The following is a 122788-nucleotide window of genomic DNA, read 5'->3' as shown; positions in this document are numbered from 1 at the left end:
CGGGAGGCGAGTGAAACTCCCAATTTGTATTTTGTCCTGGATGGAAGCGAGCGGGAAAATAGGACGTCTTTAAGCAAGGTAGGATCCGGCGTTACGTACACCCAGGGAGCCAGGTGTGCAATGACGGGGTGATAAGTTGGCGAGTATGTCCTGAATATTATGTGCCACACTGTACATATTTCATGATTACACATATCTAAAGGTATCGATGCGAAAAATTTTAAAGCTCTGTATATTTTCAAAATATACGTATCATTCGAATCAAAATCAATTCTGACTTTGCAGAGGGATTTTCAAAACTTGTGGATGAAAATCCTTACATTAAAATTTGTAGGGATGCTAATCGTATAACCATATGCGAGTAGGTCCACCAAATTTTACCGACATAATGTCGGCGACATTGCCAGAAAAGTTCTAAATTTTTATATGTATTTATATCGTTCGAAACGTGGAGATAACTGAAATTATAACTTTTGAGTCGTGATTCTCCAAAATTGAACACAGCGATACTATACCACTTGGTACTTCCAAATACTCCAAATCATGTAAAAAAATTTCAGGCTATCGTTTGCACATGCCATAAATGTTTACTTACTCTTTAGCTTTCTCCAACCACTCCTCCCTCACATCCCCCATCGTTACGATGACGAATTTGCACGTGGCCGCGTGCCTATTGTAGTTTCCTCCCACGGAATCGCTAAACTTCACGAGAGATGAGTTTCCCTTGGACGAGGCCACATTGTAGTACGACATTATTCCTACTCGACGTACAACCCCACCCACTACATGTCCCCCGAGCTCATCTGCCCCAAAACTTTCCCCTTGTCGTATAAAGAAAAGCGCACAATTTCCATACTTCTCCGACCCGGTGTATAAATTCGTCAAAAATTTTACGAATACATCTTCCCCGGGGGAAAGTAGGGCTAAAGTAATGCAGATAGATATGCCTACAACGAAAAGACGTAACATCTCGGTAATTGGAGAAAAAGTGTTTATTAAACTTGACCAAAAAGAGGTATGTAAAGAGATCTAAAATCGTTTAGAAAGTCGATCAAGTTCACGGTTAATGGGACAAAATAAAAGTAAAAATAACTGCGATGGACTGGAACTAAAATTATGGTCCGTTTTCCACTTTGTATGTTTGAGATCAGTGCTTCGCGTAAAAAAACACCTGCAAAAAATTTCTGCAGAAAGAATTGTTTTTTTTGCACACATAATTTCGTGCATATGAATTTCTCCAACACGTGACCTTTAGAAATCTAAGAAAGAGATGTCCTCTACTATGCGAAAATGAGTAAGGGTAAATACTACATAAAAAGGGCGACCCGCTAAAAGTGGCGCTTATTTCGCGCAATTTCTTGCAGTGCAGACCAAAAAAATGCAAAATAGTTAAACAAATCGAACCCTGTTTGGTGTTCGCATGAAAATCGGCTTACTCAAATTTTTTAATCGATGAAACAAGGTTATACGTGTACATTCCGAAGTTTCACGCATGCAATTGCACCGTATTCTCAGCCCCACTTAGCACGCGACATGCACTAAAAACCTGCAATTTGTTACTTTTTACTAGTATCCCATTTCCTTATTTGGTGAAATGGCAGCAATTACGTAATTAACTGCATTGCACATCAAGGACCTTTTAAATTGCGTAATACCTAAAGTCATCCATCCATGTCAATCCACTTTTAAGGGTAATTGTACTAAATGGATTTACGGTAATGGCATACTGCAGATAAATATGGGAGATAGTAACAAGAGTTTATAAAACGTGAGGTTTTTGCAGGAAAAGTTTGCACATATTTAAAGGTTCCTACCAGCACGCGATGTACATGCATAATTTGCAGCATGTGTTCTGATTCGTGCAGCGAAATGGAAAGTATCGAATTAACAAAATATGAACTTATTGCACTCAGAATGGAAACATTTCTGGTGTTCATACAATCCGAACTTGGCCTAAATACATACTTAATTAGCTGTATGCAGGTTTCGTTTCTCGGATAAGGTTTTGCTGTCAAAAGGACTTTCTCACTTGTCCGGCATGAGTTGTTTATTAGTCATTATTAGTAAATATTATTATTGTTACGCAATATGCTTTCAGATGCTTGATCTGAAAGTAATAATTAATAGTTAACATTTTCACCGTTCAAAACGTGGTGAATCAAGGTAATCTGTGTTTATTACTTACATGACAATACCGATATAACGACTCGCAGTAGTGCTAAATTTACCACTCATAATGGAACCTTTTTTCAAGCTACACAATGTTTAACGACTCATCAAAAAATCCACAACAGATTAAAAATCACATGGTGTTTCTCAATGTTTAATGGCCCCATTGAAGAAAAATGTGTAATTCAACATTTCGTATTTACCGGAATAAAAATTCGAACTAAACATAAAATTAAAAAAATCAAATTATTACGCCAAAAACTTCATTAAATTGGAAAACATGCAACTCATGTAAGCTATTTTATTAAAGAACAGAATGAAAGCATAAAAAGGACCTACAGACTTATCAGTATGCTTGATTAAGAATAATTCCACAAAATGCGTCCCAGTCGATCTCAATGCGTCATCATTTATTATTCACAATTCCGTCATAGCATTCCCTAACGAGCTTTACGTAACAAATTGTAAACAACTGTTGTTAAATATAAAATAAGTTTATGTATGAAATTTATTGATTACGCGTCTACAATTGCCCCCTGTCGTGGTGGTGGTTGCCATGGAGACGACGGGGGTGGGATTTTTGGGTGCGCGTCTCTCTTTGTTAAGTCGTAGTAAGTAAGTAAGGTGGAAAAAGTCCACACAGTCGAGTTTTAGTCGTTGTCAGAGTCAGACATTTTGGAATTTAGTCGTCGTGGTAGACAATCAAGTTTAGAATTGTTAGTTCTTTTTTGCTGCACGATCAATTTATAATTAAAGTAAGTCATCAATCAACTCGTGTTGTTGCAGAGCTCTGAATTGTGTTGACCATCGTTTAATTGATTTAAATAAAATCTAGTTTAAGTAGATAAAATAATCGTATAATTCACTCAGTCACTTTCTTTAATTCCAACGAGCAAGGCACAATTAAATATTCGTAAAGACACTATACTCCGGGTAGGTGATAGCTTGGTTTTTACAACTGTTCTAACAGTATGGTTAATTTTGAAAGTAATCTCCATAACTCTCAAGTACAAAATTTTGCGTGATTCAATGATTAACCAACCAACATAGTCGCACTAATCAAGATCCCACATAACATAAACAGAGTCATAATTGTTCCACCCAATCGTACCGGATCATCTTCAAGTTTGAGTATCGTGTACTCCGAATGACGCGAATGTTTTCTCATCGCAACTTCTAAATCTAGACGCCCCTGAATCCCTGATTCATACAGTGACTGAAAATATTGCGGCACTTTTGAATTACCCTCGCCAGCAAATGTCCACCCCACCAAGACATAATTCAAGATATCTTTTCCCTTGTAAAATTTTCTCCAAAAATATTTTCTAGACATTTCATCAAACTTAAGTCCCATCTCAACCGCTTTTGAAATGAGGACGGATTTTCCACATCGTACAATTTCATCATTAATTGCAGTTTTATTTATTTCTAGAGAGTAGCTATACATGATTGGGAAAACAAATGAATATGCATTATTCAGGAGCAAGATTACGATAGTATCAACGGAAATATAATTCATCATTCGAAAATCTTTCGATATCAATTGGACATGGGTCAATGTTTTTATATACGTGTGGGTCATTAAATTTTGATTCTCCCAGCCAGGAGACAATATTCTGTAGCATGTCGCGGAGTGTTTTGGGATTAAAAAATTGTCAAACAATTTTTCTTTCATCGTAACAACCCAATCGGTTAAGTTTGTTCCGTCTTTATACGATTTAATAATTTGTGCATCTTGACATACCAAATCTTGAAAAGTTTCTGGTATATTAGTCTTCGGAAGTGGGGAATTCAAACTAGAGATCATTAGTCCATTGTAGCAATTTGCTAGTATTACCGACATAAGAATCCAACTCCCAGCAACTATCCGGAAAAATTGTTGCTTCTCAAGCTGCACAGGGACTTACCCAGCCTCTTCGAAAATATTTGCCAAAACAAATGACCAGGGACAAAAGGCTTCGTAGGAACTAATGTTGATAAACTTTTTGTACAAACTGAAGACGACTGAAACAATAACAAGGGAGGCAAAAAATATTACCCATACCGCACGTTGGAAGGGGGCTAAATAGAATTTAAACGAAATATACGTATCCGAATAGCAAGTTAGAAACTGGTAGCCTTGAAATGTAAATATGACTGATCTTTTGGTGTGCAAGTCTTGAATAGGCTGATCCATGAGGGACAGCCCTACCCGTGCGCCATCTCTATAATACAATGCGTAAAGATGATAATACAGACTTGCGTTGGCTTGACGGAACACTGCTTGCAAAATATGCTGATAAACAAGAATTTTCGATTGAAAGGGTTCGAGTGGAAAGTTAGTTTGCTAAAATCCACGTGCTGCCCACCCTCAATTCCAATATCGCTAAGTGAATCCAATTTCCAGAGGATAGGAGAGGAGAGTAAATTTTCGAAAAGTGTCACAATATTTCCATTTTCTGATTGTTTGCATTCCATCGTAGATATTTTCTCGGACCACGTGCCGACACGTTGAACGCACAGGTTGAAGGTTCGATTTCGAGCAAGTAATAAAATCCCAAAGTTATCTAATAGCGGATCAGTTGCTAGCGAGCTTATTCGTGGATACTCAAAGATTTTGTTCAATTTTGATTTTTGTATTGCGGATACCAGAATTGTGTACACATTTTGGTGAGAAAAGTAGTCAGATTTAGATTGCTTGAAATAATTGGTCGCTATACTCATCCAGAGCGAATTCCATGGCTGTCGTAGAGTTACATTTCCAGGAAAGTAATACTTATAAATAACAAAACTAATTTTGCACTTTGAACTTCGGATTTTTAATAAAGTGAAAGGTGTTCTAGGCATGATATTCTTGACCTGAATTAACGTTAGTGGGTGGAAATTAGATGAACAAACGGGTTGAAGCACGTCATCACCGATTTTGTCGTAAATAATCTGAACTTGGCAATATTCTGACCTAGCAAGAAGGTATGGGATGCTAGCGTACTCTGCAGTTTTACATTGCACGGTTCTAAATATTTGCAAAAACAGGAATACATAGATCGTTTTTAAACCTCTTGGAGTTGAAGTGTACATTTTAATTTTTGGTTAGATTTTGATATATTTTAATAAAGTGAGTTTTTTCTTGTGGATTCCTATTTGACAATCGTAACACGATTGAAAACCTCAAGGCAATTTATTTAAGTGGAAAATTTTTTCATTCAATCAAATGATACTGGAATTCACATCTCGTGTCGAATATTCATTTGGTTGATGAAATATTGTGCATAATTTATGGACCTTTGTTATAGCTTAAACAGAGGTTTTCTATTAATCAAAATGATAGTTATAGTGGTTGATACAATGACCACATCACAAACTAGCTTTTTAGTGACTAAAGCTTACAATGCGATGGTGTAAAGTGTAACCCTCCGATTTGGTTGAAATTTTGAAATTATGTGGTCCATGTCAATACAACCAGCGTTTCTGCAGGCATTTTGTGCGATGGTCAGAATTTGGCAAAATATTTGAGGTCAAAGTTAAAAAAACGAGCGATTTTTACCTGGCGGAGGAAGCAAACTCAACTCCCATTCTCTCCCCGTGCTAAAAATTGCACATTTTTCAACTTTGAATTCAAATATTTTGCCAAATTCTGGCCATCGCACAAACTGCCTTGAGAAACGTTGGTTGTATTGACATGGACCACATAATTTTAAAATTTCAACGAAATCAGAGGGTTACACTTCACACCATCGCATTGTTAGTATTCATGATGAGTGTTTGTGCGAAATGTTATCGTGCTTAAATTCCGCTAAAGTTTTCGCTTGGTAAAAATTTGTAAGAGGCAGAAAATATACCCTACTGCGAAAAATATACCCTATTTCGCTCAATTTTCACTCATTTTAATAGACAGGGAGTTTTAACATGGGGAAGATAAGAAGACCTGAACCACCCACCCACGAAAATGATGACGTAATATATGACGATCCCTATCCGCATGTGTTCCGCATGAAATGTTCTTTATGAAGAGTTGGTCATTTAAACTGAGCTGGTCAAAAAATAATCTGGGCTGAACATGTTTTAAGCTCCTATTCTTAGCAAATGCGTACTCATTTTAATTATGCATTTATATAATTCCAATTATCATCATTAACCACTTTTACATCGTCACAACGATACATTTGTACAAGTCCAGCATTCATTGCTATATATGATTTGCATAAATACATACTTACATACATACGTACAATGGCTAAAAAGTGATTACATAGTTGTTCTGAACCTGCCAGCCAGGTTTGGTGAGGGCATCGGGTACTTTCGAGTACCTATAATCTCGCATTTGCAGCATTCTACATACATACATTTCTTCTGAGGATTCACGCATTCAACTTTTGGCGTTCGTAATAACTGACATGTAAAAACATGCAATTTCTATTCAATTTTTTCGATAAGATTTATGCATTATGTATGTATGTATGTACCTGAAGCAAATCGCGTAAACTAGTTTTTTAACGAGCGGAGCGAAATGAACGTCAGTTCGTGTGATAGTGATGTCCGTCCGTCCGTATCTCTAGAACGCCTTAACATAAGGAAAGACCCTTTACGCCATTGTGCTTCTAATTTTTAATTGTAGGTCGAGTTCGATCATAGGTCAATCTGACCACCCCCACGACCCCAGGGGTCCAAGAACTTAATCTTCATGTGGGGTGTCATTTTTAAAGCAACCTATTCCTCAAATTTTTGACCTCTGACCAATCCATGACCGTGAAACCAAGGTAAAAGTTAAAACAACTGTAGAATTTTAGTTTTACTCGTTTTATACTTATATATAAAAGATTACAGAAATCAGCTGGGAGGTCAAAGGTAAAAAAAATGTCGAACCGTCAAAAATCTTAAGTTCAACTCATTGCACTCCGTTTCCACTTGTTTGTTATATCGGTTCGTTGTGCTTGTTTAATATATTTCATGTTTTTAATAATCGAGAAGACAAACATTATTTACATACTCGACCCCAATTTGAGGTACTTTGCTGGTTCCAGACGGTTGGCGAGACGCAGCTAAAAACTCAGCAGCCACAGGCCCCTTGTTCTCGTCAACATTTAGTCAATATTTTGCATAATTACACAAACAAAGTAATTACATATGTGATTGTAATCCATTCTGTAAATTAATAAATACGACTCATTTTCCAGTCCTTGTGGTCATTCATACATATTTTTCTTATCTTTGACCACGAATATTTTCTCTCACATTTTCTAAATAATTTTCCTCATTTGACCTTACACATTGTTATAAAATTATTATTAAATCACTGCTGACCATTATAATAAGGAGAAGTGCAATTTACTTAGTAATGAAAAATTTGTCACTCCGAGAAAACTGAAACCTTTAAAAGTTTAAGCTTGCTCCAAGATGAGCAAAACATTACATTTCTTACTAATAATTCTGCACCTGCCCTTTTGGCTGCTTGCTCCCTTCTTGATTTTGGCATTTATTCCCATTTATCTGGCTAGAAATGGGGTAAAATTGTTGGCATTTGTGGTAAGAGAAATCTAATTATGTACATACACAAATTATAATTAACAAAAAATTAACAATAATTGATACCGGGACTTCGAGGGGAAGTAAAAAAATTTGTATTGCTAAAAACTAAAAAGTGTCTTTTTTCCCAGAATTTAATATTGCCTTATATTGAGAAATGTCGAAAATTTGGGCAAACAAATGCTTAAATTTAACATTGGGTGGTGATAAGAGAAATACCCCAAAATGACGACAGATTATACTCATCAGGGAGAAAGCCGTGAAAATCAAGCACCGCAATTTTGTCAACTATTTTTTTCTTTAAATTTCCGAAATCACTCGATTCAGGTTGTATGTATGCCAAAAAGTACGAATCTCCTTTCGACATCTTTTTCTATAAATCATCTGTCTCTACCAATTCTTACGACCTCCAGCCCCTTCCCCGCAGGGACAAATGGTCGGGAGGGGTGGATCAGAATGAGATTATTGGCAATTTTGTACTCGCAAAATTCAGGCCTACAGGCTGTACGAGTATTAACAAAATCAAATTTTGTTGTTTCCCTGGAACTTCCGGTTTTGACTATTACAAATATTACCCGATAGCAATTCCAGTTTAGACACGACTTGATTTCCATGCTTGCCCCGGTGGACGGAATGTTCGCGGCAGATCAAATCTACACCGGTCCAAAGAACACCGTCGTGGGTTGCCTGCATCTTGAGGGAATTGCGGATTCCGCCCATATCCGGGATATGTTGGACAGGAACATTTTGGAAGCCCGGTGTGAAAGAGACCCGGGAAAGTTGATGTATCCCGAATTGAGGAGGAGTATTACGCACTGGTTGGGATATCCTTTCTGGACCGAGACTGAGCTACCACATGGTGGAATCCGCACCCACGAAGATGGTATGTTGAACTAAAATCTAGGATGGCCCGAGTACCGGGTAATAACCAGATGCCCGGGAGACTCGGAATACCCGGGTATTCTAAAGTACCGGCCCGAGTAATTTATGTACATGTTCATTTTCTTACTTGAGATTCAGAACAGTACAAATAATTTGCCCTTCTAATCCCATAGATCTAATTTTTGTAAGAAGAAATTTTTGGAACGAACGGGGTAAAATTTTGACAAATTTGAATTTAAAAATAAAGTATAAATTTCAAAATTACTTTCTACATATTTATACTCTATATAAAGTTTTCAGCTATGTAATATCAACTTTTATAACTTTCGTTTTTTCGCAATTTTTAAAATTGTTGTTAATTATGTAAAAAAAAGTCCCCTTATTCTTAACATATACATAAATAAACGGCTGGCCGGATACTCGGCAAACATTTCAGGCCGACGCCCGAAGAGGCGTCGTACCGGGTATTTCGACTACCTGGGGCCTCCATGAAGTAATTAACTTTTTTTCATTATTTATAAACAGCATTAAGCCTTGAAGAGCTGCACAAATTTCAGACCCAGCTAACATTTCAACCCTTCCGGAAAAATGCCCCGCTGTGGGAGCTCGTTCTGATCAAGCGGATTACGGATACTCCAAATACTTCCGCCGTTTTGTTCCGGTTTCATCACGCCCTTGCCGATGGGCTCGCCATATTTTCGCTTCTTCGCAAAATGACAAGTCCGCAGAATCCGAAAATTCGTAAGCAAGTTGTTCCTGCACGAGGAAGGTGTAAGGGTTTCAAGGCGCTCAGAATTTTATCAGCACCGTACGATATTGCCAAGCTCGAAAAAGAGTTGGGTCAAGGTGGTTGGCTGATCAAAGATAAGGAGGTGAGTTTCAGAAAAAATCTGGATTTTATCAAGCATTTCAACTTTTCTAATTCCAACCCGATTTGAAGAATTTATCCATCTATTTGCTCATAATTAATTATAAGAGTAAGTTTAAAAAATTCTAGTTTTCAAAAACTAAGAATTTGCATACATTTAAGGCTTTTCAAAATTCAGAAATGATATGAAAATTGCATTTTCGCCAAAGGGATAAAAAGTACTAGACAATTTGATCTTATTGCCGCATTTGGAAAACTATAAGTTTAACATTTACCCATTTAAAATACACACTTTAAATAAAAAACGACTAAAATTTACTAAAGGTTGAGCAAAGAAAGAGGATGAAACAACCAAATGTATCCAACCTTTGTGCAAAATTTGTTGGAACTTGCGTAAAATGTGTCCAATTGGCGGATAAATTTTGCCCTTTGGTTGTGCCATCCTTTTTTTGTTTATTCCAGCTTAAGTAAATTTTACTTATTTTTATTTAGAGTGCATTGAAATCAAAATGCATTTTTCTATTTTTCAAATTTTTGCTACGTAGAACATTAGCGAAATATATATATTGGAAATATAATAATTCTAGTAATTAATTATTTTTTGCCAGGGTTGGACCCAGCTCGATGGCAACTCGCACTATTCAACTGTAGCTGCCCGACTCCGTTTCCATTCCAGTGAATCAATCCCATTCAGCGTAATTCGCAGAGCTTTTTAATTAACGCAAAGAATAATTAATTAGTAATTAATAATTAGCGCTGACATCTTTAATCTAATTAATTATCAATTTTTAATTAGAGAGCTTCAACTAATTAATTATAATTACTAATTAATTACTTCTAAAAAAAGTAATTAATTACTTCTCGAAAAATAATTAATTAGTTAAAAAAATAATTGTTTTCAACGCAAATTTACAAGCTACAATATAAAATTACGGACGGCAGAAATAATTACCGGCAACTCAAATTTATAATATCATTTCATTACATTTTAACATCGCCCATATTTCGGATACATTTATGTATCCTTTAATTGATGGAATGATTATAATCAGTCCATCAAGTAAAGTTCAACTGGAGCTGATGATGGTATTTGAGTATTGACATTGTTAGTTTGTTAAGATTTTCATATTAATTTTTGAGAATATCGTCTTCCATTATTGGCACTTATATACTTTACAGTATGCAGTTATTTATTGTAACAAAGTTGAAATTATTGCATGAAATTTAATTATGAGGGCTTGAAAATAAGTCATGTAGAATAGGAGAGTTGCCAGATTAAAAAACGCCACTTTACCTGGGAAAACGAAACAGCGCAAACCAGATAAATCTCAAAAATTAAGTAATTAATTAGTTAATTAATTAATTGGTTAAAATATCACGAAACTAATTAATTATAATTGACTCAGTTTAATTACTCTAGTAAGGTAATTAAAACTAATTTATAATTGTTAATTAGCTGAAAATTGGTAATTAATTAGCAAATTAATTGATTTCACTAATTAATTAAAAAGCTCTGGTAATTCGTCAGGTGGGAGGTGCCCACGGGGTGTCGGTAACTGCGGTGTTGCACTCTGCCATGCTGGGTGCTGTGAGGAAGTCGTATTTTCCAAGTGAGGCAGAATCCATTTCAAGGGTAAGGGTGCAAACCCAACTGCTTCCCATGTGGGGTAGGGGAGGACGTCTCTTAGGGAATAATATGTAAGTCGATACTTTATAGAAAGCTGGATGACTTATGGTCTGTATTTTAAAATCAGCACATTTTCTTGCTCAAGGGCGCAGTGGCCGAGGTTCTAACGATGAGTATGTTGTATATTGAAATTGCCACGAATTGGTCAATTGCTCAGAGATTTTTAAATTCCAACTGATTTACAAATATTATTAAATGCCCGCTAAGTTTTCAAAACCTTAGCCATTTTTTTAAACTTGTGACCTTAATGTCTGCTGGGTGTCATCGTTTTTAAAAATATTTAATTGGCTGAATGGCCCAATCGACAGTTTTTAAAATGACCAAGTGACCAACTAGTACCAATTTAAATATCCAGCCCATCAGAATATCTGCAGCTTCACTAGCATACCAAAAACCGGAAGAAAGGGGTCTAATAGTAATATAAAAACCATAGTAGAGTTACACTGGACTAACACGTATGGACTGTGCAGAAAGCATCTGATCGATTTGAGGATGGGTGGAGGTCAAGACATTTTATCTTTACCATGTTAATTATATGTAATATGGAGCACTTAGCTCGCATGAGTGGGATAGTGTTAAAATTCCCCGAAAATCGATCACATGCTTTATGTAAGGCCCCTTCGAACAAGGCAATCGCTCCGTGTTGATGCGATGCAACTTCCATCATGGAATTTGCTTTCTCGTTTAATGTGTGAGAAGCAGGAAACACGGACTATTTTCATGTGCTTGCCTTGGATTTTCATAAAGCCTAATTTTACCCACATTTTTGTGCGTTGCACGCACGGAAAGTTCTTCTGTCCCCATTTTTGCCAACTTTTGACATATGTGTTAACCAACTGGAAGCTTAATTTAACTAAGCTGTCTCCACACTTTTTGACGACTTCCGACATCAAGGTAGATTATCTATGTAAAAAACTGACATTATCCATCAATTACAGAACGTGTGGTTCATACTCGGCCCACATGGGAGAACTTGACGTAGTGAAGCGTCTCATTGAAACTCATGAAAGTCTCGTCGCCATGAAGCGGTCGGCCTGCCCGGTAGGTTTGGCCGTATTTATACTCGCCCTAGGCTGTCTGTCTCGCCCCGGGATAAGGAACTATTTCCAGGGCAGGGACCAAGAAGACAAAATTTTCGTCTTTAATATACCCGGGCCGGAGGAGGTTGATAATTTTTGCGGGTATAATATCAAGCATATCGACATGACGGTGGGATCATATGCGGCGAATGCAGGTTAGCTGTTAACCCATTAAGCCATTAACTCAGGACGGATTTCTCACGCTAAACGAGAGGTTCTTTGTTTTGCACTGAATTACTCTGTCGCCTAAATTATTCTAATTTCACTACAAGCTGTACCACATGGGAGCGTCTCTTCCAATAAATTGCAAAATGTTACTTCATTTTGCTACCTATTTTTTATTAATCTTTTTCATGTGAAAAATCCGTCCTGCGTACTAGACTTAAGGAGTATGATAAGGGAATGAATTAATTCTGGAACGTGACAAGTGTGATGGGGTCATCGTGCAGGAGGAATTACATTTTTCTAATAAAACTCGAAAAAACCGAAGAAGATATTAAAAAATATTTAAAATTTTAGTAAAAAAGATGTTCAAATTTTCCTAAAAATCACTACAAAAATTTCACGCTTCAAAGAGAAAGTGGTTAAGATCAGGGACCTTAAAGAAAGGGTTGTCTTCCTCTCGCACCATAACCATAATTTTTCTGAACAACTTTATTCTTACCCTCGAATTCAACAATTTCTTATAAACAAAACAATTTTCTTCATTACGAATTAAAGCGTTAATATTTTAAAATCTTACAAGGGACACTCACGACCTGTCGTTTGAGTCCAGAGTACCCACTATGTTTTTTAGAATCTACTAGGACCCCAGATGAAGGATCCATTCATATTTCCGTGGGATCGGATTAACGGGATCGGATTGGAACATACTTGATTTACAAAACTCAATATCCCATCTGAATTAATCATATTGGATTTAGACGAAAAGGCATGAAATATATCAAGTAGCCCCGATAAATACTGAGCGGCTTATTTGGAAGAATCTATTCGTCATGCTTTTTTAGTTTCTTCACCTCCTCTGGTCGGTCTAAGTCTCTCGCCCTATTCAGTTTTTTTCTTTGACTTGATCTGCGACGACAAATTACCAACTCATCATTGACTGGAAAGCCTAAAACCAAATACTGTTAAGTTGTTAACTTTCGAAAAAAATCTTCCTAATATTTGTACGGATGCTAGAAAGAAGATGAATCGCCGTTAGTCGTCTGGGTGGAAATTGTGTCACGTCACCGGAACACTAAAGGTTATAGAATTCGGAAACGAGAGTAGGGGAGAATTTCAACTTGGAAGGGGACAATTAAGCAGTATAAAATTTATTAATGAGATTCTTGTATAAATAAAGACATTTAATTTTTAAGATTTGATATTTTGTTTTTGTTCCGGAATTTATTTTAAAATATCCAAAGGGAATTTTGATGGTTTTCATATAGTATATTTTCATACTGGATACTGTTTCCCGATATCATATATGACGAAATAAAATTTTCATGCTAAATTTCAAATATGAATCAACGGGTTCGTATTCGAGAAAAGTGATGGGGAATCCTTCCCCTTTTCCCAACACTGTTTCCCATTGGACTCGCCCTAATGGAAACAATGGGAAAGAACTGCACGGGTTAGCCAGCAGATTTGTGATGCTAACATACTCTGAAGTTTTATGTACATCAGACGCTTCTAAATAAATGTAACGAAAGAAATATGGAGATCGCGATTTGACTTGACGTGTACATACATTTTAGTTAAGTTCATCTAATAATGGAAATAGGAATCCAACGTATGCTTTCAGATTTGGACAAAACTGGTAATTGCATACAGGTTTCATTTCTAATATAAATATGTACACTCTTAGCAAAATGGGATTGAATCATATTTGCATAACTTATCAAAATCAAAAAGAGGTTTCAGTCTTTAATTTGAGTGAGGAATCAAATCCTTTAAACAATCATACATATACTTTCTTACATTAATTAATTAAATTCAGAATAAGCATATTCTTTATTCTTTATTCAATACAATGATACTTATACACATAAATAATGCGTGAATAATATTTGTCAAAATTTTTCCTTTAAATGAATTTGATTGGCTATAAATGTATTTACTCTTTTCATACACCCGGTAGACAAAAGTATTGGTTATTATTTAAGTCGCATCTTCATATGAATGTAAAACCTTCATATGTTATTGAAATTGGTCAAATTTTTTTTCGTTGGTACATAACTTCATTACCTTCAAAATAGGGTACTTGCACATTTTAACATTCAAGTATTTTTGACAAAATTAATTACAAACCATTAGAAAACGTGTGATGGAGTCGGTCATAAGTATTGGTCATTTCAATTTTCAGTGTTATAACTTGAAGATAAACTAACATATCTTACGTGTAAACTAATTTTTGGATACAATACTTCTTTACTGTTAGATTTTAATCATTTGTGAACAAAAAATTATGAAATTGTTGAACTGGATATTGTCAAGTAATAACAGAAACGAGGTATCTACAAAGAAGTTCAAAGTGCTCACGATTTTTACAAGAACTTTCATCTGAAAATAAAATGCTGTAAATGTGACCAAAACAGTACCAGAAACAGGTTTGGGCGCTAATAAGCCATAACCTGGACATATGAACGTAACAAAACCACGCTAGAATACGAATATTGTGAATTTTTCTGCAGTTCGTCATGAAGTCACTGCCATGAATTGGCTTAAAAACATAAATACTGAGAAATGCAGTAGGTTACCTCGAAGCTAATTGGTGGAAGATTGCCTGATGCTAATTTGAAGTTAATACGAATGCCACAAAATAAGTTAAGTACCAGGAAGGAAAATATCAATAATTTGAGATAGACAAATTCAAACCATACCTGAATAACTAAGTGTTGCTTTAAGGTACGTTACCTAGATCAAATTGAATTTCGCGTTTTCAGGAACAATGGGTCCAGGTTGACTTGGTGACGGCCAGGAAATTAAGCAAAAAATTAATTCCTACATAACACAGTGAAATATCAACAAGACCATGAATTTGCTAAGCTTGTTTTTGCTCATCATTACTAATACATATGCCTAACTTTTTTGTCGTGATATGATTTTGAGTTTAATGGCCTTAATTTGTGTCGACGGTCCCGCCCAACTTACCGAAAGCAAAAAACACCAAGAACACATCCATTTTCGTACAAAAAATTTAAACCAATCAGTGCAAGATAGGTATTTTTGAACTTATTTACGTTTCTACGAAATGATTACCCAAGCATATCGCCCAGGTGGCATAGGAATGCGTTCAAACCTTCAGACCTATATGTTGCGGAACATTTAATATGGTCCCCTTGCAGATTTAAAAATTAGCGAGCTATTAGAACATAATTCTTGGACAAAAACATGCTATGGTGCATAATGGTAGTGAGTTGGCGAATTTTTCGAGCATAAATGACAGTTAACATAAGCTGATTTAATTTATAATATTGGAAATGCTTGGCCATCAAATATCACAAAAGTAACTGCTGCCGCCAATTTTAATTTTGAATTTAATTATGAATTTTGAGAGTGACCAATACTTATGACCGACTCCATCACACGTTTTCTAATGATTTGTAATTAATTGTGTCAATAATACTTGAATGATAAAATGTGCAAATACTCTATTTTGAAGGTAATGAAGTTATGTACCAACGAAAAAAAAATTGACCAATTTCAATAACATATGAAAGTTTTACATGCATATGAAGATGTGACATAAAAAACAACCAATACTTTTGTCTACCGGGTGAATGTACGAATTAATGCATAGTGTTTCAGATACACATATATTTAAATTTCAACTCTAATAAAGGACATGCATTTTTGAAAGCTTTATACCTCCTTCACGCCAATCTGTAAGAATGTCCAACCAAAATCGAGTTCTGACCTTATTAAGTAAAAGATTACGGATCGCGGGACAAGAGAAAGTGTGGATACCGCTTTTCGAGCAAATTAAAAGAAATAAGCTAATTTATTTGCACACACGCAAATTCCATTTGTCTCTATAGCATACTTTACGAACAAAAATTCTCACAGAATGATTAATTTTTAAAGTTGCCGCCCAGACTATGAAGTACAAAATTTTACGCAATTCAGTGATCCAAATAAACACAGCTAAACCAATCAATACCCCGCATAATATAAAAAGAGTAAGAATTGCCCCACTCAATCGTACCGGACTATCCTCACGTTTCGGTATCGTGTACTCGGAATTACGTGAATATTTTCTCATCGCTATCTCCAAATCTAGACGTCCCTGAATCCCTGATTCAAACAGCGACTGAAAATATTGTGGCACTTTGGAATTACCTTCATCTTCAAATATCCACCCAACCAAGATATAATTTACGATGTCTTTTCCCTTGTAAAATTTTCTCCAAAAATATTTCCTAAATAAGTCATTGAATCTAAACTCCATGTCAAACGCGTCAGAAACAAGGGCAGATTTTCCGCATTTTACAACTTCATTATTACTTAAGCTGGCTTTTATCTCATCCGAGTGATTACGCTTATTTGGGACAAATGAATACCCTTCACTAAAGAGGAGTGTTATTATGGTTTCCATGGGTATAAATGCACGTGTTGGCTGCTTACGTTTATAAAGCTGATTGGGTTGTTTAGGTACCTTGCGAAAGTAATTGGCTGTTTTGATCACTGTATCGTAAACTAGCTGAAGACTCTCATCTCCGGTAGAAAATATTTTATAGCATGTCACGGAATGTACTGGATTGTGGAATTTTTTAGCCGCTTTATCCATCGTCGTAACAATCCAATCGGTTAAGTCTGCCCTGTCTTCATACGATTTAATAATTTGTTTATCTTGGCATATCAAATCCTCAAAAGTTTCAGGAATATTAGTCTTTGGAAGTGGGGAATTTAAACTAGAGATCATTAATCCATTGTAGCAATTGGTTAGTATTACAGACATCAAAATCCAGCTCCCAACTACCATCCTGAAAAATTGTTGCTTGTCCAGCTGCACAGGGACATATCCAGCTTCTTCGAAAATATTTGCCAGCATAAATGACCAGGGGCAAAAGGCATCGTAGAAATTAACCTTTTTAAACTTTTTATACAAACAAAGAACAACTGAAACAATAAGAAAAGAAGCAATAAATACTCCCCACAATAAAGGTTGGAAGGGAGCTAAATAAAATTCGAACGAAATAAACGTATCCGAATAGCACGTTAGAAACTGGTAGCCATGAAATTTGAATACAACTGATCGTATTTGGCCTGACTTCCATATCTGATAGGTGTTATGCATATGGAACAGCCCTAACTCTGCCTTGTTTCTTTTATTAAATGCATACACATGATTTTGAAGACTTGCGTTGGCTTTAAGAAATACTGTTTGAAATATATGCTGATGAACAGAGAAGTTTATTAGTCGATTGAAAGGGTTAGAGTAGAAGGATAATTTGGTATAATCCACGTTTTTCATAGTCTGAGTATCTACAATCCAATCCACCCTCCAAAAGATAGGAACGGAGAGTAAATTTTCGAACAATTTAACAATATTTTCATTTTCTGATTGTTTGCATTGCATCCATAGATCGGAGTACTCCGGGCTTGGAGTACGTACTCCGGCCTCCGGAGGCCGGAGTACGCAGCTTTTTCTGGAGGCCGGAGTACGCGGAGGCCGGAGTACGCATGGCCGCCGGAGGCCGGAGTACGCAAAATTTCCGATCGCATAGATAGGAGAATTCCGGGCTTGGAGTACGTACTCCGGCCTCCGGAGGCCGGAGTACGCGACTTTTTCTGGAGGCCGGAGTACGCGGAGGCCGGAGTACGCGTGGCCAGCCGGAGGCCGGAGTACGCGGAGGCCGGAGTACGCGTGGCCAGCCGGAGGCCGGAGTACGCGGAGGCCGGAGTACGCGTGGCCAGCCGGAGGCCGGAGTACGCGGAGGCCGGAGTACGCAAATTATCCGATCTATGATTGCATCATTGTAAAATTCTTTGGCTCCCAGCTGATAGGATGTACGCACAAATTGAAGTTTTTATTTCGAGAAAGCAATAAAATCCCAAAGTTGTTAAATAAATAATCCTTTGTTCTTTGCTTACGTGGATACTGAAATATTTTTTCCAAGCTTGATTTTGGTATCGTTGATACCAGGATTTTGTACAAATTTTTATTAGAATGGTACACAGATTTAGTCTGTTTGAAATATTTTTTCGTAGCAGTCATCCAACTGGCATTGTATGGCTGAGAGAGAAATAAATTTTCATTGAAGTAATACTCATAAACAATAAAACTGATCTTGTATTCTGAATTTAGGATTTTATGCAAATTTGTGATAGTTTCTCTAGAAATGTTGAAGTAGCTTAAATAAATTAGAGTAACTGGATGAAGATTCGAGGAACTAACGGGTTGAAGCATATGGTTACCAATTTTGTCGTAAATAATCTGTACTTGAGAATATTCTGACCTAGCCAGCAGACTTGGGATGCTAACATATTGTGAAGTATTGCATTGGACACTAAAAAGTTGTGACAATAGGAATACAGTGATTACTGTTAAAACTCGTGGACTTGACGTGTACATTTTAACCGCAAGTTAAATTTCTCTGTATAAGTAAATATAAACTTAGAGTGTCTGATTTTTAAGTAAAGTTGCCAAGCTTCCCTAGGTGACAACCCTGACACGATTAAAAATCGCTATGTGATTTATATAAGTTGAAATATTTTGATGTATGTATATAGAGAAGGTACCCATATTCACATTTCGTGTCGAATATTCATTTACTTGATGAAATTTTATTCATGATTTATTCACATTGGTTCATGCATACACAACACAGATATTCGTCATTACACTATATAATCCGTGGTAAGTCCATAAATTATTAAGTAGCTTCAGCTACTTTATGTGAAGACTTTGTCCGTCTGTCTGTCTGTCCGTCAGCAGGATATCAGGAGAACGGATCGAGATAATCGAAATCGGTTTTCGCCATCATACATAGGACCCCAGGGGGAGGATCCTATCAACTTTTGGGGGCAACTGGACCACACCCCTTGGCGCCAGGGGGTGTGGTCGGGGTAAAATGAGATTTTTAGTGCAATTTAATCTGTAGATGAAATAGAGTAAAATTAAGTGTTCCCGAGTTGTGACACACCCCCCTCGTCACCAGGGGGTGTGGTCGGGGCAAAATGAGATTTTTGCAAAAATTTAATATATAGATGATATACAGTAAAATCAAGGGTTCCCACGATGTCGTGGAAGTGCTTAGAGTGAAGTAGTCTGAAGCTACTTCCGTATGGGCGTTTGCGACGGTTTATTTACTTCACGGTTGAGGTGGGTGGGCAGGTAAAAGTTTTGTTTGACAGCCCCATTTCAGCCATACATATTTTATATAGGATATTATAGGATGTTACACGTGTCCATGGAATACGTGGAACACGACCACACACTATGTCGGGACTAATATTTAATATTTCTCATCGTTGAGATTAGATTTTGCAGTTCTGAAGTACCTTACATATTGCTAACTTAGGAATACCAAGTTTGTATTTAATTTTAATTTTGTTTTAAATTATAGTTTACTAAATATAGATATTTGCAAACTTTTTTTTTAATTCGCACATCAATAGTTTTCAAATTAAAAATCGGTTTACAGTTGGTTTTGCTAATAGTCGAAAACCGGTTTTTGAGAATCTGATTTATCACAAATCGGTTGTGTCAAAATTTGAAAAACAATTGAAAGCCGATTTTTCGAAAAATCGCTAAAATTATAATACTAATATCTCAAAACTATTTAAACGCATACTTTTGAATTTAAATTTTGACATTTCCTACTTTCATTAATATTTTGATAACGAAAACTAAATCCGACTCAACGTATGTTGTATAAAGGAGAGAATGTCAATTCTTCATTGAACTTCATAAAAATATTGACAGACACATATATGTATATGTATGTACATGCATATGTACATTTGTATTGGTAAAGGCAAATTTAGATAGGCCCCCAAATCTTTCTCACGTACCGGCCCCCAATCTATAGTTCCGCCTCTGTAACAGAGGGTTTGAAAATAAGAAGTTTTGCGGGACATATTTAATTCATTAACGTTTGCCAACGAGGGAAATACATATGTAATATATCTAACCCGACTGGAAGATAATACTCGTTGCTGGCTTTACATATACATACATACATACACACACATTTTTAAAGATTTGACGCCATTACCTTGGCAGACATTAATTTATTAGTAACTTATGCATATGCAAACGTTCTAAATCCTCCAATATCTGCTACCGCTAAGTAAGCAAAATATGTCTTTGTATTTCCATCATGGTACCAAATTTAGTCCCAATTGGTGCAAAACTATTGATGTTAATTCAACTATATAATTCTGCCAAATAAGTTCCGGTTTTTATGAATATATTTGAACCTAAATAGGGAGGACATGAATGATTTATGTATTTCTGCCAATTATGTATGTAAGTATTTTATAAGTATTTTGCATTCGAAAATCTCTCTGACTGAACAAAATTGATTGTTTGCGTCTTTCGTGACGTGAAAATACATACATATGTTGTTGTTGGTGGATGACGTTTTTCAAGTAAATTGAAAGAAATGAGTTCATTTACTTGCACACACGCAAATTGTTGGACATAATGTTCTCCAATATTTACTGCATACTAATCGTAATTCGGGAGTATGTAATATGGCGTGCGAAAAAATTCGCATGTGTATAAAAATTGCAACAGTAATTACCAGAGGGATGGAATTTAAGAATGTAAATATTTTAAATTTTGCCAGTTACCAGACAAGTGCTTTGCGTTTGTTTCATAACTGTCCTAGATCATAAAAATTTTAAAATGTTTGTACCCACTTCAAAGCAAGTTTTCACACATGCTCAAATATGTAGGTAGAAATAATTTGTATCGAATATTTTAACAATATGGAAATATTTTGAATGTATTTTTTAAAGCACATAATATACAACTAAAATCCGACTGTAAACAAATTCTGAGCTTTAAATTCAATTATTGATATAAAAGTTTGCGAAACTTGTTACATATGTATTTGATATTTATTCAAACTTAAGAACTTTTTGTAGTAAAAATTGTCCATGTAACGTTAGCATCGTAAAATAGTTTACGATGAAATAAGCTGGGGTCAACCTTCGTAAAAATCGTAACCTTACTGACGTAATTTTTACTCACCAAATCTTACTGCGCTTACAAAATTGCATAACTGTCTTAATTGAATTGATTTTACGTTACGAAGAATATAAAGATATAATAAATCATAAGACTTAACACCGATTTTTACCAGCCGGCCGCTGTTCATTGAATAATTATGATTGATGACACAATCACGAAACAAAATATGGAAATAAATAACGACGTATTATGGACGCCAATGGTCACGCAAGGTAGTCACGAAGAGATGACATCCTCCTCCAACTACTCAGCACAAAACTAACTAATTTATGGCGGGAAACTAAGGATAAATACTGACTCCGAGCGAGGCATGCATCTAATCTCCAGCAAACCTCAGCCTCCTTAACGTCCTCATTTAATTCTTTTAAACATGCAGGCCGCCGGCTCCCTGAGAAAGCGGAGACGTCGCAACCTCGCCAAAGTGAGCGGCCTCGGCACCGTCGGGTACACCGAGAACGGCGACGTTTTCGATATCAAACAACTTTACGGCGGCGCCACGGAGACTTTACCATGGGCGAAACCTCGCGGTTCCATTCAAAGCGGTCGCCCCACTCGGGTGCCCTATCGGCCTGAAGAGTGGAGCGAATCGCGACAAAGTTCGGCCAGTTCGAGGAGATCGTCTTCTTCAATCCCGGAGGGATACCCGCCCCCGGGAGAGCCCGGGTCAGCCAAGGCGGAAAGACCGTGCCTCCTGAGTAAAAATGCGGTCAGCGGGTTAAGGCAGATTTGTATAGTGGGAGCGATGACGTGGGCGTTGCCGTGGAGGTAAAATTAATTACAAAATTGCTCATAATTGTGATTTTTGATTACATAATTCTTATTCTGTAATGTTGCTTCGTATAATTTCTGGTCCGAGGTCATTTCTTATTTCACCCCGCACTATTAAAAATAGTGTTACCCTGATCAAAAAAGGGGCACTCTAAACTCTGTATGAATGAAACCATACTAAATCCAGCTCAGGGTTGACCATATCAAGACTCAAGTTTACACTTGATTTGACATAGTTTATGTATTTAACTCAGAGTTAAGACTACATTTACTCTTCAATAATCATTTTTAAGAGTGTATTTAAATCAATCATATATTTATGTAAATTAAATATGTCAATGTGACAGGTATGACGCGAAATCGAGACGTGTCGAGCGGTGGAGTCCGGGCGTGCACAGGGTGTGGTCCGTCGTCTGGTGGCTGTTTTACATGCAGAACACGGCCCTGCTGGGTTTCCAGTTCTTCGCCATTACCCGGGTGCCGCTCGACCACGGGAGTTACCGACCCGTCTTCATGAGCTCGTGGTGCCTGTTCTGGTTCATTTACTCGTTCTGCCTCAACATCACGATGCACATTTACCGCGACAAGATACGCTGCTACATCAACACGCTGATCGCATTTAATGAGAAGAATGTCCGTAAGTCGTAAATACAAGGGAACAGGCCGAGGTGTCCAACACGTTGAGGGGAGACACCTACACTAAAATGACCACGATACATGACTTGTCCAATAACCTGAAGGAATTTTTGTGTAAAATTCACTTTTCGTCAAGTTGTGACGATACTTGTGACGAGCCTCGGAAGTATTGGGTTGTCAGAAGGAGAATTCGGTCGCTGAACGTTCATGTCGAATACATGTTCTGTTCATAGAATTTATTTTAAATTTAAAATAATTTGAACCCATAACAAATATTTGTTAATTTCACTTGATGCGTTCAGAATTTCGAAATTTGTTCAAAATTTCAACAGATTTCTTCAGTCTGTTGGGTAAGTCATATAGTACATATAAGTCTCGACCCTCAACGCGTTGAACACCTCGGAATGTTCCCTTGTATGTAAATCTGTCCATATTTATGTTGGACACACCAAAATCAAATCACCCTTTGCCAAAAGTACTAAAAGCTATAATTCCAAAATTTCAATAAAATCGGAGCGTGGCACCTAACACCATCGCGTTATGAGGCGTGTATATTTCAGAACGGTACGTACTGACCCTGGACGGATTGGGGGACCATGGGCGCGCGATTTTGAGGTGTACCCTTCCCGCCAACTTCTTCCAGCTGGGGTGTTGCTGCTTGCTCTATTACTTAATGCCCTACCAGCCCTGGTACCTCACGAGCTACTTCTACTCACCGGATAACCCCAGGTGGTGGCTTATCCCGGGCGTTATCCATGAGTGGATAGAGGCGGGCCAGACGATCAGCGTGTTCTGTCTCCTTGCCTGGGTCACCGTTTCGCACGGAAACTGTGTCGAATTCTGGTTGATGGAGGCACAGTAAGGATGAATTTGACTACTGCTTAAGGTTCTATTCCATGCAGAGTTTGAATTTGAATTATTGTGTCTCAGCTTTCCCCTCCATGTATTTAAATGACGATTTTGAAATCAAGTAATTAAAAAATGAAGATTTTGTTTTTCTTCAAAATATCTACAATTTTTACGTGTGTTTGGAAAGTTATGAAGTTCGAATTTTGACTTTTTAATGAGAAAATACATAATAAAAATAGCAAGTCAATATTATTGATTGATTGATTTATTCATCAAACCCCTTTCAGGCATAATTGCCCATAGAGGTACATACAAGATATTTATAAAGTGACATAGTAGCAAGTCAATATTAAATATTTATTTTCTCATTGACGAAAAAATCTTAATTCTTACCTCCTACATAACTTCACAGAGCTAAAAAAGTTTTCATTTTTTTAAAGCAGAAAGATGAACAGGTTTCATAATCACCATCTGAATACATTGAAGTGGGGAAAGTTGAGACACAAGAATTCAAATTCAACACCTGCATACAATACCGCCTTAATTAATGTTCCTAATTTTTTAGTCAGAACAACGAGACGGGCTACACGATCGACCAATTGCGCGAGTCTCACACGGCCGTCGAGCTCTACCGCTCGCTCCAAGTGCTGACGGGCCTCCTCAACGAGTGCATCTCTCCGCTAGCCTTTCCCTTAATGAAGGTAACAAATTTTTACTTGAAATCGCTTTTAGAAAAAATTGAATCATCGAAAACCGGTTATTCGGAAATTTACAAAATTAGAAATGATCATAGGCCGATTTTTTTAACTCTTCGAATTTGGGTGGATCTTCACCCAATTTTACTAAATCTTTCGATTCTGGATGACTAGACAATCCTTTATTCTAATCCTCCGATTCAGTATCATTAATAGCAGGTATTTCTAAATCTTCGGTTTTTGGATCAATCGAAACCCGATTTTTGCAAATCTTCCGGTTTTGGATGCCCTAAACAAATTATTCTAATTTTGCCCGCAGATGATCAACTGGACCGCGGTCATTTCCTGCGGTTACGTAATGATCCGCTCCATGAACCAAAAGTTCCTCGACGAGTTTCCCGCCATCCTGACGTACCCGTTCGGCGTGATCGTATGCGGTTCTTGCGGCTACGGGATGCTCCAAATGGCAGCGGAAATGTTTGACATTGCGACCTCCTTTCTGAACTCGTGGTCGCAAACGAGACACAAAAATTTGCGGAGGATCCTCACCTCGTGCGCGACTCTGCGCATCAACGTCGGTAGATTCTACTTTGTCACCATTTCCACCACGATCACCTATTTTCAAAAAACATTCGACTACATTATCGATTGCATTATTACGTTTCCGTAGAAAAACTGCTTTTTACCTTCTCAATTAAATATTACACTCTAAAAAATATGAATGGATACCTACCATTTTGAAAAGCACTTGTCTGAATTTTGTATTAAGTAAACCAAACCATATCCATAATAGTGAAAACTTAAAAGAAACAAGTACTTTAAAATTAGTGTCAATTATTTAATATAGAATTCAGAGTGCATTTATTTTTCAAAATGGTAATATTATTTTTAAGAGGGTATCAACATAGGGAAAAATAGGTATGCATATGCATTTGTAGTCAGTTAGAATTTCTTCAGATCTGTAAAATGTTACTGTATAGATTATTAAACACAATAAAATATAATGTGTTAAATATGATACTATGATACTACAGATAAGTACCTCCTCAACATCAATGTAATTTCAATTTATCTAATTTTGGTAAATTTTCACCACTAACTAACATTCTGTATTGGTTGATTAATATTTATTCTAAAGATAATCTTCGGCCGAAGAGTTGTTGGTTAGTTAAAGGCTTACGCAGTTATTTCACAAAATACCAAGGTAAATGTGCTCGCACGTGCATATTACCTACGTATTATGTATAATTATGTATACCTATTTATATTTAATTTATCGGTTGGACTTTCCACGAACAAGCTGCACAACAGTATAATTAAAATTACACCTACATAATCCAAATTTCGAACTACATATTTTAATTAAATAAAGATATAAAGCATTTGGGTTTTGAAATTCCAATAAGAAAATTTGAAAATGCGCAAGTAATTGGTTTTCCTGGTACATCGACATACATATTTACTAGTTTATATATTTATTTAGAGAAGCTATGGCATTATAATTCAATTAAGATATGTAATTATTGAGCCATTTTATTAAATACATCCTACACTAGACGAAATTCTATAACAATTTCTCTCTTCAAAACACTACTTGATTAATAATACTAATTACTGCAACATATTTTAGAAATTTGGCAAACAATTTCACCATGGATTAAGAAATTTCCAATACTTCGCAGACAACTACACTTTAGATAAGTCACGTACTTAAATCCGGAATTATTCTACAATGACTAAATACATTTATGAAAAATGGTGACCAAGGAAGATTCCTATGTGTTGCAACGCTACCTCCGCATTGCGGAGTATCTGAAGTGTTTACCCGTCAAATGGGACTCGGTCAAGGGCATAATTGTTATAAGATCATCAAATCAACAAAAGTTCGTCATTTTGACCATACTTGCTCACTTCTTGGCAACATTATGTCGCCTATATTCCACTACATTATACCCATCCAGCATTCTGAACCGGGCCGAAGCTGCATTTGGGGCGATACTGTACGCGTACATGTTCATTATACGGTTGGATATCCCAGTCGACTACGGTACAGTTGATACCGTAAATTTTATGATCACTTCAAAAAACTCGGAAGCTCGTAAGTTACCAAATTCACTAGGTCCACCTGATATCAATTTACCAGAGGGGGGAAATACTTTGCGAAGATACATTATTTTGAGCTCAGTAATTCCCAGGGTTTGGATTTCCAGAATTATTACAAACACAAAAAGGTGTGTGGAGAATGCCGCAGTCATACGAAAATACAGAATCTTACTTTGTATTGAAATACTTTGTATTTTGTCGCTGACAAAATACAAAGTGTTTACGATTTTCTAAACATGAAGTATTTTTACCCCGATAAAAGTAAATTTCTTTAGCACACCTGTATTTTCGACTGACAGTTATCTCCCCCGTGTATTATACCCATTCTGTGGGCATAAGTGACCCGGAAATAAAAACCCTGGGAAAAACAAAGCAGAAAATACACTATTTTCATAACCCCACAATTTACATATTTAAATTTTATCGAGTCTCTAACATACATACTACTGTTTCAGCGGGCACCTAGAGTTCCAAAATAAATGTGTGTATTGACTTGTTCACACACGCTGTGGGAACGAACACCATTATACTTTCGCTACTTTTATCAATCTTAACAATTTTTGCCCCATGTCAACCTCTCGTCCTGAGTTCGCTTATCTGTCACGATGAGAGGTTTCTTATCAATGCAGGATTACCTTACCGGCCCATGATTCTCATTCTTTTTGCATCCTCAGAATTGCTATTGTTCATAACGGCTGCAATTTCAGGTTTATATTACAATTTTGGGGTCTTACTAAAAGGTGTCGCGTACCTATGGATTGATTGTAAAAATTTTGTAAATCGTTATGAACATGGTCTCGTCACGATTCTGGAATACAGAAAGGTTCAGGCTTTCGAAAAGTGTCTAAATTCCTGTATTAGATCTCGAATATTCTTCTGTAGTGCACTAACAGTTCCTACAATTCAAATTACCCTGTGTTATGTCGCCATTAAATCGTTCCAGTCCGATGACAGAAACACCTTTAAGGGGGCAATGTTCTTATGGACTTACTTTATGGCGATGGGTTTTACCATGATGATGTTCACGGTAGGGGCAAAGATTAGTAATCTGAGCAAGAATTGGATTTCTCGAAGCAGATGGAATATTAAGAGAAAGTGGGAGAGGAAAGTGCACAAATCTCTGGCCCCGTTAAGTCTTAAATTTGGTAATAATTTCGTCGAAAGATTGACACCCCTCGTAGTGCAGGAATTCTGTGTGCGACAAACGGTTTCATTTCTACTCGTATCGGAATGAGTTTTGAAAGGTATTAAACTAGTTTTGAGCATGTAACTCTTCTTACGGACTCGAATTCTCAACTTTTATTCCGAAAAGTACGATTCCTCGGCCGTGTAAATAATTGGAGTTGGACGATGCGGGATAAGTTGTGTAAATGTAGGACACATTTTACTAATGCGGGTTAATTATTTTATAAGTTGGTAAAAGTTTATTAATGAATAGCAAATTATAGTATGATTAATAAATAAATTACTAAAAATGTTGGGGTTCGTTTTTCCAAAAACTGAAAATCTCAATGTAATTTATTTATGTACAGAGTCTCACTTTGCCTCATAATTATATTATTATAAATCATAAAATAGTGAAAATATGGGGGTCGATTTTTCGAAATAATATACTGAAATTTCTGAAAATCTCAATTTATCACAAAAAAGTCTCACCTTGCCTCGTTCCACTTGTGAACAAAGGAGTAACGTGAATGACGTGAAGTGAGACGAGTTTACATATTGTTTGCATATTGAAAGTCCCGACATGCAAACGTGTATTTCAGTTTTCGAATTTTCGCCGCGGTGGCGATTTTAGGCCTTCGACCTGTCCTTGGCGAAAAATTCCTGTGGGCGTAAAAAAATCGTACACGGTCCGACCAAAGCTCATTTTTCTTCAAAACGCATGTCGTATCCGATAAAAAATATTAGAAAGTTCAAAAAAAATTATCCACGAAGTTTTTTTTTCGACGCCTCAAATTTGTTCACAAAAATAATGGTGACCTTTGACCTTTGTGCGATATTAAAAATCGACGACGAGGAAATTGTCCGTATATACTTTTGAGATTTTTGTGCGGAGTTTGAAATTTTAAAATTTACGCGTTCATGTCGATATAAAAATTATGTCATCGTAGCATTAAATTTGTTACATACTGTAATTCCGAATTTTTGGTTTAATTTATTGAAAAAGGTTCCATTGTATGTACATACATACATAAGTGCCAACATATTTTTCAAAGGATTTTTGTTTTTTAAATTTCATTTTGTATTTTTCCCTTCTTTTCCATATAATTCTTGAGCAAGTTTTACCCTCTCTCTCCTCCTCATTCCTCTAGCTATCAATTTTTTTCCGTGTTTCCGCTTTTTCGGAGCCAGCAGAGATTCAATTCCCTATAAAAATGTATTAAGCACAAACTGGTCGAAACTGCAAGAACAAGATTGGATACACTTGAAACAATCCGGTAATAAAACCGATGATAAAATAAGGTATATTTGTTACACTGGCGTTGGGCCGTCCATAAATTATGTAATGCAAACATCGCGATTTTATACGCCCGCTACCCCATTAACATAGGCACGATATTATTTATTAGAGCCTAACCCTCCCTTGCGTTACTTAATTTATGGACGGTCCAATAGTAAAAATTTGTTACAAGCTTGTAGTATAGGTACACTGTAAATAATTTGGAGACAAATCGTCACCCGACGGAGGTACTATACTGCTCTATTTTTGGGTAACGATTACGGAGACGTTTTGTCACCAACGGGAAATAAGCCAAAAACTCGTGTACCAAACACGCGTGACGTCGCCATTAAAAAAATGCAATACTTTCATGTAAAAACATCATACGGTCAAATAAAAATGCTCACAGCTTTTTTTTTTAAATTACGACGTCACGTGTGTTTCGTGCACGAGTTTTTGACTTATTTCCCGTTGGTGACAAACATGCAAATTGAGCACAGCAATTTAGATTGCGAAGTTTGCGAGATTTCGCAAACAAGTTTTTAGGAAAACCATGGGATTTTTTCGCAAATTTACCCAGAAATTGGGCATGTTCTTACTTCGATAGATTATTTGGCAAAATTATCCTCGTCATTTCCAGCAAGACAAATTAAAGGAATGCATGGAAAAAATATTAAAATAGGTGTTTTTTTCAATAGATTTGCGAGATTTGTGAAGCAATATTTTGCGAATCCCCTCACGACAGAAATATTTGAATCTTCGCAAGTTTGCTAAATGAGTTGCGATGCGAAATAAGACGTTGTCGTCGTGAGTACGCCTGATTTATCATATCGTGGGAAATTTTTACACAGTCTGGTATTACAAATTATTACCGGATTGTTTAGAGGGTACATAAAATGCTTACTTGACCACTAAATCCATTCCCTCTCCCAAATTTGCACTGGGTTACGTAATATTCTGCATTATATTTTTGCCCGTCATATTTAAAATCTTGAGCAATCATGCCCGTGGCGTCTTTTATTACATCGTTTTGATCCTGAGGAGATTTTCCTTTTGTGCAAAAGTGACGTTCAAAATTGTTCACTCGACATAAATTTCCTTCCAGAACTTTCTCCAATTCAGATTTGACCACGGAAATTTTGGCGTTCGCGTTTTTACCCGCGGACGGATAAACTTGCATGTTATAAATCCATTCTCGTTCGTTTTTATCCTTTCCGGCGTATATTCCCCAGTGGCTGAACCCCCCCTTTCGCTGAATTTCGATGATGTCCCCAATCTCCGCGGTTAGAAGGGCAAGCCAGGAAAATCCTGTAATTCAATTCAGGGGAATAATAAAAAGTTTTTAGTCAGGATGATTAACTACGAAAATATTAAGAAAATTCATTAAGAAAATTCATTAATTCGAAGACGTTGTAAGTACAGGGTGGTTTAAATGTCACGCTACAATGGAAAATTTCTCAATGGGAAACATTCGGAAATTTCCATTACATAGCTACCGAAATTTGAGAATTTACCGAATAGTTTTATTAAAACTGAAAGAACACTAATGACAAAATTCTTGAAATATTGAATGCAAAAATTTCGTTGATTTTTAAGGTGATTTTTGTAATGTGTCGCCCAGAGATTAATTTGCTACACGTAAGGAAAATTTTTAAATTTGGTTGACATTTGAGAAATCCATCAAAATTATGATAGATTCAAAAATGGTGAGAATAAATGACCCCCCCCCTCCCCCCCCTCCGAAAGGACGTTTTTCTGACTTCCTTCCGCCGCATGGCCACAATTTTCAGGACGAATTTTGTCTTTCTCCTGAATTTACCCATTTGGGACTGTGCAGAAAACATGTGATCGATTTGAGAGGGGTGTGGGTCAAGGCATCGTATTCTTCGCGTGTTAAATATAACATGGGGCTTATACGTCACACAGGTGTGGGTAAAAAAATCCCACGAAAATCTATTACATGCTTTATGTACGGCCCCTTACTTGTCTTCGTTGCAAATGTGTAACGTATTTAATGTCAAATGTTTAAATAAATACACAAAATGTTAAATGGTCAATTGTTTTAGAATTGTTCTTACGTTCCATTTTCTGATGTGTAACTTTTTTTGCACAATTAATTAAAAACTAATGGACTGCATGCACAAATGTGAATAATATGTGTGGATGGATTTTTGTGTGTCGGGTGTTCTCTTTGTGGACACGTTAAAGACTAAAGTTAGTGAAATTGATTTTAATGGGGACGATTTTTTTGTATGAACGGAGGCGTCTGTATTTTTAGAAATTGGAACCAATCCAGGTAGACAGCGAGAGTGCGTAAGATATGGCAAGGAAATAAAAAAAGATAACGATTAAGAGTAAATATGCGGAATAAAGATGTGCATATCTTTATTCTGCAAAATCAACTATGGACCATTTTATCGACCATAAGACAAATATGTACTTATGTACATAAATACATACATACACTGTCTAGATTTACATATGTACAAAAGTGTCCAAGTGTAAATTATTTATACAAATTAGAGAAACATTGAATCTTTGGTGACAATTGAAGCACATGAAAACTTGTCTTTTGTGATTTTTTTCATACCTAGTACTCCCTCAATTGCTGTTACAAGATTTCCTGGGTAAATTAAGCTGGCAAGACAATTTTTGAGAAAGTTGTACTATTTTTTATTGAAATCCCCATGCAATTTTCCGTCAGAAACCATGTTTCAAAAACTTTTGTGACCCAAGGTAATAAATTGATAGGTCAGCAAATATGGCGTGTTGCAATTTTTCAACAACATTTTGGTAAACAAAAAAATCCGACATTTTTAAATTGCTCAATAAAAATCGGAATTGATTGCAAGGTGGTCGACCGTACGATAAAATGGTGCACTGACACTAATAGTGTCCATGACCAAAAAAGAAGTGGAAGGAGACGGTCAAAAAGGTCACCAAAATTAACCAAGTCACGAAAAAATGAATTCCTCCGAATTCATGCCGAGCGCCAAGAAAATTTCCCTCACAAATTAACGGATGAAGTAAAAGTAAGCCGAGCCCTCAAACTAAACCTTGGACTTATGTCTTCAAGATTTGAAGAGAAATACTTCCTAACCACTCGCCAAGTAAAAACAGACCCATTAGACCCCTGACGCTGATCATGCGGTACGCGCTTGGAAACTGGAAAATGATATTTTCAACAGATGATCCCAGCTTTATGGATGAGGCCAAGTAAAATAGCAAAAATTCCGTTTCAACACACTACAAGTCTGGGCTATTCGTTAAAATTTCAAAAATGTTGATGGTACCTACCATCCTGGTTTTTTATTGGAGATAAGTTGCATTTGTTTGAAAAAGTGGGTTTTCTTCCTCTGGGAGTGAAATTTTGTATCAAAAATTATTTTTGCAAGTTCTCTAGCGAATTGTAGAACCACTGAACCACTACCTATTCAAGAATAGCGCCATGACATTCAAACAAGGCTCAGGTCCTGCTCATGAGGTCAAAATAGTAATTGGGTGATAAATTTCCCAAATTCCTGACTCCATTTCGGATCAAGAAAAAATTCACTGTCGCCGAACCTAAACCTGCTGGAGTATGACATATTTTTCAAACTGGAGCTAGGTGTCTGTGCTAAACCCCACACAAGTTTGGAATCCATAAAAAATTCAACGGTATAGAAATGAGGTCAATCTCCGCTGGAACGCATGCGTACTCCGATCGAGTGGTGGATACCAAGACTCCGGGTTCGTGTCGCCTTATGAGATTGACATTTTGATAAGTGAATAGTGTTTCCTACATGAAATTTCATTGGCTTTCCAGCTATGAACTTATTTTTTCGAAATTCGATGAACTGGGTTCGCTACAGCAAGTTGTTCTTGTAACACTAATTAAGGGAATACTGGGTACAGTAGACGAGAGTATGTAAACGAAACATGTTAACTTCATGGCCCGTCCAAACCCAGCCATTAATCGAGCCGGTTGTGTCGTTTATCTCCCTACCAGATTTACATACGTAATGCCCATACATACATACATACATACATAAATACCTTGGTTACATAAGTTCGCTTCTGCTTCAGATGCGACTAATCAGTAAACTTTAAATCAGGTTTAAACAATTTAATAGAGTCCAATTTTTACCGTATTCTTTATTTCCATACATTGCAATATCATTTATATAAATACAGATCTGTATATGCACCTTCCAAATAGTGACAAAAATAAAGTACTTATTTGTAAATATGTAGCAATCAATTACACAAATTCACTTGCATACATAAACTTTCCCACCAGGTTGCAAATTAATTAATCATACATATTTACGTATATCATTAATAATTACAAGATTCACCAATAAATCCCTATGTAATCACTCCCCTCCTCCTACATCTCCTCTTCTATCATGCGACTTCAAATGATACTTCAAATGATCCGGCCGCTTAAACCCCTTCTCACAATGGGGACACGGATACTTCCTCACCGTTTGGTGGACCTGACCCTCATGCCGTTTCAACCTTCCCTCCGTCGGAAACGTTTTCCCGCACTCCGCGCACTGATTCCCTCTTTCGGAATGTTTCGTTTGCACGTGCGACTTCAAAGATTGCGGGTATTTAAAACTTTCCTCGCACTGGTCGCACTTGAGCGGGCGCTCGTCCGAATGTTTGCGCATGTGCTGGACCAAATTCGTGTACTGGTAGAATGACCATCCGCACGTTTCGCAGATGTACGTTTTGCTCCCGGAGTGCGTCAAGATGTGCGAGTCGAGCTGACTTTTCCGGTCGAACGCGCGTGCGCAGAGGGTGCACCGGAATTTGAGCTGGTCAGGTTCGTGTAAGAGTTGTATGTGAGATTTTAAACCGTCCCGGGTAGCGAGGACTTTGTGACAGATGTGACACTCGGCTTTTTGGCGGGAGCGGATGTCAGGATTCTTTTTCTTTTTGGGGAGTTTTTCGGGATTTTTCTTCTTGTATTTGCCTCGTTTTTTTGAGGGGACGGTGGAAGAGGGGGATTTAGGTTGAGGTGATTGAGCTTGTGGGGAAGGTGGGGTCCAATCGTCGGAGAGGTTGGAATGTGCTCCGGTGGAATCTTCAGAGGAGGAGGAAGATGAAGAGTCTGGTTTGAAGGTAAGGACAGGTTTTCGTGACCGGGTTGACCTCCTGTAGGTACATAATTAAGGAATTGTGTGAATTAAATTTTACTTGGTTGATTGCTGATTTTGTTAAAAAAGAGAAAGTTTTTTTGAAAAAAACTAGACGTTATAAGGCAGAGTTTGTTTAAACGTATGTATTGCAACCTTTGTAATGATAATGCAAATGCAACATTATCATTCCAAAGGTCAAGGGATTCAACTACATAGATTTAGTTTCATATGAAGCGTATTATATAAGTAGCAACTCGCCTCTCATGGTTGTCCAAACCATGACTTAGTGTGCAGGTAGAGATCATGCATGACAAGGGTTACTTCTGTGCGTGGGATAACAACTTATCTTAGGTTTTCTTGTTATAAATATGATAATCAACTATCATTTTATATGTATATAATAAGAAAAGTTAAGATAAGTGCAAATTCAACGCATGAAGTCGATCCAAAGATAGAAAATAAGATCATCAAGATTAGGCCCGACTTTATGCGTGGAGTTTTAACTTTTACTTAGTTTTCTTGTTAAGAATATATTATTCAAGTATCATTCTATATGTATTTAACAAGAAAAGGTCACATAGGTCAAGATTCCACGCACTGGATTAATCCTAAAGTGAAAGGTTAAGAATCGTGACGTAGTAGGCAACTGTCACGAAGGGGAGAATAGGATAGGGATGAGGAGCGTAGGGTGGTAGCAGCGCTACAAGCACTCTACGTCATCATAGGTTATAACATTGCATGTATATATAGCGTAAGCAGAGGAGTGAAGAGGAGAGTTCTTTTTCAGACACGGAACGAGCAAGATAGGTAGGCAACCATCAAGGTTATTTATTGTATAGAATTTCAGGAATATTGAACCCTCTTTTCTGCGTTCAATTTTTAGAAATTTAAGATTTAGTTGTTCAAAAGCTATAGGTTAAGTTCCCTTCTAGATAAAGTTAACAAATATAAATATATAAATTAGCTCTCCCACGCATAAAATAGTTCTTTATAATTAAATCAATATTTTTCAGTCGGTATTGATATAAATAAATATATTTATAATTTCTCTAAAAGTGAACTTCTACAAATTATTCGCACAAAAGTCACAAAATAAGGGGCACCCACGAAAGTGGGTGTGGACAGGGACACGCAAACCCCATAGTTAGAACAGGGGGCGTTACAGTATGGAACAAAAAAAATCATTTAGAAAATCTCAGGATTTTTGTCTCTATTTTGTTCAACGAAACTTCTTAGAATGAAAAGAAGTCTCCCACCGTATGCTCTCCAATTTTTAGCAAATTCGGTCGCAAATTCAATTTAAGTATGTAGATTAGAATGAAATTGAAAAGACGCGATCTCCTAATGGTAACGTTTGGCAGAAATATTTGCATCCGTTCCGAAGAGGAAAAAACGTGACAAAAACTCGAAAGATGCTACATTTTCCAAAATTTACTACACGTTTTTCCTCCGTGGCTACAAATACATATCTCTGCCAATCTTGTCCATGGCGAAATCGTGTCTTCTGAAAACTTCATATTAATTAAGTTTGTCCTCGAGTGAAATTAATTTGGCCAAAATCGGAGAGCCTACGCCGGGAGACCTGCGTTGTAGGTGGAAAATTCTTACATTCTACGTTGTCCCTGTCCATGATCATCATCGTCTTCAGGTAGTTTAGGCTCAAGCTTTAGAGGATCTTCGTCACTAGGACTGTGAAGAAAATCTTGGCACGATGGTGACGATGGGGGAGCCTGGTCGGCCCTGTATTTTTGCGTGACTTCGTCCAAAGACGACTTAATTGACAGCAACCAGTCCAGCATCAAGTTAAAGTTGCACGAAATGTGGTCTGCCGAACAAAACATTATTTGAAAATAGATACTACATAATTAAGAAATTTTAGTTGTCAAAAATGTATAATAAACCTCCAAAATAGTTTTGCCACTTGTCCACAATTTCTCCAAATGTTGTTTCAGCCTTAAGAACCGTATCCTCCAAGACTTTCAGGTCTCTGAGCAACTCTGACCAATCTGTCGGGTTGGTTTCATCGCTAAGAATAATTTACAATTAATTAATTAACAACTTTTGTAATTAAATAAGATTTTAAAATTAATTACCAATGCATAAATTCTTCCTCCTGTTTTATCTCGTCAGGATTAATAAATTCCTCGACGTCCTGGTAATCCATTTTTGCAAATATTTCTGAAATACAAGCATAAAATGTTAGAAATCTAGTCCAGTATTAAAATAATTCTGAGCTGTTACAAATACAAATAAATACGTTAATTAATAAATGACACCGGGTGGTAATGTAATGTTTTGCCATTTAAAGCAAATTCTTAATAATTTCAATACCAAGCGGTAACAAATTTAACGACAATTCCACACCGTATTTAACTGTAAAATCATTTTAAAATTTTAAATACTGAAATGGACAAAATTCAAATCTTTTCTATTTACCTGACGTGAATCCCGTTTGAATTTACGTATTGTGACAAAATTACTGACTTATAGCTATTTAAAAATTTGTAAATAACGTAATTGTCAAATGTTTAATTCGAAATTTATGATAAATTTTATTAATATATTTTTGTATTTTATATTTATTTTGTTTGTGGAGCAATCAGGATTTGAGATTTGCTTCGTCCCAGACAAGAAAGTCGAGGGGGAACTTGAACCTGAACAAATCTTTGTCTCCTGGGACGACTCTGAGAAAAATTTGCATGCATGCAAATTTTTGAGGTGAACATGGCGAGGGGAGATGGGCATATAAGGTCAGTTTGGAGGGGGGGGCATAGGGAAACATTATCATTATGCGATAGTACGAGAAGGAGGAACTTATTAAGCTAAATTACTTAGAAGGATGTTTCCGGGTGGGGTACATCTAAAAAAAAGTGGCGGCTCATAAATTATGTACCGCAAAAATCCCAATTTTCTACATCCCTCCCCCCTTTCCACCTTTAACATGTGTCTCATAGACACGATACAACTGGATCCTTGGTCCTCGCCTCCCTCTCCTCTGGCGTTACTTAATTCATGAACAGTGCCAAATCAGAATTTTTAAATACAGTTGAAATTAATATTGAGCCTCATTTAGCCGTCAAATTTTTACCCCGGTAAACCGACGCAGTTGGTTTACCCAATTGTGTATGTACAAATACACACACGCACAAACACACTGTACGTCTGAAGGGGCCGTACATAAATTACGTAACGCAATAGGGGGGAAGGGTCTAATGATGCATATCCTGCCTATGTGACACATATTAAAGGGTGGAGGGGGTCTAGAAAATCGCAATTTTTGCGTTACGTAATTTATGCACGTCCCCTTACGTGCGTATACACGCACTTGTAGATTTTTCTGGGTCTCGGGTCCAGGGTTCGGAAAACCCCGGGGTTTTTGTAGAAAAACCCAACCCCGGGGGTTTTTCCGGGGTTTTTGGAGTTTTTGTGGGTTTTTGTGGGTTTTTGTAGATTTTGGGGCAGGTTGAACCAGAATTTCTAAAATTATATATTAGAGAAAAACTAATTTAATATACAATTTTAACATGCAATTTTGACCGTCATCATTGATTTGAACTGTTACATCGAAAATTCATGTTTGACATGTAAACCTGGAAATATGCAATGATATTTGGAAATTCAAGTCGCAAATGAAAATTCTCAAAATTTGAAGATGAAGCAGAAAATTTAATTAGCATTGATCCACGTTGTAGTTTAAGGGATTTTGTTTCGATCTGCCTCAAAATCCTACAAAAACCCCGGAAAAACCCACAAAAACCCACAAAAACCCGCAAAAACCCCATTAAGCACGAGGGTTTTTCCGGAGATTTGATACCCCAAAAACCCACAAAAACCCCAAAAACCCCAACCCACAAAAACCCGGGGTAGCGAACCTTGCTCGGGTCTCCCTTCAGGTTGTATAAATCTTTCTCTTCTCCGTACAAAATCAGCTGCCTCGGGATTTGCACTCGGATTTCCAAACAGGATTTGTTTACTACGTTATTAAAACCTAAAAAAAGACTAACTTGATTTACACATTTAGTATATTTTCCTTTTGGTGAGCTCACGTCAAAGTGGCAAATTAACAATCTCTATCGGCAACATATAATTATCATTTCTTAAAACTAATGTCACTATTTTGAACAGTAAATGCACTCTGAGTTCTGTATTAAATAAACTGTACACTCTAAATAATTTGGAGACTAATCGTCACCCGACGGAGGTACATGTACACTACCCAAAAATAGTACATATGTATATGTACTATTTTTGGGTGGTGATTATATACGGAGACGTTTGTCACCAAGGGAAATAATTCAAAAACTCATCTCCGAAACAAACGTGACGTCGTCATTTAAAAAATGAACATTTTTATCCGACCATATGTATATTTTTTTTACATGAAACCATTGCCTTTTTTAAATCACTTTTTTAAAGGTGTGATTGGTACACGAGTTTTTGACTTATTTCCGACATAACATGTCCAATAGTCCAATAATTACCAAAAAAATAGTACCTCCATCGGGTGACGATTTACCTCCAAATTATTTAGAGTGCACCTACATATTTATTCCAGCTTAAAAAATTTGCAACTTTTTGCAACCCTCCAAAAATGGAAGAAATCAGTATAAATTTGGACCAGGGTGAAGCAATGATTGTCGTAGCACCCCTGCGGAAATGCAATGTTCGGAGGGCAGCAGCTACTTCTGAGGGGGCCGTGGCCCCGAGGAAGGTCAGGATTAGTCTTTACACCACGACGGTGATGTGTCTCAGATCTCACGTTGGTGAAATTGGTCCGGCCAAGCCAGGAGGTGGTGGACGTTTCGCAAAGTATTCGAGAGTTGACGATCCTTTTGATATTCTTGTTTGCTGCCGTGACCGCGACCAACATGTTGCTGAAATGGGGTGAAGGTGAGATAAAGAGGGGACGCCCATATATTACGTCATCGAGAAAGCGTCGATTTTTAGACACCCCTTCCCTATTCTATGAGCAAGCTTAATATGAGTTTGTACATAAGATAAGTAACTACCAAAACTTCCCGCCCATCTATGTAATAAATCGGTGTTTTTAGTATTTAAGTGTGCACATTCACAATGTACTGTCGAATTTTTATAGCCGGTCACCTCATTTACATATTTTGACGCATTCACGAGAGACATTCAGTCTTTATTCATCATGGGAGCCCGAATCGCCGAAAATGGGAATAGTGAGATTTATGCAAATGAGGTGACAGGCCTAAATACGAGGATACTAATCTCCCTAAATATTTTGATTCCAGACATCCGTCAACAAAAGTGGATTTTCTACAACAGATTTTTCCTCGAGTTGGGTCAAACCAATGAAAGAATGGATTTCGACGCCCTGTTTTCGCTAAAGTGGTCACGGAAACGGCAAACTCCGGCAGAGGAACAAGAAGTGGTTCATTTTACCACATTTTTATCCAACTTCTTGGAAACTTTGGACACTAAATTGACCCAGCTTTCTTCCAATGTAAGTTAAGCGACCAAATCTACGAATATTTTTCATACACTCTTAAAAATAGTTTTGGAAAGTAAATGACCTCTAAATTAAGTAAACTATACTAAATCTCGAGCAGACTTTACTCTTTATCAAGGTAACTCTAAACATTCAGGAATCAGTATGGTTTAATTTAACTTATGTGTATAGCATCTAAGTGCATTTACATACTCTTCAAAAGGGTAATATTATTTTTAAGAGAGTTTGAAGTTAAGATTTTTTAAATTATTTTGTCAATCAGATTTCGCCCAGTAACGAGTTGGACGTTTACATCGCAGCGGTTCGGCTTTGGTCGATTTCTCCCCCTTCCGACAGAGATGCAGAAATTAGATCGAAGTGGGTTAATTTTCTCAACGAAATGGCAACATTTGTGGAAGAGCGGTAAGGTTTTAAATATGAAAGTCGCCATTGTTCTTCACAGCAAAATTCAATTTTTATGAATGATGTTTACCCGCACAAAAAAATATAACGAAAAATCCTACACTCCTATAAAAATAATGATACTCTTCTGAAAAGTAAACGCACTCTGAATTTTGAAATATATTCTGTATATATGAATCAAGCAAAATTTCTGTAAATTTCCGTACCTGGAATTTTTAAAATTTCAGAGGTTTATTAATAATTAGTCGTCATTATTACATATTTGTTATGAAATTTATCTGAATAAGTAAATTTGTCTTGCTCCTTCCAGGTATAAGAAACCAGACGCGGCCAAAAAATGAAGAAACCCAAGGAAAGATTCGATCCTCTTAAATCTTCCAAAATATTTAATGTCTTCTTATTTATAAAGTATTGGGCTTATCATGTACACAAGTTTCTTGCATTTAAGGTCGTGAAATTAATTTTATACTGCGCTTCCCGTGAGAGTAGGGCTTACACATTTGCATGTACGTATATGAGTTGATGGGAAAATAATAACTCATCGTTGCTCAATTTTGCAACCATTTTGCAAATTATCTGTGCTAGTAACTTCACTTGCATATTTTCACTCATGGATAAGAGACAGAGTTAGTTCAACATGGAAAGCCCGTATCGCAGAAAATGGGTATAGTAAGATTTATGCAACGTAATCAGATCACATATGTACACAACCTGGTTAAAGTAGTTAGGAATGGGTAATCCGATCCGAAGAAATCCGATCCGATCCTAATCCGTCGGATTATGTCGGATCGGATCAAGGTTTTTTCTGATCCGAGGCCGATCCGGTCGGATCGGATTGGTTCAAAAACCCGATCGGATCAATCCGATACTTCCCATCGGATTTCGGATCGGATTTCGGATTGTATTATTTGGATCAATCCAGCTTGCTTCCTCTATTCACCCGACATTTTCCACCCACTATTTCACAAATTACGACAGATTTCAAAAACAATCTTTCTCTCTCCTACCTCTAACATAATTTGTCAACACATTCGTCAAAAATTGATTGGACAAAGTAAAAAATTCTTGTTCAGCTAATATTAATAGTCGCAATTCCTTGATAAATTTTCTATTGGTCGCTCGAAAACACTACGACATAATCTGTCATGAAGCATTTTAGATTCTTCACGCCTATAATATTGGGTGAACAGTAACTAATTACTAATTACAGTTGACAGTGAAGAAAATTAAAGTGTAGGGTGGATAAACTGGTCTATCTCCATCGATGGCCACGATCATAGATTGTAAGTTTGCAGGATGCAATCCCAGAAATAAAGTGATTGGATTACGTCTCTATTTTTGAAAAATTTCAAAAAGCGTAAGGGTCACTATTTTTGTCTAACAATGGAGGTCTCCCAAAGTAGTCCCACAGATTTGGACCAAACAAGCTTCAATGGATGAAAAATATAATTAGTATGAAATTTTCAAATGGAACTATCTGCCAATGCGCAGGTTTGGCGGAGATATTTGCATCCAAAGCGGGAAAAATGCGCAGCAAATTTGGAAAATTAAACATTATCCAGCCTTGGGAGTGCGTTTTCTCCTCTTTTTATGCAAATATCTCCGTCAAACCTGTGCATTGGGAGATAGTTCCATTTGAAAATTTCATACTAATTATATTTTTGATCGATTGACGCTAGTTTGGTCCAAATCTGTGAGCATACGTTGGGAGACCCCATTGTTAGAAGCGCACTCAACTCTCGCGATGACTTGCTTCCTTTGAGGCTTTATTTCTTGACAAATATATAGCTCAACTGGATGTGAGCATATTGATATCTTGTACATTTCCGGACGATTTTTTGAAGTAGTGGATTTTTTAATAATGCGAATTTTAACAATTTGTCAAAACTCGCCTTATTAAAAAATTCGCTACTTTGTTCAAAAAATCGCACGGAAGTGTACAAGATGTCAAAAGTGTTCACATTTCACTGCGCTATCGATAAAAATAAAGCCTCCAAAGAAACATATCGTCATGAAACTTCAAGTGATTTTTTGGGTCAAAAATTGTGACCTTTGACCCTGATGATATTTTTCAAATTCTGGAAGGGCAGCCAGCCCCAATATTTCTGGGCTACCACTCTGAAAATTTTCAAGCTGATATCGTTGCCATTGTGTGAGATAAAAAACTCCATCCATCGTGCAATTTAATTTGGCCCCCTATTACCTATTGTCTATTCAATATGCAGTCATGTTAATTATGACATGTTAATTAAATTTGTGTTTGCAAAAACTAGTTTGGCCAAAATACTTATTAAGGCAAACGTACGGAGACCTCCATTGTTTTTCTCACAAATTTTGACATTTTTTTAAATCTTACTGTGTAACATTTGCCCCGGCCTCTCCATCATGTCCGGATGTTGTTGGACCAACTCGAAATCTGGTCCTAGTCGCAACTCGAATTTCAAAATGTCAAAATGTCAAATTTGTTTAACCAAACCTACCATCTATTTAGTTGTATTATTACTACCAATATGACTGTTAATTAACTTGATGCCTTGGCCAGAAATAATGGAGTAAGAAAACAATTGCAACTTTAACCTATTGAGACATTAAAAAAGATTAGGAATTTAAAAAGACAAATTATTGAAAAACCTACGAATGTACATATTTACTTATCTAGCTACACGCTTTCGGATAGTTTAGAAATTTTATTGCTAGAACCCACCCCCACGTCGGATATCTATATTATCACACAGCTCATCCACCTCGCCCTCATCGATATGCATGATACACCTGAATTCCTCGACACTATATCTGTCGCAGATCGTCATCCAGTATTCATGTGCATCCATCCAACCCATGCAAATATTTGCGTATTTCTGCAAGTCCTCATAATTAGGGTGGTTCTCAAACTTCTTTCATAATTTGGAACGGCACTTTTGAAAATTCCTGCATGTATTGTTGGCATCATCTTGTACGGATTTGAAACATTTATCAAAGTCACCGCCATTCAAGTATCGGATGCACACCGCGTTTAATGGCTCTCCCACAAGTAGATCTTTCTTGGCGGAGAATAAATCGTTTACCAATGTAACATGACTGGTCACCATTCTTCTGAGGCTGACAAATAAACAATCTTCTCGAATATCTTGAGGGATGTGGACCTAAAATTGGGAAATAAGTAATTATAATCCGATACTGTAATTAATTTCGTTAAGCAGGATAAAAATTGGAACTCGTATTTTTCGTTTCCTTGAATATACTTTGCGACTTGAGGTTTGAGTAATGGACAAAGCCCAAGTATTACAAAAATTATCTATATGTTTTAAAATGCTACTTTTCATATTTGTGATTTTGATTTTGAAATTAAAGATCATGTTCAAATTATAAAATCTTGCAGAGCAAGATCAAGATTGAAAGCTAGAGCCGTAGATGAACGATCAAGTGATTAGCAAGCAAGATATTTTCTTGATCTTTGATCTGGTATCTGAGGTAATGGTCTTACCCACCTCTGTATTTGGTCTGCTGCATTTTGAGATGTTTAAGTTCAAATTTGGAGCATGAACATCTTTTTAGCTTATAAAATTTGTGGAAACTTTGAACGGGTAACAGCAGGGTTTTAATTTAGTTGCACATTTTTAACTAACCTTATGAATATAGTTCACCATCTCCATGCAGGGGTATGCTCCAATAGTATGCTCACGAACTTCGAGGTAATCCTTGATCATAGTATTTATTCCAGATAAGCTTTGTTGTCTCATGTAAGCCTCTCGTTTTAGGCTTGTCGTGTACGTAATAAACTCTTCCTTTATGCTGTCGGAAGTGCCGTCATCCACCGTGAGCATTTCGCGAAGTTTATTCAACATTTTGGTGATAGGAGTGAAGTCGGGAAAAAGTCGGTGAAATTTGTCCTTGTCGAGGCCAAATGTTGAGGCCACTTCGGACGGCGTAGCGCCTCCCTGTGATTAAAAAATTTTCACAGTGCTCAGTATTTTGTACTAACGTGTAACCATTTTAATTAAAGGAGAAATTTTCACAGAAAATTTCTTGAAAGTTTGCACATAAGAAAAACTACCGACGCCATAAACCAAGACAATGGCATGAATATCAACCCCATCTGGTCATCATTAATGCTACCGCTTATTTAAACTCCATACCTACAGTGCAACAAATATCATTTTTAATTTGAGAAATGTACTGTTTTCGATTTCCAAACAATTGTTAAAAGTCCTGATGTCCTGATGATGATGCAAGTTCAGCATCGAAAGCTTGAATAAATTGCTTTTAGAAACCACACCCATGTATTCCGACGAAACCTCCTCACATTTTAATTAAATTTTAAGGTACGAAACTCTAAGAATTTGGGAGTCAGACACTACTGGACCAGTAGTCATGTATGTATATGTCATGTCATGTTTTTTGTTGGTGTCCACGCAAGATTATAATTATCTTGCGTGGACACCAACAAAAAACAGTTACATAAATATTTTGACATACCATGACGGCGCCGAATGCATCCGTCACATTTCCTATTACGTCCGGTGTAGTTTCGTCAAACAGAGTGCAGTTGTCGACAGCGTCATCTATTTATGTAAGAATTGGTAAATTTCACTCATGCATTATACATACATACATATATTATTGAGTTACTGGTGGATTTTCTAAGATATTAAAGAACTTGCCAATAAACAGGAACACTCCCATCATCAAAGTATAAGGGGCAATATCGTTCATAAAAAGACCAAAACTGGTCAAACTGGTCAACGTGGATACTCCAGTTTTCAACCAGTTTCCGTTCGACCACTTTTTCCTAAATCCAAATCAATCAGCTTCCTTTATAAATAGACTTTCGGTCCTGGACACGCTCTCGTAGTAGAGGTCCGTCCGGGGGAACTTGCCCCAGGGGAGGTATTGAAGCAGGGTAGAGGGTGGAATTCTCACTTGTTTCCTTGTCCAGTAGCACTTCGTCGTTCCATGATTGGACCAAAGCGACCATGTTTTTCCTTGCAGAAATTTGTTGAGAGGCTGCGCCGATTTTCCCGTTTTCAAGTTGTAGATCGAACCGAACCCTATTGCGTGGATAAGATTGTACTTGCCGGTGTCACCTGACTGGAATCTAATCGCTCCCATCCGGGTTTGGTAGGCGTCCGCATCGTTCGGAACGCCACGGATGATGGGCGTTTCAAAGTCATCTGTGCCGTTTATTTGGGGTTTTACTAACATGATTGTAGTCTGCAGAAGTGGAGTAGAAGATTTCAAACTAAAGTGGTCGGAAAATTGTCTGGGTTGAACAAGGTTTGCGTACAATTTTTAGTATGTAAATAGTAATCGTAAACAACTAACTCTTACCTTGGCTATAAAAATGGAACAGACCCGATTGTCATTACCCGACTGCCGTCATATTCTCACATTCTGCAACAATTCACAGGGTCTTAAATAGCTGGATTTTTTTAAACTAAATACTTAACCTTTTAAAATGTATGGAGGATTTTTGGCCTCCTTGGGAACATTGCGTTGCTGCAGGAGAAAGTCTTTTAGCCTCCTAATATTTTTGGGCTTACTGCGGGAGGAGGTCAATTAACCTCCACGAATTTGTAGCTATGGTGCGGGAGGAGGTCTTTTAGCCTCCACCCAAATTTTTTCTCCACTGCGGGAGGAGGTCAATAGACCTCCCTAAAAAATATTTTTTTCGCTCTTCATAACCCATAATAATATTTTATGTCGTAAAATAATTACAAGATATTTGATCAAATTTGCACAAAAAAACACTCGGATACAAAATTGTGGACGTGTTGAATTTTCTACCATCACATTGCAATGGATTTAAATGAGCAAAAATTTATTTTAAAATACTCAAAAAACCCTTCCCACAGTAACCGTCTATTTAGCGTCCCTCCTATCACGAAACTAGATTTTCTCTTTGGAATATGACTCCCGAATCATAACCCAATAATCACGGTAAATCTCCCGCGGTAACGCCTTGGTCATGTCATTATACGTGGGTGTTTTATTATTAATTTTCAAAAGGTATGTTCCGCACTGTTTCTCGCCAAAATTTTGATGAAAGAACAAACTTCAAATACATTTAGGAGGCTGTGATTTTTTTCAGTTCTGTAGGTTAACATTAACACTAGCAATAACCCATTAAAATTTACCTCGAAAATATGCCAAAATTTACGACTTCATATCACTATCATCCGAAAACCGTTTTCCCCTGATGTCTTTCTTTAAGTTTCGAAACGAATAATAATCACTAAGGGTCAAGTCTGAACTGCACGGGGTGTGGTTTGTGCAGGTAAAGCGATTTTCGTCTGCACTATCCCTCGCAAAAAGCCAGGTATGAGGAGGAGCGTTGTCGTCTAAAAAAAGGCCAACTCTATATTTTGACCCCACGTTTCTTTTCAACCGGAGGACGCAGCTCCTTCTGGGTACCTGCATACGCGGCCCCAAATTTTATAAGGAGGGGACCTTTGATATCCTTGAAAATGGTCATCATCAATTTTTTGTCAGATTTTTGCACATTTCAATTCTCGGGCGGTGGCAACCCCTCCTGCTTCCATTGAGGGAATTATTATTTGGTCACCGGGTCATAATAGTAAACTCAGGTACCATATTTAGCTAATAAAATATTGAGCAGGTTCAAGTCTTCATTTAATAGGTTAAAATTGGCATTGCAAAAGTCGACTCGATCCTGTTTTTGAGATGCTGGAAGCAATTTTGGTACCCAACGGGCGGAAACCATTTTCATACCTAAGTCTTCAGTTAACATGGAACAAATTGCTGGTTTTGAAACACCCATCTCATCTGCTAAATAGGACAGTTTCAATCGCGGATCTCTCATTATTTGTTCCTCTAGTTTCCGGAGCCTTTCTGTGGAAGAAACGGATTTTGAGCGTCCTGGCGACTTTTTCCCCGAGACCTCGTTTCGCCATCATTTAAAATTATTGACCCAATTGAATTTGTGTTTTGTGTTGGGCAGTCTTCATCGTAAATTTTAAGGATTCAACCATAAATCTGCGACACGTATTGCCGATCCAGCATTAAAAATTAAATCACACTACGATATTTAATTTGCAAATCTAGCATTTTTTCCGTCGAGGTAAAGTTTGCCGATTTATTGCTAGTGTTTATGTTAACCCACAGAGCTGAAAAAAATCACAGCCTCCTAAATGTATTTGAAGTTTGTTATTTCATCACAATTTTGGTCAGAAACAGTGCGGAACATACCTTTTGAAAGTTAATAATAAAACACCTACGTACACACGTTTTAAAAGGTTAACATTGTAATTTAGTACATGTGTACATATGTATGTACCAATCACATTTTATTATTGCAAAAACGAGAATATTGTAATATATTTTTTATCATTATATTCATCATTTGAAGAAAAAGTACATAATTCTCATGTTTCCATGAGAAAAGCATGTCTTTATAGCTGTTATTTTTGCACCCGAAGCCTAATGGATACAAGATGAAAGACTTTTTAATTAGTTATAGAATTGCAGATATACATATTACATATTTGTATATTATGAGCAAGTTCAACAATTTTTCCGGTAGATAAAGTTTCTAATTTATGTAAGTTCGGAGTCCTCATTACATCTTTATTGCCATGCCATAATTACCCCAATTATAGCCAATTGAAGCAACTTTTGTGAGAATTATTTACGTACATAAATAAAATTATTTTCTACTTTCCTCATATTTTTTTCTAATTTATAAGTACGTCACTCCAGTAATAGTTTATGTAGCTGTAAGATCAGCCAGACAAATCTTACACCATTTAAGATACGTAGGAATGTATGTATCTCCAGATCGTTTTGTGGGAAGTATATATCGTACATTTTCTCAATAGCTTATAAACGACTACGCGTGTAAACAATTATTTATTGACTATAAAAAAACTCACAATTGAACCTTTTTTCAAGCTTCTGGAGTTGTTTAGCGAGTTATATTAAAAAACCGAACATAAAAAGTTAGGAGTCACATGAAACTTATCTTTCAATCGGCAAAGTTCAACTTTTTCGTAATTTTTTTTCCTCCACGAGGAAAACCAAGGCGGAGGTGTCAACTATATTTATCTTCAATGGGACCATTGTGGTGGTGGTTGACCTGGACCTTATATCCATATTTATCTACATATAAAATTCCATCCAAAAATAAATGCGTACGCTGCTCATCAGATCGATAACGGAAAGATTAGTATCATGTGACTATAAATTTTAATTTTTGGTTCGCTCTTTTAAATATAACTGGCTAAAAAATCCCCGTGTAGCATGAAAAATGGTTCCAAAAGTTATCAGTTCAATCAAGATAAGCACATAGCTCCAACGAGGGAAGTATGTATATACAATATTCACCATTTGCTCAATAGTTAATAAAGGAAATGTCAAAATGAAAATATGTACATAGATATGTAAGTTCAAAAGTCGTGCAACTATATAAAACAGGTGACATCGTTATTCACAAGAATTTGACATTTTTATTATAAGATTTTTTTACATGAAACTACAGATTTTTTAAAATAACCACATTACGTGTGTTTGGTACACGAGTTTTTGACTTGTGTACATACATATTTTTCGTTAATCACAAAATGTCTTCTTAATCATTTACATATAAAAGTGGAGCACTATCGTACTTAATTACTCCGCTGGTGACAAGTTGTCTCCAAGTTATTTAGAGTGTAGTTCAAACGTCAAGTTTGACTCAAATTATTCCTAGCTGGCCACCGTCCAACCCAACTTTACTCAAGGGATGAAATTGTCAACGGTCGCGTTACAGATTTTGTAGGAGAAATAACAATGCATATTTACTGGATATCCACATTCTCTGAATTTCCTGCAAAACTTTTGAGAAGTTGTATAAATTTCGCCATTTCTAGCAAGCTCAAGCTTTGATGAACTATACCTTTTTCAGAATGTTTGTTTGTTTGTTTGTTTGTTTAGCATTTATTCATGTGTTATTTCTCGATCAGTACATGAAATGACTGGTTTTCATCAAGTAACACGAAAAAATAGGAGAAGAAAGATTTAGTTAAATTAAGTCATAATACATACTAAAATACGTGACATTCAAAGCGTTATCGAACATTATTCCTTACAAAACTACTACAACAATCAGGATTGTTTCAGCTATGTAAGTCTTACAATCAAATAGCTTTCCCTGATAATTTCCATTTTTTTGAAAACTATGGAATATATATTTTGGCAGAAGTGGATTACGACTTTGTATTGCATGGTATTGAGAAAATTTAAAAAATTCTTGCAAAATTTATTTAACGAAAATTGTAAGAAATTTTCTAGCATATCATACGGCATTCTGTAGTACGCCTATTATAATTTTTTTACAAAGATGAATTTCAAAATGAAAAAAAGTGCTATTTTTTAAATTTCGGCTCACCAAGGTCTGCAACCCATTGACCAATTATCCGACGGAGTTGTAGGTGCATAATTACGTAAATAATAATTACTAAATAATTTGATTTTGGGGGTTATACATATTTATTAAGTTGTACAATTGAAATGCAGATCATTTTAATGGTAACGATGGTAAATACATACTTTTAAATTTGAACAAGTTTTCACGATGTTCATTATTCTGATGCAATTTCGGCGATAAAATAAATGTTTCTCTACATAAGCACAAATTTGATGGTCCATACAAAGGTTTATTCTTCGTTAACTACAAGCTTTTAACTTACATACATAAACTTGAATACTTTAAATCAACATTGCGTGGTTATTTTCTCCTAATCAGATGAAAATATAAATTATGTATACTTACGCGAAACCTAGGCAAACTGAAATGTATGATCGAGTGCCACTGATTTGGGCAAAATAAGATAGTATACAGAGGGTGTCCGCAGTTTATATGAACAGTATGAATTATCTTATAACTTCTGAACACGATGACTGTGAATTACTTTAGCGATCTCAATGTGTTCTCCATTCTTCCTTGCAACAAGTCTGAGTCTTGGTTTCCAACTTCCAAACACATTTTGACACGTTTCAGGGGAGACAAGATCCCATTCTTGATTTAGAACTTTCCAAAGCCCAACCAAAGTTCATGACTTCCTCTTGAAAATGCTTTGTTTCAGGCATCCAAACCCGAAAAAATCCATCTGACCCGTGTCAGATTACTGAATATGGACCTCGGAATAAGATGTCGAGGTCATTCCGGTTCTTTCTTATTAATCTTGGGCGTAATGCTGAGTTAACCAAGCAGTATGTGAAGATGCCGCATCGTTATGGATGCAAACTTTATAAAGCTCCTCAAATTGCTTCGTTCGAATTTTGACCTCCAAAAACGTATGTAAAGCACTCTCCATAAAGTGCTTCGAGTTAATTTTTGCATTAGACCCAACAGGTATCAATTCTAGCACTCCATGGCCCGTCATTGCACCAACCACCAGAAATCAGTCAGACAGCTTTTCCTTCTTTTCAGACCCATAGTTTGAAACCTGCTTCTGGTCGTTTCTGAAGCGAATTATTTTTATCCTGTTATAGTTTTGAAGGTAGCAGAGTGCCCCGGTCAATGTGACGACAAATCCGGAGTTTGTACTTCCAACATGACCTTCAAACAGCCTTCAACTGCTGGTTTTTTGTTTACAACATTGGATAGTTTTAGTGTTCCGAATTTCGCCTTCCTAAGGACTCCTTTTTCAAAGTTGTGATTTATAACACGATTAACGTGTTCAAGAGGCATCTGGGATTGTGTTGTGACCTTTGCTTGGTCGGAGGATTCTCATTGAGAGGGAGGCAGTCATTTTGCTTGAGGGTGAGAGAATTCGTCGTTTTGAGGGGTATGCATTTTTAAATGTACATTGGTCGGATTTAACTAATTACCATCGTTTTCTTGCAAAATTGATAAAGGGATATATGGGGGACACGATAAGATGGGTTTCAGATTTTTGGATAATCGTTTGGGCACTTTCCGCGGCCAAATTAGCTTCGGAAACCGCTTTTACGCCTCCCCCTACTTCGGGGTCACTTTTTGGGGCCAGCTTTGCAGATAGAAATTTGAAACTTTGCACAGCTGTAGTCATGACCTTCGAGTCCGTGTTTGCCAAATTTGGCGCCAATTGGATCATCCGTTTGCATGTTACCCGTGTAAATCTAGTGTTCATATAATCTACGGACATCCTGTAATATGCTATGATAGGAGACTTCCCTGATTAGTGGTACTGCAGCCTCACGAATTTTTCCAATTGCTAATTTCACTGGGTAATACTTCCACAAACCTCACCGTCTTGACCTGATTGTTGTTGGACTAACACGAAATCGGGTCCCAACTCAGACGTCAAAATGTCGCAATTTGAAATTTTTTTAACCAAACCGGCCGTCTGGCGGGATTCTGATTCAGTCGTTGTCAAGTCAACCAATTTCTCTTCGATTGGCTGGCCGATATTTGTACACGCCTCGCACGGACACCCGCTCCCACGAGGTCCGCTCCCTCCACATTTTTCCCCGCAATCCACCCCACACTCACACTTTCCCTTCCTCTTTTTCCCACAATACCACATTTCACCCTCTTTTCGGCACAAAACTCCGTCTCGATTCACCCTGAACCCGACCAGCTCCACGCATGCGTGACACGGGCACCCGCTCAGCGGCCCGCACTGCCCATCGCAAGTCCCACAGCGACACGCCATCTTCCATTTCCCGCAATAAAACAGGTTCTGCGGTGTCATCGCGGTGTCCCCGCCATCCCCCAGGGAACCCCCCGGTTTGGCCAGATCTCCCGCCGAATTGACTCTGAAACCGAGAAGTTCGACACATTCGGCACACGGGCAGCCGGATTTCGGACCGCAGACGAATGGAAATGGACAGTTCCAACAACGACAGGATTTCTTGTCGGAAAAAGTTCGCCCGCAGTAATAAATGGAGGCGGGGGACAGGCCCGTGTCCCCGCCAGAACTGGGGGAGGACCCAGTACCCAATTTGGCATCATAGCCAGCCAGGTTAACAGTCTTTTTAGGAAGGGACGATTTGCTCCCCTTCGTCCACATGATGAAATGTTCCTCTGAAATGGAAATTTTTGGAAACATTACAAATATGTAAAGTGAGCTTTGTAAAATTCTTAATTTATTTTACCCGCTTTTACAAGAATTACGTAAGGCCTTGTGTTATTAGGGTACACTTTATAACGCTTCTATTTTGAATATCTACTTGATTTGTTAAACTTTCACTTCAAAGTTTGTTAAATTTCCAAAATTTAGTCTCTGAGTTAATATTTCTTGCAAATATGCAACTTCTAAAAATATATTCTTCGTAGCTGAAAATCTTGTCAATCACAAAAAATTAATCAGTGTTTTGGCAATAAAACTTTTAAAATAACCGTTATCAATGTGTGTACGTGCAAATATTTTGTTAGACTTATTTACTTTCCTTGTTATGTATTATTAGATACATATCTCCATAAAGTTCCAGGTGCGAGTATGTGTGTTTGTTTGTCCATGCAGGTGATATTTTTCCAATCAGTGGGAGGTATTGTACACGTAGACTAATGAACGGGCCGTGCATAAAGCATGTAAGGAAAGTCATGCTGACAAGTAATAAATGGGATATGTATGTGCATAATAATCTTGATCTATTCCGCGTCACCTAATTTACATATTTGTTAATGGTGAAAATGTGCGTACTGAGATTTATGCAAATTAGATATCAACGGTGGAATCAACAGTGTCCAAAAATCTTGTGATTTATGCACGACCCCAACATTCAGAACCTGTATGACTCATTCGATCGCGTGTTTAACTCGTTCGACTTGTGGAATAGAATAAATGAAATGGGATCGCATGTGAAGGGCTAGATATAAAGGATGTCATTTATATAAATACACTTTTTTTACCTTTCGCGACAAACATCTAATGGAATCTTTATCATAGAGATGTGACGCCGTGCGTGGCTAACACCTCCTTAGAAATCAGCGACATTCTTTATGTACGGTCCTTCATTTAGACAAAAAATGACAGAAGCGCAAACTTTTCTCTGTACACTGATATATACATATGTATGAACATTAACAAGTTGGATATTTACATGTGTATGAAACTCTTGTCCCCATATGGTCACGTATGTATGTATTTAGACCATGCATGTATGTATGTATGTATGTACGAACAAATTTGCATACGAGACTTGCATAATGAAGTCAGCATCTGCAAATTTGTACTCATAATTTTATTCACAGTTCACTGGGAAGTTTTACTTTTGTTGCGGAGCAAATACGATTTTTATTGTCAAATACGCATATTCAGCAAATTATAAACAAATACATACATATTTACAAAATGAAAACTTGAAACGGGAAATGGGGAAGATTTATTCAAAGGCAATATACAGATTATCCCAGTCTTGATTTTCAGTGATCATTAACTATCTACATAATGATGGGTAAATTTCTCCTTACATAAAGCATGCTTCCCACGACTTACATAAGCTATTTAATTTACCTGATATGACTGAATAATAGCAGTTTTCCTTTTGTTTTCAAAGTGTAAGGCGAATGTGTTCCAAAATTTAGAAAAGTTTGCTGCATGCGTTCAAGATCACGCATAAACTACTTTATTCTAGATGAAGAATTTGATTAATGCCAACATGTTACAATCGACTGTACATATATGATTCATTAGTTAGCTCCTCGACAAAAATTAATTTTGGAGGTATCAGAGATATGTACTAATGATGTACAACACGTTCATATACATATTTTATTGAACCGCAAGGGATTATGTATATTGCTAAGCCCGAAGATTAATACGAATACATTTAATTATCTTAAACTTATACTAACATTCACATTACAAATATTTGTGGTAAATTTATATCGGTATCAAAGGACATTTTGTTTGAGATACATTACTTATTGATTCGCCGTCGCATTTATAACTAAATTTTAAAATTAACTGTGGTACCTTTTAATTTTTTTATTCGAATCGATAAAAATTTGGACTATGCGAATAACTGCATATAATAAGCCTATCAAAATAACAATTATATGGTATCTTTTCTTCAAGCTTGCGAGAAAATATTTCAACTTTTTCTTTATTATTTGGGAAAACGGTTTGATGAAAAGCTCAACTAAATAGCAAAACGTAGAAAATCCAATACTTACTCCAAAAATCCCGAATACTGTCAGCAGGCTACTCTGCAGGGGAAGTCTACTGACAACGTGACCCTTATCAAACTTTTTAGGGTCCTTTGCAAATATCTTATCCGTAATGTTTTTCAAGACCTCTATTTCCATAAGATCTTTTGAGCTTTGCTTTAGTTTTTGAAATATCCCCGCTTCATATAATCCTTCTACAATTTTAGGTAGTTTGGAAGATTTCGAGTAGAAAGTATTAATAAAAATTTCAGTTTCTCTTAATTTATCTTTCCCAATGTAAAACTCGATGTTTGGATACCTTTTTTGCAGATAATTTTTTAATGAATTAATAACCTTACTATGCCCGAAATAGATGGATTTTTCACAATTCAATATTTCTTCTATTACCCATTCGTTTATTTGGGAAATTTTTATATAATCTTCTTCGGATTGGTCAACAGAATTGGAATTATTATCTTCTTCCAGTTGTTTACCTGAATCCGAATTATCATCTTCACCCGATTGGTCCCCAAAATCCCACAGTTTTTTAGGATACCACCGCATATCTTGATCAAGAAGCATCAAGGCAAAACCATTTATAAGTTTTTTTAACTTTAAACTTGGAAATAAAAACATTTCAAATAATAAATAAACCGTAGTAACGTTAGAAGTAGCTCACCCTGTAATAATGATTTGGTTATACTTGCCCCAAAGGTGCAGAAAAACGCAACAAAATAGATACATAATTTTTTTGCAATTATGCACCAATGGTGCAGAAAAATCCAACAAAGTTGATCAATAATGTTTATCAATATTGCACCAATGGTGCAGAAAAATCCAACAAAGTAGAGCAATAATGTTTATGCAACATTGCACCAATGGTGCAGAAATATTAAACAATATAGCTCAATAATTATTATGCATCGAGAAGCGTCCAAAAATTGTGCACTGGTGCAGAATTACCTAGGAACGGTCAACGATAATTTTGAAAAATTTATGTCAAAACTGTATGATCATTTCTCCCGGATATTCTGCATTATTGGTGCGTTTTGCGTCCCTGCGTCCAATTATTTCGCATCATTTTGTGTTCCCGATTGTTAGATATCAATGGTCCTATTAACTCGTTAAAAAATTTGATTCGGTTTGTTTAGTACCAATTGTGTGCCTAACGTATCCAATAATGGTCAAGGGGCTGTTTAATTAGCATCAATTGATGCAAAAAGGTCGTTAACAGACAGACGGACGGACGGACGGACAAGAGGAATTCAATAGCTCCCGTGCTACGCAGGGTGAGCTAATAATTTGGATCAAAAGAATCAAAACCATCAAAAAGTTTACTTGACAAAACACTAAAACAATCAGACTCGTTGTGATATTCTCTATAGATGCGAGTCTCCGATTCTACTCTGCCTAGGATTTCATCCTGAAAACGATTAAATGTAGTTTCCGAAAATGTTTTTTCTTTCAGGATGGGCTTACATAAAAGGGATTTAATTGTATCAAATAGTTTTGGGGGTGGAGGTCCATTAACCTTTGTAATGAGGAAACTGATATATCCGTTACTCAAAACGACGGTCATTAACAAATAAAATATCGAGACAATTCGAAATGCATTACTTTTCCCTAAAGTTGAACAGGACGGACTTGAAGGTTCTTCGACAATGTTGCCAAGATAGAAGAGCAAACTTGTCAGCGCACCCGTTACCTTTAGATAATACTTAACAAATATATCAGTAAATAGAGTAATTGCAATCAGTGTAAATATCGAAAGAATCCACGTGGAAAGATCGAAAGGCTTCTTGTAGATGGAGTAGACAATTTTCTCTACCTTGTGACAAGATAGATAGTTGTATGAAATTTGTGTGTAGAAGATAGATGTTGATGGTAGTTTCATATCTTCAGACTTATCCAGTGCTCCTATTTTTAGGGAGGGAAATGTTCCGTGATAATCCTCCTTAAAAGTTTCAATTAATTATTAAAAATTATAATCAGTTATTTAAAAGTGATTTTTTAATAGATTTACACTTTTGTAATAGCACCTCCCATGAAACAAGTTTTGATAGGCTTCAGGTAAATTGTGAATAAGTTCGTCGAATGTTGATTTATCTTTCAGTTCTAACAAATCACTTTGTCGTAATATCCAACAAGGTTCTCTTATATTTGTTTCATAGACAAATATCCTGTCTAAATTTTCAACTACATGACATTTCAAACTATCCTTGTCCACGCCGGTGTAATGAAATGGATCCCAGCAAATGGTGTGTGATGACAATAAGAGGAATTTAAAGTTTGTAAAATAAACTTTGATAATTCTATTATAGCCCCAGTACTCAAGGAATTCGGGCCCCGGTCGGTTAGGTATAAGTATTACTGTGACTTCGTCTTTAACCATTAAATGTAGCTCGTGAACGGAGTCTATTCTTTGAATGATTGGGACATATCTTAGCAAATAGTATATAATATGGAGAGAAACATGCTTGTTCAAAAATTCCATGTTATAGTAAAATACTACGGCGATGCAATTCCATTTTTTATCTGTAAACGCTTGTAGTGTTCTCAAAGCCCTGATTATGTTTGTCACTAAGTACATGTTAATACGAAATATCTCTATTGGAGCGCCATTTGTGTGTTCTAAATTTTCCGTGGACAGCCCAAAACTGAACAATATTTGTCTAAAGTTTGTTGTTGGGCTAATTATATTGTGCAGTTTGGGAGAAGTGTAAGTACCAAAGTTAATGGATTGAGAAGAGATTTGATGGAGAAGAAGGAAATTTAAGAGGAATAGCAGCATCGAAATTGCCATGGCTAATATTGACTTTTCCCGTTCCAATTTCCTTCCAAGTAAAGTCAGGAAAGTGGAACGGGACTACGTAGTGTTTTGCGGTATATTTTTTCCACGACTGACTATTAACTGATATTACCTTGCCCACAGTGAATATACATAAAAGTATTATTAGCCGACCTTTTCAGGTTATATAAACTTGTTCGTGTTTTTGTTAGATTTCTAATTTTATGCATATGTACAAGTCTTATGTATGTCGTCAAATCCTTCAAAAAGGCACGTAATGCTTTTAAAGTTTTTGGGTAATTAAAAAAATACCAGAAGGCCCCTTCTACGATTGGGGAATGTGATACATACACAAAAATGACAGGTTTGTAATGCAGGTGAGGAATATATGTATAAAATATTTGACCGAAAAATGTATATTAAGGTAAGAAACAAAGATCAAAGGCAAACGTAAAGAAAACAGAGTTACATACCTACATGCATATGGTTAAATTTGTGAAACAAAGAGAAATGCCAAGAATTTTAAGAAAATTTGAAAATGATAAAAAAGTTGCAACAATTTTTCTAATGTTTGTAATATTTCTAGTCAACAGGCCAACATGACTAACTTTCTCTATGCAAATGTTATTAGGTATATATGTGTATTTACACATTTACATATGCATGTAATGTCTCTCTCTGTCTGCAAGTTCCAGGTGTTATCTAAATAGTGTGTTTTTTCATGGAGGTGATATTTTTCCAAGCAGTGGGAGGTATTGCATACGTAGATTAATGATCGGGCCGTGCAGAAGGCATGTACCACAATGGGCTGGAATGTCAGCTAACGGAATATGCATGTAAATACTATTGAATTATTCCGACCTTATCTACATATTTTGGCTCGTTTACTCAACTAAGAAAGGCTTATGCATGAGACTTGTGCAAATGAAGTGACCATATTTGGCAAACAGTGTATGCACAAAGTTTGGTTACAAAAATCTGGAGAATTAATAATTTGTGGACAGCCTCGAGAGAGACGAGATATGTACATATGACTCATCGGATCGCGTGCGTAACTCCTCAGACTCATGCATGGAATACATAGAATAAATGAAATGGTATTGCATGGTAGGTGGCCAGTTTGAAAGGATGCGATCGATATTTTGAGACGTTTTTTTACCTTCATGGAATCATTTTCATTTAGGGATATGCTGACCGGAAGCTTATTTCTCAAAACCATGAGACGCAGAGAACCAGATTCTTTTCTCAAACATATGTACCTTAGTATTTGGTCTTTCAACCAGTTACGTTAGCCATGGCCAGAACTCTTTCGCTTAAGCTATGTGCTCATTTTTCCAGTGATTTTTTTGGTATGCAATTGTACTTTTCTCGAACTATCGTTGTTAGCAACGCGTTTGGGTGGGTTAGGATTCATGTACATATCCCACTTAGGTATTGGCCAATCATTATCCAAAACACTCACATTAAGATTTTTATCAGACCACACTCCGTTCATCCAAACCGTTTTACCCTGTCCTCCACTTAGCGTCATCGTCGTTGTTGAAGCGTGAGCTTCAGTACCAAAGTGCATGAATACCACTGACTAATATTTGGTGAAATTCCTTGATTCTCATGCTATCAAAATATTTAGGTCGCATTTTCTCTATAAAATTTCTTACGTTGACATTTGCAGTATATATGCAATATGGAGGGTTTTTAGGCCATGCGTAAAAAAACACCCTCTACCATAGCTTTCGAAAATGAGATTCATTTCATGAAATTTAAAATGTCATCAGGAACATATTCCCGAAATAGATTGATTTTTCACAGTTCAATATTTCTTCTATTACCCATTCGTTTATTTGGGATGTTTTTATATGATAATCCGATTGTTTACCTGAACCCGAATTCATCTTCTTCCAATTGTTCACCTGAATAAGGAAATCAATGAGGAAAGGACTGCATGAGATGAGTGACAGTGAGGATCTGTGAGAACGAGAGCAACAAGTAGTCCAGCATAAACAAATGCAGACCACACAGATTTATTTATCTTAGTATCATCTTACCTAGTCGAACTTCTCGTCTTTTTCTATCCGCCTGTCATGTAAATAATTTTCCATAGTATTGATATCCACGAACATTAACTTATTCTCTGGAAATTCAAATGTTATCCACGAACATTAACTTATTCTCTGGAAATTCAAATGTATGTCTATCGTACGTGCATCTGTACAAAATCTTTCCGCTTATCATCCGTATTTCTTTCACATACAGAATTCTGTTGTCGTTAAATCTTGCTACATACGACCCAACTGTAAACTTGCACTTATGGAATAGGATACCCATTTTAATAACAACTGTATGCCTCCTTGTACAGAGATTCGGAAGACGAGACTGCTTATTGTATAAAACGCAGTGACTCTTAAAGTTACTCTAAATGAACTGATCGAGAGTATGCATGAAAGTTGCTGCTGACGCTTCTGACATTAATTTTCCGAGAGTTAGCAGGAGTTTTTCGAATGAAATCAAATTTGTGGCGAAGGGTCTCTGCGACTCTGTTTATATACTGGTATTAGTGGTGGCGCTGACCCAGGATATATGTTAGTGGGTCTTTGGTTGATGAATAAAGGAACTCGCAAGGTGTTACTATGACAAGATGCGCATTATTCATGAAATTTGATTTTATCTACATAAGGTTAACCATTTCTGTCAAGGGTAGACTTTTCGTTTTCAAATGTGCATTCTTATAATCATATTGATCGAGGAGAGGCCGAATATTTCATGCAAACCCATTATATGAATGAGATGGAGTATGCCGTCGTGAGACAAAGTGTTGGGCATATAAATTTATTCAATGCATATATTTTCATTTTGTAAACCCACCACCACATAATATTAAAGTGAATGAAATACCCACCACCAAACATATAAAGCAAATAAAATAAAAGTGTAGCAAAATTATTAATTTTCTTCGTCATCTGTCGTCTCGTTTTCGTCGTAGTCCATGTCTCCGTCGTCCTCATCATTAATCACGACTGCGTGTGCGAATTGATCATGGGCTTCCATAATTGTAATCTTCATTCGGAGGCTCCATAATTTTGCAGCCAGCATCGCGGCTGCATCGATTAGTTGAGAAGCATTCGAATTTCCTCACGCTCTGCTTTCCTTCAACTCTTTGAACCTGGCGAAAGACGACCTGGAACAGGCCGCGGTCACTAATGCAGGGACGACTGGCCAAAAGTCTACAAACAAACCATAAGTATAAAATGCAATTAGCTTTATTAGCTCACCCTGCATAGCACGGGAGCTATTGAATTCCTCTTGTCTGTCCGTCCGTCCGTCCGTCCGTTGACGAGTTTTTTGCATCAATTGATGCTGATTAAAAATCCCCTTGTCCATTATAGACTTGTTTGGTCCCACCATTGGTATAGAACAATCCGAGCGCAAATGGTGCAAGTTAATTGAGCAAATAGATCGAGATAGGACTATAATTTTGGAATAAGTAGCACCGTTAGTACCGAGCAATTGGTTATTAAAAATGATGCGTAACAATTGGGATATCTATTTCCCTCAAAAAATTAATGATGGGTAACAATTGGGCCATCTATTTCCCCCCAAAAATCATGTCAGAATTCTGTTCTATTTGTTCGATTATCCTGCACCATTAATGCAAAATTATTTGAAAATTCTATTCTAATCTGTTTGCTCCATTATTCTGCACCATTGACGCTAAAATATATAAATTTTATACTTGCGGTTATTCAGCACATTTGGTCTAAAGTTAAATGAAAGTAATTCCGACATTTTATATATTTTCCCGTTTGTATTGCACCATCGGTGCAAGAATGTATAAGAGTCATGATCTATTTTGTCGGCTTATTTTGCACCTTCAGTGCTAACTTCTGTCTAAATAATTATGACAGGGTGAGCTACTTCTAACGTTACTACGGTTTATTATTCATAAATAAACTCACCCAGATTCTGATCGCTCCACTAGGCTCGACATCCAGAATCTTTTTGTCCGTTTTAGATTATGGATACGCTGATGCTGCTTCTCAGCTTGCATTACGCCCGTTGGGTCATAATTAATTTTTCGGATGGCAGACCTAATCATCATGCAAAGTTCCAACATTTCATAAGGAGTGATCTGTGCAAAAAACAATTTTCATAGTTAAATATACATTAGTGCCATAATGCACTTACCGTCATAACTGGGTAGCTCGGCTTGAACCTGAGATTTTGTCGAATCATGAGCATATACTCGTTTCTACGAGTAGACCTCGATTTTTAATTGAAATTCTTTTACAGTTCTGATTTCTCCGTGGACCCAAAAGTCTGGGTTTTTCGAGTTGCGTGAAAGATGTAGTGGTTCTTGTGGCGGGCCTTGCACAGGTCGAGGCGATTCGAAAACCTCGTCATCGCCGTCATCGCCCAGGTCATTGCAATGCTGGTCAGTATCCATTCGTTGCAGGAAGCTCCACAGCTATTTCTTCCACAACCACCTCGGCCATTGACACTAGCACCTCCGGCACCATGTCTCCACCACCCATCACTCCAGCCTCCACCATTAAAGCATTTGAAAAACAATAAATTATATGATTTACGAAACTTACGAACATCTCTAAAGTAATTTTTGGTGCGACACCATAATTTTTGTTGGTAAGCTGATCTTTGTAAATTTACGCAGTCACGAAGAATTACTTACCTTCGTTGATACTGCAATTCCATTCCTCAACTTCATCTCGGAGTTGTTGCCCGTCATCTTCTGGCGAAGCATCACCAGGGCTTTGGTGAACTGTGAAATTTAAATACCGAGTTGAAATTAATATCACTTTAGCGTAGTCATAATATTTTAATAATGAGTTTCCTCAAGCTCCAATTTGAGTCAGGGTTTGATTTTGAGGTTGCGACCGAGGAGTTGGTGGATAAGGAGAAGAACGTGACGTAACTAACCCGTGCGATTGAAAAATCTCCAGCCAATGCGTCGGGTGACGACGACTAGAGCTCCGGCCAAAACAAACACGCCCATCAGCAACATTCCTGTATTTAGCATGGTTTACTTAATTTAAAATTCACAATGGTGTAAAGAATAAACTCTTTCGCCATGAACGAGAGTAACATAATTTTTAGGAGTGTAACTCACCAACGACAATGAGAAGGAAGGCATAAAGGCATTCCCCCTGTTCCTAGACAGACTTAGGATGTGGTGGGGGTCGGTACACATCCTGAACGCGAGTGGAGGGACAATAGTCCTCCAGATCCTCCCCACGAAAGACCCCCTATCCTGGGCGCATAATTTTGCGGGACATCTTGACCCCAATAACACCATTGGGATACACAAGGCTCACACCATGATGTCGGTGAACACGACATTTAAAGTATTTTGTGTAAAACGACTAGTCGCACAGCGAGAATGGAATTGAGAGAGGTCACTTGTTCAAAGTTGGAAGGACTTTAACTTTAAAAATATATTTTCACAAAAAAATGCTCTATTTGAGAAGTAAATGCACTCTGAATTCTATATTAAGTAAACATGCCACCACCACAACATTGCGGTCGTGGTGGTGGACTCCCGGGTCTCACTTGCATGGTGAAAGTGAGATGGGCGAGGAATTGCCCCTTACGCTCATGGCGTCGTCGCCATTCGATATAACGTTGGCGAATGAGCCACACCCATTCGCCAACTATTGCTAAACTAAACTACTGACAGTAGTTTAGTTTAGCAATAGGGGGGTATTATGCGCCAAAATTTAAAAATTGTCGTACTACATACTACATGTCATACTACATGTGTACCAAATTCATTCATTCATCCAGAAACTATTCCGTTTGTTATATTTTTTAAGGGGTGCACAATGTGCAGGGGTGCGATTGAGCTGGTGTGATTGAACGGATGCAAGTGGGCTGGGGTGCAAAATATGCTGGGGTGCGATGGAGCGGGTGCATTTCTCTGTATACAGTAATTTCTCTCTCTCTCTGCAAGTTCCAGGTGTGAGTGTTTTTTTCATGGATGTGATGTTTTTCCAATCAGTGGGAAGTATTTATGTATTGTACACGTAGACTAATGAACGGGCCGTGCATAAAGCATGTAAGGAAAGTCATGCTGACAAAATATATAATACATAAGTAAATGGGATATGTATAATACTCTAGAACTATTCCACCGTGTCACCACATTTGCATATTTATTGCGCCAGGAGACAGAGTTGCAAAGGTGAAAATGTGTGTAGTGAGATTTATGCAAATTATGTAGGTGACAATAATGAAATGAACGGTGTCCAAAAATCTTGATTTATGGACGACCCCGAAATTCAGAAACTACGAGTCATTGGATCGCATGTTTAACTCGTTCGACTCGTGGATTAGAATTCGATCGCATGTGAAGGGCCAGATATAAAGGATGTCATCGATATTTATCTGTACATGCACTCCTTTTAACCTCTCACTATACACGTGTAATGGAATCCTTATCACAGAAATGCGACGCCGTGTACGGCTAACAGCTTTATTCAAATCAGCAACATTTTGTATGTACGGTCCCTCACGTGGACAAAGAACGACAGAAGCACAAACTTTTTTACACATGTAAGGAAGTAGGAAGTACATATGTATGTGTGTACGAGAGATCATGATGTGAACAAGATGTCTTATGCGAAATTTAAGAAATATTTATGTGAAGATATGTTTAAAAAATTCAGAGGATAATAGAATGAGTATATATTTAGTTAGTCGGATAATTTGTAGATATATTTAGTTAGATACATAGTTGTTTAAAAATATGTGTCACTTGTGGGAGAGCATGTCCTGTAGCTGTGAACTTTTTAGACACCTTAATAAAGCTTCAAAAAAAACTCTTACGAAAAAATTTGCATACGCGTCCTGCATTACACAATCAGCATCTGCAAATTCGTTTTTGAAATTTCATTCACGGTGGACTGGGAAATCTTAATTTGGTTTCAGAGCAAATGAAATTTTTATTGTCAAATACGTACATATTTTCAGCAAATTATGAATAAATACACATAAATAAATACAAAATGAAAAAATGGAATGGGAAATCGGGAAGAATTAAAGACGCTTTAAAAATAAAGAACTTTTAAACCAGAAGTCAGACACATAGTTCCAGTTTTGATTTTCAGCCAGGACAACGGTGATCATTAAGTATAGATTGACGAGTAAATCTTGCCTTACAAATTGAACAGGTGCACGTCTGCTTGGGATGCACGCGCAGGCGATGTTCTATCTCCAAGAGGATGTCGCGAAACACGGCGGGACAAAATCTGCACGTGATTTCCGATTCTTTACTCTAAATATATATATAAATAAAATAGTTAAAAATTTTCGTCCAACAATTGATCGAGGTCTCTCAGCGTATGCTCTCACAGTCAGATTTTGACCAAACTATTGTCAATGGATTACTAATTTAAGTAATATGAACTTTTCAAAAAACACGATCACTTAATGGTTCTATTTGGTAGAAATATTTGCATGCGAAGGAAATTCGACTTACATAAATTTGAAAAATTTTAAGCTTTCCAAATTCACAATGGGTTTATTCCTCCTCTTCGGATGCAAATATCTCTGCCAAACGTGCCCATTAGGAGATTGTGTCTTTCGTAAATTTCATATTAATTATGTAAATTTCTGATATCTATCTAGATTGGCACTAATTTGGCCAAAATTTTAGATCATATCATTGTTAGTTAGAGCTAGAGCTTTGATTTTAAAATAAACTCACCGTTTTTGGTGAGTCACACCCCTCCAAATGCTTCACCCAGGCAGCCTCCGAGACAATCTTGGTTTCGCATCCATACGGACAGGACGTCTTGTCCGGGAAATGGGCCAGTTCCACGTGACGAGTCTTGTTTGACGATGAGGAAAAGATGTTTGGGCATATTGCGCAGGAATGCCGCTCTTCTTTGCTGGAACTTGCTTCAACTGGGACATCGTGACACTTGCGCATGTGCCTTTCAAATAAGAAAAAGCGGTTGAAGACTTCCGGGCACAGGGTGCACTTCCGTTGAAAAGGAGCCAAGTCGTGGAAGGTTTGCTTATGTCGGTTTAAGTTGTAGCACGAGGTGAACCTCTTGGTAGATTTTGGACAAGGATATGGCTTCTTTTTTAGTCTGTAAAAATTGTAAAATGAGACCGCTCATAAATCATGTAACGCAAAAACCGCGATTTTCTGCCCCCCCCCCTGCCCTCATTTTAACATGTGCAACATGGGCACGATATCTTTGGAACTTTAGACCTTTACACTGTTTCGTCACCTAATCTATGGACGTCCCCTCAATGTCATTTAATCAATTTTAGGGAGTACCTATGTTTAATTACAAGAAAAAGGATTAATTCGGGGGCGTGATAAAAATTGTGTGTGCCATAATGTGTGAGGAGGAATTAAGTAGTTGTAATACAACTCGGAAAGGTTCACACTTTAACATTGCGTTATATTGAGAAATATCCCAATTTTGGGGAAGAAGGGTTCTAATCTAACAATTGGTTGGGATGAGAGAAATTCCTCAAAATTTGTAGACAGATTTTATTCTGCGGAGAGAAAACGGTGAAAATCAATAACCTTTCAGAAACTACAATTGTCTTCCGTCCGCAACATAATTTTTCTGGACGACCTTTCTCGTCCTCCCGGGCTAAACAATTTCTCAGAAAACGACAAAATTCTAGGATCTTCACGAAAAGATCGAGAAAAGATGATCAGTTTCAATATGGCAAAATTTTCCAAGCAAGCTGGAAAAGGTATGAGAAATAATTTCACAGAAATTGTGCGAAATCAAATTAAATCAAGTATGTAAAAATATTCTCAACTTATGAAAAATGGAAAATATATGTAGATTCTAGGATTCAAAACACAGAATGTGCTCACCGTTTGGCTCGTTTTATTGCCGCTGTGGAAATAAATTCAAGAAAATTAGAAACTTAAATTATTTTTTTATGGAATTGTTAAATGTAAAATAAGTTTATGTATGAAATTTATTGAATACGCGTCTACAATTGCCCCGTGTCGTGGTGGTGGTTGCCATGGAGACGACGGGGGTGGGATTTTTGGGTGCGCGTCTCTCTTTGTTAAGTCGTAGTAAGTAAGTAGGTAGAAGAATTCTACACAGTCGAGTTTTAGTCGTTGTCAAAGTCAGACATTTTGGATTTTAGTCGTCGTGGTAGGCAGTCAAATTTATGAATTGTTAGTTCTTTTTTGTTGCCCACGATCAATTTATAATTAAAGTAAGTCATCAATCAACTCGTGTTGTTGCAGAGCTCTGAATTGTGTTGACCATCGTTTAATTGATTTAAATAAAATCTAGTTTAAGTAGATAAAATAATCGTATATTCACTCAGTCACTTTCTTTAATTCCAACGAGCAAAGCACAATTAAATATTCGTAAAGACACTATACTCCGGGTAGGTGATAGCTTGGTTTTTACAGGAATCATGAATATAATCTTACCGGGAGGATGTATTTTCTTGTCCGTCATGTGCCCCTTGTAGTTGTGATACCTAAGAAACGTGACGTTCGGCTGGCATATTTTGCATTCAAATTTTAACTCAGGTTTGGCGAAAGGTTCACAATTTGTAAAGTTTTTCTTTGCTACGGCTGTGGAAAAATTTAACAGGTAAATTTTTACTTAAATTTTTTATGGAATGTACACTCTTAAAAATAGTATCACCCTGTAATTGTAAAGGAAATTCACTCTGAATTCTGCATGAAGTAAACTTAGCTAAATCCAGACTAGCGTAAACTTGATAAAGGGGAAAGTTTACGTTGGATTGGCATAATGTAGTTTACTAATTATAGAATTTAGAGAGGATTTAGTTTTCAAAAAGGTAACACTATTTTAAGGAGTGTTTGTATAATCTCACCGGCAATTTCAGCGTCGGAAATGTCGGGATGAATATTCTTGTTTCTCATGTGGCGCAAGAGGTTTTCGAGGTACGTGAACCTTTTGTCACATTCATCGCACGCAAATTTTTTTGATGCTAATCGAGCCTGCACGCCTAGATAATAAATGAAGAAATATTTTAAATTCGATTATTATTGATCGCATATATACATATGTATGTCGCATATTAAATATCTACTCTAATAAAGCGTTAGTGTTAAGTCGCTGAGTGAGTGATCGAATGCAAATTGCCCCATAGAGAAGACAAAGAAGGAAGCGGAGCAACCACTGCATGCATGAATTCATACTGCATGAGAAACACAGTGTTCAAGTAAATTGAGTGAGTGAGCAGTAATACATCACTCATCATCATCAATAGTGGTTATCATGATAAGTGATCGTGATAAACGCTATTAATTAATTATTTTAGTTTGAGAAACTCCACCCACAGCGAGTAGCATATCAATTCGAATGTATTTTTGACGCTGAATCCGAATCCGTCAATAGCTTGGCGTTAATTGTAGAAGTTAACGGGGTTTATGGAACTTAACGGGAGTGTGATGCGTAGGAATTTAAATAATTAGCTATGCAGTTACTCCCACGCGACGGGAATTTAAGTAATTTAATAGTTAGCTATTCAACTACTCCCACTGGGGGAAATCAAATTGTACTGTGACCAGATTAATTAAAATGCAGTATGGCTTGGGCAAACCCTCACTCTGATGTATGTATGTGGTATGACAAAGTCTCCACTGGGATTTAAAGTATAGTATGACGGATTTTTCGCTTTGGGCACACCCCCCACTGGAACTCTAGAACCCGGCCCATGGCCGGGCTATACGCTAGTGGCCAAATAATTTGCGAAACTCGCAAGATTTGTGTTGAGTGAAACCCTATCTTCTCAATTAAATACTCTATATAAATTGCAAATGTTAAATCAATTGAATCAACTTAAAACAGCGTTTGCACAGATTTCCGAAATTTTTAAAGCTTGTGCTGGATAACCATATGATTTTTTCACAAGTTTGTTTAGCATATTTTTATTTCGTCATAAAACTCACGAGCAAAACTAGAATCCGAAATGTCGGGATGAATATTCTTGTTCTCCACGTAGCGCCTGTAATGGTCACCCCTGGAAAATGTGACGTTAGGTAGGCATATTTTGCACGCAAATTTTGATTCAGGCTTGACATCGGAATTTGCAATGACTGGGTCTGAGTCCGAGTCGCCGTCCTCACTTTCTGACGTGTCCGGTTCGTAAAGAGGATCAGGCGTGGGATCGCCGGTCTTATCGTCAATGTTATCGGTGATAGGCTCGACTTTTACGGAGAATTCTTCTTCTACCTCAATCCATCCAGTTAATTGTTGGTCATCATCATCATTTTGAGGAATTTGTTCGGCAGGAGAGTTATTGTCGGTCGCTGTTTCGTGGGAAAATTTCATGTACATTTACAATGGAAGTATCCCAGCGTACGCTCTACGATTTTGAGCAAAAATTAGATTTACTCGATTTACTTATTACCTATGAAATTTTCATAAGACACGATCGCCCAATGGGCCCGTTTGGCAGAGATAGCTGCATCCAAAAAGGAGAATTAAGTGCGCCCTAATGTCCCCTAATGTTTCACTTTCCAAATTTACGACACGTTGTCTCCTCTTCGGATGCAAATATTTCGGCCAAACGTACCCATTTCACATTCGGAGATTGTGTCGTTTGCAAATTTTATACTACTTAACTGAATTTGGAATCGATTGACACAGGTTTACTCAAAATCAAGGAGCATACGCTGGGAGACCTCCATTGGGTTGAAGTTAGCATAATTTAATTGCAATTTAATTTAACACGATTAATTACCACTAATTTTGGATTCATTTCGCAATTTATGAAAAAGTCCGTTCCTACTGGAAATCACGGCACGCAGAGAAATCGTAATATTTTCGATCTGCGTGGACAACTTGGCCAAGGAGAGGATCACGGAGGAGCAAATTTTGCAACAAAGTATTGGAGGATGATCGTCAGTTTGTAAAATGAGGGAAATTTGCTCCTGACTTAGGACGAATTTGGCAAGAACTTCCATTTCTTGGAGAGCGAGAGGACGCAGATTTATCGATTCGGAACAAATCGAGCACGACCTTAATTCTGGGGATGAAATATCCCCCTCAATTTTCACTGAAAACCTGTGATCGTATTGCGTTGGGGGAAGAAAATTTGTCCTTTGCAAACGAACCGTGGAACAAAGTAAATCTTGCAAAATATGTCGCGTCCCATTTTTCGAAAGCCCGTTATCTTTTGACATTTTTTGTCTGTAACCTGCAAAAAATGCCGTTCAAATATATTTTGTTGTTTGAAATTTAAATGTATTTATTCTCCATTCATGCAGGTTTGAATTCTTACAGAAATTGAGAATTACATTGAAAAACTATGCCACTCTGTGTCTCAAATTGCCTCAAATAATGATGACGGGGAACTTTGAGACTGGCAGTGGCGTAGCTACATACATACTCCGAATTCTGAATTTCTATAAAAGTTCAAACTTGCGTGGAACGAGAGTAAATACGTTCATTTTAATTCATTACTCGTTTAAGTCATGTATTCGCATTTACGACTGTACTTACTTATTCTGGTTGAATGAAGAGAAGATGATGAACTATTTGAATCGACTAAATTTAAATTGATGGAAGAAAACTGAATTAAAACTGCAAACTGAAGCAAATTAAACGTACATAATTTTACGTAACCGGCGTTGAAGAGCACATATGTAAATGTCGATTTGTTTTGCTTTGCCAGCTGGGAGCCATCCATATAGTATGTCATCAAAAATTCTCGGTTTTAGCACCCACCCACCCAACGTATACATTAAGGGATAAAGAATTGTAACTTGGAAAAGTCAAGAACCATCCACCAATAAAAATTATGACGTAATATATGAACGTTCCCCTGCTATTTTTTATCGAAGGCCGCCTGCATGAAAACGGGGAATCTGACAGAGAAGTGAATTATTCCACTTTCTCCTCTCTCATCTTTTTCATATGAATATTGAGCAAGTATGTAAATCATGTAACTCTTCTCCATGTGTAAATACAAAATATAAAAAGCATATTTATTTGCATATGAAGTATGTATTAAATTATTCCTGAATTTGGATACCTTGTTGTAAAAGGTTCACAATTTGCACTTTAAAAGCTTCGCTGAGTTTGTGCACATGACTAATAATCACAATCTTCTTATACGTATTGGCTGGGTCCCTTTTACCTCGGCAAGTTTTATAATGCTTGTTGAAGCCGTTGATGGATGTGTAGCCTTTTTTGCACCTGAGGCAGAATAGTTTCCTGTCGATGTCTACGACTATCTTATCATGCACAAGTTTAAAGTGCTCACGTAGCCATTTTCTTTTATGATTAAAATTAATTTTACATGGTTTACAACGCTCTTTATCTGTAGTTGTATCTAACTCGTCGGAGTCATCGTCGTCGGAGTCACTTGTTGTCGACGTTTCGGGTTCGTTTGGAGCATCGGGCGTGATATCGTCGGTCTTATCGTCGACGACAGGCTCGACTTTTACGCAGAATTCTTCTTCCACCTCAATGAATCCGGTTAATTGTTGGTCGTCATCTGTGTCAGCATGACAGCCGCCGTCGGTTTCTACAAAAGTAATTCGTGAGAAAATTCTACATGAAGAATTGAGGACTCTCAGTGTGTGCTATTTAAATTTTGAGAAACTTAGTGTCCCTAAATTGCAAATTTAATTTAAATACAATTTGTGAAAGACTTAATCTCCCCATGGTCAAATTTTGTCGAGGTATTTGCATCAGACGAGGAGAAAACGTACCGTAGACTTGATAAATTGTACATTTCCCAAATTTACTAAAGGTGTTCGGACCTCTGCCAAATGTGAACATTAGGAGATCGTATCTTTTGTTAATTTCATATTAATTACATAAATTTTTGGTTTAATTTGGTTCAATTTTGAAAGGATACGTTGGGAGACCTCTCCCTTATGCAAGATAATATAAAGCCATAACTTAACTATAGTTTACTTTAACACGGTTAATCGAGTATGCAATCTAGATTATTACTTACCACTAAGTTTGCACCCAATTCGCAGGTTATCGAATAGTCCGTCGTTGTCATGGTCATAAGTTGGGTGCGGTTTTATCGAGAATTTTTCCTCCTCTTCAAGGCATTTAGTTAATTGCTGATCATCATGGTTAGAAACCTTGTGACATTCACTTTTAGCAGCTATTTCTAAATTAAGTGAGTATAAAGGATTAATTAAATTACAGTTTAGTTTGACCCAATCGATTAGCTTGCTATTTACCGATTTTGGATTCTGAATTTTTTAGTTTATGAAACAGTCCGTTCCTGCTGGAAATCACGGCGCGGAGAGAAATCGTAATATTTTCAATCTGCGTGGACAACTCGGCCAAGGAGAGGATCACGGAGGAGCAAATTTTGCAACAAAATATTGGAGGATGATCTTCAGTACGTAAAATGAGAGAAATTTGCTCCTGGCTTAGGACGAATTTGGCAAGAATTTCCATCTCTTGGAGGGCGAGGGGACGCAGATTTATCGATTCGGAGCAGATCGAACAGCACAACCTTAATTCTGGGGATGAATTATCTCCCTCAATTTTCACTGGGAACTTTTGATCGTATTGCGCTGAGGGATTAAAATTTGACCTGTGGAGACGGATTAGATTAGAATTTATTGCTCCCTTTTATTAGGCCTTAGCTACGTGAATAACATTATTGTCAAAAGTAACATGATTTGCTTTTTTATATATCATATAATTTATTTTACATATTATGTAAAATAAATAACCTGTGGAGACGGACCCTGGAGAAGAGTAAATCTTGCAAGATGTGCCTCCCATTTTTCGAGAAACTGTCATATTTCGGCATTTTATATCTGTAGAAACAAAATTTACTTGGAGTTTTGTTTATTTTTAATGTAAAATGGGAACACAAACCTTTTAACAAGTTCAATAAGTTAAAAGTTTTTGCATTTCGGTTAAATTGTACATATGTACACGTATTTTTTTAGTGAGATTCAGCTCGTGAAAATTAAGTAATTGAATTGACTAAATTCAAATTGGTGGAAGGAAATTTAATATGCTAACTGGCTGTGAAGTAGGTTTGTTTTGCTTTGTCAGCTGTTGATTTGATGGTGTTTTTGAGTCGTAGGCCGCCTGCCTGGAATCGGGGACAAAGTAGTGAACTGTGTGCATCTACATAGTTTGTCTAACGCGTAGAGTTATATAATGTAACTTTACATTGTAAAGTCTAACTTCTCATCTCGTAACTTTTGCATATATATATCGTCGTTGAAATTCAACGGTTGAATATGCCTTTGGTTAGAATATGCGTTCAAGTCCTAGTTGCAAATGCCAAGAAACCCAAACCGTGGTCATTGCATTCGGAATCGAGCAAAAACACCAACCAAAACCATAGAAATTTTTGCAAAAACACATTTTTCTCCTTTGGAAGAAGATAGTACAAACATTTTCATACAATTAATTAGGGACACCTCGAGTACCGATTATTGTAATGATAATACTCGATACCCTACATTACATTTAAAATTGTCCATGTTGCGAAACATTTAAACCATCCGACACTTACTTAATTATAAAATTGCCAATTATTTAATTGATTTTTATACGTGCCGAATAACATACCTATTTGATAAAATATGGGCCATATTTTATGGCCTTAAACTTAATAACAAATTGTTTTCATGGAATGAAACTCGTTTTCATGAAAATTTTTCATGGCATGCAAAACATCTCTCTGGGACTGTGCAAAAAGCATGTGGTCAATTTGACGGGGGACACTAGTCGAGGCATCAATTGGTTATTACAATATAAGGGTATGGTCAAATTCTCCTCGATCACATCCTTTATGTACTGACCCCAATGGTGCTTGGGGGACGTCCATATATAACGTCGGCAAAGAGGTGGATGGCTGGTTTTCGGTCGTGTATCTTGTTCATGGTTAGGTTAACATGAGTAATATAGAGAAGGGATGGTCAAAAAATTGGTGTTTTATGATAACGCAATATATGCACGTTCCCTCGCTACACTCGTCGTTCCCAGTATATTCTACACACAGCTGAGAAAACACAGCAAACAAATGACGGACTTTGTGTATTCACAATTTGTAATTTGTTTATTTAATCCGTCAATAACTAAAGTAAAATAATACCATTTTTTTACTAACAAATTCTAAAGTTAGGTACAAAACTATATTTTTGCAATTCAGTTGATCCACACAAATTTTCAAAGTAAACATTCCCAAATAAATTCCCCTAAAATGGGGAGGGTACATCGAAGCATCTTACTGCGCCGTGAAAGACTTAAAAAATATCAGGCGGATAAGCGACAACGAGCCATGCGACCCCCGTCTCCCCCACTTCCCCCGGAGGAATTAGAGGTCAAACTCGAGTTTGGCGAGATACCAGGGATGGATCTCGACTTTGAAAGTTTGCCGGAAATTAATACAGCTGATAATAACTTATCGCCTGAACCTGCACCCGAACAATGGTCACCACCTGTAGGTAAGAAGTTTTTCAGTAATTTTCGGATTTTGCGTAGTTCCTTATCAAAATTTAAGGTTACCAACTCTAAATATGCTAAATACTTACATTTCCGTCAAAATTTAATTTAGGACTTGACGACTCACAAAACACTGACCTCCACTTATCGACCCCACAAGTAGCACTAGCACCACCTCCGCGGTCGAGGTTCACCCGAGGTAAAAAGTTTCCAGTTTTTCTCACATTCGGATGCACTAATTATTTTTACCCAAATTATAAAACTAACTAAGGTTGAAAGTTATAAAATACAATTCCGTCAAAATTTAACCCGAGTTATATCAGTGATTAGTTATCACAGTAATTGGTAACTCGTAAAATTCGGGCGTTTTGTAAAATCACTTTACAATGTTTTCCGAAATAAAACGAAGTAGCTAAGTTTAGACAAATTTTCTTTGGAAGAATTTGGAAAATTTAGTATTAAATTTAAAGTTTTAACTTTCCATGTTTTATTATTAAGCACTGAGTACTAATAAAATTAATTCAATTTACAAATTTAATTTCTAGAAAGGAGGAAAAACACTAATCTGCCCTGCCTCCTGTGCCGCACCCTCACCCCGAATCTGCCCCCTTTTCCGGAATCTGACTTGGTACAATCCAGCGCTCGGGTGATCTTCCTGCTCCGGCAAATCCTTACATTTCCCGCCGTCCGGTGTGGCTATTTCGTGCGGAGTTACGGTCATCCCGCCGAGTGGGTGGTTCTCTGCGAGGCCTGCGCCCCCATGGTCGCCCAGGCAAGCGATCTGTTCGCGGAAATGGAAAATCTCCGCGCCCAATACGATCCATTGCGGATCGCATTAAAAAATCAAATCCTTGAGGACGCGAATGAAAAGTTTGCCTATTTTCAAAACGACGGCGAAGGATCTGCCATAATCCGAAAAATCGCGAAAGCGGTCCGGTCCCATGTCAAAATTAACGATAAGAGGGCGCAAGGTCGGTTTTAGCAGAAATAATGTTCCTCTTTTTTAAAAAGTATTCGCACTCTGAATTTGAAACTAACAATGGAGGCGCAAACCATGTTCAGCCCAGATAATTTTTTGATCTTATTAGTTCGAAAGAGCAAGTCTTTACAAACAACATTTAGTTCGGCACTTGGGCAGATGCGCAAATTTCAGCGTTATGGGCACCGCAAGTTCGCAAAAACGCACGAAGTTGAGCTCGCGCTGGGCATTGTCCGAAAAATCGTGCGTTTTTGCAAACTTGCGGCGCCCATAACGTGCTGAAATTTGCGCATCTGCCCAAGTGCCGAACCAAATGTTATTTGTGGAGACTTGCTCTTCCAGACTAATAAGGTCAAAAAATTATCTGGGCTGAACATGGTTTGCGCCTCCATTGTAAGTAAAATGTATTAAATCCAGAGTAACATTAAAAACTAAATTTTACTCTGGATTTAATATAGCTTACTGAAGATATAATTGAGAATGCATTTACATACTTTTCAAGATGGTACCATTACTTTGAAGAGTGCATCTTTAATTATAGATCTCAAATTTTTACCAAGACGTAAGCCAAAAGCCAAAAAAAAAGGGGTCGCCCAGCCAAAGAGACAAGTTCAACAATGGGGGGGACAAAGGGGACAAATCGAGCAATGTCTGGGAGAAAGAGAACAAATGGAACAATCGTAAGGACGAAAGGGACAAATGGAGCAATGGGTGGAAGAAGAAAAGCTCCATATTATCCAATGAGTGGACAATTCGGAAGCCGAAAAAGAAAAAAGAACACACGAAATACTCCAATTAAACCGGTACGCTGGTTTATTCTTAATTTTGGGGACGTTCGTAATTTACGATTCGTAAACTTCGTAGCGCAAAAAAAGGCTGTATGGGTCGTCAGGGCTTAATATGAGACACATGTTCAAAAAAGGGGGTGCCCAAAAAAATTTGTGTTACGGAGTTTACAGACCTTAATCTCATAACCTTTTTCCCAGAACATAGACCGAACGAGCCATTGCTATTTTCTGAGGGTCATGCATGCAATCTTGATGAAAACTTGAAGGTATTCTATAAAATCACTCAAGGGGAGGGAAACATCTGGCAGTTGAAAAAAACTTAAAATTTTACTTTTTCACCCTAAAAATACAAAAAAACTCCGAAAAACTGTATTTTTGGGGGTCAAAAAATAATTTCCTGTGGCGAAACACACTTGACTGTGTTTGCCTTAATTATTTGCACATTTTGGACGTGTAAATCAAAACTGAACAAATTGTAAAATTAGTGGTTGACCCTCCACATAAGCTGGATTGAGTAAATTATGAACTGTGCGGATGAGGCCGAGCTCGCGGCTTTCTTCACTCTCTTGTCTGGAGGCAAGGGGTTTCTTACTCATTCGCACGCTACATAATTTACTTATCCAGCTTATGTGGAGGGTCAACCACTAATTTTACAATTTGTTCTTTGTTCTGAGTTTTTTTTGTATTTTTAGGGTGAAAAAGTAAAATTTTAAATTTTTTTCAACTGCCAGATGTTTCCCTCCCCTTGAGTGATTTTATAAAATACTTTCAAGTTTTCATCAAGATTGCATGCATGACCCTCAGAAAATAGCAATTGCTCGTTGGGTCTATGTTCTGGGAAAAAGGTTATGAGATTAAGGTGTGTACGAACGTAATTACAATGAGCGTACTCACGACGATAACGTCTCATTTGAAATGAGTCATCTTGTTCCCAATCTTGCTCAGCTCAAAAATTTGTGTCGTGTGGGGATTCGCAAAAAATACGAATGATTGTACAAACTCCGTGATCTTATTTTGCTTCGAATTATTTGCAACTTCCATTTAGAAAATTGTTTTAAAGCATTTAATGATTAGGATAAACGAATTCAAAACCATGTACTGGGAAAATTTCCGAAAAAATTGTATCTGTCTTCCAACCGAAGTTTAGACAAATTTTGCAAGTTGCTTGTTACGCTTGCACAATTTGCAAATTTGACGTGAGCATGCTGATAAGATAAACTAATTCGTATTAATAAATAGTTTCTACTTTTTTTAGACCCCTGAGAGTGAGCCCCACTTTCCCATTGAGCTCTACCCCACCCTAGATTTCGCGGATGCTCTTCTCGGGGAGGAAATTTGCCCCCAATTCGAGGAGGACCCCCTCAAAATCGAACCCTTCCAGCCAAACATTGAACCCGACGATGCAATAATCGAACCCGACGAACTAAAAATTGAAACAGACGACATAAAAATCGAATCTGACGAGTTAAACATTGAACCCGACGACCCAAAAATCAACGCCCCCTTCAACTCGAATCCGACAAGGAGTTTCATCCCCCCGAATCCGAATCCGGCGAACACAAAGATGTCGACGACCACCAAGAATTCACAACCTCTTCCAAGCACAAAAGTTCCACAAGACAGGAAACGACCACGGTAACTAATTGAATTTCAATTTATTTATGTCATTGAAATAAGATTTCGGAAATATTTCGATACTTTAATTAATCATGACTGCTGTATTCCCAGAACTGCCCTCCAAAACAAAATGTCCCCCACACCACAAAACTGGAAAAGACCAAGATCTCAGTAATTAATTAAATTATTGAAATAATTTCTCAAATATTTGAATGATTTTAATTAATTTCCACTTTATCCCCAGAAGAAATGCCCTCCAAAACCCGTTGCCCTCACTACAAAACTGACCAAGACCAAGATGATGGTAATTAATTTAATCTATTCATTTAATTACCGACTAGTACTTTAATTTGAATAATGACCATTTTATCCCAAGGATTCTGCTTCGACTTCCGCTACAAAACCCGTCCCTCCTCCCCTCGTCAAAAAAACACTCCCCCGAAAGAAGCCCACCACCCCCGAGGATGACGACGCAGCCTTCTCCCTCCTCCCCATCCCCGTTACCCCAGCCTGGACCTGGCTCGACTTTGTCACGTGGCGGACCACCCACGCCAAAGCGAATCCCCCAACCTATTCCAGACTCAATACATCCATCAAAACCCCTCCCTTCTCCTGGCTCGCGACGCACTATTCCATAACCACCTTCCCGTGTCCCCACTGCCCCTGCGAATTCCCCACTTTGCCCACCTGGTCCGCCCACCAGCCGGCCTGCCGCCCGAAAAACCCCACCAGGTCCCAAAACCCCACCCCGATCAGAGAAGATACCCCCTACCCCATCCCCGTCACGCCCACGTGGACCTGGCCCGACTTTGTCACGTGGCGGAAAACCTATATCCGCACCCACTTTAGAAAGACTGATCCCCCCACACAAATCCCCACCCTGACCTGGCTCGCGGCCCACTACTCGATTACGACCTTCCCCTGTCCCCACTGCCCCCAAATCTTCCCCACATTACCCACGTGGTCCGCACATGAGCCCATATGCCCCGAAAACACCACCCCCGGCTACAAATGCCCCACCTGCCAGCATCATTTCACCAACACGACCAACCTCGAAGGCCACCAGCGCAGGAAACACTTGCCCCGCGAGGCGCTAACTTGTTCTGGGTGCGGCGTCCTCTTCCTGGAAATCGTGCCCTTCACCGCGCACGTGACTGCGCCTGATGTCGCTCCAGCCTGTCGCGAGGCCGCAATTCCGTGCAAAATTGGCCCCCACGTGGTGCACTACTTCCCCACCACGGCGGCATTCGAGCTCCATGTCGAAGCGCGCCACCCGCCCCAGTGGGCGCTCCCGTTCGAGTGCCCCCAATGTCCGAAGCGCTTCGGGGTGTCGGCCGTGAGGGAAAAACATATCGCCACGATTCATAATTCGACCATTGGCGTGTGCGAAGTCTGTGGCGCGAGTATGAAGGAAAGTTCGCTCCAGAGCCATATGAGGGAGGTCCATAAGAGCAGGGAGCCCGGAGCAAAGCGGTAAGCTTAATATGTACCTGTTCACATTCATTTATTCAATTGAAAATGAAAAAAATGTTCATTTATGACTCCATAAATTCATGAAAGTGAATAATTTTCACAAAATTTTTGAGTGAATAAATATCGAAAAAATATTTATTCACGTCAAACTCGTGAAGAATTAATGAATAATTTTATTCATTTCTCCCGATGTGCTAAACACTGAGAAATCCATCGAATTAAGGATAAAATTAATAATACGTAAATTTTTACTTTCAAATTTTGAATGAATGAATAATGAATGAACAATTTGCTCTACTTTTTATATTGAATTAATTTTGATAAATTGATATCTTTTGAACAGGTTCGTTTGTGATATTTGTGGGCGCGGGATGATTTCACAAGTTAAGCTGACCCGCCATCGGCAGATTCATATCCGGCCCGAGGACGCGCAACATTTGTGCACCGAATGCGGGAAGAGGTTCCGGTTGAAGGAATATTTGGTCATTCACATGTATTCCCATGACCCCGAGAGGAAGGGGTATTACAAGGGGAGGGGGAAGGGTGACCCCCAGCGGAGGGGGTTGGGCGGTGCCAAAATTGGGAGACCGCCAGTCAACCGGAGGGAAGACGAGGGGGAGGGAGACCAGGATTCCTTGGGAGAAATGCATTCTAAATAATCTCTAACGTGTCTATTTATTTAAATATCTTAAATTCAGATAATAAAAATGTTCAATTTTTTCAAATTACGATGCAGACCCAACAAAGCATATATATTCTGAATCCACTCTCCAAGACCTTTCATGTTAGACATGATCCCGTAATTTTTAAATGTTCAAAACTTCGTAGCCACAAAGGTACACTCTTAGAAATGTATCTAACTCGGCGCTGAGTAACTTGCCTGCATACACCGTAGGGGGTATTGATAAGTCTACACAGGGCAAAGTGGCCAACCCTTCACCGGGTTTGCCCAAACTTTACTCTGTTTAGCCTACTTTGCTTGCGTTTACTCCATAAAGAGTTGGCAATGCATATTTTACTCGTGGTAGAGTTATCTGAGTGAGTTGGGCAGGGAGATCATCATACCTCGACACCTGCAGGGTCAGCCACAGGGTCTAAATCCCAAAAATTTCGCAGGGTGTCGGTCATTTTTTTGCAATTTTCGCCGAAGGCCAAAATTCCAAAATGTATCTTCTTAGCATAAGATAATGTGAATATTACTGCATAAGACATATGTAGTAATGATGGCTATGTCACTCTTCTGCAGCTTATTTTTAACCTTTCAATAAGGTTTCAATTGAGTGACTCAATTTAAGTATCAAAGTTGCTTCAAATTTGAGTGCATATTATGTAAAATCTTGAAGTGCGAGATCGTGACGATTAATTTTGCGCTATTTACGCCCCCGGTATAAATTATTCATTTGTTGTTAATTTGAGTTGTTGAAATATAGATTAATTAACTTCTTAATCTCAAAAGGTTACTTACAGCTCTTTAGTACATTTACACTTAGAAATCCAGTGTTAAAATAATCATAGTTAGCGATATTCATATTAATATGAATATGACTTTACCAAAGTGTATCATTGCGTAAGGCTCTCGCCCTTTCGAGTTGATCACTTGAAGCTTCGAAATTTGAAATTGTTGTGGAATATGCTAAATACATGCTACATGCCACAAAAATTTCATAAGTCTACAATGGAAAATAAATTTCGCACACGATTTCAAAATGAAGAAGTCGATAAACAAGTTTTGAATTTAAGTACATACCAGAATTTGATTGACAAAGACTCGAAGAAGGTCTCACTACATTTCATCGGACAGGGTTGTGGCCGTTCAAAAATTAAGTTATACAGAAAAAAGTATGGAGAATTCGAAGATGTAAACGTCAAATAACTACCATATGTAAAAACGATCAGATCGACCCATCGAAAGTTAAAAACAATCCAACCTTTTTTAAAATTATCCACCCACGTAGGTGTCTGATGCGGCCATGAAGTCAAAGATTAATACAAACCACTTGTATCATATTAAAGCCCATAAACCGTGGGTCAAAGCGTATGCAAAGAAATTTCCATCAAATCATAAAGGAACGAATGAAAAAATGGTAATCGCACAACCTACGAAGCTTTACAACAAAAGTGCACCAAAAAAGTTGGTCATTCACGACGAGTTCTGCTCTTAAAAACGTGACAGAAACTCCGGGAAGGCAATTTTTCTATGGGAAATAAATCTCTCAACTGAAAACCGAAGGGAAACTAAAATGTTGGATCAATGGCGTTGGATAAATTTGCGCATGTTTCGGATCCCTCAGTTCACAAAGGCTGTGAGGACACAGGTTTGTTTTCAGAAATGTGTGATAGACCGTCTGATTCCTTTTATGGAGGAATGTAATTTTTTTGGACGATCTTGGACTATCTAATCCACAATACAACAACTATTAAGGAAGAAATCGAAAAAAAATTCAGTTTGATGTCGAAAAATGGAAACCTCACATATGTCCATCCCTCATCTTCGCTGAATAAAAAAATGTGGGCTATGTTGAAGAAATACTCCCAGCTTTGGGAAACAGTCGATAATTCAAGAAAATTTTTCATGCATTTTTGGATAAATTACTTTTTTCTCCGCATTTATTTCAACATTGGAAGGTAATTTTGACCATTTAATTATGAATCTAACGAAATATCTGGTCTGAAGCCATCTGACACATCACACCAGATTTGGTAACAAATAGGTCAGAATTGCTATATTAGCCGAAATCCTCTAGAATTTAGTAAAGATTATGGTAAAATAGTGAGGGATGGATGGGTTCTAAGCTGGTAGTACATGGATGAATCTGATAATTTACTGCATCAATCAACCAGAATGCCTAACGAATGCAAATTTCAACTGCCTCGCTACAAGTAGGTTGTTGGAGAAGTTTTAGAACTAACCCGTTCCCTCGAATTCACGAAGGTAAGGAAACAAACCCTAATTAAGCACTATGGACGAACTAACGATCTGGCGTGAGCTAATGGATATATGGTTTCGTCCAACGTGTCTTCTATAAAAATATGAAATACATCTGAATGGATGCCTTCGATGGTCTCCTTCTAGTTTACGCGATTTTGGTGCGACCCGAATGACTTTCAATGGGACAGACCAGTTGTGGTTTATGTAAGGATTTGATTGTGCCGGCAATATATACTAGAAGGAAGGTGAATGTTTCTCGTGGTACAATGGGCCTGGAAAGTGGTAATGAAGTTTCCCAAGATCAAACTGTGGCGATACAAGCCAGATTGGGCGAAGGAAACGCGTTTTGCAACAACATAGTGCAATATCATTTTTCTAAGAACGGCGAAAACCCGTTCAATGACAATAAAACCAAGCCACAGGGCAGTCTCAGAACATAGCCAGACCTCAATTTAATCCAAAAGAATTGCGGGGTATAGCTAAGAAAATCTAAACAGAAGTTAAGCTCAACCGACGATGAGAACCACTTGAAACAAGAAATTTTTTGGTGTATGGCGATAGTGTGAATAAAAGTATGCCGACTTCATGCTGAATTCAATCTGTAGAATTATCTCGAAGAATTGAAGTGTAACGAAGTTCTTGATATCAAACCTACGCGTTGCAGTCGGTCACAAACTGATAAATGTATTCAATAGTCAAATTTTCCAGGTGGCTGTAAAGTTTTGCACCACCTATTTTTTACATTTAGGAGGAAAAAAGTAGTGCGCGGTGTATTTCGACTTAATGGCTCCTGTCAAGTGTGTAGTATAGTGTTCCACACATTATAGCTAAATTTGGTAATTTATTGATGACGCGATCAAAATTTATGACGAAAACGAGGGTGGCTGTATAGATTTGCACCTGACTGTATGTCTTTTTTGTTCGCGTATGTAGGTAGTCAGATATATTTGTAACATTCTACACAAATTTGAGATTTTTGGAATGGTTTATTGACTAGAGTGAGACCTATAGGAACAGAGTCTAAGTGAGTAGCTGCGGGATGGGTACGTTCCGCAGGGCCGGGCCCCGAAGGGTCCGGACCATCGGGCTTACTTAAAAATTTGCATACAAAAATTATAATTTCTTTTACATAATAGCTTGGACACATCTAGTTTTTGCGAATTCCTATTAGGTTACAAGTTTCATGAATAACGAAGTTTTCGGGATACAGCCCACTTCACAATTTTGGCATGCTTACTTATTTAACAATTGTCTTGTTTATTTATTATTCTTGACATTTGTTAAAGTAGAGATAAAATGACGGATACGTTCCATAGCTTTTCGCATCGATTTCATTGAATCAAATAAAATTAATTGTAAATGCAATTGTGGGTACAAGGACAAATGTACCACAACATTTTTTGAATTCTGTGCAACCACACCCCCTATAAAAATAAAGGAACAAAGTTCGGAAAAATGAGAAAGTCAATGTACATCGTGTAGAATAAGAGTTAGACCTATACTTGCATTTGCAATTTGACTTCCCCTTGAAATACGAACATTTTAATGCATCAAGAGTTTCAAAATTCGAAAATTGGCGGTTTTTTTACGTACACAGAAATCCTTAAAAAACGCATGGTACCACCCATTTACTTCGGACAACCCGATGCCAGATTTTTCTCCTTGGGAAGAGCTACATTTTCAGCTTTTGTTGCCCGAAGGGAATCGATGGTACCACGAGAAATTTGGGGTCAAAGTTTCTGAGGGAGGGACTTATTTTGCAAGAGCCGTAACAAACTCTGGCCACTAATGAGATATGGATTTCAACCACCCAACTTAATTAAGTTTGTGATATTTTAATTACCTAATCACCCCAAATTTAAAACTTGAGCTTTTTCGAATTTATAATGGTGATATCCACTCGAAAATTGACGCTACAGAGCTTATCACGGCACTTATCAATTTGTCAGATAAGCAAGTTTGGTTTATCCAAATCGACCCAAATTTAAAACTTAAGCTTTTTCGATTTTATAATGGTGATATCCACTCGAAAATTGACGCTACAGGGCTTATCACGGCACTTATCAATTTTTCAGATAAGCAAGTTTGGTTTATCCAAATCGCCCCAAATTTAAAACTTAAGCTTGTTTGATTTTATAATGGTGATATCCACTCGAAAATTGACGCTATAGAGCTTATGACGGCACTTATCAATTTTTCAGATTAGCAAGTTTTGTTTATCCAAATCGCTCCAAATTAAAAACTTATCTGAATTTCTAAATGCCAAAAATCATGAATTTCGGCGATTACAAAAAATTCGTATTATAATGTTTAGTAGACAATATGCAGTAATTTTGGGTTTCGACTATGCTTAGTCCAAGAATTATTTGATTATAAATAATTCCTGCTGGAAAATCCAGTCATCAGCGAGATAGCAGCAATCTCGGACCCTGGTCCTTTGCGCCTTAGGTGATGTTAATTTAATTATCGCGCGATAATTAAACTAACATTCTTACCAATTAAAAACAAGTCATTGAAAGCCAAGTTGATGAATTAATTTGCGATATGCGATCATGACTAAATTACCAAGAGATTTTATTTTCGTAAAATTGAATGAATTAAATAGGTTTATAAACCTATTTTACAACAGGTTTATAAAACTATTTAATGATATGATTTAATAAATAACTTTATTAAAAAATATCTTTGGGAAACAGTCACCAACACCACCATTCGAAGTCCATCTTCGCCACCACTTCCTTATTCATCGCTGAAATTGTCTAAAGAGTCTGTCTACTTCTTCCTGCTCCTCCAGTGAGATGTTGATTGTCCTTCCACGTCTTGATGCTCTTGATGGGAAGATCTTCTTGAGAATTTGTCCAATTTTGATGTAACAGGACGCGTTTTCAGAAATATAAGAGGTTCCAAGTTTTAATTTTGAGGTGTTTTGTTTCCAGAAAGTCACCTTTACTTCTTGGTCAGCAAGGTCCACTTCATCGATGATGGCCACGTACCACTGGTTTTCGTAGACACATGCAATCCAATCGCTGACGGCACATTCATCGATGATGACCAGAGGTTGAGCAACTTCGGATTCCATTATTTTAGTTGCCATCACCGTGGTGTCCCGAGAAACTTCATAAAGGTGAATTTTTCCCGATCCAATTTCAACACGGTGAGCTTGTTGAGTTCCAGGAATGGTTGTGATGGTCTCGTACCGGGTTGTCAAATCTTTTTCTTCAATAATCTTCTGAACTTCGGAATCCGAGACGAATATATATTCAATTCCCTCAATATTTGAACTGCACCAGAGGAAGAATTCTTCTGCGGTTGTAATTTTGATACCTTGAAGAGATGCAATTCTTGCTCGACGTTTGGAAATTCCTCCTTGAGCATCTTGAGGTCCCTTCATATGAGCAGTTGCTCCATAGTGCCATACGGCTATAATTCCAAAGTCGTTCTGATGGTGGTATAAGTTGCAGAAATTCTTGCGATTCTTGTATTGAGCTGCAGATCCATCTGAAACGTAGTGAATTTTGGTAATTCTGATTTGGGCAGCAGCAAACTCTCGAACAAGTCTTGGTATGAGCTTAGTCTGGAATGCGTAGAAGGAATTTGTGTCATGAGTGGTGCAATCACTGATAATAGATATGCTCATGTTGTATACAACTTCGTTCACGGCCCAGTAGATTGTGAAGGGGTGAATAGTGATCTGTTTGTGGGAGAAGTATTCGGACTGGACAGCATTCTGGATTACAGGTGAGTAGTTTTCGGAAAAGTCTCCCCAAATGAAGAGCTCACCAGGCTTGAGATTCTTTCGAAGATCCACAAGAAATTCATGCTGAGCTTTGCTGATGTAGTGATGTTTCAACAGCTTCTCCAGTTCCGAAGTTGCAAAGTCCAAGAAGTCTTCGGTTTCTTTTTCCTCAGTCACGTATTGAGTTCCGTCTGTCGTCAGCCATCTTCGGTATGAAATTGACGTGTTGTTCCTGATGACTTCGTTTTCTCTTAAAGCTATTTTGAAGTTTGTTGTAGATCCTTTACACTTTGTACATCGTCTGTAGTAGCAATCCTTGCCTCCACTTTCACAGACTAATTGTGAAATTGAAGGCTTGATGGATGAAATCTTGATGGCATGGAACAGCAGCTTCACATTTTCATGGTAAATGCACACGCAAACGTTGTGGTATCCCTTGCTGGTTAGCGAGATGCATTCTCGTGGCCGCAGCATCATGAATGACGATTTCCCAACTTTCGAATCCGGGTACTGAATCTTGAAATTTTGGTAGAACTCCCTGAGATTGCTTAGAAGATATCGTTTCTGCTTGTGTTCTCGTCTTCCTGTTTCCTTGTTCTTGATGGACAGAAAATCCTTTTGTCCTGGGCAGGCTCTTGACACATCATCTTGATAATAGAAATCTTGAATATTGGATTTGGTTTCTTGGGTAATTTTGTATCCAGATTTTGGTTTTATTGGAGGAAGGATTGTGTCGGTTTCTTTACGACGTTTGCGGCTTCCCTGGACCAAGCGTGTCCCAATATTGGAGAAATCTTGAGTCTTCTTAATACTCCAAGACGGTGGAACTAAGGTAAGCAGTTGTTTTTTTTCGGCTTGAGAACATCCTTGCAATCTTAGCTTCAAGTGCTTCATGATCCAGTTGAGATCTGTAGAATCCTGGAGAAGTTGTTCTTGATTGTGTTGTTCTTTGTCTGGAATTGGTAGTCCGACATCTTGGAATCCTGTGGTGATTGTCTTCGTTACTTGCTCAAGTTCTCTTGTGACTAGATTACTTTGTTGCTTGAGATTTCTTCTGTTCAATGCTATTGCAGGGGCCGAAGGGGAAATTGTTTGCTTGATACTTGTTAACGTCTCGACCAATCTCTTCTTTGAGGCTGGTTCTTCAAAGGTAGGATCTTCCGAATCTTGATCTTGAATTTCTTGGGTATCATCATAGCAGAATTTTGCGTCCTTGCATATCGCTTGATTTGGTAATAATCCCAGGGCTTTGTATTGGGTAAAGTAATCTTCCGCAGTGATGTATTTCACATTTTTGCCTTTGTATTTATTGTTATGCTTTGGATGACAACATGTGCGAACACGGCGCCGTCCAAAAAACTCAATGCATTTTGCACAGAAAAAATTATCACTGAAAATAAGTTTGAAATTGAAACCTGGAAATGACTGCCTGACAGACTGCATAGTTCTGCTTTGCACAATCTTGTCTAGAGGTCGAGATTCGTCTTCAGAACAAGTCCATCGGTGGTGGGCAATCAAGAGTCCAATGTCGCAGCGACGTACTATAAAGAAAACAATTACCACTACTTGAATTTTTGACATACTTTGAAACGTTTTTACTAATTGGAATCTTCCAATAGAATTTTATTAGCATTTTCTAATTTTAAAAATTAACCTGTCTCTGAATATTCAAAACTTTTGTAAAAATTTCCAACTGTTAATAATAACCCAATCTGTTTTTTGAAAATTTTAAAAATCTTCCCTAATTTAAATAATTATCTTGCAAAATTTAAATAATTACCCTATGTCTGATTTTATGAAAATTTAAAAAATCCTGCCCAAGTTAAATAATTATCCCATCGCTGATTTTTTGAAAATTTTAAAAATCTTCCCCAATTTAAATAATTATCCCATCTCTGATTTTTTTAATTTCAGGAATCTTGTCCAATTTAAATAATTATCCTATCTCTATTTGTTTAAAAATTTTAAAAATATTGCAAAATTTAAATAATTAAGCTATCTCGGCTTTTTAGAAAATTTTTAAAATATACCCCCAACTTAAACTATCCCATCTCTGAGTTTTTGACAATTTTAAAAATATAACATAATATAACAATTTTAATATTTATCCCATCTCTGATTTTTAAAGCATACCATTTTCAATAATCCGTTGCAAACAACGATCGAAATGTAGCAAAAAGGTAAAGCGACACGGTCACACGGTCGTGACAAGTCAAAACAAAGTCGATTTTTGAAATCCACGACCAATCTAAAACGGTCAAGACAAAAAATTCGACACGTTTGACCGTTGCTCTCAGAGATTCAACCTTAAAAGGTACCTACCTTGGCTTATTTCGGTGGGTGTGGTAGTATCCGGTGGTGGTGGTGGAAGTGATGTCGAAATTGGGGGTGGCGGTGGTGGCAGGGGTGATATTGGGGGTGGTGGTGAAGGTGGCTGCTCTCTTGGGAGGGAGGAGTGAGCCTCCATGATTCACTTTTTTAATATTTTATAAAAAAAACTCCCACTTTTTTAGTTTTATTTTAAAAAACTGGAGAATTCCAAAGATGAACCAACTCGTGTGAGAGATAAAAAGCATCTCAACACGAGTTGGTTCATAATCCCGGTAAACAATTTGCAGAGAGTGAGAAGTGAGACAGACCACCATACGGCACTGTCGCATCGACAGTCGCCGGTGGTGGTGATACCCACCAGAGTCCAACTCTCACTCTGCTTTTTGCTAAAAATGGAAACAGGGTTTGTGGAACAGTTGGTATGGCTCTCCTCAGTACATGTACAGTAGAGGTACATGAATCGGAATCAGAGCTCCACGTCGGTGAAATATCCGCCGCAGCCGAAATTTTTACCCTTAATTCTCAGTCAATAATTGTAACAAATATATTTATTTAACTTGGCGATATAAAATATCAAGCCGTTACTCAAATATTGAACGGATCATTTTTAATTTCATGGAGGCTCTGTACATACAAAAGACCCCCAACACAATGAACAAGGACTCCGGCATGGAGATCAACCGAATTTGGTCGTCGCTATTGGTTCCACTTATCAAGCAATCATAAATTATTTAAATTTTAAATTTTAAGTCTGTGGGAATAATAATAATCGATTTGTAATATTTTCCGTCCTGAAGACGATAACAATTCGAGATTGAAAGCTTGAAACCATTTAGAAAACAATAAAGTTTTTCTCATATGTACATCCACAATGTCCGTAAATAATAATTCTCCCAATTTTGAATTCTGTGGATGGAAGACCTTAAAACTACTCATAAAAAGACAACACGGCGAGTCTATGCTGATGGATATTCTTCAATACCAAAAACAAGGGATGAAGAAGATCAAGATAAGAAATGATATAATATTTTTGAAAAGATGCAAATCAAGATTAAAAATAACTGGAAATACCTCCATGAAAGTCATTCGTTTCTCCAAAAAGCGGAAACCTCTTTTTTAAAACTTCATATTAACTACAAATTTACCCAACTCAACGAAATTAAAAAAACTCTGAACAGTTTACATCACAAATTAACTCTCCTCTCACCAGAGCTACTACAACACTTTAACTCCCTTTTGGAAAAGAAAAAAGGCAGCTACAACGACATCATCAAGCAGCGCCAAAGAACAAAATTTGACCACCTAATGAAAAAAATGACTCCCACACTAATCCAAAATTCCCAATCCACACACCGTATTCATACTATTCCCAATAAATCCAGTGTCATAAACTTATCATCAAGAAAAATCACCCCACAAGAGGAGAAAATCCTTAAATTGGGTCTAAACTATGCCATCCCCACAAAACACCACCAACAATCACTCGTTGAAGCTGGTATCAACATCGAGCTGTGTCTTAAAGATTTCGACGTCACTGAACATGTGAAAAATAAGATTCGATCTGATATTGCTGCCATCATAAAATCAGAACGAAACAAAGAAGATCCAAAAAGAAAAAACTATGCATGGATTTCTCAACAAACCAAATCCATAAAAAGTGACCCTTCAATTGTGATCTGCCCTGCTGACAAAGGAAATGCGACCGTCATCCTTAATAAAGTCGATTACAACTCTAAAATTGAAACCCTCTTGTGCGATCCTATATATGAAACTTTATCAGGTGATCGCACTTCAGCTCTATCAAATGAACTCAAAGATACTTGGAAAAGTCTGCTCAAACTCAAAAGGATATGAAAATCAGAATATGACACAATAACCAGAGGAAATCCCAAATGTCCAAATTTCTACGGCCTTCCCAAAATCCATAAACAAGGAGCTCCACTACGCCCAATAGTTGGTTTAAGAAATTCACCCCTTTATAATTTATCGTTCTTCCTCAACAAGATTCTCAAATCAATCACAGGTCAATTTCCCACATCTCTAAGAAATTCGTACAGTTTCGCGAAGGATATTAAAGGATTTCGTGTCCCTAAAAATTACAAACTCGTGTCCTTCGACCTGGTATCCCTGTTCACCGAAGTACCCCTACAAGAAACCCTTAACTACATCAAAACTCGGCTATCAGAATCCCAAGTTTGGCAAACGTACACCAGTCTCACAAAAGAGGACCTTATCAAACTAATATCACTATGCATGAAATCAAACTATTTCTCGTGGAACTCGCGTTTCTACAAATTATCGGACGGAACACCAATGGGCAGCCCATTATCCCCAATTTTTGCGGAGTTTTTCCTTCAATCTCTGAAAAAAGAAATAATTATCAACAACCCAAACATCGAATTGTTCAATGTAGACGACTGCTTAGCATGCATCCACAAGGACTACATAGACCAACTTTTGAGTATCATGAACTCATATCATCCTTCCGTTCAATTCACCATCGAGGAAGAAGAAAATAACCAGATACCGTTTTTAGATGTACTCCTAATCAAAGACGACAATGGCGCTATCCACAGAAATATATACAGGAAACCAACACATACCGGCCGTTATTTGAATTATGAATCTTACCACCATTACTCTCATAAATTATCAGTAATAAACGCTTTAGTTTTCAGAGCTCTCATCATTTGTGACCAAGAATTCCTAGATCAAGAGTAGGACCACATCATGATGACTCTGATAAAAAAACTCTCGGGCTCTCGCCATGGGAAGTTGATCACTAGCAACTTGGGATACAAATTTTGTAAGAGAACTGGTTTTGAAAACCAAAAAAGTATACCTCTCCAAATTTGACGTTGCCTAATTTCTCAGAGTACACAAAATCGGAAGCCAGGTATGCTCACCTATAGTTTAAGACATGGGCTTTCACATAAAAATGCTAGAAATATGTACAACTTATGTAAAACCATCGCACAATTAAATTATGAATTTGTGCAAACTATGTCTGGACACCTTTTGTACATTTCAACAGAGCATGGCGTGGCCGTGCAAAAATTAAGACTTGCAGATAAAGTATGGCGAATCCAAAAATGTCGCTCTAAAATACGCAGCATGAGTAAAAACAATCATAATGACCCATTGAAAGTTAGAAAAGATTGAATTTATTTTTTAAAAGTGTCGCACCATGTTCGTGCCTGATGCGGCCAAGAAGTTAATGATTAATACAAACTACGTGTATCATATTAAGGCCAATAGATTGAGGGTCAAAACGTATGCAAAAAAAATTTGCACCAAAATATACCTAGGCCAAGAAAAAATGGTAAACGCAAGACTTCCCAAGCTTTACAGAAAACTTTCACCAAAAAAGTTGGACATTTGCCACCATTCCTACGTCGTCAATAACGCGACAGAAATTCAGGGAAGTATTTTTTCATGGCAACCTGAGTGAAACCTGAGTGAGACCCGACGAGAAATTAAAATGCTGTTAAATATTTCTCAAGAAAGCCTCGATTTTGCTGTGGTTGGGCCAAATTGAGTATGTTTATGACCCTTAAGTTCGCACGGACTGTGTGGGCGCACATGTTTATTTTTAGAAATGTATGATAGACCGTCTAATTCTTTTCATACACACGTACCATAAAATATAAAATGTAGTTTTTTGGATCGATCTTGGACTAATCCAAAATGCAATAACCATCATGGAAGAAATCGAAAAAAAATCAGTGAAAAGTAAAAATGATCTCCTCACAATTAACTCCCGTAGAAATTTTTCATAGTCTGTAAAATTTAAGAACCAGGTTGAAACCTTGCGAATTTTTTTCACAGCGTCTCAAATTTAATAACGAGGTTGACACTCTGAGAAATTTTTCACATCGTCTACTACTGAAGAACCAGGTTAACTCCCGTAGAATTTTTTTCACAGGATCTCAAATGTAGACACCAGGTTTACCCCCTGATAAATTTTTCACAGCGTCTCAAATTTGAGATTCTGCTAGACACCCTGCGACCATTTTTCACTGCATCTCAAATTTAAGAACCACGTAGACACCATGCGATATTTTTCACTACGTCTCAAATTTAAGAACCAGATTGACACCCTGCGAGATTTTTCACTGCGAATCAAATTTAGGACTCTGCTAGACACCCTGGTAAATTTTTCACGGCGTCTAAAATTTAAGAACCAGATTAACATCCTGCGACATTTTTCACAGCGTATCAAATTTAGGACTCTGCTAGACACCCTGCGAAATTTTTCATAGCGTATCAAATTTGAGATTCTGCTAGACACCCTGCGATATTTTTCACTGCGTCTCAAATTTAAGAACCAGATTGACATCCTGCGGCATTTTTCACAGCGTATCAATTTTATCTGCTAGACACCCTGCGAAATTTTTCATAGCGTCTCAAATTTGAGATTCTGCTTGACACCCTGAGACGCTGCTTCGCAGCGTCTGAGGGTCTTTTTCGCCTTGCAGGGTGTCCGACCCCGCGGCTTCGCCGCAGGGTCCCCGGCGTATTAGGAGTATACCCGTGTCGAGGTATGGAGATCATAGTGCGGCAGGAAGAATTCAGTGATTCAAATTTTGAATTTATACAAGTACTAAATTATACAATTACCAATTATTTAATTGGTTTCTATACATACGTGCCGACTAACATATTGGTTAAAATTAGACATGCACCGAGTACCGAAAAAGTCGACTCGGCCGAGCACCGAGTACTCGGTTATATTTTTGCCGAGTACTCGTTTCTGCTCGTTTGCCGAGCACCGAGCAAACCTCGGCAATCGAGTACCGAGCCAGGCTCGCCCACCGAATAAATTGTCAAAAACATCATCAAAAAAATCATTGTTTACATAATATTTAATTACTAGTACCTTTATTTTGAGAACTGATGGACGGAATCATGTGAAGCTACGGATTCTTATTCCGTTTCCAGCATTTCGATTAAAGTTGATTACCCGATAGAATTAACAAATTTCATTGGTGTATTTTTCAAGTAAGTTTGATGTTGATTGGAAAAATCACATGATGGATAATTTGAACTGCTCGGTGTAAGTACCAGGTAAAGTGATACTGGATGCATATAAAAATTTAAGAAATACTCGGCCGAGCACGCAAAAATACTCGGCCGAGTCCGAGTAGTGAGAACACGGCCAAAACCTGCCGAGTACTCGGCAGCGCCGAGTACTCGGTGCATGTCTAGTTAAAAATATGTATTTCCCTTAACAAATGCAACGAATTGTTTTCATGAAAAACATGACATTAAAGCATGCATCTCTGTCTGGGACTGTGCAAAAAGCATGTGGTAAATTTGCCTGGAGATACCGGTCAGCATCCTATCCTGCCCATGTTAATTCATTATATGTAACATGGGGCATATTGTTCACGGTAATGGATAGGGTCAAAATTCTCCGTAAATCGATCACATTCTTTATGTACTGGCTCCAACGGTGTCCCTGTGCTTGGGGGAACGTCCATATATAACGTCTTGAAAGAGGTCGATGAGTGGTTTTGGGTCGTCAATCTTATTTATGGTCAGGTTAACATGAGTAGGATTGGGACGGGATGGTCAAAAAATTGGTGTTTTATGATGACGTAATGTATGCACGTTCCCACGCTACACTCGTCGTTCCCAGTATATTCTACACACAGCTGAGAAAATACAGCAAACGGCGATTGTGAAGTCACAATTTGCTATTTATTATTTAATCCGTCAATGAATTAAGTAATTTTTGCAAATACGTTCTAAATTTATAGACACACAAAACCATATTTGCAATCCATTAACATCCCTGTTTTCACACAAATTTTTAATTAATTAAAGTAAATTCGCCCCCCAACCAAAATGGGAAGGTTATCGAAAGTAAAGATACATATGAGAGCGGTAAGACTTAAAAAATATCAGGCGAATAAGCAACAACAACCTGCCCCACCCCCAATTTCCACCGCAGAAGGTTTGGAGGTCAAACTCGAATTTAGCGAGACTGATGAAATGGATCTCGATTTTGAAAGTGTCCCTGAAATGGGGGAAAGTGGTGTCGCAAATGATAATGACCTGCACTTATCGCCTGCACCTACGGAAGTACAAGGGTCACCACCTAAAAGGTCAAGGTTCACCCGAGGTAAGAATTTTTCAGTTTTTTTTAATAATTGGATTACAAGGATTTTATCTAGTTAAAAAACGATGAAAATTTGTCAATATTTCGAATCCTATCTCTGACATTTATGTAATATCCAGAAATGTGTAGAAAATTTCTACACATTTTTACCAGAAATAGATGAAAGCAAGTCATTTTTTTGAATTTTGAGTACATATATAGTTCCGGAATTAACACACTTGATTTAATTAATATTAACATATTAATTATCTAGAAACGAAGGAAAACACCAATCTGCCCTGCCTCTTGTGCCGAACCCTCACCCCAAATCTTCCCCCTTTTCCGGAATCTGACATGGTCCAATCCGGCGCCCGGGTGATCTTCCTGCTCCGGCAAATCCTTACATTTCCCTCCGTCCGGTGTGCCAGTTTGTTACGGATTTACGGTCATCCGGCCGAGTGGGTGGTTCTCTGCGACGCCTGCGCCCCCATGGTCATCCAGGCGGGCGATCTGTTCGCGGAAATGGAAAAGCTCCGTGTCCAATACGATCAGTTGCGGATCGTTTTAAAAAATCACATCCTCACGGACGCAAATGAAAAGTTTGCCTATTTGAAAATCGACGGGGAGGAAACTAACATAGTCCAAAGAATCGCGAAAGCGGTCCGTTCCCAGGTCAAACGTAACGTTAAGAGGGCAGAAGGTCGGTTTTAGCACTCGAAAAAATAATGTTAATAATGTTTTTAAGAGGTAAATGCACCCTGAATTCGATTCTGTGTATTAAACAAAATGTACGAAATCCAGAGTAAAATTAACTTGATGAGGAGTTTATTGTGTAAATTTCACACTTGATTTAGTACAGTTTGCTTAATTAAGGAAATAAAATTCAGGGTGCATTTAATCTTCAAAAGGATAGCATGATTTTTAATTGAGAAAGATGTTCAATAATGTTGTTTAATAATTACATTTTCTAAACTCAATTATTTATTATTTTTAATTATAGATGTCAAACTTTTCCCAAGACGTAAACCAAAACGGAGCAAAATAAGAGGTCGCCCACCAATGGGGGTGACAAAGGGGACAAAGACAAAGCGGCCAATGGTGAAGAAGAAGGGGACAAACAGAACAATTGTGAGGACAATAAGGGGGAGAAGGAAATTCGGAAAGCAGGAAAGGAGAAAGAACACACGAAATATTCCAATTAAACCGGTACGCTGTTTATTCTAAATTGTTGGGACGTCCGTAAATTTCGTAGCGCGAAGAGGGGGTGGATGGGTGAACAGGGCCTATGAGTCATGTTTAAAGGAGGTGTCCAAAAAAATAATGCGTTACGAACTTTACGAATGTCTCCTTATCACAATGAGCGTACTCACAACGTCTCATTTAGCGTAGCAACTCATTTTGGAAACTTTTTGTGTCGTGAATGGATTCGCAAAATATGATTGTACAAACTCCGTTATCTTATTTTAATTCGGATTATTTGCAATTTCTATATAGAAAATTGTCTTGAAGCATTTAATGGGAGTATGAATTTGCGAAATAAACCCATATAAATAAATAATTGGTAAAATGGGATCGAGTTTTCAGCTAAAGTTTTGAGAAACTTTGCAAATTGTGTTGCTACGCTTGCTCAATTTGCAAAGGTTGACGTGATAAACTATTTACTTCGAAATGAATAATTTCTACATTTTTTTAGACCCTTGAGGCTGAGCCACACCTTCCAATTGAGCTCTACCCCACCCTAGATTTCGCAGATGCCCTGCTCGGCGAGGAAATTTGTCCCCAATTCGAGGAGGACCCGCTCAAAATCGAACCATTCCAGCCAAACATTGAACTCGACGAATTAAAAATTGAATCCGACGACATAAAAATCGAATCTGACGAGTTAAACATTGAACCCGACGAGCCAAAAATCAATGCCCCCCTTCAAATCGAATCCGACCCGGATTATCATCCACCCGAATCCGAATCCGGCCAACACAAAGATGTCGACGGCAACAACCAAGAATTCACAATTGCGTCAAAGAACAAACGTACCACGAGACTGGAAAAGACCGAAATCACGGTAATTAAATTGATTTAAAATCAATTTATTCAATTTATCGGAATAATATTTCGGAAATTATTTAAATAACTTTAATTAATCACGACGGCTGTTCTATTCTCAGAATTTCTGTCCAAAACAAAACGTCCCCCACACCACAAGACTGGAAAAGATGATCAAGATGACAGTAAATAATTGAAAATCATTTAGTTTATTCAATTATTGAACTGATAGTTCATAATATTTGAATTATTTCAATTAATGGTCTCTTTATCTGCAGAACTGCGCTCCAAAATACGTCCCCCTAACTAAAATAACGGCCAAGGCCAAGGCCAAGGTAATGAATTAATATATGTATTTAATTATTGACTAGCACTTCAATTTTAATAAAGACCACTTTATCCGCAGGACTCTGCTTCCACTTCGCCTCCAAAACGCGTCCCCCCTCCTCCGAAGAAAAAAATCCCCCGAAAGAAGCCCACCACCCCCGCGGATGACGACGCAGCCTTCTCCCTCCTCCACATCCCCGTTACCCCGGCCTGGACCTGGCTCGACTTTGTCACGTGGCGTTCCAACCACGCCAAAGCGAATCCCCCCACGTATTCCAGACTTAATCTCCCCATCAAAACCCCTCCCTTCTCCTGGCTCGCGACCCATTTCTCCATCACCACCTTTCCCTGTCCCCACTGCCCCTGCAATTTCTCCACTTTGCCCGCCTGGTACTCCCACCAACCGGCCTGCCGCCCGGAAAACCCCACCGGGTCCAAAAACCCTACCCCCATCAGAGAAGATACCCCTTACCCCATCCCCGTCACGCCCACGTGGACCTGGCCCGACTTTGTCACGTGGCGGAAAACCTATATCCGCACCAACATTACAAGAACTGACCCCCCCACACAAATCCCCACCCTCGCCTGGCTCGCTGCCCACTACTCGATTACGACTTTCCCTTGTCCCCACTGCCCCCAAATCTTCCCCACATTGCCCACGTGGTCGACCCACGAGCGCCTCTGCCCCCACAACGCCAACCCTGGCTACAAATGCCCCACCTGCCAACATTATTTCACCAACACGACCAACCTCGAAGGCCACCAGCGCAGGAAACACTTGCCCCGCGAGGCGCTGACTTGCTCCGGGTGCGGCGTCCTCTACCTGGACATCGTTCCCTTCACCGCGCACGTGACTGCGCCTGATGTCGCTCCAGCCTGTCGCGAGGCTGCAATTCCATGCAAAATCGGCCCCCACGTGGTGCACTACTTCCCCACCACGGCGGCATTCGACCTCCACGTCCAGGCGCGCCACCCACCCCAGTGGGCGCTCCCATTCGAGTGCCCCCAATGTCCGAAGCGGTTCGGGATGTCGACCGCAATGGAGAGACATATCGCCACCATTCATAATTCGACCATTGGAGTGTGCGAAGTCTGTGGCGCGAGTATGAAAGAGAGTTCGCTCCAGACCCATATGAGGGACGTGCATAAGAGCCGCGAGCCCGGAGCGAAGCGGTAAGTTTGCATACACAAATAATCCAGTTGTACCTGTTCACATTCATTTATTTATTTTTTTAATTAGCTACTTATTTGTGTGTGTTCATTATGCCATAAATTCATGAAAGTTAATAATTTTTCAAAATTTTTAAATGAATGCATATTGAATAAATATTTATTCATTTCAAATTCATGAAGAATGGATGATTCGTTCTATTGAGCGAAAATGTTCATCCATTCTGCAATGCAATTTATTCATTTTCAAGCTATACATAATACTGAAAAATTCAATTTTAGCAAGGAGAATTTGGGATAAAATGAATAATGACTTTTTTTCAAATTTTGAAGAAATGAATGACGAATGAATAATTTTTTCAACCCTATAATTTTTATGAACCAAATTTGTTTTGGCAGGTTCGTTTGCGACATTTGTGGGCGCGGGATGATTTCACAAATTAGGCTGACTCGCCATAGGCAGATTCATATCCGGCCGGAGGACGCGGAACATTTGTGCACCCAGTGTGGGAAAAGGTTCCGGTTGAAGGAATATTTGGTCATTCACATGTATTCCCATGACCCCGAGAGGAAGGGGTATTACAAGGGGAGGGGGAAGGGTGACCCCCAGCGGAGGGGGTTGGGCGGGGCGAAAATTGGGAGACCGCCAGTCAAACGGAAGGAAGACGAGGGGGAGGGAGACCAGGATTCCTTGGGAGAAATGCATTCTAAATAATCTCTAACGTGTCTATTTATTTAAATATCTTAAATTCAGATAATAAAAATGTTCAATTTTTCAAATAAAGATGCTGAAGTAATAGGAAATACAATTTATCGAGCACATACGTAAAATTCTGCCAGCTTCCGTCGATCTCTGATATACTTCAATCTGCAAATCGGTCGAATTAGGTTAACTTGGGAAAAATGGTGGTGTGACAGTACTTAAAATTACTGTGTTCGCCATTTTTTAAATATATGAAACTAGCCTATAAGCCCGTCCTAGAGACGGGCCACATTAAATTTTTGAACGTTGCTAAGGATTTTTTTTTATTTTGCCACGGATTTTTTCTTACGTTGCTAAGGAAATTTTTTTACGTTGCTTAGCAGTAGGGTTGCCGTTTTTATCCGAGATTATCCTATCCGATCGGATAGGATCGGATAATGTCGGATAGGATAGGGAAAAATACGATTCGGATATCCGTCGGATAGGATAATTTCTTCAAATTATCCGACTCGGATTATCCAATGTTGTCCGTCGGATATCCGACGGATATCGGACAATTTAAAAATGACGAGTTAAGTGTAATTTGGACACGTTGTATGTGCGAAAGTGAAGTAAATATTCCGTCTCCAATTGCATTTAATTTTCATCCATGAATATATTTAAGTAATTCCAGACAAATCTTAATAAAGTTAGTAGATGTAAAATTATTAGAATTTCATTCTCTTAGTAAAATAATGAAAATGAATAAGGTGGAAAATAGAAGGTAATTGACATTGTAGTCGTGGTAGGTGGATAAATAAGTCGTCGTCGGCCTTATTGAAAAATTATGTTTGAATGGAATTTGTGGGTAAAACATAACTAATGCAAAATTTTTAAGGCATTCGGTAGTGAGATATTCGGTAGATTCGGTAGATAATTCACACTCGCAAGTGGGGTAACATATTATTACCAAATTATATTTGGCTCTAATGCAACGATAATAATTGTTTCTAAAATCTTTATTTCCACATTTATTTAAAACATTTATTTCCACACTGTAATACAATTGCGAGAAAAATTCCTTGCTATTCGGCTATAAATTATTACCATGCCAGACACAAAACGGTTTCCTCTGTGGTAATATATAACTTATATATTATAATCAAATAAGGTTATTTTCCCATTGCTTAGAGAATCAATCTAGTTCTGTGGGTGCTTTAAAGTAATTAATTTGAATATTGAGATTGTAATAAATTAAACTGATTACATGTTGTGTATTGCGTATCATACATATTCAAAGAAAAGTGGAGACTAACAGAAAGACGTTTGTCAAATACATACCTACATACATATGTATGACTTCTAGATAATTCCTACAATTCCCTTAGTAATGGTCAGTGCACCATAATTTTAAGAGAGCATAGATTGAATAGCCGAAAATTGTTGGCATTATTTGAAATTTTTGTATTTATTTTGCTAATTAATTTGATTATCCTATCCTATCCGTCGGATATCCGACGGATATCGGATAGGATAATATTTCTGAAATTATCCGACTCGGATAATCCGAACAGTGGACTTATCGGATCGGATGAAAATTATTCTTATCCTATCCTATCCTATCCGATCGGATGGCAACCCTACTTAGCAATTTTTGACCTTGCTAAAGAAAATTTTTAACGTTGCTAAGCAATTTTTATATGCTGCTAAGCAATTTTTTTGACGTTGCTAAGGAAATTTTTTATGTTGCTAAGGAATTTTTTTTATGCTGCTAAGCAATTTTTTTGACGTTGCTAAGGAAATTTTTTTATGTTGCTAAGCAATTTTTTTGACCTTGCTAAGGGAATTTTTTAATGTCGCTAAGCATTTTTTTGACCTTGCTAAGGAAAATTTTTTATGTTGCTAAGCAATTTTTTGACGTTGCTAAGGGATTTTCTTATGCTGCTAAGCAATTTTTTTGACGCTGCAAGGAAAATTTTTTGACGTTGCTAAGGAAACTTTTTTATGTTGCTAATTATGTTGCTAAGCAATTTTTTCGACGTTGCTAAGGAAAGTTTTTTATGTTGCTAGGCAAATTTTTTAACGTTGCTAGGGGAATTTGTTAATGTTGCAAAGGAAATTTTTCATAATCATATTCATAATCATATTCATAATCATATTCATAATCATATTCATAATCATATTCATAATCATATTAATAATGATATTCATAATCATATTCATAATCATATTCAAAATCATAACCGCAATCATAACCTAAATCATAACCGAAATCATAACCGAAATCATAACCGAAATCATAACCGAAATCATAACCGAAATCATAACCGAAATCATAACCGAAATTATAACCTAAATTATAACCTAAATCATAACCGAAATCATCACCGAAATTATAACCTAAAGCATAACCGGAATCATAACCGAAATCATAACCTAAATCATAACCTAAATTATAACCGAAATCATAACCGAAATCATAACCTAAATCATAACCTAAATCATAACCGGAATCATAACCTAAATCATAACCTAAATCATAACCGAAATCATAACCTTAATCATAACCTAAATCATAACCGGAATCATAACCTAAATCATAACCGGAATCATAACCTAAATCATAACCTAAATCATAACCGAAATCATAACCTAAATCATAACCGAAATCATAACCGAAATTATAACCGTGCTGTGATTGGTGGAGCCAGAATTTCAACAGCCAATCAGAATGCAGGGATGTCACGGAAAATTCCACGGGACGGACTTTTCGAAATTATAATATAGATTGCAAACACAGGGATCCTACTTTTTCCAAGCGAGTCGCCCTTCGTTTATTTTTCCGATTAGAAACCTCTAGACACTTACACTGGTTATCAAAATTTGTCATTGGGGTTTGCAAAGTTTGAGATTAAAAAGTTTTAAAGCAACTCCTTAAGCTCATTGTTTGTTTAAAATTAGGAATTTTCTAATCAGGAAAACATGAAGAATAAGCAAATAAAGCTAATGATTTTCAGTGATGCATAGGTCATCAGCAGAATAGGTAAACGTGGTTCAAACATTCTGCTTGACTCCTAGAAGAGCGCTAAGCGTGATTCATATCGAATTTAGCGTTAATTGTGTTATATCGCCCCAGTATTATGGATTAAATTAACAAAAAAAGTCCATGAAACCATGGGCCGTACACGGTACAAGAAATCCAGGCCGTACAATGTCTCGCGACGGCTCTGCGCGCTGGTATCCTTCCCATGCTATTAGTATGGTAGGGATACGAAGCGGGAATCAAATTTTTGGTGAAGTAATTCTGAGTCAGTAGTAACTGCGTGCTGATAAATATTTATTTTCTTCATTTAATAAAACTAATCCCAACCAATTACTAAACAAGGTATTATGTACAGAAAAATCATTTTATAAGGGATCATCCATCATCCGGACCCTACATAAATTATGTCTGCATGCATGATCAGGGAGGGGGTAGTGTCCAAGGCTCCAATGCATGATATCGTTCCTATGTTACACATGTTAAAGGGGGTGTAGAAATTGGCGATTTTTGCGCGACATAATTTATGCATGTCCCCTTACACCTTATACTTGTATATATTTATACTCTGTGTATGGGCTTAACATGCGGATAAGATTTAATCGGATTAAATTTAAGAGTCAATACCAGGACCAGCCCTGGTATTGACTGTCCGGTCAAACCGCCATACGACTTATAATCATTAATGGTAGCTGGAGGGGACAAACACCTACTTTTGTGACAAAATATCATTGAAAAACTATATCACAAATTGTTAGGCAATTGTAATTTTTAATTAGCATATGCAGGGAAATTGTGTAGGAGAGATGGCGCCACGTGGGTGCATGTATTTTGTAAAATGTTGTTTTTCATTTGCAGGCTTTTACATGCAAAGCTTATCGGGGCCAGGCTTTTCTTTCTAAAAAGAAAACCATGGCGAGATAAGAAAAGTACGACCAGAACTGATTACTCCACATTGTGGAGTGTTGCATAAGCCAACATGTCATAAAATATGGGGCCATGCATATACTACGTCATCGAAAATTCTCGATTTTAGCACCCACCCACCCAGCGTAAACATCGTGGGATAGGAAATTTTAACATGGGAAAAATAGGAAGACCTAAACCACGCACCCACTAAAATTATGACGTAATATATGAACGTTCCCTATGGCTAAACATGACATTATTCGCATGATTGACACTTAAATAATTATTCCACTGTTTTTTCAACCCCTGCAAATTCAAGTTTATAAAGATTGAAGCCGACTGATGAAACTTCGTTGATATCTCTCGCTATCAGAAATTGAAAAGCTTGTACTAGAGGCGTATTATGGGAAATGTTCCATTCTACGTTGCATCGATTTCTTGGAATTAAATATAAAAACTTGCAAGTAGAGTTCCGGGTGCAACCGTCAATTCAGCATAGCTATTTTTGAATTATATTCAACCACCCCCCTTTTAAAAATTGAGAAAAGAAACTGGGAAAAATGAGAAATCCAATACACACTCGGTACAACAAGAATTAGACCCCAACTTGCATTTGCAATTCTAATTTGCCCATGAATGCGGACATTTTGATGCATCAAAAGTTTCAAAATTCGAAAATTGGCGGTTTTTTGACTTACACATAAATCGTTAAAAAAGTCATGGTCCTACCCATTTCGAGTCTGACAACCTGCTGATGCCAGAATTTTCTCCGTTTGAAGAGCTAACTTTTCAGCTTTTGTTGCCTGGAAATGCGTCGGACCATGAGATTTTTGGGGTCAAAGTTTCTGTGGGGGCCATCTTATATCGCAAGAGCCGTAACAAACTCTGGCCACTAATGAGTGCAGAGAGAGAGAAACAGAGTGAGAAAATGGATCGCGCATACGACCCGTACGCACGATGGTGGTGGATACCCACCGCCAACCACTTTTCTCACTCTGTCTCACCTTCTCCTGCGAAATATGGGAAATGATTTTGTTGAACATTTCGCCTGGTTTTTATCACTAGTCCGCTTATCATATTGGTAGCTTATCTTAATACTACCACAATTGAGGAGAGGTTGTGCATCATGCCATCGCAGAGTTTGATTCCATTTGAATAAATCTGTTGTATTGCGAATTTGCGAACTCAACTAAATAGATTCGAATAAACGCGAATTGAGCTTTTAAACGACGCCAACTCTCAGATTTTACAAAAGTATCGTAAGCCAACGAGGGACCGTCCATAAATCACGTAACGCAAGAAGAGGGTCTAAGGTTCCAATGATTTCGTGCCTATGTTACACATGTTAAAAGGCATTTAAAGGAGCAACAATAGACTTTTTCGTGTTTTTCGTCTTTTTAAGTTGAGCAACCGGACAAAATATGAAAATAAAATTACCCCGTTTGATGGTTTTATTAAAATCCTCCGATTCTACAAAATATAAAATTGGGCATCAAAATCAGGCACCGTAAACTTCACAGCCTCCCCCGGTATATACCAACTTTGTTTATGATGATGCCACTTTAATGCGAAGTTTACAACACATATTTCTCATCATTCTGCAAGTTGCCTCGCACAAATTTAATAAGCTGATTCAGTTCCTACCTAAAAATGGAATTGGGCCCATACGTTCCATTGGAATCGACCAACTGTACGTTGGAATCATTTCTAGGATGTGGGTCATTCGGCTACGTCTTTCAGGCGGTGCGTTTTTCTTCAATTTTAAATTTTTGGATAAGGTCGAAAACGTACATATTTGAATTATTTATTCTGTTATTTGATGACAATAGGTTAATGAACGGGGAAAGGTCTCCGCCGTGAAGATAATATTCTTTGAGACCTCCGGTAAAACGCTGGAGGAGCAGGAAGCTGAGAAACTCCGACTTTCTCGTGAGTACAAACTAATGGCTGGAAAAAAACATGACAATTTAGTCGAAATCCTGAAATCAACCCATAAACCGTTCACTGTAGAAGATATCCAAGCTTTGCTGGACATTCCATGCATTCAAGATAGAGATGACGTTCGAGCAACCCTTCGATTCAGATCGTTTCAAGCTGAGGAAAGGAAGCAAATTCCTACTCTCTGCATCCAAATGGAGCTATGCGGCAAGACGTTGCGTCACTGGTTAAACATTAATAATGAGATTGACAACCCAAACTTGCGTTCAGTTCGTCGGAACATAGTTAAGGACATGTACAACGGTCTAAAGTATCTTCACCTTAATAAAATCATTCATCGTGACTTCCGCCCTGAAAATATTATGTTTTCGTTCTCTTCGACGGGGGGAGAAGAGTTCGCATTTCCAATTAAACTGGGAGATTTCGGACTATGCAGAAAGGTCCATAGTGAACACACTGTAACTGACACACTAACCCCTTTTGTAGGCAGTGTAACGTATCGTGCTCCTGAAACTAATTTTACGGATTACAGCATTCCAGCAGATTTGTACTCGTTTGGTTTAGTATCTTGGGAAATTCTTCAGATAATTAAGCAGAAGGATACGAGATCGATGTTCCACAGGCTGGTTCATGATTCGCAAAAACATCTTGTTATTGAGGCAGACTGGTGGTTTCCAAGGTGGGCAGAACTCATTATCAAGCTTACTAAAAGGCGGGTTCAAGATAGAATTCAAGTCTGTGATGAAATATTGCTAATGGATGCTATTAAGTCTGAAGTTACTGTAGAGTCACATAAGCAATTATCTGCCATCCAAGACTCCTTGGTTCCAGGATATATCGTAAATATTAATATTAAGGATGACACAAGCAAATTTTACTATTTTAAAGTTGACAATGTTACGTACAATGGAGTTAATTCCACCAGCCTTCAACATTTGAGGTTAGAAATTGGCGGAAATTCTTGTACAATTAAAAATCTTACGTTGGAGTCTTTACGCATACAAAGTAATAATTGTATTGTCAGTAATGTAATTTGTGACCAGGTGGATGTTGATGGAGATGGAAACCAATTGAGTAACGTTGAAACTTTGCACATGGGTGAAGCTGTAGGCAATTCCGGCTTCGGTATTTCTATATGGGGGGAAAATAATACTTTAGAATCGTTCAAATGTTGTAATACCCTTGCTAAAGTGATAGAAATCCATGTACGCAGCATACTCCGTCAGAGTGTTGACTGGGAAGCTTTTGCCCAACGATTTGGTCCCGTATGCATTTATTTCTCAAAATCCAGCGATTCATGTACAATTAAAAACGCCAATATACGCAATGCCTTCATAAGTGGAACAAGGCATGGTTTGCTAGACATTGAGTGCAATAATGTGATTCAGATTAATGGGTTAGATCACAGTATCAAGAGCTCAGATGCCGTTAACCTCATTGATAATTCGAAAAGGAGCTTAATAAGGCTAGATTTGTGCAAAAAATAAACATAGACGGAGAAAGTACCCATATGAATATATTTACGTGTTAAGCCAAAAAGTGTTTTCAATTTCATGTATTAAAACATGTATATATAATTATCAGTAAAAATTAAATATTCAATTTTTAAAATACGTACATAATTTGAATTGTTTATTTTACTCCATATTCATTGATCATTGAATATGCATTTTTTAATGGTAAAACAATTGACATTGTAAATATTATTCAAATTATGTAATCCTATCACTCTTTCATTGCACACTCATCTTCTGGCACATACTCGACAAAATTGTCCGGATATCTGGTCGGCCTTTGTGTCCCGCAGTGCGACATCTGATCCCCGTTCAATCTCTCCTCCTGATACGCCCTCAAAAATTCTTCCGTCCAGTTAAACTTGGTCGCGACGAGGTCGAAATAATCTCCAGCGATGGATACCGGCGTGTCGATGATGTATCTGAGTGACGAGGCTTCCTGCACCGTGTGGTAAGTTTCTACACCAAAATCGGCCAGATGCGTGTCCACGTCGTATCGGGACATGCAACCCAACCCGACCCTGGGATAATACCAGAGCAAATTTTGGCACATTTCCTCGTACGTGGAATGTCCTCCGATTACGGGATCTCCACGTCGCCACACGGACGAATACGTACACTCGACCGACATCTGGTCTCCGGGAAGAATTTGACGAGTTTCTAGGAGGATTTTATTCTGCTGGAAGTCGAAATCGTACTGGTTATCGAAATCGATCCAGGGAAGTTCAACATTCCCGCGGAAATGACGGGTCCGCATTTTTCGCCCTTTAAATCAGAGAATTTACTAGATTAGTTTTAAAAGGTATGTATCAGCACCCGGAACTCTGGGTTTTACAAATAAAAGCTTATAAAAATCCCGCCATTTGCATAACTAGTTTTTCAATATATAAGTTAAATACGTTACGTACGTTTCGAAGGTCGAATAAATTAAAACTAATCCTGGATCACAAAAAATAATCCAGATTATTTAAGCTTAATACTTAATTAAGATTATTGTCGGACAAGTAATGCCAGATAAATTTAATCCCTAAGAAAGTGGGTAATACAGATTAATAAAATAACTAATATTTAACCCCTAATTCACAAAAAAATCAATTTCGCGATAACTAGCTAAAACATTTTTGTGTTAGCCATTAAGATGTGTAAGCCCTATTTAAGCCATTAAAATTTCATCGTTTTTTTCAAACTTTCCCACTTAATTCGTTTCTCTTACCGGATTTGTGTGAGTGGAGCATCGATGCGAACACGGTGATTCCTTCGGGTTCTAGGGCCTCCTGGGTGCACTGTGGACTACAATGGCCGACGACCTTGAAAGCGTCCTGATTTGGCGGGACGGTCAGCGAAACGTCGACGTACTGGCCGAGAGCAAGAATTCCGGCGTCGATAGGTCTCAAGTCCGGGGTGTGATACATGGCCAACCCCGTTTCGAAAAGCACGCCCTCCAACAGCTGTGGATTGTCGTAGTGAATTTCGACCATGTAATATTCAGCAGTGGGAGTTTCGCCGATCGGGAAGCCGACATCTTCTGGGAAGATCATCATCTTAAAAGTACAGGAAAGGATGTTATTTGCAAGTAAAAAATGTACAAACTTTTCCGTAACGTTGGGCTCGATGACTCATTATCACCAAAACTGTCAAAATCAATACAAGTCTAATCATTTCTCTGCTCGGGAATTAATTTTAAAATCAAGGACTATGAATTTGTAGCCCTTGAGTTGATTAATAGAATTATGGTGAGCTTTTCAACCCAGTTTTCTTGATAAGATCAAGACTTTCTGATGGCTTTCTAAACTGACTTGAGATCTCCGTCAAAAACTATCAAAATCCGGAGTGTATATTTTTTTAAATTTCGATCTCATGTACAAATTTGGTGTCCAGAATTATAAAATAAATTCCTAGACCCCAGAAGTATCTAAAAATGTGCTGATTTGGATGAAGGGTCTAACGCTAAGTCCGACCAGGAAATGCCCATAATTAACCAATTTGACACTGCTTCAAACTTTCTCACCTTCCCGCCCTTCGCCCACGTGTAGATGACCGACTGACACTGTGCTATTGGGAGTTCTTGTGTTGTGAAACAGTGATCTCCAATGTTCCCGTTTTGATACGTGAAGCGGTCAAAGGCCTCTTCGTCCGTCTGATTTCCTGGCGCTTTGCACGTGTAAACCACAAAATGGTGGGTGTGTTGGAACGATTCTAAGCTGGGTAGGAGGGTGTCAAACTAGAAGGAAAAATTAACAGACAAAATTCAAAAATTTTCCAACTTTTAAAGGAAATTTCGGTTTCTTTGGGAACAATGACATCACAAAGAACCAATTTTATATTAAAGAAATACTTCTCTTTACCGCTACGATGTGATGTTTGCCCGTCAAAGTGGGTCCCTTATGGAACGTGCACCAGTACGCCGTGTCAATCGCGGGCATCGTTATGTTTACAGCGATCGTGTAATTTTGCAAGGTTGACACGTCTAATTCAGGGGTTGTGGCATGGACCAAATTCATACTCTTCGTTCCTCTGTTGGTCGCACCGTGATAGCCGATCGAATCTGTAGCCCCGAGCGCCCAGATAATTCGGCTCGTGTCATTCTAGTCAAATTAATGCAAGTATTTACTTAACTACTCATTAATTTTTAAAAAAACTCAAAATTTTTAATTTTTGAGTAATTTTTGACTTTTTATTTTTTGGTATATTTTTGATTTACGTGAAAGCGTGATAAATTAATGTTAATATACACTGCTTGCGTAACTAATACCTGTATAAGATTTTGGGTGCTGTGACATAAAATTTTAAAAATTGTGCAACTTACCCCGATTGCAAAATCCTGCTCATCACAAGTGTTCAGGAGGCGCGAAAATTTTAAGATCGTCTTATTTTCCGCCGTTAATTCATACGCCTCCAGTAGCCTCCAATCCTGTTGAGTATCCAAGATCGGCGTGGTTTCGCCAGTTGCATGGAAATCCTGACATGAAAAAATTAAATTACAGATTGTTTTTTGAACAAAGACTAAACTTAATTTGATTAGTTCCGAAAATTTTGAATTTAATTTAGAAAATCTAAACCAGAAAACCACTTTTTTTCATGCAAAATTTCTTTACCTGTCCATACGTCGATCCATCCGTTCGGACCCCGGCGATAAAAATATCCGCCCCGGTCATCGTTCCCGAGGGGGAAATTCCAAACCCGACGAACCCCAAGGTTTCCGCCTCTACTTGAAACTCGATCGTATCTTGGACAACGTCCCATCGCAGGAGATATCTCCCTTCGCCATCTAAGGTTTCCTCATTCGCATAAATATGCTGCTTAATCGAGGCGCCGGAACAAATCTGCAGCACGGCGGCCACAAGAATAAGCAAAAACTCCAGTTTTGGCAACATTTTCTTTAAAAATTTCAATCAATCACTAATTCGATGACTCGATTTAACTGTGAACCAAATAGTCAAGACCGGTGTAATTTATACACCTCCAATTCCGCAACGTGACACCGTGTGCAAAACAAATTGTGTAAGGATCTCTATCTAATCTCGGATTGAATCGAGTCCATTCAGTGGACAGCAGTTTCAGGTACATACTAACCTCGTGCCGTGTGTGGGGCTGTGCGATAAGAATGTGACTAATATGATAAGCTTAAGTGGTGCTAGTGGTCCACATGTACCTGGATCAGGCCAGAGTTGGGGCCAGTATTCGAATTGGGCTGGAGTCGGATCCCCGAATTGGATTCGGGGTCGATCCGATATCGAATCCAAAAAGGGTCGCATAGTCGATATTCCTCTTCATATTTGAGATAGACGAATTGTTAAAACGAGCAATTCCGATTTGGACTACGTCCGAATCCTTAGTCGAATCTGAATCGAATTTGAGCGGTGATACATATGTAGATCAAGAATCACGTCATTTTCATCCGAATTATAACATTTGGTCCGGCCACGTGTTGCGCCGTGAAGGATTAAATCACACTAATTCTACCTGAGACGCCATACTTTATGCAGGGTCCTTGGACAGGATGATGATTCATTGCTCAAGATTTGAATGGACAAAATATATAATTACAATCTCAAAATCATACACCTGTTGTTGCAACAAATTAAATACGCAGTGAAAATGAGTCAGCCGAACCTTGAGAATGTACAAAATAATTGTCACAAGGTTTGCTTATCTTTATTGTTGCCTGACTGAACTGGACGACACACTTTAAACAAATTGCGACTGGTCAAAGTCACACGGAGATTTGGACATGATGATCACAATATGAGTAATATCTTTAAGCATTTATGAAGATGCATGATTACTGTGATTCTAGATTTAAATAAAACTCGCTAAATTTGTGCACATTATGAATATAGGCATTAAACAACGGAAACTAGCAAATACTTAAAGATAGACACACGACGTTTATTAAAAATATGTGTAATGCGTGTCCCCAATGAATGAATTGGCTTTAAATGACGTCTAAAAACCAAAAAATTTGGTACAGGATGTAAAAATATTTTTTTTTCAATTTTAGATAACTATAAGACTTACCATACACACCTACAAATTTTAAGTGTCCGTCGTCATCATATAGAAAAGTTGAAGAGATACACACATATGTATGTACACATCTGAATGTTGATCGAATTAATTTAATTGTGTTTATATTCACGAAGGCGACTAACAGATTGATACGTTTACGAGTATCTGTATTTCATTTTTATCATTTTACCATTATTTTTCTCGACACAGTAATATATAAACATAGACGTATTTCACAAGGAGTACATTAGTACATTAGAATAAATACTTAGAATACTTAGAAGAAATAATTTACATTATTAAATTGGCGTTTGATTATTTGCGTCGTTTGACTTTTGAAAAAATATTAATTATTTTGTTAAAACAAATTAACGCACAATATTTCCGACTTTCTAGAATTTATATCACTGCACATTGTTAAATTAAAACGGATTTCAATGAGTTAGATTTTGGCATATTTTAATATTAATGAATTATTATTCATATAAACATGAACTAAACTTGAAACGCTACTGTGCAGGATGCTTTAATTCCACTACGCCAAAAGCGCTGATATCGTAAAATCAGAAATATTCTTAATACTGTTTCTCTCGTTTGGAACATTGTCTTCGACAATTGGCCCCGAAATTTTCGATACCACGTGTTTGAGGTACATTTTTAGCGTTGTTTGATTTTTGTGTATCTTATTCAATGTGTTCGGGGGTATGAATAACCAAGATTTTCTTTTGAAAGATTGGCTTTGGCTTCAGTTTATCTTCGTATTTTACATCTGCTAGAGTGGTTGCATGAAAATATATACGATAGGGAACATAATCAGGGCCAATGGTCACTTAAATTTCATTATCAATAACCACGAGTTTGCTCGACCCTTTTTTGAAAATTTTTCTGCACGTTGTTTTAGCTCGCTGCTGCTGGGTCCGTACTTTTTTCGGTGCCGATTGCTTTATACAGCCTTTGATGCCTAAGGTATGAAGTTTAATTCGACATATCGTTGGAATCGATATCATTTGTTTTGTGGATGATGCAGCCATGGAAGTGCGGGACGCTTTTTGAAGAGCTCTTTACTTTTCTCCAAATGTATTTACGCCGATTGGGTAGCCGTCCGACTTGATTATTTTTTGCAAATCGTGTCACCGGCAAGCTTACATCTTGTAATTATCAGGTCAACAACGAATCTGCGTTTTCCTTGCCTGGCGAAGTGGTCAATCGTTTTCTTCCTATCACGCAGAGGCGAATTTTCGTGCGAGTGAAAATCCACCTTTCTGAATTTTTAGATTCCGGCTCGCGTAATCCATAAACAAGATTTTTTGATCAAATCTGTTGTAAGGTTTCTTAACCTATATGCAATTACCTAAAAGATGAGTTATCTCTGACCAATTTTTTCCCGCCCATACCCTTAAAATTAATGTCTAACCGAGCTGCACTTTACATATGGGATGCCCTTTAGGTTAAAGCCTAGATGCATAAGCTAGGTAGGTAACAGCTTTACTTAGAATTGAATCCCAAATGCAAAATTAAATTGAGGCAGAGCTGATATATCTAAAGTTTAAGTTAGAATTATCGGATCGTATGGATGACATGTTTAGTGATTTATTCACAATCCCACGATACGAGTCCTAATGAAGAAAATAAAACAACAATTCAGTATCTAAAGGTACGATATTCCGAGATAGCGCAACTATTGGTCTAACATAAAATGCAAATATTTATCCAGTGCAAACAAAAGTAGCTACAATGCCATTTATTCGGGTAGTCAATAAAAGTGTATCCTTTCTTTTGTAAATACCATGATTGAGGAAGAGTGTATTACGGAGATAATACAGAAGTACAATAAAATGTATCTCCAGAGTACTTTGTCATACCAATACAAACATATGCACAAGGGTGCAGGTTTCTTGGGTAACTATTTACTAGTTTCTACTATCTAAATAGAAATGATGAGAAATAAGTCCGACATATCGGATGTATTGGTATTTACGTATTATTCACATATGCATGTGCATATGCATCAGCAGAAAGTTATATTATATATTTATCTATTCATAAAACAACATAATTTATATTTTGTTATGTGACCTATTTGCATGTTTAAAGTTGGATATAGTGGTGGTACTTAAATTAGTAGGACCAGGAGTCTGTTCAGAGTAAAGTATTTAGGGTTGTATCAGTTTAAAGTATCAGTTAAAGTATTTGCTAAATGATTATTTATTTTATTTTATAAGTAAATTTAATGCGGTTGTCATTATCTTAGAGTAACAAATAAAACAATATTTTGCAAGAATATCCTCACTGTAATCTTGTGTATATGATTTACAACATTTCGGTTATAAACATCACCGTGTATTTAGCGGCAATCACCGTCATGGTGTTCATCACCACCAATGAATTAACGGATTAGTACCATAATGATATACATCTGCACAACATTGTGGTTTTGTTGTCGTTCATTGCGTTGATAATCAACACCACAGTGAAGATAAAATGATTTAAACCCATTTCGGTGTTGGTTCTAACCAAACCGGTAGAGTCATATACGTCTAAACTTCTGTGGTAAACTGGTTACAATTTTTCTCAGAGTGTGGGGGGCGAAGTCGGAAAAAACCACTTATTGAGTTAAAAAGATAATTTTTCTGAATTTTCGTACGTTGGTCTCAAATTTTTTCGTCCATGGAGAGTATGTACCTTTGCGTAGATTTTAATAAACCGTCCTAAACGCACATACGGAGGTAGCTTCAGACTCACTTCACCACACCCACTCCCACGACATCGTGGGAACACTAAATTTCACTCTATTTCATCTAAGCACCGATTCAATTTTTGGTAAAATCTCATCTTGCCCCAACCAAACCCCTTGGCGCCCAGGGGGTGTGGTCAGATTCGCCCCAAAAGTTGCTAGGATCCTCCCCATGATGGCGAAAACCGATTTCTATTGTCTCGATCCGTTCCCCCGTTATCCTGCTGACGGACAGACAGACAGACGGACAAAGTCTTCGCATAAAGTAGCTTAAGCTACTTACTTAATAAACCCATTGATCAATAAAAACTATTTATACTCTAATGCTTAACTATGGCGACCAAAAAAAAGCTACTCAACTACTCAACTTCTCAACTACTTTACAAATTCTATTCGTATTTATATCCTTAAAAATATTATAAATGCTTATATGTATGTAGCCTATTATACTAGCATGCACATATATGTATGTATATTGCCTACAACAAAATTATGTATCTACGTGCAAAGCAATGAACAAATCGTGGTGTCCACCTGGGTTTGAAGAAGTGTTGTGAATATAGATTTAACTGGCAAATGGGAGGTACATCCCAAGCTGACGACGGGCCAACGATTTTTACCCCATTTGGCAGTTGCAGTATGTTAAACACTGAATGGTAAGGTTCTTCGCCCGTCAACTGATGAGCATAGAATGCCCATCGCTTATCGTGTCACGCAAATCAATTAATAAAAAATATTAGTGAACTAGGCCCATCCAGAGTTAACAGGGAAAAGGGAAGGATAAGTAAAGTTTCAGTTAACTCCACGAACCAACTAGCAGCGATTCCCTCGCCTGAATTCAGCTAAGTCGGCTAGGCTACATACATTTTCTGCTTTCTTAATGGGTGCACAAAAATTTTGACGGAATACCAAGAATCTGAGCTTATGCGATATTGCTCGTCAAAATAGGAGCGAGACCGCTGTCATCGAAGTGTAAGCAGCCAATTAATTGTGGTGTCTACATGGGTTTGAAGAAATGTTGTGAATGTTGAGGTCTTAAAGTAGTAGAAGGAACCAACTTCCACCCTCAAAGGGTGCAACGATTTTGCAACTTTTTTCTCAAATTTATTCCCAAAGCGGCGAACATTCTGTAACAGTAGTGCATAGATAATTAACAACTTAGTTTTTATGAAAATTTCCCAAAAATATCTACAGACCTTTTTGAATTGGCTCGAAATCACAAGCATTTTAGCTCCTGATTTCATGCATTTCCCCTGTAATATCATTGCCATAACGAGCACTATTTCCACAGTCAGGATGAAACTGGGCTGCACATTGTCAAGAAATCGGATAATCGTGACATGTACGATAACCTGTATGGCGAGTAAAGCATTTTCAAAAGTTGGCCATAATACGGGAGCAGCGATCTCGTTCAGAAAAATGTTGAGGATTTTGAGGGACGAAAATATTTCCAGCTGTATTGATATTGGAACGGTGATAGTGAGCAGTTTTCTAAAGGATGGGGAAACATAACGTTAACACTTTAATTGTAAGTCATCATAAATACTTAATCCAATTATGAAAATCTGTATTGAATTGTGGCACAATGGGGCAGGGTCTTAGGCAGCAGGATAAAGGAATGGGCGGGTGAGGACATCTTAGTCAATTCCTCTTCAGATTGACATAACAGTAGATCAATGTAGTTTCTATTTTCTTGTGTAACCAGGGAATTTCGTTAACCCGTTTTCGAGATGGTTAAGTTTAGCTTTTATCGTTTATCCAGGCGAGATACATAAAACAAGTCGTCTTCCAACTGCCACCATATAACGTGGGGCATTGTAAACGCGTTCCCCCGTTTTGGAAAATTAAAATTTAATTTAATTTAACTAATGCGGTTAAAATTAAATTGCAACGCTTTAAACTCCAATACCTTGAAAAGGGCCGACAAAATTATCTAATCGTAAAATGAAAATCAATGCAGATTTTCAATTATTTTTTCTGGTAGAGCAATGGGCGATATCCCCTCCACCTTTCTCCGCAAGCTCGCCTCAGACACTGCTCTACCGTGCGAGGTAGAGAAATACTAATAAATAATAAAGTTAGTTTGTTGACCAGAAATCAGCATGTTTTAGGGGAAAATGAATTCTTCCGAATTACTTAATTTCAAGGTAGCCAAATATCACTTTTAGCTATAAGCTAACATTTTCACACAGTAGAACTGAAGTAATCCTGGGCTATTTACTTTCTGTGATTCGTAGTGAAGAGAATAAATGCTCTATTTACATGGATCCCCCTTACTAAAATATTGGATTTATTCAACCCATAATGTGAATATCGAGGAGTACGCATGCATTGCAATGATACTACACTATGCACTAGGGAGCAAAATTGTTCGGGCAAGGGTAACCTCGAAATTCAAATTACAACAATTTAGTAACTGTCGAAGGTGTCGATTTCGATTATTCTGCAATTTGTGCATAATTTAATAGACTTTCAATAGTATTAAACCTGTTTTTTTAAAAAGTGCACATTTTGATTTAAACCAAATAATACTAAAAAAGTTAGAAGAAAAGAGAGCAAAATTACTCGGATTTTTTATACAGGCTCTAATTTTACAAAGTTTACAGTGACAAGTAAAAATTCGTCTGTGTTTTTAATGAACCATCTCATAGTCTTGTTAATTTTACAAATTTTGAACTTGTAAGTTCATGGGAAGAAAGACTGGAGCGGTTCTCAAGATGGTACTCGGCCTCGTAACCCGGCATGGGAAAGGCAATGAAAATTCAAAGGGGGTGAGATTTGAAAATTCCAAAATACATTTTATCTTTTCCCCCTCTGTCCACCTGATCACTAAAATATATAAAGAGACAGGATAAACTGGAAGCAAGAACCCTGGAAACTGCAGGACTTTCACGTTTTCGAGATAGGAAAACACAATTAATCTGCAAATTGAATCAAGGATAAGGGCAACATTTGGAATTGGGTCCATCTTTCGTAGAGACAAGATTTTTTGAAATTATCAGTATAACTCAGTTTCAACATTTCGGAATCTGATTGACGTGCTAAACTTTTGAGAAAATAAGTGGATAAAATAAAACTGAAGAATTTACAATCTACCGTGGTACATGGTGATGGCAGCTTTATGACCTGAGGCGTCTCTAGCTGTTCAAGTGCTCGAAATCCCAATTTTTTGTTTGGTCACGTGAACCAATTTGTCTACCCGGGTCTGCTGAACAGAAATCAAACAATCATGAGATTGTGATTTTCAATATCTTTAGAAATGCCTGATGAAGATGACTGTGGGTCACTGAAAGCTTGCAATTTTTTCAATAAATCAAGTATTATCCTCGAAAACCGCAGAGATGTCTACTAATAGAAATCAAACAAGTTCTCCCACCCCTCAGGCTCTGAGTCGTCTATTGACATTCCAATAAGAGTATGATTCCAAACAAACATCCCTTTCAACAGGATCGTAGTTTGAATAAACCACATGAAGGTGTAGGAATGGCTTCTACAAAGCACATACCTTGATTCCATTGAACATCTCTTTGATTACGTCAAAAAATAAAATCTAAAATTCAAAATTTCAGACCAGGGCGACTTGAGAAGGGAAAATTCTGGAGCATGTGAAAATGGCAGTGAAGAAATCGATACACAATTGGTTGCATCTATCCAGAGTCTCTCTAATGAAGTTTTTTCTAGTATAGGGGGCCCAGCATATAATCTAGTACACTTTTATACGTTTTACAAAAAATATACCTACTTTTATACAATAAAATCACATTTTGCCCGAATAATTTTGCTCTCTTTTTTTCCGAGTTTTTTCAGTATTACATACTTGGTTTATATGAAAATGTGTACTTTTTCAAAGACAGGTTTAATACTATTGAAAGTCTAATAAATTGTGCACAAACTGCAGAAAAATCGAAATCGATACCTTGGCTAGTTACTTAATTATTGTAATTTGAATTTCGAGGTTTCCCTTGCCCAAACAATTTTGCTCACGAGTGTATATGTATGTCTACAGCCACTGTGCTGAAATACTACGCCAGGTGCAGCCGATGGTGATGTTCATCGCTTAACCCAGAGACAAATGGTAAGCTTAAATACTACAATTCTTATCAACGTTAGAGATCATAAACTGATCGATCGTATGATCATAAACTGATCGATCTAGCAGTTGTGACCCCCAATACTGTCGGTGGTGCCGATCCTTGATTTGTTGAGGTAAGGCTCCCACAATCGGACTTATTACTGAGAAAATTACTGCAACGTAGACAAAACGGGAAAGATCTTGGTACTTTTGAGAAGTTGTAGATTCTCCAAACTTTCCTTAAATTTCACATGTAAAAACACAATGTCAGGAATATAAGGATCAAAAATCTCAAGTGTCCCCTTAAAGAAAGCTTCAGAACGTTTTCGACCATAAAAAATGAATGTTTGATTCAAATGTAATGAAACTTTTAGGTTATACAAATTATGTTTCAGACACTTCAATTCCTTACTTTTCAAATCAAAATCTAATTTCACCAGGCTGTTAAGAAATATCGCGTATTGCTTCTTCCTGAATACAAGTTCCCACCCAACAATTATCGTTGCTGTACGCGACACCAGATTTCCCATTTCATTGATTAGGCTGTAAATGGAAAATTCATCCATTGGGCGAGAAGAAATCGTCCAAGCTCTGTAACCACAATCCAAACTTCCGAGAAGTAAAATCACCCAAATGAACAGTAATGTACTCGACTTTTCCACAAACTGGAAATAAAAACGACAATGTTAGTAATATAATTCACAGTGTGAAGGTGAGACCTAGCGAAGCAATTTCATACCTGAACTTTTCCGTTAAATCTCAGCGGTACAGATTTTAGCATGTTGCCGCATTTTAGCAACAGTTCGAAATTGCCAATCCAGGTTTTTTGAGTTTTCGTTTTAATCATCACATTTCCCCGTGCACTATTTTTATTAAAAATGTACTCCATGTTGAACAAAGTTTCTTATGTATTTATTCATGTATATAGCTTCGAAGACGGTGTCTAAATGAAACTTTACCTTTCCACTGTCTCCTCAAGTAAGCCAAAGCATATTAAAGAATCAAAGTAAGCACAGGATGTCATACATTGAAGGGTAGAAGGTTTTGCAGTTGATCGACTCCGATTATAAATTATGTATCCACAAAAAACTGTTCTTTGATATAAACTAGGTCTAAAAATCATTTGCCAAAAATTGCCAACAGAATATTCTATTAAGTATGTAAGTATGTATGAGCATAAGCACGGATTATACTATGAAGGCATGAAGTCGAAATACTGACGTCAATAAATTTCGCCAAATTTAATTTTACTCGTGCGTCGTAGCTAAATGTGACGATAATTTCCACATCCAGTGAATCATGCATGTTGTTTTTTTTACCATGTTGTCTAAATATTTGCCGATCAGTGTTCATAAAGCTCTAGGATTCTGACAAAAAATGAAATTCCAAAGTATATGGGTTTTAATGTGTTTAGAAATAAATTCAGAAAAATTTGCCGGAAAATACAGGTTCAATCATACACAAATCTTTGGCATACTTAAATTTTGTCCAACGTTGAACAAATTTTGATCGACTTCATTTTACTCAACTAGCATTACTCAACTTTATTTAGAGTGCCATCCAGTGCAATCCAAGCTAATCTTGTAGTCAACATCTATTTACTTATTTCTCGAGATGAATAAAAATTTAATCATGGGCAAACATTACCCTTTTTGCACTTTTTCTCATTGCACGAGTAATTTTGTTTTCAACAATTGAAAACCTTGTATGTACATAGGTACTCATCGAGCAGCATAACAGTAATATGTCAAGTCGAGATACATATCAGTTTGGGCGATTTCAATCATCTTGATGGACCTACGTATAAATACATAAAATCTACATAGGAGGAAGCCACAACAAGGCCTTATTAACCAAAAGCTCATACAAACAAACCCAATTTTTCAATAAACGGAGAAGTAACTTTTCATATGTGGGAGGACATCACAGGCTTGCATTAGTTATTTAGAAATGTCTGAAAGTCTATTTAATTCGATACCGATTTTAATATAATTCCCTGAAAAATGCATACATCATTTCCTTGGGAACGCTTGGTACAACAAAAGTTTGATAATGTCCTCAATGATGCACGTTCAATTCCAATAACATTGATTTTACCCAATTTTACCGTGAATTTATTTTTATTTTTATGTATATTCGATCTATAACTTGTGCCAACAAATTTCATAGCCGTTAAAGTTACAAGCCTATTACAAGCGAGACGAAGATTGTATGAATTCTGAGAATTTAATGAGCTCCAAGTTATATGAAACTTATAAAAAGCTGTGCATATTATCACGCTCGATATAAGCCAAGATATGTCAAGTTCTGGTAATTTCTTTCCACCGCCTTGAGTTTTCGCTAATACGATGAAACCTCGATATATTAAGAGTCCAGTGTGTTATGTATCAGGGCAGGTGAGCAGCAAGTCGAAAATTAACCGGAAATCTGCATGCCCTTCATTTGCATTGTCCTAACAAGGCTTCTACTACTACAGATGTATTGTCACGCAGTTGAATATCTGTTAATCATTAACCTAGAAAAGGTTGCAAGATGCCACATCGTGCTACATCTTGCAATGTGGGCCACATTGCAAGATTTGTGTTTAGTTCCCCCGAAATTTGTTGGACACGGAGTCAGTTCCTGTTCATCGATGATACGAACCTTACCAAATTTCTTCTATTGGTGATCATGTCAAATGGGCAGCACTGCTCGGTTAGATAGTAATACCTGTATTCAATGTCGTATTTATCGCGACTTTCATCAAACTTATTTCATCCACCAGGAAGGGGCATATTCCTTCAGCTTAATCGCTTTCACTCTTTAACCTTTATTGAATTTTGACTTCCTCATTTTCCTCTCCTCTTATGCACGAGAATTCTTGTATACTCGACAAATTTAAATCTCTGTATTCAAATCCCGAAAAAATTGTAGAACTTCGAACAATGACGAATTTAAGTCACATCCGTTCTAACGGAGTTGTCTTGTGTTATTTGAGTCGATGAATATTCACTTGTATATAAGGCTTCACCTCGGAATTCAATTTATCATAGTAAAGCGAAAAGTTGAACTTGTCTGCCGGACAGGTAATTTCAGTCTCACCTGCATTCTGAAAACTGTGATATTGTGGCCTACCGGTTAGGTGTAGGCCAGAAACTTCAATATATAAATTTATTCCTCACCAGTTAGGGACGGGTTGTGGGTGCCAACGGACGGGTTTACCTATGCTTCCTATTCTACAGAACCTGTAGAAGTTACGACTCACAACCACATAGACCTTGGTACCAAAACCACGCTAGTAGGTTTTCGATAGAACATTTTCTGTAGTTGAAGAAGAAAATGGAGCCTGGCTTGTTACGGTGAAAGTGAAATAAGGCATAGGACTTGTCAAGGTGCTGGACTGTGTTTAATGGATTGTGATCAATATTGACGATCTGGCAATGGGATGCGGATCGACTTGATCGACGCCATATACCCATATACCATAACCTGCTTCGAAGATGAGGTACTCAGAAACGCCGAACTGTTGCAATAACATGGTATCGTTTTTGGTTGACATGCGATTAAATATGGTCTACGTAATGAGCCATGATTGACCTTGTCAACGATCGACCTTGTCAACGATGTTATGATATAAGATTCTGCGGTTTCATCCCTTCCAACTTGTTTATGGTAGAACAAGCACTCGACAGATTTCTTTTGCCAAATATTTTCTCGAATAGTAGTAGTTTTTATCTATGTTTCATGACACAATGCATAATTGGCGTCTGCATTTTGCCGATCATCGGCTTCGCGTTTGGCATAATTCGATCCTGTATGCCTTCTGCTGTGACAAGTTTGATGGATCAAGAATTCAACACATGGGATGATGGTGGACAAATCTGGATCGTGTTCCAGACTGGTTTATCAATTTTGATGGGGTACATAGCTGGTCAACTTTCTGCAAACGTTGTTTTCGCCGTGGGTATTGTACTAGTGTACCCCATCGTAGTCAAGCTAATAATCCTAGAGTCAATTGCCAGGTTAGATTGGTACGTATGCACTAAAATATCAATAATATACAATCTGAACAATTTTGCAGAAATTTAAACCGTGGATGGCAAAATGGATTCGCATGCATTGGGCATATCGAAGCTTGCAAATGGGTATCATACTCAGGATATGGGGGGCAGTAATGTTTGGTTACCTTGCCGCTCTACTGGCGGTTAACATTGTTTTCGCCATTGCAGTAGTACTGGTCTATCCTACCGTGGTGAAATTACTAATCCTGGAGTCAATGAACAGGTAAGATATAATTTAAAGTAAAGGTTAAATGCATTAATGGCATATTTGCAACCTTAACAATTTTTCAGAAATTTGGAAATTGAAACTCAAAATACCTCCGCATACCTGGGCACATATCGGACTCTACAAATTCTGTCAACCATGCATAATTCCGTCCTGAGTCAGCCGCTTATGCCCGCATTGGTCGGAGGCGTGACTGTGTGTCAAAGCTTCGCATTGTGCATTATAATAGCCCCAACATCTGAAGTCCCTATCCCTATTTTTCTACTCTTCAGTCAGATAGCCTTGAACATGTTCGTTGTAATTATAGTACCTTTCAAAATGATGTCTGGTCCATTGGTAAAATCAATGAAGCTACTGAAATCTCTGGAAAGGATGAATGGAAAGAGTTCGGTGAAACAATTCGTCAAGTCTTGCCCACCGTCTAAGCTGAACTTAGGAGATGGAAAGTTCTTTGATAAAGCAACGTCACTTGTGATATTGAGTAAAAGTGTTGATTTGCTGATCTATTTTTTACTGATATAGTTTGGATGATTATGGCATGGCTTTTCTTTCCCCAGGATTTAGGTTCACATCTTATCACAATTTTGCAAATTGGATTTTAAAAGTTACCAAATTAATTTCGAGAATTTTTTTGTTGGAAAATGGTATACAAATTGTATACAATAATCACGTAAAGTTAGAATTTTTGGTGATAAATAATTGCTATTTCCATTCTAATATGTTAAACCCTTGTACATACTACATACAAATCTGGGTTTGACTTTATCCCGACTTAACCACCTGATTCTTATGCATATTTATGTATTCAAACCTCTTACTTTCAATCTGAAACATATTATCCAGGGGTGCATAAATCCCTCTGCATAAATAAGCTTTGTGATATCTCAACTCGAGATATTGATTTCGTCGAACAAGTTGAATTTTGTTTCTGGAAGGAATTTCATATGAATATAACATACAGCTTTGTAAGAGCTAGTTATAAGAGCTTTCTCATCAACCGCCATGACAAACAAACCTAATTGTGCGATCAATAGAGTGGCAGATTTCCACACATCTTGCTACATCTCAGACGTTCGTTGGTAAATAATGTAAAGTACGGGCACACGTACTCAATAATATATTTGTTTTATACTCCATACATTTCCACTTTAGCGACTTTTGTTAATTGATTTTACATATTTAAAAGGCCGCAGCAATCGATTACTTGACTTTGATGGTAAGTTCACTCACTACCATACAGTGGTGCGATCAAGAGGAAGGCTAATTGTAACCAAAGTTCGAAAGGTTTAGACCACTTTGTTTCCCAATCCATTTCTTTGTATCCCATTATCAGCGTTAACAACAAGTAGGGGAGGAAGTACTTGCAAAGTGTGGGGTTGTCTGAGATTTGAACATTTGTCGTCGTTCAATTACTAGCCTAATTTTGCACCCGGAAAAATTGTAGTATGCCGCGAAGCGTGGACCGATTAGTTACATGGCTATGGGAAATGTTCTGTCCCTCGTCAAACATTCCTCTTCTGATTAGCACTTGTAAAATTCTATTCATCTTCTAGCCGTTTCCATTGGCAATAAAGAAAGACCAGTTTGTAATTACAAATTCTAAAACATGTCGACTAATAGTTTCAAATCTAATAATCCTCCTCCATTTGGGAGTTGCACTTAAGTGGGTTCTGGAACAGTGGTTGAACCCAGTAAATCCATATCCACCAATTTGGAAATTCGTCTTCATTTACTACTGCATAACCTTGTTTACAGCATGCGTACTTTTCGTAATTCACTTTTCGTTGCTAAAGAAGGAAACGATTAGCTTATTGAATTCAGGAATTCACGTTGAACAAACCGTCAATTCTAAAGGTGAGCTGGTTAGATACGAAAAAGTAATCACCGCGAAAGACACCATTGATTACGTAAAACCAGTTTCTAGTAGCTAATTGTTACGATATATGTAGCATGAATATGGGAAATTATGCCAATATATTACGTTGCAGGGCAAGACAGTGCGAATATTAATTATCTATGTTTCATCGCACTATGCATAATCGCGGTCTACATATTGCCTATGTTCACCTTCGCGTTTGGCTTAATTCGACCCTGCATGCCGCCTGCCCTGTCCAGTTTGATGGATCAATAATGCAAATAGTGGGCAGGCCCCGATTTAGGGGCGGGCAACACGGGCAGCTGTCCGGGGCGCCAAACCCCCGGGGGGCGCCGGCAGGCGCCCAGGTTTACACTAGATACAATTAGATTTTCCTGTTATAAATTTTGAAAATTTTTTGCTTAGAGTTTTTATTTTTGTCAAGTTTGGACACCTCATTGCTACAATTCTGATCTGTTGTGCACCACTGCAATTTTTGAAACGTACAGTTTCTAAATTTTCACCCACACTCTAAATAAAAATATACAGGACGACACGATAATTTGGCTAAAATTTATTCCATTGTTGTGAAAAATTATCCAACGGTTAACTAAATGA

At 37.6% G+C, this 122788-nt stretch overlaps 14 protein-coding genes and 1 long non-coding RNA gene across 28 annotated transcripts; 9 read left to right on the top strand and 6 right to left on the bottom strand.

Annotated features, from left to right (window-relative positions):
- The first annotated feature begins 6754 nt into the window (after positions 1-6754).
- LOC110854600 lies at positions 6755-13551 on the top strand. 7 transcript variants are annotated; one of them, XM_035855226.1, is made up of 9 exons: positions 6761-6905; positions 6973-7068; positions 7170-7671; positions 8254-8554; positions 9079-9425; positions 10030-10116; positions 10950-11119; positions 12047-12342; positions 12933-13551. In XM_035855226.1, the coding sequence occupies exons 3-9, from the start codon at positions 7543-7545 to the stop codon at positions 13037-13039; spliced, it is 1437 nt and encodes a 478-aa protein (XP_035711119.1). In that variant the 5' UTR covers positions 6761-6905; positions 6973-7068; positions 7170-7542; the 3' UTR covers positions 13040-13551. The 7 variants fall into 7 exon arrangements, 6 of the variants coding, with proteins under 6 accessions (XP_035711120.1, XP_035711119.1, XP_035711118.1 ...); XM_035855227.1 differs by lacking the exon at positions 6973-7068 and having other exon boundaries at positions 6755-6905; XR_004835637.1 differs by having other exon boundaries at positions 6759-7671; positions 12933-13118; positions 13195-13551.
- Positions 13552-22839: 9288 nt separating this feature from the next.
- On the top strand, positions 22840-27840 carry LOC118436773. The gene is made up of 3 exons (XM_035855373.1): positions 22840-23636; positions 24193-24328; positions 24642-27840. Exons 1-3 carry the CDS (start codon positions 23452-23454, stop codon positions 24990-24992), a joined length of 672 nt encoding a protein of 223 aa, XP_035711266.1. The 5' UTR covers positions 22840-23451; the 3' UTR covers positions 24993-27840.
- Positions 27841-28066: 226 nt separating this feature from the next.
- LOC110854645 lies at positions 28067-31092 on the bottom strand. 3 transcript variants are annotated; one of them, XM_022103112.2, is made up of 3 exons: positions 30947-31092; positions 29773-30176; positions 28067-28252 (listed from the first exon to the last, which is right to left on the bottom strand). In XM_022103112.2, exons 1-3 carry the CDS (start codon positions 30951-30953, stop codon positions 28220-28222), a joined length of 444 nt encoding a protein of 147 aa, XP_021958804.1. In that variant the 5' UTR covers positions 30954-31092; the 3' UTR covers positions 28067-28219. The 3 variants fall into 3 exon arrangements, with proteins under 3 accessions (XP_021958804.1, XP_021958802.1, XP_035711267.1); XM_022103110.2 differs by lacking the exon at positions 28067-28252 and adding an exon at positions 28572-28795 and having other exon boundaries at positions 30947-31089; XM_035855374.1 differs by lacking the exon at positions 28067-28252 and adding an exon at positions 28685-28829.
- Positions 31093-32977: 1885 nt separating this feature from the next.
- LOC110854643 (zinc finger protein 454) lies at positions 32978-36616 on the bottom strand. Its single transcript, XM_022103109.2, has 5 exons — positions 36431-36616; positions 36088-36172; positions 35896-36020; positions 35603-35819; positions 32978-34010 (listed from the first exon to the last, which is right to left on the bottom strand). Exons 2-5 carry the CDS (start codon positions 36156-36158, stop codon positions 33224-33226), a joined length of 1200 nt encoding a protein of 399 aa, XP_021958801.1. The 5' UTR covers positions 36159-36172; positions 36431-36616; the 3' UTR covers positions 32978-33223.
- Positions 36617-37920: 1304 nt separating this feature from the next.
- On the top strand, positions 37921-41293 carry LOC118436664. Its single transcript, XM_035855181.1, has 5 exons — positions 37921-38118; positions 38550-38884; positions 39253-39464; positions 39733-39872; positions 40183-41293. The coding sequence occupies exons 2-5, from the start codon at positions 38863-38865 to the stop codon at positions 40211-40213; spliced, it is 405 nt and encodes a 134-aa protein (XP_035711074.1). The 5' UTR covers positions 37921-38118; positions 38550-38862; the 3' UTR covers positions 40214-41293.
- Positions 41294-41806: 513 nt separating this feature from the next.
- Positions 41807-44145, top strand: LOC118436665. Its single transcript, XR_004835623.1, has 2 exons — positions 41807-43564; positions 43631-44145. It is a non-coding gene; the product is annotated as an uncharacterized LOC118436665 (long non-coding RNA).
- Positions 44146-49501: 5356 nt separating this feature from the next.
- On the bottom strand, positions 49502-52330 carry LOC118436804. Its single transcript, XM_035855417.1, has 2 exons — positions 51948-52330; positions 49502-51876 (listed from the first exon to the last, which is right to left on the bottom strand). Exon 2 carries the CDS (start codon positions 51860-51862, stop codon positions 51071-51073), a length of 792 nt encoding a protein of 263 aa, XP_035711310.1. The 5' UTR covers positions 51863-51876; positions 51948-52330; the 3' UTR covers positions 49502-51070.
- An 11082-nt stretch (positions 52331-63412) lies between these two features.
- LOC110854564 (zinc finger protein 572) lies at positions 63413-69350 on the bottom strand. 2 transcript variants are annotated; one of them, XM_022103010.2, is made up of 8 exons: positions 69217-69350; positions 68456-68911; positions 67662-68021; positions 66581-66715; positions 66168-66314; positions 65589-65610; positions 64449-64836; positions 63413-64016 (listed from the first exon to the last, which is right to left on the bottom strand). In XM_022103010.2, the coding sequence occupies exons 2-8, from the start codon at positions 68895-68897 to the stop codon at positions 63846-63848; spliced, it is 1665 nt and encodes a 554-aa protein (XP_021958702.1). In that variant the 5' UTR covers positions 68898-68911; positions 69217-69350; the 3' UTR covers positions 63413-63845. The 2 variants fall into 2 exon arrangements, with proteins under 2 accessions (XP_021958702.1, XP_035711268.1); XM_035855375.1 differs by lacking the exon at positions 69217-69350 and having other exon boundaries at positions 67662-68077; positions 68338-68474.
- Positions 69351-69676: 326 nt separating this feature from the next.
- On the bottom strand, positions 69677-71783 carry LOC110854583. The gene is made up of 5 exons (XM_022103043.2): positions 71572-71783; positions 71424-71510; positions 70920-71281; positions 70682-70846; positions 69677-70243 (listed from the first exon to the last, which is right to left on the bottom strand). Exons 2-5 carry the CDS (start codon positions 71501-71503, stop codon positions 69729-69731), a joined length of 1122 nt encoding a protein of 373 aa, XP_021958735.1. The 5' UTR covers positions 71504-71510; positions 71572-71783; the 3' UTR covers positions 69677-69728.
- Positions 71784-72693: 910 nt separating this feature from the next.
- LOC110854538 (zinc finger protein Gfi-1b-like) lies at positions 72694-78740 on the top strand. 5 transcript variants are annotated; one of them, XM_022102977.2, is made up of 9 exons: positions 72694-73157; positions 73268-73354; positions 73701-74126; positions 74676-74937; positions 76178-76557; positions 76651-76710; positions 76787-76843; positions 76916-78012; positions 78356-78740. In XM_022102977.2, the coding sequence occupies exons 7-9, from the start codon at positions 76838-76840 to the stop codon at positions 78669-78671; spliced, it is 1419 nt and encodes a 472-aa protein (XP_021958669.2). In that variant the 5' UTR covers positions 72694-73157; positions 73268-73354; positions 73701-74126; positions 74676-74937; positions 76178-76557; positions 76651-76710; positions 76787-76837; the 3' UTR covers positions 78672-78740. The 5 variants fall into 5 exon arrangements, with proteins under 5 accessions (XP_021958669.2, XP_021958668.2, XP_021958914.1 ...); XM_022102976.2 differs by having other exon boundaries at positions 76784-76843; XM_022103222.2 differs by lacking the exon at positions 76651-76710 and having other exon boundaries at positions 76784-76843.
- A 9582-nt stretch (positions 78741-88322) lies between these two features.
- LOC110854775 lies at positions 88323-88862 on the top strand. Its single transcript, XM_022103221.1, has one exon. It carries the CDS (start codon positions 88323-88325, stop codon positions 88860-88862), a length of 540 nt encoding a protein of 179 aa, XP_021958913.1.
- A 3783-nt stretch (positions 88863-92645) lies between these two features.
- LOC110854774 (zinc finger protein 629) lies at positions 92646-97435 on the top strand. Its single transcript, XM_022103219.2, has 8 exons — positions 92646-93135; positions 93386-93811; positions 94112-94317; positions 94805-95173; positions 95277-95339; positions 95433-95489; positions 95561-96654; positions 97051-97435. The coding sequence occupies exons 1-8, from the start codon at positions 92859-92861 to the stop codon at positions 97364-97366; spliced, it is 2808 nt and encodes a 935-aa protein (XP_021958911.1). The 5' UTR covers positions 92646-92858; the 3' UTR covers positions 97367-97435.
- Positions 97436-102907: 5472 nt separating this feature from the next.
- On the top strand, positions 102908-104986 carry LOC110854773 (probable tyrosine-protein kinase DDB_G0283397). The gene is made up of 2 exons (XM_035855343.1): positions 102908-103025; positions 103112-104986. Exons 1-2 carry the CDS (start codon positions 102933-102935, stop codon positions 104705-104707), a joined length of 1689 nt encoding a protein of 562 aa, XP_035711236.1. The 5' UTR covers positions 102908-102932; the 3' UTR covers positions 104708-104986.
- LOC110854653 (DBH-like monooxygenase protein 1 homolog) lies at positions 104823-108168 on the bottom strand. The gene is made up of 6 exons (XM_022103118.2): positions 107830-108168; positions 107541-107693; positions 107080-107319; positions 106743-106955; positions 105948-106275; positions 104823-105499 (listed from the first exon to the last, which is right to left on the bottom strand). The coding sequence occupies exons 1-6, from the start codon at positions 108106-108108 to the stop codon at positions 104946-104948; spliced, it is 1767 nt and encodes a 588-aa protein (XP_021958810.1). The 5' UTR covers positions 108109-108168; the 3' UTR covers positions 104823-104945.
- Positions 108169-119909: 11741 nt separating this feature from the next.
- LOC118436803 lies at positions 119910-120843 on the top strand. The gene is made up of 3 exons (XM_035855416.1): positions 119910-120050; positions 120110-120312; positions 120381-120843. Exons 2-3 carry the CDS (start codon positions 120125-120127, stop codon positions 120835-120837), a joined length of 645 nt encoding a protein of 214 aa, XP_035711309.1. The 5' UTR covers positions 119910-120050; positions 120110-120124; the 3' UTR covers positions 120838-120843.
- The last annotated feature ends 1945 nt before the right edge of the window (positions 120844-122788 follow it).

The sequence above is a fragment of the Folsomia candida genome, unplaced genomic scaffold (assembly GCF_002217175.1).
Source record: "Folsomia candida strain VU population unplaced genomic scaffold, ASM221717v1 Fcan01_Sc010, whole genome shotgun sequence".
Taxonomy (NCBI): Eukaryota; Metazoa; Arthropoda; class Collembola; order Entomobryomorpha; family Isotomidae; genus Folsomia; species Folsomia candida.
This window is presented reverse-complemented; position numbering and strand designations above follow the sequence as displayed.

Bases quoted from the DNA above. Each gene is read 5' to 3' on its own strand.
- LOC110854600 (XM_035855227.1), top strand. From the start codon at position 7,543: ATGAGCAAAACATTACATTTCTTACTAATAATTCTGCACCTGCCCTTT. The intron at 9,426-10,029 runs GTGAGTTTCAGA...ATTTTTTGCCAG, and splicing joins GGCTGATCAAAGATAAGGAG to GGTTGGACCCAGCTCGATGG. The intron at 10,117-10,949 runs GTAATTCGCAGA...GTAATTCGTCAG, and splicing joins GTGAATCAATCCCATTCAGC to GTGGGAGGTGCCCACGGGGT.
- LOC118436773 (XM_035855373.1), top strand. From the start codon at position 23,452: ATGCCCTACCAGCCCTGGTACCTCACGAGCTACTTCTACTCACCGGAT. The intron at 23,637-24,192 runs GTAAGGATGAAT...CTAATTTTTTAG, and splicing joins TTCTGGTTGATGGAGGCACA to TCAGAACAACGAGACGGGCT. The intron at 24,329-24,641 runs GTAACAAATTTT...TTTTGCCCGCAG, and splicing joins TAGCCTTTCCCTTAATGAAG to ATGATCAACTGGACCGCGGT.
- LOC110854645 (XM_022103110.2), bottom strand. The intron at 28,796-29,772 runs GTAAGCATTTTA...ACATTTTTATAG, and splicing joins GGAATGGATTTAGTGGTCAA to GGAATTGAATCTCTGCTGGC.
- LOC110854643 (XM_022103109.2), bottom strand. From the start codon at position 36,158: ATGGATTACCAGGACGTCGAGGAATTTATTAATCCTGACGAGATAAAA. The intron at 36,021-36,087 runs GTAATTAATTTT...AATTATTCTTAG, and splicing joins GAGGAAGAATTTATGCATTG to CGATGAAACCAACCCGACAG. The intron at 35,820-35,895 runs GTTTATTATACA...TTTGTTCGGCAG, and splicing joins GTGGCAAAACTATTTTGGAG to ACCACATTTCGTGCAACTTT.
- LOC118436664 (XM_035855181.1), top strand. From the start codon at position 38,863: ATGTTGCTGAAATGGGGTGAAG. The intron at 39,465-39,732 runs GTAAGTTAAGCG...TTTGTCAATCAG, and splicing joins TGACCCAGCTTTCTTCCAAT to ATTTCGCCCAGTAACGAGTT. The intron at 39,873-40,182 runs GTAAGGTTTTAA...TGCTCCTTCCAG, and splicing joins GCAACATTTGTGGAAGAGCG to GTATAAGAAACCAGACGCGG.
- LOC118436804 (XM_035855417.1), bottom strand. From the start codon at position 51,862: ATGTGGACGAAGGGGAGCAAATCGTCCCTTCCTAAAAAGACTGTTAAC.
- LOC110854564 (XM_022103010.2), bottom strand. From the start codon at position 68,897: ATGTCAAAAGATAACGGGCTTTCGAAAAATGGGACGCGACATATTTTG. The intron at 68,022-68,455 runs GTAATTAATCGT...CCCACGAAACAG, and splicing joins AAATGAATCCAAAATTAGTG to CGACCGACAATAACTCTCCT. The intron at 64,017-64,448 runs GTGAGTTTATTT...ATATATATTTAG, and splicing joins GGTGTGACTCACCAAAAACG to AGTAAAGAATCGGAAATCAC.
- LOC110854583 (XM_022103043.2), bottom strand. From the start codon at position 71,503: ATGCCGAAATATGACAGTTTCTCGAAAAATGGGAGGCACATCTTGCAA. The intron at 71,282-71,423 runs GTTATTTATTTT...CCGTCTCCACAG, and splicing joins TCCAGGGTCCGTCTCCACAG to GTCAAATTTTAATCCCTCAG. The intron at 70,244-70,681 runs GTAAGTAATAAT...TTACTTTTGTAG, and splicing joins AATTGGGTGCAAACTTAGTG to AAACCGACGGCGGCTGTCAT.
- LOC110854538 (XM_022103222.2), top strand. The intron at 78,013-78,355 runs GTAAGCTTAATA...TCTTTTGAACAG, and splicing joins AGGGAGCCCGGAGCAAAGCG to GTTCGTTTGTGATATTTGTG.
- LOC110854775 (XM_022103221.1), top strand. From the start codon at position 88,323: ATGACTCCCACACTAATCCAAAATTCCCAATCCACACACCGTATTCAT.
- LOC110854774 (XM_022103219.2), top strand. From the start codon at position 92,859: ATGGGAAGGTTATCGAAAGTAAAGATACATATGAGAGCGGTAAGACTT. The intron at 93,812-94,111 runs GTCGGTTTTAGC...TTTTAATTATAG, and splicing joins TAACGTTAAGAGGGCAGAAG to ATGTCAAACTTTTCCCAAGA. The intron at 96,655-97,050 runs GTAAGTTTGCAT...TTGTTTTGGCAG, and splicing joins CGCGAGCCCGGAGCGAAGCG to GTTCGTTTGCGACATTTGTG.
- LOC110854773 (XM_035855343.1), top strand. From the start codon at position 102,933: ATGGAATTGGGCCCATACGTTCCATTGGAATCGACCAACTGTACGTTG. The intron at 103,026-103,111 runs GTGCGTTTTTCT...TGATGACAATAG, and splicing joins TCGGCTACGTCTTTCAGGCG to GTTAATGAACGGGGAAAGGT.
- LOC110854653 (XM_022103118.2), bottom strand. From the start codon at position 108,108: ATGTTGCCAAAACTGGAGTTTTTGCTTATTCTTGTGGCCGCCGTGCTG. The intron at 107,694-107,829 runs GTAAAGAAATTT...TTTTCATGTCAG, and splicing joins ATGGATCGACGTATGGACAG to GATTTCCATGCAACTGGCGA. The intron at 105,500-105,947 runs GTAAGAGAAACG...TCTGATTTAAAG, and splicing joins GCTCCACTCACACAAATCCG to GGCGAAAAATGCGGACCCGT.
- LOC118436803 (XM_035855416.1), top strand. From the start codon at position 120,125: ATGGCAAAATGGATTCGCATGCATTGGGCATATCGAAGCTTGCAAATG. The intron at 120,313-120,380 runs GTAAGATATAAT...ACAATTTTTCAG, and splicing joins ATCCTGGAGTCAATGAACAG to AAATTTGGAAATTGAAACTC.